The following is a 121632-nucleotide window of genomic DNA, read 5'->3' as shown; positions in this document are numbered from 1 at the left end:
GTGAGATCATGATCTGAAATCAAGAGTCAGATGCTTAATTGAGCCATCCAGGCGCCCCTAGAATCATCAGTTCTGAAGAGACCCTTTGGCAAGATTTTACCCAGTTCTAGGGGTAGTTGAAGGCTGGGTAAAAAGATTATGGGAGAGGCAGAGCACCTGGGTGGCTCAGTCGGTTGAGTGTCCAACTTTGGCTCAGGTCATGATTTCACAGTTCATTTCAAGCCCCACATTGAGCTCACTACTGTCAGCACAGAGCCCGCTTCAGATCCTCTGTCCCCCTCTCTCTGCCCCTCCCCCACTTGTGCATGCACCCTCTCTCTCAAAAATAAACATTAAAAAAATACACATGGGAGAGGCAGTGATAGAAAAGGATATATAGTTCTCTTTCTCCAACTGTTCTTTCAAAACCTTTATACTTCCAGTTTGATAAAAGACCTTCAATTCTGTTATGGTCTTAAAGACAGAGCAAGAGTCAGGCTCCAGATAGGGAAATTGAGTACATTACCTCGAAGCCTGCAAAGGCCAGGATAGAAGAGAAAAAAAAAGGCGGGGTGGGGGAGGGGAGAGAAACTAGCTTCTGTCTTAAGCTGTCACTTCCCAGCATGAATAGGCACAGAAGCATGAAAACATTGAGCCTCCTTAATTTCATCTTCCCTCCTAATGAGCCAATACTCAGAGGGCTGTATATGTAAAGACACTGTATGGAGTGCGTTATACAGATTATCTCATTTAATCTTTAACTCCTGTGAGAGTACTAGATCCTCATTTTACAAAAGGGGAAACTAATGCTCAGCTATTAAGGGGTAGAGCTGAGATTTGAACCCAAGCATATTGATTTCTGAACCCATGTCAAAACTTTATGGCTACACTGCTCTCCTAGTCTCCCCCTGCTGGGTCTAGAATGTGAGGCTATCAGGGGCAGAGTGAGAGGATGCCATTTTTTGTATACAGGAGACATTTACCAGATGAGTATATAAGGGCTTATTGCAGCATAAATCCTTTTAGACACAACTAAAACCCCATACATAAATTGTTATTCCTTAGGTCCTAGTGTTCATTTCTAGAAAATGGTCAGGTGCTCGTGAAGAGATACTAACCTCATCCCGAAGAGCTTACCTTTCAGTTCCTGAAAGCTGGAGTAAAAATCATCAAAAATATACTTACTATCGTCCAGTTGCCTATTAAGTGCTAGGTGGCTTATACATATTGCTCCCAAGTTGAAAATGGTACCATTATTGCCTTTTTATAAATGAGAACACTAAGGTTTAGGGATTATCAAAATCACTTGCCTAAGGTCACACTTCTGTTTTTTTTTTTAATTTTATTTTTGAGAGAGTATGAGCAGGGGAGGGGCAGAAAGAGGGAGACAGAATCCGAGGCAGGCTCCAAGCTCTGAGCTGTCAGCACAGAGCCCAACACAGGGTTCGAACCCACGAACCGTGAGATCATGACCCAGGCCAAAGTTGGAGCTTAACCACCTGAGCCACCCACATGCCCCAAGGTCACACTTCTGGTAAGTGGGGGAGCCAAGATTCAAACCCAGGTATGCTGGACTCCAAAGTCCATGTTCCTCATGGACTTTGTCACTGGCATTTCTGAAGGGATAGGCAGGGCCAGTGCTCACTTCAAGCCTTGGTCGTGAAGATCCTAGAGGCCCAACTCAGGGCCTCTTGCCCAATAGCATAAACACCGAAGAAGAGATTAGGATATGGTGGGTTAGCTTTTAAATTCAGGAATCCGTGGTATGCTGAGTTATTTGCAGCTTCATGAAGACCCTGCCTCCTGTGAGAAATGTCATGTAGATCTTCTGGCATGTACTCGCTCGTCATTTTAAGGAGAGTAGGATGAAAATGTAAAGGGATCAAAACACTTAAAAGTCTGACATCTTAAAAATTGATGGTAATGGCCAACAAAAAGACCACTTACTCTACTGTCACTCTGGGCAGAAAGACATGCATAGAATCACAAAATCAAAATATTTATTTTGTTCTTTTACATATGACAGTGTTAAAACATTCCTACTACAGCAATACTACTCTCCAGGAGCTTACAATCTAAAACGGTCAACATTAATTGTAGACTCAGTGATTAAGGCATTATATCAAATGCAGACTTTGTATCTTTAGATGTATCTTCTGAAAGAAGCAGCTGGAGAGAGCAGGATCAAAATTAAAGGACATGAACATGTAACCCCTGCCCCCTCCCCTTCCAGCTCCTTATAAGAAACTCTGTGGCTAGATCCCAAGCCCAGAGCCTCAGTCTGAAATAGAATTCCAGACGGTCCTACCATAGAAGTAGTGAAGAAACCTTAATTTTTCATTTGCTGTTGGACACAGAGGATTCCCTGTTCATGGACAACAAGGGGCTGAGTGTTCCTCCAACATAGACTGGAGACAGCACCTAAGATTCTGGGACTCTGCAGGTGGTACTAGTAGGCAGCCCTTTACTCAGCTTTTTATAGACATTCCGGCAGAACAACTTCTCCTCAACGCGTGCTTAAGGGGTTTTACAACTTCTGACAGGTAGCTAGATCCCCTGCACAGCTATGTCCACTGCATCAGGAGGGCTAAGGAGATTAATAAACCAGATACATGGGATTAAAGACTGAAAAGACAGAAAGGGAAAGAAAAGCCAAAGAAATGGCGATATAGGCTTCTAAGAGATGTTGAACAGGGAAGGAAGAAAACAAATTTGGATCCAGAAGGAACAAAGAAGTCAGGCACTAAATTGATGAACAGAGATACACAAATCAAAGTCAATGAGATCATTAACACAATCCAAGAGCTCAAGAAAGATGGAATTTAAGGTTTCAATTGTTTCTCCTTCACTAGCTTCTTCCTTTGGCAACCTAATCTAAGAATTGCTGGAATTCAGGTTTTACATGACACTCGATCTTGAATACCTGAAGACCTATCCCCAACTGATGTTTCTCTGTTGAGTTTCAAACTCACAGCACTTTGTCTTAACTGGCCTCGATTTTTCTTACCTTACTGATAAAGTCCTGTTTCTGAAAAGGATATTTTATAGCAGCTCATGCCAAGATTTCCAGAGAGCACCAGGGTCACTATTAAACATTGAGTCTTATTTTCTCATGGTTTTATTATTCCTTGGCTTCTGAGATAATAACAGGCTATTTACACCTTCCTGTTGGACTCTGTTGCTACCTGTCATTCACTCCACTCTTGCTAAATATCAGCACAAGTGGTTGGAATGAGAGAAAAGCACAAAACTCTAAATCTTGGTTCTTAGATTTTACCCTCGATCCAGGAAGCTGATAACCCTCTCTTGATTTAAAGCCATGGAAGTACACATTCCTTGCCCTCCAATATTTAACTGGCACCCACAGAGAAAGTACAAACTTCAAAACCACAACAGAGACCAACAGAATAGTTGTGTTTTGTCTCCTCTGCCCTGAGGCACGATTGGAGTCTAGCACCAAGGAGGGCAGGATTTAGACTAGCACAGGAAGAGTCACTTCATGCAGGTAGTTTGGACTGGGAACGAGACTGCAGTGTAACCTAACAACTGAACAGAATAAAAACCCAGTGTGGTTCTTCATTGAGAAAAAGAGGTTTTGGTCACATGTGATCTAATGAAATCCCAGAGAGTAACGAAGATGGTCATGTAGAAGATGAGGACCTGCCTGGTGTGGACATGGATGCTGGGGGCTGAGGAAAATCTGATGATCAGCAGACCATACCCTAAACCTCTCCAAAGAGAGGGCTGGGCTTTTGCCCTTCTGACCCATGACTAGCTGATTTTATACTGCAGCTCAAAGGGTCTTCCTCAATCTTCAAGCTACTTCTAAGAAACCACAGACCTTTAAAAATAAAGACTAGTGATTTCATACATACTGATAAAAGTTACTTTGGCTATAGCCCTTGGGCACACATACACACAGCTGGAGCAGAATAGACGTTTCTGGAATGATTAAGTATTGACCAGCAGCATTCAGTACACGAGTTAAGCTTAGACATATCACCTACCACCAGCAATTCAAACTCCTGTGCCCAATACCAGGTAGCTCACCGCACCAGGTGACACTTCCTTAGTTTTAAAACAGAGATTTTCAAAGCGTGGTCCCCTGACCATCAGCAGAATCATCGCCTGGGAACTTGTTAGAAATGCCAATTTTGGGGCTCTGGGTTGAGGCCCAGAAGCTAGTGCTCTAACAAGCCCTTCGGGTGATTCTGATGCATGCTCAAGTTTGAAAACCACTGGTTTAGAGGCCAACATAAGAAAACAATAACGAAAGAAAATGATTCAAACTCTTGATTCATTCAGCTGTGACAATCCAAGGTACCAAGTCAAAGTATCAATGGTTTTATTTTAAAATATCTATTTCTATTTTCTCAAATCGATTGTCATCTTTTTTTGATTGACAAGTTCATTCTAATCAAAATGTCAAGTAGGAACACAAGTTCACGAGCCAGCCACCTAAGAATGCACACTTCTGCACGCCCCAGCCCTGTGTTTAGTCTCAAACCACCTTCTACACACTACAAAGATTCTGATGCAACACATCACAACTAGTGAAAGGCACAATGTATTTCACACTTATCGAATCCAAAGACTGGAACTCACTTTCAAGTGTTAAGTTTGGGTTCTGGGTTTAGTTGGGCCAGAATTTCCCTCAGCTTCCATCAATCCTAGCTGAATAGAATCTCCTTCCATCACCGACCCAGGAGAAACCCACCAAATTCACACACTGTCTGTTAACAAAATAAAAACAGAGGACTAAAAAAGGAAGCAGGTGATCAAGTCTTGAATAGAAAGCTACCTGGCTTGGACAAGAACATGTAACTTGGATCTAAGATGATGAGGGAGGAGAGATTCTGAGGGAATCTCAGATCATTAGAAAAAACCCAGGGAGGTTATCACCTTAGCTCAGAGACTAAAAGCTAAGCCTCTGTTGAGTAGGGGTGTGTGTGTGTGTGAGAGAGAGAGAGAGAGAGAAAGGAAATAAGGAGCAAGAAGGGAAGATTGGAGAAGGAATCATGTCTTTCAGTCTTGAACTGCTTCCCACTGCAATCGATAAGGCCGCACCATGGAGTTGAACGCTAATGGCAATGCTCTGTGATGTCCACCACCACTGCCTTCTTCCAGCTGAAGAGAAAGTATCCTGTGCCAGCCCCCGCTGCTACTGCAATGCAGAGGTACCCGTTGTAGGTCATGAAGATGAGCATGAGGAAGTAGCTGATGACCACTTGGATGATATGCAGCACTGTCTGCAGGAGGTGGGGAAAGCTCAGCATCTGTTGCCTGGAGAACAAAGAGGAACATAGCAATCAGGGACCCTGAGCAGTGTCTGGGCAGCTCAAGAGAAAGGGGGACAGTTCTGGTCACGAGCTCAGCTTGAACTGGACTCCTCACAGCCAACCAGGCAACTCATGGCTTCTTTGTGTATGTATGTTGTATACGGTCCCTGGAGTGAAACACGATAGGGCTGCCGGGTTAATAAGGATCGGCCAGATATAGTTCTATGTCCGCAGGAGGAGGAGAGGAAGGAGGACTAATTCCCTAACTTACCTCTACCATGGATCCCAAAACAGAAGCCCTGAACCCTCCCATACTTATTTGAACATTTTCAGGCCTTCCACCTTTGCAAAGTTCACATTCTAAAAAAACAGAAATAGAATCAAGGGTTGGGTAGTATAGTACAAAGTATTTACAGGGGATCAGGAGGCGTGGCTATCCCCTCTGTCACTTACCAGCTCTGTCACCTTAGGTAAGTCACAACATGTTTGGGCCTCAATAATACTGCGCTTGCTTGAAAGCAGCATATTGGTCTATAAGAGTCTTCAAGGACTCCAATTTATTTCAGTTTTTTTTTTTTTTAACTTATTTTCAAAGATAGAGAGAGAGAGAGAGAGAGAGTGCGTGGGTGTGCATGAGTAGTGGAGAGGCATAGCCAGAGGGAGGGCCAGAATCTCAAGCAGGCTCCACACCATCAGCACAGAGTCCGATGCAGGGTTCGAACGCATGAACTGTGAGATCATGACCTGAGCTGAAATCAAGAGTCGGATGCTTAACCTATGGAATCACGCAGGCACCCCTCCGATTTAGTTTTTAAGACCTACATTTCTATTAAAACTCAAAAATCTCGAAAGGCATTTGCCAATCTGTGGGGAAAAACCAGCAGTAATCTAAATACTTTCTTTGACGGAATACAGGTTTTCTATATAGTCTTACACTGTAAACCAAATGAGACTAGAGCTGGGTAGATATAGAATCACCAGTAACTCAAGAAGAGGGCTATTGCTAATAAAAGAGCTGCTTTGCTGCTTAACTAATCCAGCTCTCTAGAAATTCCCTCTGGATCTGGTTCAGTCTTCTTACCCAACAGTTTTGTGTGTCTCCATAAGGATGGTTCCATTTGGTCCTGGGACAGGCATGGAATTGTAGCGGATGCTGACTTGTGACTTACGCAGTAGGCTCTCTCGGGCTATCTTGAGTCCTTCATAGAACATTGCTAGTAAAAACACTGCCACGAAAGCTCCCGCCATTTCTAAGTAGGGAAGGAAAAGATGGTGGTATGGTCAAACATGCAAAATCACTAGGTGGTGTGCTGTCCAAGCTAGAGAGACAACATAAAAAGGGCTCCTTTCAGTGTCTGAACACATTACATTGTTACCTCTCTACTGCTCAGATAGAAGAGAATAGCAAAGACGGTGGGTGTGACGGTGTTAGTGAAAACCATTGCCTCCACTGAGGAACCTACTCATTTTCTGATTATGATACAAAAAAATCATCTGAACAACAATAACCTTTAGGTCTGGCTGCTTGATGTCATAAATTTGCTGAACCACACAACATAGAGTACGCAAAAGGGGAATAAGACAACATTGTAAAGTGCTATTTCCTTGAGCAAAGAGAAAAAAAGAGACCTAAATCAAGAAACAGACTCTTCAGGTGGCTGGGTGGCTCAGTAAGTTAAGTGTCTAACTCTTGCTTTTGACTCAGGTCATGATATCGTAGTTCATGAGTTCAAGCCCCGTGTTGGTTGGACTCTGCACCGAGTGGAGCCTGCTTGGGATTCTCTCTCTCTCTCTCTCTCTCTCTCTCTCTCTGTCTTTGTCTGCCCCTCCTCCACTTGCATGTGCTCTCTCTCTCTCCCCTGGCTCTCAAAATAAATCAAGTAACTTAAAAAAAAAAAAACAACACATTGTAAAACAAATATTTTTAACGTTTATTTATTTTTGAGATGGGGGAGCGGGGAGGGGACGTGGGGGAGGGCAGCGAGAGGAGGACAGAGGATCTGAAGCGGGCTCAGCTCTGTGCTAACAACAGAGAGGCTGATGTGGGGCTGAGCCGAAGTCAGATACTTAACTAACTGAGCCACCCAGGCACCCGAAAACAGACTCAGCTATAGAGAACAAGCTGATGGTTACTAGAGGGGAGGGGGTTGAGGGGGGGATGGGTGAAAAAGGTGATGGGGATTATGGAATACACTTGTGACGAGCACAGGGTGTTGTATGGAACTGCCGAATCGTTGTATCGTACACCTGAAACTAATATAAGACTGTACGTTAAGTAACTAGAATTTTAAGAACTTAAAAACAAAGTGCTATTTCTTTCTTCTAAAGTTTATTTATTTTGAGAGAGAGAGAGAGAGAGAGAGAGACAGAGAGAGAGAGAAAGAGAGAGAGAGCGCACAAATGGGGGAGGGACAGAGAGAATCCCAAGCAGGCTCTGCACTTACAGTGCAGAGCCCAACGCGGGGCTCAAAGTCACTAACTGTGAGATCATGACCTGAGCCAAAATCAAGAGATGGCACTTAACTGACTGAGACACCCAGGAACCCCAATAAAGTGCTATTTCTTGAATAAACATTTTAGTTCTAAGTCTTTCACATTGTTAATAATCATACGAATATACTCAAACTCCAGATTTAACACACTACTTGAACTAAATGCTTCCCCTTTTCTCCAAATTGATTTTGTGGCTCCAAAGATATACCTTATGAAAGCAGTTTAACTGATGATTGAGCTTGAGCAATTTGAATTTAAGGCATACCCACTTCACATTACAGACACACAGAAATGGGTATTAGTTATCTGCAAAGTAGGAATGACCCTAAGATGAGCCATGCCAAGAATCAGGAATGATGTAGACCAGTTTGGTATGCTAGAAAGAGCACAGGAGTAGGGAGGTCTAGAAAGTCTAGATCCCTATCCTATCTCTGACATACTAATGCTATGTGATTTAGGGCTAATCATTTCAGTATTTGACCCCTAATGTATCTATCCATATAAAATGGAAGGACTATACTGGATCAATAGTTTTCTACCTAGGGTTATTTTGTGGTTTATGCAAAATGCTTATGTCATTTTTCTAAATGTTTATTTTTGAGGGGGCAGGGGGGGAGAGAGAGAGAGAGAGAGAGAGAGAGAGACGCAGAGAATCTGAAGCAGGCTCCATACTATCAGCGCAAAGCCCAATGTGGGGCTTGAACCCACAAACTGTGAGATCATGACCTGAGCTGAAGTCAGATGCTTAACCGACTGAGCCACCCAAGCGCCCCCTTATGTCATTTTACCTTGACTATAGTCTTACGTCCAGGATCAATAACTTATCAAATAAGGAAGCACTCTAGAAAAGGATGAAAGGAAATGGATTGCAAAAAAGACTCCTATCTGGTATCTAAACAATTATTTTTCAGAAACTCTAAAACATGTTATTTAAGGAAGGTTTACTGTAGGACCAAAATAAGCATTGTGTATCCTTACCTTCTAGGCAGTTAATAGGAAGATGATTATGTATCATAACCATAACCATTCAGTAATTATGGCAGAAAAAGCTGCTGGGTTTCTAGATTCTTTGTCACTGCCTCTCATGTGTCATTCTCAAATACCACCTGATGATGAAGGTTTACTCACCTCCAGCTGTATTGATCACCAAACCAGAAAATAACAGTTCCACATTCTTAAAGCCAAAGTAGAAGGTCATAGACTGCCAGAAAACCAAAACAAGTCAATTAGAGATTTCAGGTAAAGAAGCTTAGAGCATTTGAAAGTATCAGTTCTGGATTGTAAGAGACCTTCACTGAAGTGGGAGGCTCTCTACTTCATTTTAGCACAATCACCATAGACACGCTCTACAAGTATTCTTCCTTGTCCCCACCACCAACTTCTCTCTCTCTTTCTAATTTTAATTCCAGTGTAGTCAACAGACGGTGTTATATTAGTTTCGGGTACACAATATAGTGACTCAACAATTCTACACATTACTCAGCGCTCATCGTGATAAATGCACTGTCCTTTTCTCTTTTCCACACAAAGCAGAACTTAATTCAGAAAAGGGTCAATTTTGAATGGAAGAAATACACAAGAGCCCCAGAAATCCTGGTTCTGGTGTGGCTCTGAAATTAACCTGCCACGTGGTCTTGGGCAAATCACTGGTCTTGTCTGAGTCCGTCTCAGCTTTTCCTCATCAGTAAACTGATCTTTAAAGATGATAACTTGCCAGTCTATTACCCAAGTGGGGGTAAAAGGGCCGCCTCTCCTGAGGTACTCACCATCATCATACCGTCCATTCCCCCGCCATGAGAGTGGTGGGCCGAAGTAGTCGGGTGGTGGTGGTGGTGAGGAGGCACCGTTGTACTGTTGTCAGCCATATGGCTTGTGCCCGTATGGTGGGAATGGTCCACGATTGCAGGAAAAGTTGAGACTCGGCAGAAGATTCTTTAAAGAAAAAGAATTATATATACTGACTTCATGATATAAAATCTTGATTATCTTTTAAATTTTGTTATTTTTATACACCTTATTCTTTAAATGTTTGTTTATTTTGAAAGAGAGAGAGAGAGAGAGAGAGAGAGAGAGAACGAGTGGGGGAGGGGCAGAGACAGAGGGAGACAGGATTTGAAGCAGGCTCCAGGCTCTGAGCTGTCAGCACAGAGGCAGATGTGGGGCTTGAACCCTCAAACTGTAAGATCATGACCTGAGCCGAAGTTGGACGCTTAACGGACTGAGCCATCCAGGTGCCCCTAAAATCTTGATTCTTGATAACTATTTGTTTATGTGGGATTTCATCCAATAGAGATTACCTTTGAGGACTGGTGCACAAGGGATTTGTGCCTAGGGTTTCAGAAACTTAACCCTTACTCTGCAGAATTGTTCTTTTGATAGGTATGTTCAAAGTACACCTAAATTTAAACATAAAAAGAAAAGTAGTTTCTTTGGGTTGCAAGAAACAATTTGTATAACGGACAGATTGATGTCATTAATGAAATTTAACTTCTCTAAGGCTTTCTAACCATAAATGTCAGTAGATTAAAAAAAAAAAAGTACTTCAAACAATTCACCTAATTGGATGGCCTGTGTTTTATGAAGATATTAAGAATACATTTTCACGTATAGGACAACCAGCCTTCAGCTAATTTAAACTTGAAGAAAAGGTCTATTACTGCCCTAGGCAAGCAATGTGCTCAGAAGATACAATTTCAATCTTAGCTGAGCATTAGAGCTAAGAACACTGAAAACAGGTATAAATTGAATATTCTATATTAAATTAAGTCCAGACGACTGGATATTCAGCCTTGTGTCTTTACTGTCACATTACTGGTTTACTGCAAAAGTCCACCTGGGACATAAACCAAGGAGCAAAAACTCCTGTAGCTGGGGTGGGGGTAGAGAGTGGGAAGCTGAGAGTGAGGTGTTGGTGGATTCTCTTTATGTGTCCCTCAACTCCAGTCTGTGGAGGAAAAGCGTGCTTTAGAAATTCCTGAGCCTGAGTGTGCCTCTCATTCAATCAATCAATATTTATCAAGCTCCTACTATGTGCCAAACTCTGAGCTAAGTGCTAGTGATTCTGTGAATAAGACAAACAAGGTACCTCATGGAGAGAGAAATGACAAAGTAAACAGAACAATTTCATGGTGTGATTAGTGCTGTGAAGGAAATAGGGTAATATGGCAGCATTACTAGGAGGTGGAAAAAGGCATATCTTAGACCAGGAAATCTTTTTAGATTCAGGGAGTTATGTATGTCTAACTTAAAAGCACAAATATTCAGTCACCTATTTTCCCCTCTTCAAACTCCCGTCTCATGATTCTATGACAGCAAGCTTAAGAAACAGGCTTGTATTTCCAGCAAAAGACGAGGCAAAGTATCAGTAAGGGATAATCAAAGTTCAATTCTGAATTTAAGTAATTTTCATGCCAGACACTATATTATTTCATAATTATAGAGCTTGACAATCTGGTATTATTAATACCATGGACATAAAGGACATTTGTAACAGGCTCTTTGTCCATAAAATTTTTATAGCACAGAGTAAAAACAGAATACACACACAAAAAATCAACACGACAGCACCCAGAAAATTTCAGTGATGGGAGAAATATAAGTGGGCAGCAGTTTTCGGATAAAAGAATCATGGTAGAAGGGAGAGAGCATTGGTATCTGAGTGATGACAGATTATAGTTTTTGAGCCGAGTAAGTGCAGTGAAGCAAGCATGAGAAGACTTTTGCCAGCCAGAAAGACTGAGAACACATCCTCATAAAGAGACTCAAGTAGAAGTCACAATTTGTTCTCTTCCAATAAGAGTTTGAAAAGTGATTATAACAAAAGAAAACCATAAAGGATAACTTCATTTCACATAATCAACCTGAATCCTGGCCACTGATTCAGTGATTATTTGCAGTGTCTTCTGGTGTAAAAGACTGAGGGAAATAAGATACAGAGATGAACCAGACATACAGTCTTTCTCCAAGGAGCCTCAATGCTAAAAGCTAAACAGGGAAACCGAACAGTTTTAATTTTTCATTTTGGGCATAAGAAGACATGTAAAGAGCAGTTTAAAAAGCAAGATCTTAGCATCACAAACTAAAGATTTGCACCCTTGAAATCCTTGATGAACTTTCACATATTCTTCCCATTAACATTTTAAGACCCACAGGTTCCTACTTGTTTAGGTACCTCATTATAGTTAGAGACACCTGCTCAATGAAGACCTATCATCAAATCTCTTCAGACATATCACTGGCCCGATAATTCATCTGTCCAAATCTAAAGAACGCCTTTCAAAGTATGCACCTGTTTTAAATGTCATCTTTGTAGGATAAATTTCACTTTCAAACATACTAGGAAATAGAATCTATTTTCTTTCATTGTGAGTGGACAATAGATTTCTTGTAATGGAATCCTATGCAAGGCTTGCCCCATAGTGTATGAAGGTACAAATCTGGTGGATTAATGTATATACATACACTGCAGACACAAACTCAAACCAATCCTGGGCTCGCTACAAGTCTGTTCCAGCAAACATGCCATGGGAATATATATATATCTTAGAAATTGATTATTAAAGCATAAAAAATAAAAGCAATTATATTCTTTTCTCTTCCTACTTGACTTTTCAGTGCTGTGTCTGATGTGTTTGGATAATTCATCTTCTATAGCAAATCAAACACATCTAACCCCTTCTCTTCAGAAGAGAAATTCTACTTACAGGAGGTAAACTGGCAGTTGGTTAGTGTAAGTCTGTTTCTTTCAATAGCTTTAATCTAAGAAGATCCAAGCTCAGCTTCTTCCAGAATAAAAATGGGTACTGAATTGAGAATAAATCAAAGAGCAGTGGCACAGCAATATCATTTGCTGTTTCAACTAGTAATCTGAAAAAAATGGTTTAATCATGAGTTGTGCTCTTTTGTCTTTGGTTTATTCAAGCTTCTCTCAACTCCACAGCCAACTTGAACTACTTGCTGCTGTCCAAGAACTTTTTTCTCTAATATAGCTCCACCTCACTGTCTCCAAGAACTAGGTTCAAGGTCTACAAAGTAGCTATAGTTCTTTTATGCAATTTCTTGATTTGTAAAAACCTCTATCATTCACTTCTCTTCTTATCTTTATCCTTCTACTTCATCAAATTTACAAATTATTTATAGAGAATACCAACCAAAAAAAATAATAATCTGAATATATCACTCAAGGATAAAACTGAAAAAAAAAAAAAAATCTGAGTATTCCTAGCTTTCAATCCACAACAAAATCCATCTCCAATATTTATTTACCAAGCTGAGTGTATAGCTAGATGAAAAAATTAGGAATATAGTACTTCTGTTTATTTTGCAATTCAGGTCAACTAGTTTTCTCTAACAGAGTTCATGAGGGACCCGTGCTGGAGAAGCACCTTCACTTTAGATAACAGAGTGATGAGCTCAACTATACAGCTGGAAACATAGTCAAAGAATTTTGAAGGTGCTCTGGTTGTACAACCTGGGAGACTCACTCACCCTCTCTGGAGCTGGTTCCTGGCCAGTAGAACGTGGAGGACTACTGGGAGGGTGACACGAGATAAAAAGCTTAAAGCATCTAGCAGAGTGCCTGACAAGTGGTAGTGTTATCATTCCGTGGAATATGAGGAGATAAAAGACGTTAGATCAGGAAAATCCAATGGATAAACTTTGTGGGAGAAGACAAAACCAAAATATTATGCTTGCTTTTCTCCTACAAAATATTCTAGCCAAGACCACATTCAAGGCCCTTTCTGCTTATCCTGTCTCCTAACCGAGAACACAAAGAGGCTCTCGACACTCATGTGTATAGTTCAGAATTGCTCTGGTTTGAAATAGTTCCTTCTAGCATAGACAAGTCCCTGGATCTTTCAGGAAATACAAGAGAAAGGTTTAGGATCTGACTACAGAAATCAATCAATCAATCAATCAATCAACCAATCAATCAAGGAAGCAAGCAAGCAAGCAAGCATAAGCTTCTACAGAACTTAGTTCATACAGAGTATAAAAAGTTTATTTCTCAGAAGGCTTTACACTATTCACTTTCTATCTTATCTTCAGTTGTATACTTGAAGTCAGCTATATGCCAACTTGTTTGTATTGCCCTGAATACTATCAGATGTGGAAAATGAGATGGCACATTCTATGCTGAATGCCACATAGCTTTGTATTTTGTTCTGTCTTTCCCTTTCCCCCACTTAATAAGTATTGTGCAGCATTTATGCAAATAGGTTCTAGAACATCCCTGTATTCAGGTCTAATTATTTCTCAGTCTACTTCTGAGGATCATCAAAAAAGAAGTTTTCTCTATTCCTCTCAAAACAGGCACACTGTAAAGCACCGAGAGGGCCAGATTCTTTGCAAAGTCTAGCATCTTCAGCAAAATAAACGTGAGTTTATGAACAGAGGTTAGGAAATTGGCAAGAAGGCTAGATTCTGATGCCCATTCTGAGTCTTAGCATTGACTTTCCTTTTAATGGATTTATTCTAAACCTCAAATTCTTTTTTATTTTCCTGGTAGTGTACAATGATGGATAAGAAACAATAATCATAGGGACTATGGAGATCAGACCCCACAAAAAGACTACACAGAAGTAGTCAGACATCGGCCACATGGTCCCTTTTCTCCAGCTCAGACATAGTCTGGAACCTTAGACAATTGTTTGAGACTGCCTACAGTGTTTCCTGATAAAGAAAATAAGGAAGAGAGTTTTTATTTTTAAAATGATAAAGGTCATGTTCCTCTTCAGATGTGTAAAACCATAAAACAAAGACAAATCTATCTAGTTGCTCTTCTGCTTTCTGCAGTCATTATTTTTATTGAGGACTTCTAAGCTTTCGGCAAGCACAGATAGGGAAAATTCAAGGTCACAGACACTATGCTACCATAAACAGGGATTCATGCTTATGGACTATGTTCTCATGATCAAGCAACCAGTTAAACTGAACTAATCCTGCCTTTTGATGACCTGTACGGGGTCAGCAGATATTCTGAGAAATGGCTCTGGCCTTGTTTCAAGTGCCCCTATAGGTGAACTTCAAAATTCTCTTGATGACTGTAATTCCACACTATGTTGTCCTTTGGGGAGGGAGGCCTCTAAGGAGACGCAGAGGTAAAGGAGAGATATAATGCAATAACAAAATAGGGTCTAGGTGTACCTCCATCACATGGCATTCCAGCCCAATATACTAGAGTTTTGTTTTGTTTTTTAAGCTTATTTATGTTTGAGAGAGAGTGCACGCGTATGCGCGCTTGCGAGTGGAGGATGGGCAGAGAGAATCCCAAGCAGGTTTGGGGCCCGTTCTTTAAAATAAGAGCCAGATGCTTAACCAACTGCACCACCCAGGCACCCCTACTAGGGTTGTTTTGAGAAAAAGTAGTAGCTCCCAGTAAATAGGAGGGGGAAATATAATGATGAACACATAGGGGAAGACCCTTCCCCTTGAAGGCTATATTGTTGTTCCATTCATCCCTCAGCCCTGGCCTCATTCTGATACCCCAAACTGACTGGCAGAAATATTGGTCATAATTGTATGACCACAATAACCACATAACCCACCTAATGCTTTGGATATTTTAGCTGCCTCTCCTTGGCCTGTGTCCTTCTTGAGGACACTGAATTTTACCAATTTTATTTATAAAAGGCTTGAGTAAATCGTAGGTTTACACAGGTTCTCAGCCAGTACTGGCAAAAACTTATGAAGTTCTGCCGCATCAATGTACTAAATACAGTTAAGTAAAATTATGCAGTAGAGGTAGAGAGAAAATAGGTCAGGTCAATAAGAAAAAAAAAGTAAAAGTCCCTAAAATCACAGACACACACATAGAGCTGTCCCCAGATTAACTCTGACAGGTGATGGGACATGATAGTGATGAGGGAAGGGAGCTTGGGGCAAGCTGAGGGCAAAATACAGGCTGGCACCCCATGCCCCCGCCACCCTGCCGGTGGAATATGTGTGATATTCCTCAGACACTCCCAGCTACCCAAGAACAAAGGAAAGGGGTTTAAGTGCTTGCCATGGCAATCTGGGAAATTAAGGCAAATGAAAAATTAAATTCCCTTATTGCCTACAGCCATTGACAAGTCCTCGAACCAGCAGAGTGACCTTGACCTCCCTCTAGGATCTCAGCTGCCTCAAGGATAACACTTTGCTAGGGGCAAAAGAGAACCTTGGCTTAACATTGTCCCAACTTCACCGATCCTATAAATCCTGTAAGTCGACTTCCTTTATCTCAACTGCCCCAGGATATATGCTGGCAATCATACTCCAAGTTTACGCCAACACCCGCCCGCCCCCCCACCCTTAATATGCATCCGAAGGGTCTCATGACTGAGGCTTTATTAAATGGTAATAAATGGTGTTTACCTAGCAACAGCTAGCCCCTCAAGGTCCTGGAAACCTTGCTTCCAAAATTCCTTAGCGACTTCCTATATCCCTGATCCTCTCCCAACCTGAGGGTATACAATGAGTTACCTCTCACAACCCCAATGCAGCTCTTCCTGACCATGGGTCCTGTCCCCATGCTTTAATAGAATCACCTTTTTGCACCAAAGTCTTCAGGAATTATTTCTTGACCATAGGCTCTGGACCACCCAACCATCAACCCAAAACTTCATCAACAGGGCACTTGCTACGACTAAAGGTTTATCAATGGTCAGAACTCAGGAGTATACCTGCCAAAAACCCACCACTAACACGACTACTACCAATACAAAAACACTTAGATTTTTATCCTTTTAAAAATTCTTCAATGAAACAAAGGCTACTGTTGTCCCTTCTAACTTTTTGCCTTTGTTGATAATAAAAATAACTCCAAGCGATCATCTACAACAAATTCTCACTTTCTTTTCTTCATGGCAATGGCTAGGCTGATCTGATAGAACTGGCAAAGAATTCATGTAGTGATTGTTTGCTAATTTCAGTATTATTTTCTTTTTCTTCACCATCTAGCATAGTGAGCTCTACCACTTTGCACCATCCCCTGAAAGCGCCTTTCATGGAAAGAAACCAAACTAAGCAGTTTACGTACCCAATAAGAGCAGAGTCTATGTGGCTGAATTACTCATATATCAGACTGATGGGCTTCACCAAAGGTAACTGCCAGAGTCATAAAGGGGAAAACTCCTTCAAACAATTACATTTAAAACTTAAAGAGCCTTCATTTATGAGTAGCCAGTGATCTAGGCAAACAAGAAATGTGGCGTGGACTGACAAGTTTTTAGAAAAATAAGAGGAGCCAGGAATTAGTTAGAGTAGCTCTTTACTGAGAAGTTCCTATGTTAATAAAAAAGACTAAGAATATCTATGTTAATAGAAAGGACGATAACTCAACTGTCCTGAAAATCTCATTCTAACTATCCACAGAAAACACAAGATAGCAGACTCTGATTCTATCTCATTCTAACCATCCACAGAAAAGACAGCAAGACTTGTAATCTGATTCTAATCAAAGCAAGACGAGCACTTTGTTTCCAGATACTGGTTCAAGGTCACCCTTTTCTATCATAAATTTCATCCTCCCACATCTCCGGTCCACCTTATTAAGCTGCTCAGGCTCAGCAAGGTAGATAAGAAACTGGCTGGGGCAGGACAGATCCCGGAGGAACTGATCACATGGAAACCTTTACTGGCAGAGAGGGCTATCATTTTCAACAGAAAGTACGCTAAAGACAAACTTAATTTTTAAAATACTCATTGTCCCATTTCTAGACCACCTAAGCCTTGTGGGCAAGCCTGAATGAACCAGGCTATTACCATGTAAGCAACAAAATATAAAGGCAAGAGAACAAGTTTAAATGTGAAAGGGATGCAGGTGATAAACACTATATTGGGCAAGTAATTTTATATTTTATAGCTTCATTTTCCGTAATTGTATAAACACCGAATTATATGATTAATCAAACTTCACCCAGAGCTAAAACTTAATTCTATATTTTTTCAGTTCAGTTTCCAGAAGAATAGAATGCTTTTCTATCCCTATCCTTATTATTGGGTTGTAAGTTCTATGAGGACCCTGTCTTGTTTATTCATGAATCTCCTGCATTTCCTAACATCCTGCACACCGTAGTAAGTGCTTGCTGAAATAAATTGTTTTTCTCTGTACTTCTTCCCTGGCAACTTAGACATAAGACAGACAAATCAATTCCTTAACCTGTTAATGACACACTGGGCAAACCTCAATTTCCTCTCTACCACTTTAGTGACTCTGAAATGCTATGTAATAATATTTGATGGATATGCTTAGAAATTATTCAGTAGTTCTACATTAAGAAGTAGCAAAATGTAGTTGATGTAGAAGTAACATAGACAAGTTGAACCTAAACATTGTTTCTTTTTTTTTTAATGTTTACTTATTTTTGAGAGAGAGAGCACAGGCACAAGCAGGGGAAGGGCAAAGAGAGAGAGAGACAGACAGAGAGACACAGAGAAACAAAGGATCCAAAGCAGGCTCTGTGCTGTTAGCCCAGAGCCCTATGCAGGTCCTAACCTCAGGGACCTCGAGATCATGACCTGAGCCAAAGTCCGATGCTTAACCAACCAAGCCACTCAGGTGCTCCTGAACTTTTTTTTTTTTTACTGTTTATTTATTTTTGAGAGAGAGAGAGAGCATGCGCACACATGTGCACATGTGTGGGGGAAGGGCAGAGAGCGGGACATAGGGCTGGAATCCATGAACTGTGAGATTATGAGCCAAGCTGAAACCAAGAGTTGGAAGCTAACCAACCGAGCCACCCGGAAAAGTTGAACTTTTTAAGAGTTGGAAGGGGATTATGAATTCATCTAGTCCTACTTATTCATTTCATGGAAGCCTAGAGTATGAAACCACAAAGCACTTGGGAGAATCTAATATTTACATGTTCTGGCCTAATCTGCCTTCACGGATACTTTTATAAAATGTTTGGTGACAAATGTAAGGAGACTGTACACAAAACTCACACCTGTTTTTAAAACGGAAGGAAGAGGACATACTGCTGTTGACCTTCCAGTGGTGTGAAATGCCAAATCCAGATCCTTTATATGAATCAAAATCTCTAGGGCACTAATCCTGGGTAAATGCCACTTCCTTGAAATGGACAGTAGAGAAAACAGACCAAACTGTAAGATAAGATCAACTCGAAAATACTTTTACTCTGCGCATCTACCCAATGAATCACGGTGTGGAACCTGAACAAATGGTATGTGGTATGAAGTAATGGGGTCCCTCACCATCTCTCTTCTCAGAACCAGAGGTGCTGAGAGCTTAAGCAATGCTATTTTAGAAAGCTCTGGAAGTGCCTTTGCTAGAACTTATTATCTATCTTCACTCCCTGCCCAGGACTTAAGTCTTTATTAAATCTGCCTTATTATTTACCCAATGTCACAATTTTGTATCCATTAAATGTCACAGTTTTGATCACCCTTCCTAATCCCAAGTACATTACAAGGTTCACCCAGACTGCTTCCGGTTTTGCCACCAGCGATTCTATTACAAACATGGGTTTTCCTAACAGTACCCCCTACCCCGTTCATCTTAATGTGATACACCAATGACAAATTCATCTACCTAAGGCATGGCTCTACTTATTTGTTAAAAAAATTCCACTGCCTACGAACCTCTCTCCCTTGTCTACTAACCTCCTTGTTCTGAGATCACAGATCTCTAAAATGAAGGCCTCAACCTACCTTTCTGCCTACACATACTTGGAGTTCCAGTCGAACAAGTCTAATAGCCCAAAGCTTTAATTGGACAAACCCCACACTTTTCTGTCTGGTATCTTTGCTCACATTGTTTCTTCAGTCTGGAACGCCCATCCTTACAATCTCTAATGCAACAAACCCTCCTCATCTTTCAAGGTCTCCTGCTAAGCCCTCTGAACATTCAGAGCACATTGCGCCTTTCCTAAGAACTCCAGCTTGGACTAGGTCTCACAAAATACCCTGAAATGTTGTTTTGATCTTTTCAATCTGTGCCTATTTCTGTCATCATGTTGATAGAACAGTATTGAGAAAAGGTAGGAGACACAGTTGAATGGAGTACTTCTCCAAAATTCCTTCTCAGCTTAATCAACTGCAGACATTTAATGAGCTCCTCTTGAATGCTTCTCCTTCTTGGCCCACCCAAGGAGAGAAGCCTAGCTTGGACAATTAGGCCTAGAAAAAGATGCATGGGCCACTTCTTCAACTATATACAGACCACCTGAAATTGAAACTTGAATGCCCTCTTAATCTGTGGGTCATAGAAATCTCACGAAGAATTGGAAGGACCAATCACATGGAGGTCATTGCATGGAGCTCTGCAGTAACATACAAATTCTGTAATAACTGTTTGAACATGTCTAGGAATTTCTCAGGCTAGCATGTTGCTCTCTTCTAGAAATATAATAAAGAAAAGCCTCTCTTTCCAGACAAACCAAGTACAGAAGATGTTCCACAGGAATCTGAATCTTGCTATTTGAGGGTGATGATGTTAACAACCAGTACTCAAAACTAAACCAGTATTTGTACTCCAGGTACTATTTGCATGTATTTCTGGAGCTATAATTGCATTTTAGGCTTCACTCCCCTGAACTACCTACCTACTGTCTGCAAAGAGAAACCTAAGTATCTTTATATCTAACTTTTGATAGTGGGTATGCTTACTTTATGCTCACTCTCTGGCATTTAGGTTTTTCTATCTGTTACTGACTTACTTTCCAGGCTATTTCAAACTAATCCTTTTTGCCAATATTCCACTGAAACTGATCTACTTACTTTTCCTGAATAAACTGAGCACTTTGACATTTGTATGCCTTTTTGGCTTGGGTCATTCCCCTAATTCCTCTCTCTCCCCCATTTCCTGAATATGTGCAAACCATTATTAATTCAACATTTACCCAGTTAAATATACCAGAATTAGGGTGAAGTTAAAACATGGCCCTTGCTCTTCTGAGTTTACAGTCTAGCTCATTCTTTTTTAAAAAAAAAAAATTTTTTTTTAATGTTTATTTATTTTTTGAGACAGAGAGAGACAGAGCATGAACGGGGGAGGGTCAGAGAGAGAGGGAGACACAGAATCTGAAACAGGCTCCAGGCTCTGAGCTGTCAGCACAGAGCCCGACGCGGGGCTCGAACTCACGGACCGCAAGATCATGACCTGAGCCAAAGTCGGACGCTTAACCGACTGAGCCACCCAGGCGCCCCCAATCTAGCTCATTCTTAAAGGATTATTTAATATGCCATCTCTTCCATTAGGTTTCCCTTGGAATCTTGACAGAAGAAATCTCTTTTCTGAATTTCCCTGGCAGTCTTCTCTTATGGAAAATTTGACTTACAGTTCTTAAAATACATGATGAAAAACACCATTTTTATACAGCAAGTTCCTTAAGGACAAGTAAACTTTCTAGTTTCTACCTCCTTACTGCATCTGGAAGAACATTCAACAGACGTTCATTCATTCCCAAAGTACCATCCACGTAGGTTTCAAGATCTACCCCCAGTGAGCCAGATGCAAAAAGACAAGATTCTTGCCTTCATGGGGCTTACTCTAGGAAGAGAAAGCCCTCATTAAGTATGTAAACAAATAATTATGTGTAAGTGTATATAATTACAAATCGTGCTATATGAAATGAAGGAAATAAATATGGCACTGCAGCAGAGAACAGAAAGAACCAATTTAGATGGCAGGGGAGAGGCATGTGGAGAGAGAGACAAGCCCTCTCTAAGGAGGTAACCTTCAAACAGACTGATAAATAACTGGAGTTGGGTAGAAAGGTAAGGGAACAGCATCCCGGAGGCAAGAAAAGAATCAAGGGCATTCAAGGTCAGTATGAATAGAACACAGTGAGTCATTTTAAGGGGACTACATTTTATTTGAAGGGCAACTGGCAGCTATGAGGGTAATGAGCACGGAAGGGATATGATTAGATTTATATTTTAATAGAGTACTTTTGCTGCTGTGTAGAGTAACTGGCCTTTATTTGCTCTTCCCTAACATTTTCTGCTCAAGTTCTTCTGTGAGGTATTCACAGGAAAAAAAAAATCCTTATGGAATCATGGGCTATAATCCTCTGATTTGCCAGAAACCAGAAAGACATCTGTTAAAGCTTTAGAAGGATCAGAAGAACCTTCTAATGTCTGGGTTATAAAATGGTTTGAGGGTCAAAATTGAAGAATATTCTACAAGGACTATCCCGGGTTGTAAGAGCTTTTCAAGTCCCATGCCACCCTTTGTCAATGAGAGTTAAGCTTACAGAATATTGTTAAGAGCATGAGTTTGGAGCCAGATGGCATTCAAATCCTGGCTTGGTTAATTTCCAGCTGAGTGTCATGGTGACATTTCCTATAAAACTTCCCTGGATCTTTAGGTTATTAGTGGGTACTGTGTACAGAGTATGCTAAAGAGACTGTGTCCAGATTACAATAGTATTTGGATAAATGATTCAAATTTGGTAATGTGCTCAATAGAAAAATATGATAAAAGTACACTAAGCTCTCTGCAGGACATGAACGGCAGACTGAGGTACATGGCAAGTACTTAATAGATTTTTAGTGGATTATACAATCTATACTATACATGGAAACCTTCAACAGTGATAGAAACAACTCCATTTTTCACTTATACCTTTTCCAAACATTAGCAACAAATCCAGAATTTATGTGATTCCAGTTTTTAATTGCTCCAATGTTTTGAGGACAGTGGAACACACATTAGACTGAGTCTAAGATCTGGATTCTGGTCCATGCAACTCCATCGCTTTATGTTCTTTCGGATAAAACACCTATGTCCGAGTTTCTCAATTTTGGCATTACTGACATTTGAAGCTGAATAATTTCATTGTTGAATGAGCTGTCCTGTCCATTGTAGTATGTTTAACAGCACCCCTAGCCTTTACTCACCAAATGCCAGTGGCAGTGTTCCAGTTGTGACAACTAAAAATGTCTCCAGACATTGCCAAAAGTCCCCCGAGGGGCGAAATCACCCTACCTTTCTGAGAACTACTTTGATCTTGGAGTTTCAGTGTCTCATCCAAAACTCGGGGAAACATAGAAATAACATCTGTTCGCCTTTAGGGTTGTTACGTCATTCAAATGAAATAATGAATGGGAAGAAATACTGAGGGGGAAAAAGACCATATAACATATGTAAAAGCATTATTATTCAGTGCGTTATTATTATTTTATTTTGAAGTTTTTACTTCTATTCCACTCAGTTACCATACTGTGTAATACCAGCGTCAGGGGCACAATCAGTGACTCGACACCCACACACAACACCTGGTGCTCATCACAACAAGTGCACTCCTTAATTCCCATCACCTGTTTCACCCACCCTGTCCACCTCCCTTCTGGCATCAGTGAGTTATTATCATGCTGAGTGATCAATAATGAGGCTGAAGAAAACTATTCACATCTTGCTTACAGGATGCATCGTAAGGCTTAGGTTAAGGCTGTTATGCTGTCTAATACACCTTCTAGGCATTCAATAAATATTTGTTGATTGACTCTAAGTCTGGGTCCAATAATCACTTCATTTACTTTTGTGGCATGTTCTTAGGTCATTCTGCTGAGCTACAACAGTGTAGTGTGCTTCCAAACTTAACGGCACTTGAAAGATGGGCCTGGGTTAAACGAGAACGGCTACGCATTTTGCAGATGGAAAATTGAGGTACTCAAGGTTAACAGACTGGCTGAGGTCATCATGTGGCAGTCAGTCTGGTGGCAGTCTGCAATTAGAATCCAGATTCTGACCTCTAGCGCTCTATCATTTGTGCCATGGCACTTTCATCCACCCGCCTTGTGTCTCCGTCTCTTAACACAGAGTCAGCTATTCTGCTTTCCAGCTGCAATCCTGGAAAATTGCGATAAGGAAACAGAGTTGCAACTTTTTTTAATTAAAAAAAAAAAAAGTTTATTTCTTTATATTGAGAGAGAGTGAGCAGGAGAGGAGCAGAGAGAGAGGAAGAGAGAGGATCTTAAGCAGGCTCCGCACTCTCAGCACAGAGCCAGACCTGAGGAACCGTGAGATCATGACCTGAGCTGAAATCAAAAGTTAGAAGCTTAACCAACTGAGCCACCCAGGCACTCCTGGGGTTGCAGTTTTTAATGAGAGAGGTTTACAAAGAAAAGTGGACCTATTTTTATTGGGAGGCACACGTGGTTATTCCCTGTCTTCGGGGTAAACCAGTGCCAAGTTATCCAAACGCCTTGCCAAGTCTCTAAGTCCTTGCCCAGTAAGCTGCCCCAGAGGAACTAAGTCTACTGTTAGCTACCCCTAGAGCAGTTGCACTGCTTTCTACTGTGCTACGGCATACAATTTGGGCTAAAGTTGTAACCTACAGTAATCCTGACTGTTCTACCTCTACATGGCTCTAAGTAAGGTGAGAAAAGACTTCTCTCCTTACCTACTTTCTCACCTAAGTAAGGTGAGAAAAGACATAGCCCGAGCTCCAGGCCACATTTCAGCATTCTGTTAAAATTCACGCAATCCCAAAATGCCATCATTCTACTATAGGTTTTCAGTGTCAGAACCAGAACTCTTACAGAATAACTTGTAAGGGCACCTGGGTGGCTCAGTTGGCTAACTGTCTTGACTTCAGCTCAGGTCATGATCTCAGGGTTCAGGAGATCGAGCCCCACACTGGGCTGGGCTCTCTGCTGTCAGCGCAGAGCCTGCTTAGGATCCTGTCTCCCTCTCCTTCTGTCCCTCTCCCGCTCTCTCTCTCTCAAAAATAAACATTAAAAACAACAACAACAACAACAAAAACTAAGGGACACCTGCAGGGGCTCAGTGGGTTAAGCGACCTACTCTTGATTTCGGCTCAGATCATGATCTCATGATTTGAGCTCTGTGTCCAGCTCTGTGCTGACAGTGCACAGCCTGCTTGGGTTTCTCCCTTTCTTCCTATCTCTCTCTCTCTGCTCCTCCTGCTCCCTGCCATGTGCTCTCTCTCTCTCTCTCTCTCTCAAAATAAACAAACATGAATAAAGATTTAGAAATAAAATAAAATACCAGATCACCTCTAATTATTATGCCTCTGTACAAGCTTTCAAATGCTGAATATCGTCACAGAGTCATCACTCCCAACCAATCCTCTGGATAAATTGCAGCCACCCTTAATCCTTACCATTATTATAATTTGAAAGAATACTAGAGAGTAAAATCAGGAAATTTTGGTTCTAGCCTAGGTTTTTCCATTATTTCAGGTAATTTAATCTTTATGGGCACAGTTTCCTCAGTAAAGAAAATAACTCATCTTTAGGGCCTATTTCAATTAGAAAAGTTTAGGTATATGTAATATTTTTCAATGAGAAACAAATGCATATCTGTCTTTTCTAGATGCACTGTGAATATTGATATGCTTTAGACATTCTAACATCTCAGTGGCTTTAACACTTATCAAACACATTTCAGAGCATACTGTTCATATCGCCCTGTAACATTTTCCAATTCACCAATCTTAACCATCTCTTCTGAGAGATACCTTGCTGAAGCAGAAACAGTTAAGAGCAAGAGCCCTCTTGGTCTGGGAGTCAGCCTGCTAACTGTTGAAACTCAAAACAAGTTACTGAAACTTTGTGGGATAATAGATCCATAAAAACCAGGAAACAAAATCTCATAATATTTTGAACATCAAAATGTAAAAATACATATGAACGTGACTGGTACATTAATCACATAGAAAACAGTGTTAATTTCCTCCTAACTCAAGGGTTTCTTTCAGTGTGTCCTAGGACCGCCTGAATCAGAATCATTTAGGATATTTGGCAAAAAATGAAAATTATAGACCCCACTCCAGACTAGTGCATCTTCTCTCAGGGAATGTGCCTCAAGATCTAGACATTTATCAAGCTATATAGGCAATTCTTAACACCCTAAAATCTGAGAACCATAGTTCTGAATTATAGAGATGTATAAAATAGATATATACTACTCAGAATCTAAGGACTGGATGTTTAACAAGTGAGAGCTTAAAGAAAAGAAAGAAAGGAAAAGAAAGCCAAGATTCAACCAGGGACTAAAATAAAGCATTGTTTGTTGTGATATTCCAAAAGGGGAGAGCTAGCCTACCCTCACTTAAAAGGTACACATACCATCACCTAATAATCAAAGAACTTTCTGGGTTAACATTGAATTTAATACCAAATGGCTCATCTTTGGGATTTGAGAGAAGTTTTTCCACCTACTATGTAAACAAAATCTCTGAGTTTCGGATGAAGAGGAATTTATACATCTCTTGTAGTTTTATTTTTCTAGACTAGTTGTGAAATATACTAACTGAACTACTTGAAAGACAAACCTCAAATAGGAAATGCACTGTTTTACTGTCTAAAAACCAAACGAAAACCAAAAATCACCCCCCCAGAAAAAAAAACCAACCCCAAAATACAAACAACAAGACCCACAAAAAAACCAAACCGCCGTGTGAAGAAATTGTTGGATATAGTTCCCAACATGATTAATGAAATTAAGATGGGCTCCCAGGGTCTGTTCCTAACCAACCATTAGCTCCTGCATTGAAACCGGAAACTCTGAGGTCCTGAATAGCCTACCAAAAGCAACCAAAAAAATCATGAGCAGGAAACTGTGGGCAGAAAAGGTATTTTCCCTTTTTTTTTTTATGGTGGCTCTCCAAGTACACAAGGGAGTATAGCCATTCCCCTAACTGGTAAGACTGTACCTACTGGTTGTGGGCCCTTGGGCAAATTACTTAATATCTCTGTCCCTCAGCGTTGGTAAAATCAGGGTAATAAAAGTAGCTACCTCCTAGGATTATTTTAAGGACTGCTATAAGGAGCTCACTAAGGTGACAGCATAGTAAAGAGGGCAAGTTAGCTTCCTCAGAGATAGGGATGTCAGTGGCACTGACCTCATCACAGTGTGCACCCAAACACATAAAACCCTGGAATACTGTATTGTATTACTTTTTCATCTACTGTTCTTGGCATAAGGGCAATTTTCTGTCTTTGATTTGTCTTTCACCCCCTACTCCATAGCTAGTCTTTCTTCCTAACCTTTGCTATTCTCATTTTGGGAGTTTTTGGGGTGAGCTAGTGAATCCTAGCCACTTACCTTCACACACAGGGTCATCCTTCACCTATGTTGAATTGGGTGGGTCAGTAATTGCTTTAATTTGATCCTAATCTGCATCTCTATTCTTTGAATGTCTCAAGGGGCACCTGAGTGGCTCAGTCAGTTAAGCGTCCCTCAGGTCATGATCTCACGGGTTTGTGAGTTCAAGCCCCGCACTGGGCTACGTGCTGACAGCTCAGAGCCTGGAGCCTGCTTTAGACTCTGTCTACTACCCCCCCACCAAATAAATAAATAATAAAAAAAAAATCGGAAAGGTCTCAAATCTTCACACTTCTTTCTCCACATCTTCTAATTATAATTATAAAAGATACTTTCTACGAGTGGTTTCCCCGCCAAGCAATTAAATTCTCCAACACCAGCTGGGTGTCCTACAATTCAACTGGATTCTGACACTGCGCGGAGACAACATCAGATTCCACAGGTTAAGGGCTTAGTCCTATAAGACTGCCCTCCACGTCAGATGCCAATTACAAACTTAGGTTGTTGCCTGTGTTTCCAACTGGATATAAAATCAGAAGTCTCCACAACCCTTTCTCTTTGGGTTCAGTTAATTTGTTAGAGCAGCCCACAGATCGAACGCAACAGATTACAGATTTATCACAAAGGATATTAATACAAATTACTAGCCTCATGAAGAGAGGGCAAGATCCGGAACAAAGGAGCTTCTGTCCTGGCACATGTAAGCATTCTGGATTCCCAAGCTAAAAGCTCTCTGAACTTTTTTTTTTAAATGGAGGTTCCATGACAGGGGCATGATTGATTAAATGATTGGCCACTGGTGACAACTCGATCTTTAGCCCCATTCCCCTCCTAGGAGATTGGGGGCTGAAAGTCCAATTCTCCAATCATATTGGTTTGCTTCACTGGCAACCAACCTCAGGAGACCTCAGGGCTTTCTAAAAGTTACCTCATTAGAGTTGGATAGAGGCCTGGGAGGAAGGGCAGGCAAGCTGCTGGGTAGGATATAAAGGTAGAGAGAGGATAATACGGTGTGTGGCGGGTCCTTGAAGTTCCAGGAATATTTAGTGTTTTGATTTCACAATCAAAGAAAAACTAAATAAAGTATAATAATTTATTATAAACGTTTTCAATTATCTGCACATTAGACTGAATGGTATAATTAACTCCTACGTACCCACTGCCCAACTTCTACACTTAGCAACTCAAGGCCAGCCTGGTCGCATCTATACCCCATTCATTCCCATGGCCCATATAATTTTGATGCAAATCTTGACTATTATGATATTTTATTCGTATGCATTTCCACATCTCTAAAAGAGGGGGACCTTAGAAAAAAAACAAGAGAAAATACAATACCATTAACTCACCTGAAAAATTAACAATTCTTTATTCATCAAGTGTCCAGTTTGTGTTTGCATTTCCCCAGAGTGTCTTATTCATTTTTTAAGAACATGAACTTTACTTAGAAGGTTAAGTGACTCAAGTTCATGCTCTTGATTTCCTACTAAATTATAGACTGCTAAAAAAGAAGTTACCTCATTATAACATAACACAGGGCACTTATAGCTCTCATCACTTAGGAAATCTCAAGGATTTTAGGAGTTCTGTGCCAGAAATGGGATGCAGACCATATATTTCTTATCATAAATCACAATATCACACTTTAAAAAAATGGGTTTTTAAAAAAATTTTTTTTAAATATTTATTCTTTCTGAGAGAGAACCTGAGAGAGTGTGAGCGGGGGAGGGGCAGAAAGAGAGAGAGGGAGACACAGAATCTGAAGCAGGCTCTAGGCTCTGAGCTGTTAGCACAGAGCCTGATGCGGGACTCAAACCCACAGACGGCAAGATCATGACCCGAGCCAAAGTTGGACGCTTAACCGACTGAGCCACCCAGGTACCCCAGAAAACTGTTTATATTTCTATAGTCATTTCACTAAGATTCTGGGAAGGAAAAGAAATGTGCTCAAAATGCCATCTTGAAATGGAAATAGGATACATTATATTTTTACCCATCTCATCTTTTTTACATCCTAATTTAAGAATAGGGAAAGGGTAGTAATACTGCCTCTTAATTCTAAGCTATAACATAGCACCATACACCTTGTGGTATTTCTGAAACCATAATAAAGTAAACTCTTTTCATGTAGCTAATGGCCCTTTAACAAGCTGTCCAAATAACAGGCAGAAAGAAGCCTAGTGAGGCATCTAGCTTGAGCTACCCAGCAGTAACTTCCCTGGGAGCCTGACATTTAGGAAAGCTTATATTTGAAAAGATGGGACCTACCTGGGGAAGCTGTGTGTTCGGCCCTATCATCCTCTCATCTGTAACTTTAGGAGGTATAGTGTACAAGAGGGCTGAGCTATCTCCTATCCCACAGTCTTTACGTGTTTAAAGCATGGTTCATAGACAAGTTTCTTTATTCTAAAATCAGAATGGTCAAAGGGCACCTGGGTGGCTCAATTGGTTGAGCGTCCTACTTTGGCTCAGGTAATGATCTCGAGGTTCATAAATTTGAGATCAGGCTCTGTGCTGACAGCTGGGAGCCTGGAGCCTCTTCAGATTCTGTGTCTCCCTCTCTCTCTGCCCCTCCCCCGCTCATTTTCTCTCTCTCTCTCTCTCTCTCTCTCAAAAATAAACATCAAAAAATTTAAAAAAGGGGCACCTAGGTGGCTCAGTTGGTTAAGTGTCCAACTTCGGCTCAGGTCATGATCTCACGGTTTGGGAGTTTGAGCCCCACATCAGGCTCTATATTTACAACTGAGTCTGGAGCTTGCTTCAGATTGTTTCTCCCTCTCTCTGCCCCTTCCCCCGCTCATGCTAGCTCTCCAAAAATAAATAAACATTAAAAAATTTTTTCTAAAAAATCAGAGAAGCCAACACTAATCCAATTGCCTCTTCTAAACATATGACTGCATTTATAAGCCAGAGTTTATATTTATCTAATATTCCCTTTTATTTTTATGATTTCATACACATGAGACTTGTGGGAATAAAAAGATACATGTTTATTTTGAGATGAACCTCCTAGGTTATTGCTAGAGTGTGTCTAACTTCACAGCTGCCACTAGTGTGTAGTTAAGTAAATAAGGTCCACATTTTTAACCACAGTACAAAGAATGGCTGTGGGAGCCAGAAGGAATGTGTGTGTAGATTTACCCAAACACACACCCACCCACACATACACCCTTCTTCAAGACAATTTACTCGACCTTTTGTTCCTTCCGGAATCGTAATAGGTGTGCTCAGGGGTCGGTTGGAAGGTGTGTCATATATGGGGGTGGGGGAGGGAAGGAGAGATATGGCACCTTCTTGAGAGGGTAGCGGGATAGAGGCTGGATCACTCAGACATCTACTCAACTCAGTTCAACATTCAATTAGTATTAAGTACCCTCTGCCCCAGGGGCTTTAGAGAATGTTGTGATGACGCCCATGGAGGCTCTAATTGAAACCTACTACCTACAGAACAAATTTCACAAATTTGTCTTAAGACACCTAGAAAGAGAATGAGATGGAGGTGAGAAATGGAGGGAAGGTTAGTAGGTCCAGTCAAGAAGTATGAGGGGATGACAGAATTTCGATCTGCTTTGTGCCCCTAGCACCTCAGAAAGACATGTGATTGCTAGAGTATCACCTATTTCACAAAATTATCACATTCCACAATCATCAAAAACCTGGGAAGCCAGTGAAAAACACACACCAACAGACAGATCTCAGTTAGGCTCTCCTTTATCTTTCTACTTTCATTCCCTACATAGACTGTCATAAACAGCTAATCTTCTGAATCCTCTATGAGGTGATGAGGGAGCATAAGGTCAGCTCAGGGCAAAGCACAAGCTTAACAACCGTCCCACTCCCACCCCAGGTGGGATATATAGGACACTCCTCAGGCACCCCTGGCTGCCCAAGAACAAAGGGAAGGAAAGAAAACAAATGGCTCACCGATAGAGATCACAGTCATGCAGGACAGGGGTATCCTTCAGTTTACAAATATCTTAGTAAATTACAAGGAAAAGGCAATCTTATCAATAGCCTAATCTCCACAAACCTATAGACTCAGTTTCCTAGATTCCTTAATATCACCCTCCCCTCTATAGTGATGAAGGGAACAAAGCCAAGAAGGAAATGGCAGATAAAATTAAATTTCCTTATAACCTGCAGTCCATTGACAAATACTTGAGGTAAACACAGAGTATAATATTTCTCCAGGAACCCCCTACAGTCATATTGTTAATGCCTTACTAGAGGAAGAACAACCTTAGCTTGATAATAGTAAGGCCTCTGGCTTCTTTGAGTCCTGTTTAGCATATGAAAGTCCTTCTGGGGGAAAAAAAAAAAAGCCCTTCTGGAGACCTCCCTTTGGCCTTTACCTCCTCCAACTCCATAGTATATAACCAGTCACTCCTCACAACCCCAGCAGCTCTTTCTTCCCAGGGGTCCTGTCCCGGTGTTTTGGGTTTTTAAAAAAAATTTTTTAAACATTTATTTATTTTTGTGAGTGAGAGAGACAGCATAAGCGGGGGAGGGGCAGAGAGACAGAGACACAGAATCCTAAGCAGGCTCCAGGCTCTGAGCTGTCAGCACAGGGCCCCACCCGGGGCTGTAACTCAGGGACTTCGAGATCATGACCTGAGCTGAAGTTGGACGCTTAAAGGACTGAGCCACCTAGGCACCCCTAGGTGTTTTAATAAAAATCACCTTTTTTGCACCAAAGAGGTCCCCAGAATTCTTTCTTGGATGGTAGGTCCAAAACCCCACCACTCCAAAACCCCATCGTAAGTACTGGTAAAAGTAGTTAGGCAATAGTTCTCTTTTTGTCCTGAGTTTATAACATAACATTGACCTTACAAATTAACTTCTGAGTAATAGCACACTGAACAGCACTAGAGAAATCTATAGGATTGTAATGTAGTAGGTGACTTTTGTCAAGTTTGCAATTCAACATCATTTTGGTAACGTTGCATACTTGGCCTTTACTTGAGATGTAGTCTCTGAATAAAAAGAGATTAAAAATTAAGATGTCTGGGTGCTTGGGTGGCTCAGTTGGTTAAGCGTCTGACTTTGGCTCCAGTCATGATCTCATGGCTCGTGAGTTCAAGCCCCACATTGGGTTCTGTGCTCACAGCTCAGAGCCTGGAGCCTGCTTCAGATTCTGTGTCTCCTCTCCCTGCCCCCCTCCTGCTTGCACTCTCTCTCAAAAATAAACATTAAAAAAAAATTAAGATGTTTCAAGAAAACGATACCTTCTCATCTCTTTTACTGTTCATTTTCAATTAAAATCTCATAGAATACCAGAACTAGGAGAGTGTTTAATTATCACTCTGATGTACATACCCTTTGAGCCAGCACTTCAAGTTGACCCTTGAAGAACACAGGGGTTGGGGCATCGACCCACAAGCAGGTGAAAATCTGTGTATAACTTTTGATTCCCCCCAAACTTAACTACTAATAGCCTACTGTTGACCGAAAACCTTACTGATAACATAGTCCATTAATATGTTTTATATCTTATATATATTATGTACTGTATCCTTACAATAAAGTAAACTAGAGAAAACAAAGTTTTATTAAGAAAATCATAAGGAAGGGAAAATACATTTACAGATCAGTACCATAAAAAATCCACCTGTAAGTGGACTCACATAGTTCAAACCTACCATGTTCAAGGGTCAGCTGTATATATCCTAAAGACACATTGAAACATATGTTAACTGTTATAGGAACAAAGTTATCTGTCAGAGGACTGTGATAGCAAAATATTGAAAATACAATGTAAATAGGGGCGCCAGGGTGGCTCGGTCAGTTAAGAGTCTGACTTCGGCTCAGGTCATGATCTCATTGTTTGTGAGTTTGAACCCCCCATCAGGATGTGTGCCGACAACAGCTCTGAGCCTGGAGCCAGCTTCAGATTATGTCTCCATCTCTGCTCCCCTCCCCTGCTCGCTCTCTGTCTCTTTTTCTCTAACATAAAACATTAAAAAAAATTAAAAAAAAAATACAATGTAAATGTTCATTGATTGGGCACCGATTAAATAAATAAATAATCATATTTCCATAAAATGGAATTACTTTGCAGCCATAAACAACGAGGAAGCTCTTGGGGTGCCTGGGTGGCTCAGTCAGTTAAGTGTCTGACTCTTGGTTTTGGCTCAGGTCATGATCTCATGGTTTGTGAGATGGAGCCCCACCTTGGGTTTTACACTGACAGGGGGAAGCCTGCTTGGGATTCTCTCTTCCTCTCTCTCTCTGACCCTCCCCCACCCCTGCTCTTTCTCTCAAAATAAATAAATAAACTTAAAAAGTATATACATATTATTTGTAAACATCTATACTATCAGGGTACAAGAAAGTGGTAACTAGGTCCCTAGGAGGGGAACTGGTCAGATGTGGGTAAAGAGTAGAAGGAGCGTTTTTCACTAATATCCTTTTATACATTTTGAATTGTCAACCATGTGAATATATTTCCTATTCAAAAATTATCAAGTCCAACTCCCTTATTTTACAGATGGAGAAACCGAGGCCCACGTTAGTAAACAATAACGCTAATATACTCTTTATTCAACTGAATCCGTAATACTTACTTCTCACATAAGGCTTCTGTAACAGCGGTCTAACCACGTACCCCGACCCTCTCATTTCTTCAGATGGTTCTTCAGATGGGAAGCAGCTAAGCAGGAGGGATTTCTGAGCTTTACATATCCTGCTTTAGTGACAAATAACATAGAAGCTCCTGTTTCTATGGCCCACTCTCACCTTTCCGTACATAGAAGATCAAGTGTACAACATTTTTCACAAAGGCCTTTGGCGAAGCTTTTATTTACCTGGTCTGAATAGGACAACTTAAATTTGATATGTCAAGCAAACAAACTGAAAAGGTCTTTTGGTTATGCAATGATACAAGGGCCTAAGTCCAATGGGGAGTGGACCTCCCAGCTACTATACTCCATTTCTCAGATACCCTTTGTTGTTGGCTAAGCCATATCCTGAAATCCAGCAAGCACAAGATGCACCCTTTCATACTCCTCTTACTGGATCCTTGTGTAGTCTTGACACATTTCCAACGTGCTGACCACAAGTGCTTTAGTATGATTTACATAGATTACAGTGTTTTACAGAGAGTGTGGTAAAAGTAGCAAAAACACTGGACTAGACAGAGGTGGCCCCGGGCTACAGACACATGCGCCATACGTTAGCCACATGACATTAAGCAAATCACTCAAGCCAACAAATACTAGTTTATTGCAAAATGGATATAAAAATACCTACACTCCATCAACTCATAGGGTTGGGAGGATCAAATAAAATATGTCAAAATACTTTTGATTCTAAGTTATAGTAAGGATGAAATCCTATTAGTAATAGCTTGCTTACTCATTAGATGACAAAAACTCTGCAAGGAGATGTCCAAATCACACATACGGCTCACTTCCACGTCACTTAAAGTATATAGCCTCTTGGGGGACCTGGGTGGCTCAGTCGGTTGAGCGCCCAACTTTGGCTCAGGTCACGATCTTATGGTTCGTGAGTTCAAGCCCCACATTGGGCTCACTGCTATCAGTGCAGAGCCCGCGCTTCAGGTCCTCTGTCCCCCTCTCTCTGTCCCTCCCCTGCTTACGTTCTCTCTCTCAAAAATAAATAAACATTAAGAAAAATGTATACAGTCCCTTACAGTTTGATTTAAAGAACACAAGCTAGGTTGTAACTGGTGGCTCAGTGGGTTGAGCCCACTTGATATCGGCTCAGGTCATGATCTCCCGGTGGTGGGACTGAACCCTGCACTGGGCTCAGCACTGAGCATGCAGCTTGCTTGGGATTCTCTCTCCCTTTCTCTCTGTACCTCCCCTACTTAAAGACTCTCTCTCTCTCTCTCTCTCAAAGTAAATAAACTTAAAAAAATAAAATAAGATAAAAAAGAACACAAGCTAGTCAGATAAACATACATTGGCAAAGCATTGCTTTAACTGCCTTCCTGTTATAATCAAAGGCAAAGGTCCCCCTTGCTTAAATTTTCCTTTTTTTCTTTTTAAGTAGGCTTCCCGCCCAATGTGGGGCTTGAACTCATGACCCTGAGATCAAGAGTCCTATGTTCTACTGACTGAGCCAGACGGGCACCCCTAAATTTTCCTTCGGTTATATTACAAAGGATTTTAATCATCTAGATCATGTTTTTGGTTTGCCTCTGAAGAATATTGGGAATAAATTTGGTGTGAAGCAGAAACTAGAAAGCATCTTAACTGCTACTACTTTACTCCTCCCTCCCTTTAATTAATAAAGGATGATTTAATGAAAATGCACTGAGAGAATGTAAACCAGAAAGAGAAAAGTTGTTTATTACCTCAGATTGAGGTTGCATGGTGTGGTAGAGAAAGTACTGGGCTAGGAATCAGAAGACCTGGGTTCTAGATCTGGCTCTTGGGACTTACTGTATTTGTGACCCTGAGGAACTCACTCACTCACTCATTCATTCATTCATTCATTCATTCAGTATATTGTGTACCTATTGAGTGATGGTACTGTGGTGAACTCTTATCCTCAAGAAGTCCAGTCTGTTGGAGAAGAAATACATACAAACAATAAAAAACAGTAGAAGATGTACTAAGATATAGATCATGCAGAGGGCTGTGTGGGAGCTGATAAAAAGCCATCAGAAAAGGTAGGAGGAAAAAAAAAAGGAAAGAGAGAGGAACAGGGTGGGGGTGGGGGTATACTTAGCATTCCTTTGCCTTTTATTTTATAAACCAAAAGACTAAGTTCCAGGTGCTCTTAAACTGCTTCAAAATTGTGTAAACAGCACATTTTTCACAGCACCTCTACTACCTATTTAGAGAAAAGACTCAACCTGACTAACAAAAAAGGTGCTTTAACGTGTCACTGGTCGCTAGAGTTCTGCTCTCGATAGAGATTCCCTCCAAACCATTTATCCATTTACTTCTGGAATGCAGGTTTCCATGTCAGTATACTGTATTGCATAATGTCCTCAGCCTACAAAAGCAGGTTGTATACAGAAGCCTAGGGCCTTTGTGTAAAAGGAAAAGAGGTAGGGTGGACCCTTCTCAAAGGTTTCCTTCTCTGCAGGGCCTTGCATTCCTAAGGATGGGCCCCTCCTCTGCTTGGGAAGGTCACCTAAATCTGAAATGATATGACTCAAAGCAATGGAACTTCAAAAGCATTTCCTTCCCAGTCCCTACTGTAAGATTTCTTTTGGCATAAAAGGCTCATTTTAAAGTATTAAGTATCACACTTTTGATGACTTCTCATACTTAGTCATGATCTACAAAAAACTTCTGATTTTTAAAGTGGCTTTATTATGCTAAAAGCTGCCTGTGGGAGTGCCAGCATCATCAACCTGCCCTCCCTTCTCCCTCCCCATCCCCCAATCGTGCCAGGCTTGCCAACCTTAAATGGCAGTTATCTGGGGGATGACTGGTCACTGATTTATCTGACATCTTCCACCAGTTCAAGTCATCTTGCCATTGTAAACACTTGCTTTTCCAGTGATAATTATGCCACCTTCTTCTGTTTTGCAGCACTTCAAAAAGGGATCAACGCAGAGCCAAACCAGAACCGGGAGAGGCAAAGAACAAGGTTCAGAGACTCCTAGGAGTATGGCAAAATTGTTCCCTTTAGAGCATTTAGTTTTATTTACAGTCTAGAACCTTTATTTTTCTCATTCAAAACTGAGATTATAATCCGAAGAAAAACTGGACTGAGGTTTTTAACAGCTAATACCCATGCACCCAGTAGTGTTTACCATGCCTTATCTCATTCAGTCCTCGGGTCAACTCCACGTTCCAGGACTGTTAGAAAAATGAAGTGGATACTCATATGGGGCAGAGCTAGAGAGAATTTTACTTTTTACATCATATACTCTTCTTCTTTTTTTTTTTTTTTTTTTTTTTTAATTTATTTTTGGGACAGAGAGAGACAGAGCATGAACGGGGGAGGGGCAGAGAGAGAGGGAGACACAGAATCGGAAACAGGCTCCAGGCTCCGAGCCATCAGCCCAGAGCCTGACGCGGGGCTCGAACTCACGGACCGCGAGATCGTGACCTGGCTGAAGTCGGACGCTTAACCGACTGCGCCACCCAGGCGCCCCTACATCATATACTCTTAAACCACTTGAATTTTTTCATATAACTCATGTCATGTAGGATAAATAATCCCATTTCCCACATGGCTAAATACAAACTTATCCCCTTGGCCTTCAAAGTATTAAACAAATATGGCCCTGCTCTCCTTTTCAATCTTAATCCACTACTTCCTGATGTGTTCTGCTGTCCTACAATATTTTTTTAAAATTTTTTAATGTTTATTTTCGAAGAAGAGAGAGACAGAATGTGAGTGGAGGAGGGGCAGAGAGAGAGGGAGACACAGAATGTGAAGCAGGCTCCAGGCTCTGAGCTATCAGCACAGAGCCCAACGTGGGGTTCGAACACACATACTGTGAGATCATGACCTGAGTCGAAGTTGGACACTCAACCGATTGAGCCACCCAGGCGCTCCTGCTGTCTTATACTCTTAGCAAACCATCCTCACAGAATTCTCTTAACCAATTTAAATAACACAGTAACCAGGCTATTTTCTTTCTTTTTTTTTTTTTTAATTTTTTAATGTTTATTTATTTTTGAAGGAGAGAGAGACAGAGCATGAGCGGGGGAGGGGGAGAGAGAGAGGGAGACATGGAATCCTAACCGGGCTCCAGGCTCTGGGCTGTCAGCACAGAGCTTAACGTAGGGCTTGAACTCATGAACCACCAGATCATGACCTGAGCTGAAGTCAGATGCTTAACTGAGCCACCCATGTGCCCCTTGGCTATTTTCTAATATCATGGGATTCCCTTAGGGAATTTGTGTGCTTATCAAGAGTATCAGGTATGTTTGTTAATGAATCAACTGGGGGCCTTGGGTAGTTCAGTTAAGCATCCGGCTTCAGCTCTGGTCATGATCTCACAGTGGGTGGGTTGGAGCCTGCATCAGGCTGTCTCCGGCTCTGCACTGACAGCTCAGAGACTCGAACCTGCTTCAGATTCTCTGTCTCCCTCTCTCTGTCCCTCCGCCACTGGCATGTGAGCATAGTCTCTCTCCAAAAATAAATAAACATTAATAAAAAAAAGAAATCAACTTATGCCAATTGTGTTTACTGTTATAAGAATATAATTTAATAAAGTATTATGTAAAGCAATTAAATGTAAGTGAGAAGAGGAAAACAACAGCAGCAGCTAATATTTTCTTACTACCTACCAGATGCTGTTCTAAGTGCTCCACATGAATTGACTCATACAATCTTCACAAGATCCCTAGAGACTGGATACTGTCACTGTCCCTTTTTTCCAAAGGAGAAAACCAAGCAACTTGCTCAAGGACTGCATAACTAATAAACGGCGAAACAATTTGGCTCCAGACATTAAGAGTTTAGCTACCATACTACATAGACTCTCTGGTAGTTACTTCTATGAAAACCAAGTTGAAAGCTTTGCAAAGACTAGATAAAGATGAGTCACACAGATACAGACAACTGTACTTTGTAAGTCAAAGTAGCCATAGATAATATGGCAACAAATAAGCATGGCTGTGTTCCAATGACACTATTTCCAGAAACAGAGGGCTAGGACAAGATTTGGCCGCCATGCTATAGTTTGCAGATCTCTGGGACCCACACCCTAAGAAAAGGCTTATTTTATGAAAACTATTAAATGTTTCTGTTGTTGTTATTGTTTTCTTAAGTAGGGTCCACGCACAATGAGGGGCTTGAACTCGTGATCCTGAGATCAAGAGTTGGGTGCTCTATGGGCTGAGCCATCCAGGTGTCCCAAGAAAAGCCTTATTCTTTTTTATTTATTTACTTATTTTGAGAGAAAGAGAGGGCATGTACAAGCAGGTGTGCACAGGAGGGGCAGAGAGAATCCCAAGCAGGTAACACATTGTCAGCCTGGAAACAGCTTATTTTAAAGAATGGCAAAAAGATGTTTATGCTTTAAGTTAAAATTAAATGTTTAAGATCTGTGTGTGACTAATATCTGAATGATTCCTTGTTTTAACTTATTTTTGTTGTTGGCCAACTATTGGCCCTAACTGCGTCAGATAAAAGGGCAACTCTTGTGCCATAAGAAATTTGTGACTTCTAGGTTCGAGATTGAGCCTGCACTGACAGAGCTTGGGACTCTCTCTCTCTCTCTCTCTGCCCCTTCCCTGCTTACGCTCAGTCTCTCAAAATAAATAAATAAACATGAAAAAAAAAATTTAAAAAAAAAGGAAAGAAAGAAATAAAGAGAAAAAGAAAGAAAGAAAAAGAAAAAGAAATTCGTGCCTTCTTTCCTGCCTTTTTGCTTTTGCCAAAGCCACCCCCTCAACCTGGAAAACCTTACTTTCTCATTTCACTAGGAACCACCCCAGTCATCTTCAAAGGCCATTATCTAGACCCACAAACTCCACCAAACCAGATATGATCTCTTCTTCCTTTGAAATCCCACAATAATTAATTTCTACTTATGGGACTTACTTTGCTATGTCTTCTAAATTATTTGTATACTTCAATTATCCCCGCTATTCAACCATAAGCACTTTGAGGGCAATGACTTATTCGTTTTCCTATTCCTTGCCAATACCCAGCACAGGGCCTTACACATAGAAGGTTTTCAGATATTTCTTGAATTGGGTTCTGACATTCTTCTGTTTTCAGTGACTGAACAGAAAGAACACTATACCAACTCCCCCAAACCTATATTCAATTCATATCACTATCACCACACCTATGATCTAACCTGGTTATAACTTTAAACATTAATAGTTTTTATAGTTTAATATTTACAATGCATTCACTAGTAGACTAGTATGGGTGTGCTTATATACAAGAATTATCATCTCTATGGCAAAATTACTGAGAATTTGAAAGGAATTGTTAAAATTGCCACTTCCTAGCTAATCTTCAGGGGTCAATCCATTTTATAAATACACCTAAAAACTGTGTACTTAAAACAAACAAAAATGCTTAATTCACACTTGAGATGAGGGTTGTGCTTTACTTACCTCTGCATCCTCAACAGTACTTAATAGATGTCTGGGTCTAATTCACTCCCAAAGTGTTTAGGGAGTCTGGCCCAAGCTCAGAGTGAGTTAGAAGGGCTGGGATGGGAATTCAGGTTTCTTGATTCCTGGTCCAATATTCCAGTTCAGGAAGACAGTGGCTTTTTAGTGTACCCAATCTTACTGAGGACGCCTTACCATTATCTTCCCCTTTCTCATACAGCTGATCAGAACTAGCAGCTGTGTTCCCACAATGGTGACCTAGGCATGCATGTTTGTGGTGTCTCAAAAATGTTGATCCAGATTTTATGTTCCTGCCTATCTAAAAAGGCTACTTAAATACCCTGCATGAAAACATTCCCAACTCAAGAATTCAAGATAAGCACTCAAATGATCCTTTAGCATTAAAAAAAAATGTTTATTTTTAAGAGACCGGGAGAACTAGTGCGTGTGAGTTGGGGAGGGGCAGACAGATAGAGAGGGAGACAGAGGATTCAAAGTGGGCTCCTCAGACGGCTGTGAGCAGGATGCAGGGCTCAAACTCACAAACAGTGAGATCATGACTTGAGCTGAAGTCAGCTGCTCAACCGACTGAGTCACCCAGGTGTCCCAATCCTTTAGCATTTTTTAAAAGCACTATTCAAGGGTGCCTGGGTGGCCCAGTTGGTTTCAGCTTCTGGCTCTTGATATCTGGATTCTTCTCCTTCTGCCCTCCCCCACTAGCCATCTTTCTTTCTCTCTCAAAATAAATAAACATTAAAAAAGAAATAAAACACTATTCTGATGTTTCAGTGCTGGAATGACAATGATCAGTACGAGGAAGAGGAATTAGAAAGAGCTATGTAAATTACTTATGCATTTCATTCTTTCTTTCCCTGAGAGATAGCCAAGTTCATATTCTAAACAGAGCTATGGCAAAGGGTTCCAGTTCTAGTGCTTAGGTTCCAGTGGCATCATTGTTTTCACACTGTCAGCCTTCACTGCTTTAACCATCTTAATCTTTAAAATAAACACAGGAAGCAGACCACAGCCCCATCCCTCGGTTTAACAAAGGAATCCTAACAAAAATTAGTAACACATAATATTTCTAGCTATCCTATTTCCCTCTTTCCCCTCCCCTAGAGCTTTAAACAATAGTAAAATCATCTTCAATTACCAAAAGAGACTAAGCAACCCTGACTGTTCATAGCTAGTACAACAAACATATCTATCTTTCTGGAAGGCAAGAGTCATTGCTGGGCTCACTGGGTCCCACGTGCAAAAAATCCTAAGAGCATAAGTTAAGGAATGGGAACAAGGATGAATTCCATTACTCACTGTAACAAAGAATAAGAAACCATTATTGCCAAGAGGGTACAGTACTCTGTGGCACAGGTGACCTCAAGATGAATAAAACTGTCCCTGCCCTTGAGGAGCTCACACTTTAGTACAAGTACACAAACTATAATAAAAAGCAGAACCAGGGAAGTACCAAGAGGTGGGAAGTTCTCTAGGAGGTGAATCACTATCAATCACTTCACTTCAGTATCATGTTAACAGACTAAAACTTTCAGGTAAGGGACACTTGTTATACTAAGCTGTTTGGGAGAAGCCCTGAGTGAAAGAGATCTATGGAAACGGATGCTATGCTACAGAGGCATCTGGGTGGCTCAGTCAGTTAAGCGTCTGATTGTTGGTTTTGGCCCAGGTCATATCTCAGTTCTTGAGTTTCAGCCCTGCATTGGGCTTTGCGCTGACAGTGTGGAGCCTGCTTGGGATTCTCTTTGTCCCTCCTGCGCTCTCTCTCTCAGAATAAACTTTAAAAAACTGTTTAAGAAACGGACGATACATTATCTGCTCATCTACACCTTGGCTAAATCAGGCCTAACCAGAGATGGTTTCAGTAACTCTACCAGGTTAGTCAAAGAAACACTTACACAAGACACAGAGAGGGTGGAAACTGAAGAAAGAGAAGTCCCCAACAACTGATGTTGACTTAGGTCTGTGGCAAGAAGACGAAGCAAAACCCAGACCAAGACTGGGACTGGGATTTTTGCGCTTCTAAAGTTTTCTCCTTTCCAACACTCACCCCCAGAATATCCCAGCTCTTCTGCACCTCACTTGCATCGAGAGGGGAATTCTCTAAAGATGTATGCCTCAGTCCAGCAATGAGCACTCCGTAAAGGTGCACAGTGCTTAAAACCTGATAAGGTTCTTGCTCACCCATCAGCTTGCTAACTCCTGAACCAAGAGAGGAGGAGGGATCCAGCCCCAGTCTGCCTGCCCTTTACTCTGTGTGACCTAGGACTAGTCATCCAAGGGTTTATTACTCCGTTTCCCTATTGCAAATTCTGGGATTATGAGGGGACTGGGATTGAATTCGATGACCTCTGAGGTCTAAAAGCTTCTTGACCAAGCCGGCACATGGAATTAGTGGACAAATAGCCCGTTGAATAAACAGTGAGGTCGGCCACAGGGCACAAGCGATAGGGACGTCAAGCCCGTTTTATAGACGGGGAAAGTGAGGCACCGAACACCCTGCCCCAAGGTCACTCTCCCTATGTCACTGTGGGGCCTGACCGAAAGCGCAGTTCTCCAGTCTGCCAGTCTCGGGCCCTTTCTCCTTTCACAGAGCGGATTAGAGTCGCATGGAGGGTCCTTGTCCCGGAGGCGAAAGGACTGTTCCTGTGCCAAAGGTGGGAGAGGGCGGGGGGGGGGGGGGGCGGGGGAGTTGCTTACCTTCCAGATCCAGTCTTGCCACCGGCACCTCCCTCTTGGAACCTTAACCCGTCACCAATCGCACGACTCTTCGGAAGCCCCCTCCACTTATGCCCGGCTCGACGTGTCCACGACAGCCACCGAGGCCGCGGATTCCTGCCCCTGCCCCGCCCCCTGCCTCGTTGGCCAATCCCTGCGCAGGATTTTGGAGCTCCCGCGGATTTCACCGCCTCTGCAGGCTGGAGAAGCTTTACGTCACTGGCGCGCGTGCCTGCGAGGCCCTCCCATTTGCCTTTCCCCCACCTTCTCCAGACCTTAGGCCCCTCCCGGCCGATCAACCGTGCGAGAGTTCGTCCTGCCGGAAAGCAGCACGCCGCCGCGGCATTTCACGACGTCAGCGGGGAAAGGCCCCGAAAACCTTCCGACTGCCCCCCTTGCGGCTGGGTGAAAGGCACCGCGATGTTCGGTGCGGGAGACGAAGACGACACCGACTTCCTCTCGCCTAGCGGCGGGTGAGTGACTGAGAAGCGTGGGACCGAGGGCGTGGCTGAGAGAACCGGGCAAATGGTTGGAGGGGTCGCTCTCAGACTTCTTCCCTACTTCCGGGTCCAGACCCCTGCCACATTCCGGTGCTCTACAGGTTTCAGAATCCCGGCAGAGTTCGCAACTGCGCTGTATCTGTCCACCTCGATTCTGGACCCGGCATGTCCCCTGGCACTCAGTATGGCCCTAGGGTTCGCCTTTTGCTTTGTGGGTCAGTTTCTCCTTCTGTGAAATGGATTACTGATGAGAACATCTGCCTCAGGGTTTTTATAGGAGTCAGTTGAGGTCGATATGACACTTTCTGTTCCCCGGGGACAAGGCAGTGACACTTCAGAATTGGCCCTTCTGGGTCAGCTGCAGCATCCTTCAAGGCCTAGCTCAGATGGCACCTTTTGGTCCTTTCGCGACAGACCCAAGCAGAATGCATTGCTTTCTCTTCCTTATTCCCACAGCTAGGCTGATTACCTCCATCCTTGCAACACCGAACCTATTAGATTATGAACCCTGACGGAACAGGGACTGCTTAGGTCGTTCATCTATGTCTAGAGCTCAGCGCTGTACTTAGTGTGTGCTCCGTCAGTGCCTGTTGAATGAATGATAGTTGTGAAATTGCACTCTAAAGCTTAAAACCAGTATAAGAGACAGCGGTTGCTATTCCCTGTCCCCAGTCATTGTGTCTGTTAGCCTGGGGCACAAGTCTTCACGTGGCAGGATTTTGTCTGTTCTGATAATCAGTTTAGCCTTTTCCCTCAGGTTGTGTCAGTAGACCGCTTGACCTTTGAAAGTGAGCTGCCAGTCCTGATCCTTGAAGAGCCTTTTTTGAACACATGTTTAACAAATTTAAGAATGTACAGAGAATGATGAATACATCAACATACACCCCTCATCTTACTGACTACTAACAGATTAAGCTTCTGTGCCTGCTCTCAAGATGCTTCTACTCCTGTTGGAGAGTTCAGTACAAGAATGACCATAAAATGACTCTGGCTGTCTTGGTCTTCCATAGGATCTTTTGACTTACTCTGTGACTGAATTTGTATTACCTACTCTTAAGTCCTTTCTTCACACCTCACCACCCCATTCCACCCTTGCTTTCACTTTGAATGGCCCACATCCACTGAGTTCCACTTTGGGTTCTTTCAGTTACTCAGTTATTTTAAGAGTTAAGCAATGCTTTGAGGGGCGCCTAGGTGGCTCAGTTGGTTAAGCGTCCAAGTTCGGCTCATGTCATGATCTCATGGTCCGTGAGTTCAAGCCCTGCATCAGGCTCTGCTGACAGCTAGGATCCTGGAACTTGCTTCAGAATCTGTTTCTCCCTCCGTGCCCCTTCCCTGCTCACGCTCTGTCCATCTCTCTCTCTTTCTCTCAAAATAAATAAACATTTAAAAAAAAAAAAAGAGTTAAGCAATGCTTTGGTTCCTTTTTCCCTATTCTACCTAAAACACTAAAATTTCTACATAGTCCAGCCAGTTGCTGTTGACATAGTCAGCTTTTTGATTTAGGCCTAACTCACCTATTTAAAACAAACAAAAAAAAACCCATTAGATGAGCTAGCAATTAGATCCAGTTAAAAAATAACAAGATGAACCCAATTTAAAAGAGCAAAAGATTTGAATAGATATTTCTCCAAAGAAGATGTACAAATTGACAATAAGTATGTAAGAAGATGCTCAACATCATTAGTTATTAGGGAAATGCAAATCAAAATCACAACAAGATACCACTAAGACAATAATGGGCCGGTAAGCATGTAGGGAAATAAGAACTAAATATGGGGAGAACTTACTTTGCATGGTAGTGAGTTACTGTAAATATGGCCATGCAAGCTGAAACTGTACAAAGCAAGCTTAATAATCAATGGGAAAGATTATAATTGTTTCACAGCCCTTAAAATTTTTGGTTGAAACAAACTGTTGGTACATTGAGATTTAGTGTTTTATTTCTTTTTAAAAAAAAACTTATCAAGAAAAAAAGTCAAGTGCTTGACTTCTCTTTGTATAACTTATGATATGGAGTGAGCATTTTTTCTGTTTTGGGAAGTTGTCATATTTCTAAGTTTGGATCAGCTTCTGATATTTTATCCTTTGTGTTTTCAATGTTGTAAAATACTTGTAAGAGTTCCTTTAATGTGAAGTTTTTGCCTTGTCATTTATTCTAGGACATTTGTCATAACCACTTATTTATATTGATGTTTGCCTTCATTAAATTCCTCCGACTCTATATCTAGAGTCTCTCAAACAGCAGTGGTGTCAATTCCTCAGTTTACATTTCTTCTATAACTTCGTTTATATATGACCCAAATTTCACTGCCAGCATTATCATGCTAGTTTCTGTGCTGCACTTTTATCTTTGTTGGCCAATTCCCTCTTTTGAGTATCTATTTTTGTAAAATGTCGCATAAGTTTATCACTGGGAGACAAGACAGCACAAGCACATGCTTTGCTCTTTGTCTCTTGAACTGGAAAACAGGTGTGCAATATCCAGTCACCAACAGACTGAAAGAAATGACACTCTTGGTCACTGATCATACGTGTGTCTGTCGTGTAGTGATCTGTGGACTGAAGAGCTAGCTGCAAAGTTTGCACTTTATGCATTTACTTACAGTTAATATACCTTTATAAGTGAAATTTGCACTGTGCTGTTGAGGGACGAGTATTAGTTTAATTAAGACATACTAACTGAAGATGCTGCATGTAGGAACTGTGTAAGCTGAGGGCTTCTTGTAGTAGAGCAGCAACTTCCATAAAGCAAAACTACAAGATATAAAAGGACAAATAGACACATTAATAAAGAAGACTGTAACAAACATCTCCCAAACCTAGAATAAGTGGATAAAAAAACTAGTAAGGATATATTTTTTAAAAGAGGGAAAGAGCCTTTTGAATCAGTATTTAAAAAAAGTTTCTTTTTAATATTTTATTTATTTTTTAAAATTTTATTATTTTTTTAAATGCTTATTTATTTTTGAAGGAGAGAGAGACAGGGTGTGAGTGGGGGAGGGGCAGAGAGCGAGGGAGACACAGAATGTGAAGCAGGCTCCAGGCTCCGAGCTGTCAGCACAGAGCCCGACGTGGCGCTCGAACCCATGAGCTGTGAGATCATGACCTGAGCCGAAGTCGGACGCTCAACCGACTGAGCCACCCAGGCGCCCTTAAGATTTTATTTTTAAGTAATCTTTACACCCAAAATGGGGCTCAAACTCCTAACCCCGAGATCAAGAGTCACATGCTCTATCAACTGAGCCAGCCAGGTGCCCCTATAAGAGATACTTTAAATTCACATTCTTCACTAGGTGAAAATATTGGGGAGAAGTCTATAAACGAATGTTAGAGCTCCCAACTTTTATGCAGTGAGCAGTCTGCTACTGACTGAAAAGGACAGGATAAAAACAGTCATGTGCTCTTTGCCAGATTGCTGGCCGGAGATAGTTCTTGGTGGCTCAGCTGTGCTGCTTTTCTGAGTAGGCCCATCAAGGACATGAAACATTTTAGTCCTGGGCATTTATCTATGCTCTTAAACATAGACAGCAGCTACCTGAATGATAAAAGACTTAGTAAACAAAGTTGTGCATATAACTTATTTTTATTCCCAGTAATAACCAGAAAAAACAAATCAAATTTAAGATTGAGAATATCGTAAGTTTTCCCAGCAGTCTCTGATTTATCTATTCCTTCTTTGTTTTTTCCTGAGGAAGTAGAACATATGACAGTGGGTATTGCAGTTGCTTTCCACTTCCTCTTATAACTGTAGTTTGCTGTAAATATACTTGCTTATTAATTTTCATGTATTTTGACTTGCCTTGATTCCATTTAGGATATTCAGGCCTGGTAGAAGCGGGAGCATTAGTGTCTTGGATGGCTGTCAAGATGATTGATAATCTGTGTTCCAGTTTCCAGGCCTCTTCAAACCCATGCTTAACCTAGAAGTAGTAATCAGGAAGCTTGCCTTTTTTTTTTTTTTTTTTTTTTTTTTGGCTCTTTTCCTACCATGGTGACTTTGAAATGAAGAAATGTGTGAGTGTCTGCTTAAGTGTATGGTACTTCACTTCATCCAATACAGATAGGAATAAGGCACAATTCTTGCCCCTAGGAAACTCCCAGTTTAGTAGTGGAATAAAACCAATCCAGTAATAATAATCACAAAGCATTTTTAAGAGGCCAGATATGTAAATACTTGTTTTTATGTAATACATGTTTTAGACTAAATAAAAGGTATATGTAGGCAAATCTGATTAGCATAGTAATGAGAAGCCACCAGTGTAGAGGTAGAAAAAAGAGAAATCTAGGGGCACCTGGGTGGCTCCATTGGTTGAGCATCCAACGTCGGCTCAGGTCATGATCTTGCGGTTTGTGAGTTTGAGCTCCACATTGAACTCTGTGCTGACAGCTCAGAGCCTGGAGCCTGCTTCAGAGTCTGTGGCTCCCTCTCTCTCTGCCCCTCCCCTGCTCGTACTCTCTCAAAAATAAATAAACATTAAAAAAATGCATAAAAAAAGATAAATACGGAACTTGATTATCAGAAAGTATTTTAGGTTCTGTAAAGGATACAGAAAAGTCTAGATTCTAATGTTGATTCTGCCCCCAGTGAGGAGTGTAACTTTAGACAAATCACTTCTCATCTTTGGTTCTCCATACCCTAGTCTATTAAATATTAGGCTTGCCCTAGGTGATCTTTGAGACCTTTTCCAGTTCTATATTTTTGTATTTATGCTAATAGCGTTTTATAGTTACAGGTCAGTTTGTGCCCTGATTGAGCATGCTTTCTCCCTCACAGGGGTATCTGAGTTCAAATTACATTTTAAATATATATATATTTTAAGTTTATTTATTTATTCTTGAGAGAGAAAGGTGGGGGAAGGGCAGAGAGGAAGAGAGAACCCCAAGCAGGTTCCATGCTAACAGCGCAGAGCCTGACATGGGACTTGAACCCACGAACCCTGAGATCATAACCGAAATGAAGAGTCAGACACTTAACTGACAGACACCCTCAAGCAACATTTTTAGGTAACAGGAAATATGCACATGTGTCTAAAATACATACTCTATGCCAGGTACCATACTAAGTATAAATATACATTATCATATTTACTTCTCCCCACTGATCAATTAGGTGGTTTTTACTATTATACCCATTTTACACATGGAAAATTAAGGGTCAGAGAGATGAGTTGCCCAGGATCACATAACTATAAAGTGAAAGAGCCTGGATTTGAAATCAGGCAATCAGATTTCTACTAGACTGCCATGTGCCCATTATTATTGTTGTAAAAGTAGGTGTTTGATGCCATAGTTCATAAAAGAAATACTTTAACAGGGGCGCCTGGGTGGCTTGGTCGGTTAAGCGTCCGACTTCGGCTCAGGTCATGATCTCACGGTCCGTGAGTTTGAGCCCCACATCAGGCTCTGTGCTGACAGCTCAGAGCCTGGAGCCTGTTTCAGATTCTGTGTCTCCCTCTCTCTCTGCTCCTCCCCTGTTCATGCTCTGTCTCTCTCTGTCTCAAAAATAAAAATAAACGTTAAAAAAAACTTAAAAAAAAAAAAAAAGAAATACTTTAACAACAAAAAATCCCTTTTTATTAAAATATATTAATATAGTATAACTGCTGTGTGTTACTGTTTTTGATGAGAAAAGAAAAGGAGTATGAAACTAAGGCTAGATAAAGACTTTGGCAACTAAATGCATTGGCTAACATTTATTTTTAAAACGTAATTAGTGCCATGATGACTTCCCATAATTATAAACATAGACTCAAGTCCAGAGTTAGCAAGCCCATTCTTGCTACCAAAGAGAAATGTGTACATTTGAGAATACTTTAGAAGTAGAAAAATAATAATTTACAAGAAACTTATGCCCCTAAGTCTATATAGAGTTTATCTAAGAAAATTAATAGAAAATAGAATGGATTTGAAAGATAATTGGGTTGACCTGGCTTTTGGATTGGTTTTGCAGTCATCAAGGCTGGCCTTTAGAGCATCTATGGAAACATAGTTTACATGACATTTCTGTCTTTCCCTTGAGAAAAACATACCTGCAAAATTAAAACAGCAAATCCAATACCCATACCCATACTAAAGATAACAAGGACATTCTTTTCTTGTCACTTATTTGTGCATAAACTCTTCTATGTTAACTAGGTTCTAAGTTTTGTAAATTTTTCACTGTGTTAAAGGCATTGCCCAAATCTCCCAGAATCTTATTCTTTTAGGGAATCTTCCCAGATTGTCTCCATAAAAGGAGAAATCTTGGTTTCCTTTTAATTTTATTAACATTTGTTGATGTCTTATTTAGGCCAGTACTGCTCTTTATGCTTGAAATCTCATTTAAACCTCTTAGTCCTTTAAAGTAGGCATTGTTGGTCCCATTTACAGGAAACTTATAGTATACTATCTTGAAAGAACAGGGTAGTAGTTGCAGATTATATTAAATTTATTTTGCAAAATGTTAGTATGTATTAAACTTTAAAATTATTGAGGGAAAAGACCCGAAAAAGCTGTGTAGTTTCAATATATTTTTTAAGGTTTTGTGTGTGTGTGTGTGTGTGTGTGTGTGTGTGTGTGTGCTTTTTAAATTTTTTTTGTTTTTTGTTTTTTTTTGTTTTTTTGTTTTTTTGTTTTTTTGGGTTTTTTTTGTAATCTCTATACTCAACAATGTGGGCTCGAACTCAACCCCAGATTAAGAGTCATATGCTCTACCAACTGAGCCAGCCAGGCACCCCTCAATATTTACATTACCTAAACCAAAGATGCCTTTGGAGAAAAGGAGCTCAGAGCTAGACTAGACTTTGAGTTCATTTATTGAGCCTGTTACATACCAGACCCTAGGCAAAATATTCAGTCAAGTGGTGATTACAATAAATTGTCAATTATCATGTTATATAATTACTGATTGATAACTTATATTAATCTATGTGGAGTATAACTCCATACAACAGCTGCCTGATATATATCTCATATTATAGTTTGCAATTATTCTTTATGTAATGCCAATTTCTTTGTTAGAGTATATAAGCTCCTTGAAAATAGAACCTAGTTTTGCTCATCAATATATACTCAGCATTTAGCACAGTGTCTGATACATCTTTCTTGAATGAAGGAAGAAGACTCCTATGGGAGTTCCTAAGAAGGTCATCTAACTTAGATGAGATTTGAGATTAGGGGCAGCTTCCAGGGGAAAGAAGGAAGAGGAAGAATGTTTTAAGCAGAGGGAACTGCATATCCAAAGCTAGGGATTAGAAAGAGCTTGCCTTATTTGAGAAACGAAAAGTTCTGTGTAGCACACAGTTGGAGATGAGAAGTGGTCAGATAGGAAGCTGGGAAAGTATGGAGAGGTGAGGTCTTGAAGGGCTTTATAAAGCCATCTTGTGGAGTTTGGATTTTTATCTTGGTAATGTTGAGGTGTTATTGAGGGTTTTAAGTAGGGAAGAGACTTGGTCAAGTTTAGTTTTTAGAAAGAAAACTGTGAATGCAGTGGGGAGAATGGATAAGAAGCAGATAAGACCAGGGCAAGGAGGTGAGTCAAGAGGCTATTGGAGTAATTTAAGCTAGATGGATATGATGGTGACCTGAACCAGGCAAGTGGTAGTAAGAATGGGAAGTGCAAGGGTTCAAAAAGTACTGAGCAAGTAAAATCAAATGGACTCAGGGGTTGGTCATGAACACCAGGGGGGTAAAAGGCAGGGATGATGCCCAGATTTCAGTTTTGGCCGTGTATGTTTGCAGAAGAGTTAACACAGGGGATGTGACAACATCATCCTTAGAAAGTCCTGTTTACAAGGTTGGCTCTTGGCTGGCATCTGGGAACTTAATTGGTAAACAGTTCCACACACTGATACAAGCTTCCCATAAATGATGAAGTGACTTACTGTGCCTAAAGTGTTTATGCAAACAGTATGGTTTGTACTGCACCTTGCCTTCTTTCTGGGAGTGTAGAATTTTGGTTCAGGGGCGCCTAAGTGGCTCAGTCACTTGAGCGTCCTGACTCTTGATTTCGGCTCAGGTCATGATCCCAGGGTCATGGGATCGAACCCCCCCCCCCCCAAAGGGAGTCTGCTTAAGATTTTCTCTTTCTCTCACCCTCTCCTCTCTCCCCCACTCACACACTTGCTTGCTTTCTCTCTCTCTCTCTCTCTCTCTCTCTCTCTCTCTCGGAAAAAAAAAAGGTTGGGCAAAAGAGGAAGAGTTCAAGGAGCTAAACAAGAAGCCAAAGACATGGGAAGATGAGAAGGATCCCATGAGCATTTCTTGATGTCTTACTTGGACCAGTTCCTCCTCCCACCCCTGCAAATATCCCCCCAGAAGTCAAGGGAAGAGTTTGTTTGAAGAAGAACAAATTAGTTGACAGTGTAAAAAGGCAGCATGAAGACCAAATAAGATAATGACTGATAAGCTGTGTTTAGTAACAAAGAGGTTGTTGGTGACCTTAGCAAGAGCAGTTTCCTTGGAATGGTTGGGGCATAGGATTCATTGCAAGGGATGGTAAAAGAATGGTTCTGCCTATTAGGTGAAATGGTAGGACCATGTTTGTTTGATGGAGTAAGTATGGAGTACAGTTTTATTTCAGTGTAATAAATTAGTAAAAGGTAGGAAACTATGACTTGCTAAAGGCAAGAATTTATGGTTTGAAGAGACCACAGAGAGCATCTAGACCAATCACCGCAATTTACATACAGAGAAACTGAGGTCCAAAAAGAAGAAATGCCTTGATCAAAGTCCTGAGGACAGGCAAGGTCAGCTGATGCTGTTCAGATCAGAAATACAATCTTGATTTTGAAGACACTTAGCTGTCACTTCCAGTATTGAATGGCAGGATATACAATCAAGGAGGTATTCGTTCAAAGTTGGAGGTGAGCAGCTTTCATAATAATTCCGGGTTTGAGATATGTCAAATGAAATGTCATTTTCATTTTCTACTAACAGTGCCAGATTGGCCTCTCTTTTTGGCCTGGATCAGGCATCTGCTGGCCACGGAAATGAATTCTTCCAGTACACAGCCCCAAAGCAGCCTAAGAAAGGCCAGGGAACAGCAGCAACAGGTAAGTTATGAGGTTACGATTGGCCCCTAACAGGTTAGTTGGAAGGATGAACAGCCTTCCAAAAGTGACATGCCTCAATCAGTCTGGCCAAGCTCACCGCCAGCGGTGCATTCTCTCTCTAAGCTCTGAGATCGAATTCCAGCAGCTGGACAGAGTGTGTCCTTTGTCGGAAGTTAATGGAGGGAGGTCTCAGGCAAACTCTTTTACCTCCTGTGAACAGCACTCTCTAAAACTGCCTGAGGCACTCTAAGTAGGCACTGTCCAATGTTTTGGCGAAAAGGAAGAGCTGCTTTTCACTTCTTTTACCTGGATAGGTTAGATGTATCCTGACAGTGAATTTTTCCCAGTTAGACAGTGATGCTCAGTGCTATATCCCCCGTACCCTTCATTGTGATGGAGATGCATTGAATGAACATTTGTTGAATGAAAGGAGAGAAAAGGGCAACTAATATTTCTAAAATGCCTGCTATGTGTCTGGTCTCAGATGCTTTACATAGATTGCCTTGTTTAATTATCTCAACAGTGCTGTGAAATAGGTAAGACTACCCCCAGTTTAGAGGCTCAGAGAGGTTTAGGGACTCCATCAAGGTCCTACAGCAGTAAGTGACATAATTGAAATTTGAACCCTAACCTGATTCACTCCAAAGCTCTTCCTCTATATTTTGCTTTCTTTGTGTAAGAACCTGAAGAGGAATGAAGGACCAATAGAAATAACCCTAAGCAGAACAGATGGTAAGGGACATTAAATTAAGTGTTTCCTGAATGAAGATGAAAGTATTGAGTGCCTTTTACATACTAGGCACAATGCTGGCCCTGAGGATGTTGTTGGGGTATTGAGGGTTTCGAAGAATTGCAACGGATATCATATGGCCCATAAGCCTAAATTATTTACTGTTTGGCCCTGTACAGAAAATGTTTGCTGACCTCTGCTCTAAATCTTACCTGTCACTTTTAGCATCTTTGGTGTAGATTTCTGGTCCTGTTCTCCAAGCCATCACCTGGCCAGATTTCTAGTAGGCTATGCCTCTACATTTCCTCTGGCATATCTCTTCATCAGCAGTGTGATTCTGACTCAATTTAAAGTGGTTGAGTTAATGGATGTGGATTAAAATAAACAACCCCAGTCTCCACCCAATGAGGTAACTTGATTTTGTTTTAATCAGAAAACAACAACTATGAGCTAATTACACTTTTAAAGGGAAATTATAGAGGCATTTCAGCTTAAAAATTACCTACACAGTAATGTAAAAACATTACATTTTGTATCTTATGTAAAAACATCAGATACAAAAGACAAACCTATGGATAACATTTACAACAACACCCGTTGAAAAGGTATCTTCATGAATATCCCAAAATATAAGCAGGTCTGGACAAGCCACAAGGCTGTGTAGTATCAGCATTTGCGTGGGAGCATACAGGGTAGTGGTGGGATATCTCCATCAGAAAATGGGAGAACCCCAAGTAGCCACCAAATGTTCTTGGAAAATATGGCAGGCCAAGCTGAAACTGGAAGGCGTTTTGCCCACTCTAATTGTGGCTAAGTACAAGGGGTTGATAACGGGGACTGGAAGAGCTAGAGTAGTCTCACTCCTATGAGCTATTTTTTTTTTTTTTTTTTCTTTTTAAAAGTAGGCTCCATGCCCAGCATGGGGCTTGAACTCATGACCCTGAGATCAAGAGTCACAGTCTCTACCAACTGAGCCAGCCAGGTGCCCTGCTCCTATGAACTTTTGAAACTCACCCCCTAGCGTGGCCTTCCAGGACAGGCCCCCACACTGAAAAGAACCTTCTGGGAGTGGAATTAAAATTGAAGAAGATAGGGATATATTAGAAGTGAAGAAGAGAAGATCCAAATAAAAGTAGGGATGGGGTGGGGTGCCTGGGTGGCTCAGTTGGTTAAGTGGTCACATTGGGCTCAGATCATGATCTCACAGTTTATGAATTCAAGCCCTGCATCAGACTCAGTCCTGACAGCTCAGAGCCTGGAGCCTGCTTCAGATTCTGTGTCTTCTCCCTGCTCCTTCCCTACTCGTGCTCTGTCTCTCTCTCTCTTGTTCAAAAATAAATAACCCCCCCCAAAAAAAATTAGAAAAAAAAAAAAAAAGTGTAGGGATGAGGCACCTGGGTGACTCAGTTGGTTGAGCCTTCTACTCTTGATTTCAACTCAGGTCATGTCCCAGGGTTGTGAGATTGAGCCCTGAGTCAGGCTCCACACTGAGCATGGAGCCTGCTTGAGATTTTCTGTCTGTCTCTCTCCCCATCTCCCTCTCCCTCTCTTTCTCCCCCCTCCCCCTTCCCCTCCCCCTCCCTCTCCTTCTCTGCCCCTCTCCCCACTTGTGCTCTCTCTCTCAAATTAAAAAATAATATGGCACAAAAACAGACACTCAGATCAATGGAACAGAATAGAGAACCCAGAAATGGACCCACAAATGTATGGCCAACTAATCTTTGACAAAGAAGAAAAGAACATCCAATGGAATAAAGACAGTCTTTTCAGCAAGTGGTGCTGGGAAAATTGGACAGCGACTTGCAGAAGAATGCCTGGACCACTTTCTTACACATACACAAAAATAAACTCAAAATGGATGAAAGACCTAAATGTAACGCAGGAAGCCATCAAAATCCTCGAGGAGAAAGCAGGCAAAAACCTCTTTGACCTTGGCCACGGCAACTTCTTACTCAACACGTCTCCAGAGGCAAGGGAAACAAAAGCAAAAATGAACTATTGGGACCTCATCAAAATAAAAAGCTTCTGCATAGCGAAGGAAACAATCAGCACAACTAAAAGGCAACCAATGGAATGGGAGAAGATATCTGCAAACGACATATTAGATAAAGGGTTAGTATCCAAAATCTATAAAGAACTTATCAAACCCGACACGCAAAAAACAAATAATCCAGTGAAGAAATGGGCAAAAGACATGAATAGACACTTCTCCAAAGAAGACATCCAGATGGCCAACCGACACATGAAAAAATGCTCAACATCACTCATCATCAGGGAAATACAAATCAAAACCACAAAGAGATACCTGTCAGAATGGCTAACATTAACAATTCAGGCAACAACAGTTGTTGGCAAGGATGTGGAGAAAAAGGATCTCTTTTGCATTGTTGGTGGGAATGCAAGCTGGTGCAGCCTCTCTGGAAAACAGTATGGAGGTTCCCCAAAAAACTAAAAATAGGACTACCCTTCAGCCCAGCAATTGCACTACTAGGTATTTATTCAAGGGATACAGGTATGCTGTTTTGAAGGGACACATGCACCCCGATGTTTATAGCAGCACTATCAACAATAGCCAAAGTAAGGAAAGAGCCCAAATGTCCATTGATGGATGAATGGATAAAGAAAATGTGTGTGTGTATATATATATATATATATATATATATATACACACACATACACAATGGAGTATTATTCGGCGATCAAAAAGAATGAAATCTTGCCATTTACAACTACGTGGATGGAACTGGAGGGTATTATGCTAAGTGACATTAGTCAGAGAAAGACAAAAATCATATGACTTCACTCATATGAGGACTTTAAGAGACAAAACAGATGAACATAAGGGAAGGGAAACAAAAATATAAAAACAGGGAGGGGGACAAAACAGAAGAGACTCATAAATATGGAGAACAAACAGGGTTTCTGGAGGGGTTGTGGGAGGGGGGATGGGCTAAATGGGTAAGGGGCACTAAGGAATCTACTGAAATCATTGTTGCACTATATGCTAACTAATTTGGTTGTAAATTAAAATAATAAAATTAAAAAAAATTTAAAAATAATAAATAAAAATAAAAGTAGGGATAGAAATAGAATCAGGAAGTCTCAGGAGGGAGCCACCATATTTTTTAACTCTGCAAAAGCAACAGAAGAGGGAGCTCTATGAAGTTAGGAAAGCCACTTGAACCCTATCTCCTTCTAAAAATTGAGAAAAGCAGATTTCACGTTAAAATGAGCAGTAGGAACTTAGCAGAATCCAACTCCGTGTAAAATTATAAGAACAAAGAGAGCAAGAAACAGAATAATATCCCTACAGTGAGAGCTGTAGAGATTCTGTGAGAATGTTTCTCAAAAACTACCACCACCTGTTTAACATTAAGAAAGTAATGTAAGACATGAAATGAGAATTAGAAAATCTCAGAAGTAAGTGACAAGACTCAGGCAAGAATTAGAGACGTAAGAATTATTTCAGAAACGAAGGCTAAACGAGCAGGAACACAAGAATGAATACAAAGAGCAGATCATGCCTGAAGAAACAGAAGGTTAACAGAAGGGCATTTTTAAACAATAAGAAATTTGAGAGATAAAAATGTTCCAAAAGAAAGTGTGATAAATATTAAAGATGGCAAAGAAGATCCAATACGTAGAGTGTGTGTGTGTGTGTGTGTGTGTGTGTGTGTGTACACAGGAAGGAAAAAAGGGGGAAAGAACAGACTTTAAAAACTATAGTTCAAGAAAACTTTACTCAAAAAAAAAAAAAAAAAAAGATTTGAAAGCACATATTAAAAGTCCTTGTCAGTGGGGAATTCAAGAATCTGCAGTACTGGGGCGCCTGGGTGGCGCAGTCGGTTAAGCGTCCGACTTCAGCCAGGTCACGATCTCGCGGTCCGTGAGTTCGAGCCCTGCGTCAGGCTCTGGGCTGATGGCTCGGAGCCTGGAGCCTGTTTCCGATTCTGTGTCTCCCTCTCTCTCTGCCCCTCCCCCATTCATGCTCTGTCTCTCTCTGTCCCAAAAATTAAAAAAAAAAAAAAAAAAAAAAAAAAACGTTGAAAAAAAGAATCTGCAGTACTGATTTCAGAGAGAAGGAAGTGCTGAGCCAATAAGATCCCACGATTGTGAGCACCTGACTTACCTTCTAGCAACTCCGTGAACAACCTTCCCTTTCCAGGGCATTAGACAACCAGAAGAGTATCGTGGGAGAAGCTGAACTAAGCTTCTATCCTGAAGGAGGATGCTAGGCTGACCTTGGGCAGACAGTAATTTTTCTCAGCATTTCACACTTGTCCTAATAACCTGCCTCTGACCTTAGTTACTTTTTTTCTTACAGCTTATCAAGAGAAAAATATTATTGTAGTGTTACATACAACTGGACAGTAGCGGTTGAATTAACAACTATGTTGTAGGTTTTTACAAAATAATAAGGAAAACACGAATAACAGGACAGTAAGCAATCAACGTAAGTGGCAATTCATCTAAACAAAACAAATGACCATTACAAATCTATAGAAAATATTCCATCTCTGCTTCATTGTAATCAATAAATGCAAATGAAAACAACAATGACCTGGTATCTCCCTTTTTCTATTGCCCAGCTTCGTTGGTAAAGATTTAAAAAAACAGCCCCCTCTTGTTAGCAGGGGTGCAAAGCTGGCATATTCGCACTGCTGGTAGGGGTGTAAACTGATGCCGTAAGGCATTTGGGCAGGATGTAACAAACCTTTAAATGTTTTACACTTCTTCACTCCATAATTCCAGTTGTAAGAATTTGTTCTAAGAAAGTAATTAGTGGTACATACAAAAATGTGTTTTCAGGATGATCACCATAGCATTATTTATAATAGAGGAAAATTAGAAACAGTCCAAAGAAATGTCAAATAATAAGACATTCAATAGGTTCTGGTAGAGTCATAACATAGTATTTTATGTAACCAACAAAAAGTATTTTTAGGATTATTTTATATTTGTTTTGGAGAATGCTTTAAAAGAAATACTAATACTAAGTAAGAAAAGGAGATTGTCAAATTGGAGTATTAATTTTGTTTAAAAAAATATAGAAAGAAAGCTGTCTTGAAAAAGGAACTAGGAATAAATACATCAAATTATGAACTTTTATTTTTAACTGGTGAGACTACAGGTCATTTTTATCTTCTTTATCCATTTGCCAAGTTTTGCATATTACAGAGTACATGCACTCTATAATCAGAAAAAAAGATGTGTCAATATTGTTAAAAAACAAAATTCAACTGAATAAATTTTAAAGATCTTCCTGACTTTATTCAGTGATTCATAAAATTGGGCAGCCTCCAATCTAGCAGATAGAAAGGAGCTCTGAGGAGTTGAAGGAAAAGGACTCACAGAGAGAAGGAAGTAGGAACGAGGAAGTTACAGGAGGCAAAAAAGCAAGATCGCTATTGCAGGATTACTTTCCTTTAGTGGGTGGCAGGGGTCTATTATGCAGATTGTCTGACTTGTGCTGAGCTGGGAATTCCTGATTAACTGGTTTAAGATTCTGTTTCAGGGAGAGCCAAAACTATGAGTTAGTCTCCGTTTGGTGCCCTGGGGCTTTAGCATAAGTGACTCCATTTTAAACTTGTCATCTTTTTAACAATACAAAAAGAAAGAAAGAAATCAAGCAAGGATACTTTTGAAAGTAAGTTCTTGGTTTCTTGCCTTTACCAGTGTTCTCCCCACATTCATGTGGTGAGTGTAAATATGCAGTTTTCTCTTAATATATTGTTTTATTTAAAAAAATTTTTTTTAATGTTTATTTTTGAGAGACCGAGCGTGAGCAGAGGAGGGGCAGAGAAAGAGTGAGACACAGAATCTGAAGCAGGCTTCAGGCTCTGACCTGTCAGCACAGAGTCCAACGCGGGGCTTGAACTCACAAACTATGTGATCATGACCTGAGCTGAAGTCAGATGCTTAACCGACTGAGTCACCCAGGCACCCCTAAATATACTGTTTTAAAACACTAATGTGACCCTGTACCCTGCAAAAGTTAAGTAATGGATATGACCTGAGTATCATCATAAATTTTCTACCCCAAAATAAGGGCAGGAGAAATAACTTTATTTATGTTTATTATAGCTGGCCAAATATTGGAGAAAAGGAAGTAGATGGGATAGGACCTTGCTGTGTTTGGAGTGGAGGCAGAGTCCTGGATTCTAGTCCTAGGCTTGCTGCTATCATTGTGTAAGACACTGGGGTGCTTAGGGCCTCAGTGTCCTCATCCCCAGATGAGGTCATAGGGTTGTTTTGCAGATCAGATAAGGCTAATGGTCATGAAAGCACTGTACCACTTAACTGTAAAATGTAAACAAGAATTTTGAAGCCGCTTTAGTGGTTAAAATCAGTTTCAGCAAAGACATGAATGACATCTTTTGTTTTTTTCTTCGTCTTCAGGAAATCCGGCAACACCAAAACCAGCACCCAGTACAACAGGCACTTCCACCGTATTGGTTGCAACTGCAGTCCATGCGTATCGATAGTAAGTAGCTGAGAAGGAGTGCTCTCTGGCGGTGGGGTTAGGTGCCCATCTTTTCTCAATAAGCCTCTGTTCATTGTGAAATAAACTGCAGTTAGGCTGCACAGTCCTTCCACAGGCGAAGTATTAGTAATGCTTTTGAACATTTCAGTTCGAGAATTCGGTATGTAAAACCCTGAAAAGCCGTTATCTTGTATACCTTGTGTACTAGGAAGTGCTTGTACCCTCAACAACTGCCGCCTTAAGTGCTGAAAGAAAGCCACTTCACTGAGATATTATGAATAGATATTTAGAGAGTAAAGAAGTTGTAGAAGAGCTTTAAATTACAAACTGCTCACCTGTGTTGTCTTCTTGAGACTGAATGACTAGATTCCCCACTTCTACATGGCAGAAGAGAAAGCTGAGTTTAAAGAATTACTAGTAATACCTGTTATTTTTCTTGCTTCTCTAGCACAAACGGTCAGTATGTAAAGCAGGGCAAGTTTGGTGCTGCAGTCCTGGGGAACCACACAGCCAGAGAGGTGAGAACTCTTGTGTGTTTTCAGGTGTCCCAGATCATACTGTTGAGCTGGTTTGTACCTACGCTTGCCCAGTGTCTCACGTATCAGAGGATTAGAATGATTGTTTGTTTGTATTGAATGTGAATTTTTAATACAAGGTACATAGTAATAGTTATAGTCCTGTCTTGCTTACTATTGTGCATTAAAACAAAGCAACCATTCAGTCTTTTAAGTTTGACCTTTGTGTTATGGAACTAGCTTAAGACTTTGGAGAGTTTTAGAGTAAACCATTTACTAAGGACAATCCTTTGTTAGGTAATGAACAACACTTAGTGTTCTACTTAGAGCATTCTGTCTTTACACCTGAATTAATGACTGGTGTTTATCCTTTGAAAGTTTGACAATGAGTTGGGTAGTTGATCACACAGAATACTATTGGTTTGGATCAAAAAGAAGATATGGGTAGCAGCCCCGAGACTTGATTTCCTTGTGTGGGTTGTCTCTAGCTTCAAGTTCTGCTCCAGAACATTTTAAACGTTGGTGAGAGCAGCCCAAGAAATTATGGAATTTCAGAGGTCCAGTGAACTAAGGGCCATGCTCCTGAGACACTCAGAGACCTAGATAAGATGGCCTGTTCAGGTAACTAATGTAATAGACAACACTCATTTGTATTAAAAACAAACAAAAAAACCTAACTGGAAATTTGGAAACACACATAAAAATTGTGGGACTAGAATAATGAACCCCCCGAAACCCATTACTAGGTTCTAACAGTTATTAATCTTGTTCCATCGTTTTCTTTTTTTTAATGTTTATTTATTTATCTTGAGAGAGAGAAAGAGCGCATGCTAGGACGGGGCACATGGAGAGAGAGAATACCAAGCAGTCTCCATGGACAGCGTCACAACCATGAGATCATGACCTGAGCAGAAACCAAGAGTCAGACACTCAACTGACTGAGCCACTCAGGCTCCCCTCTTCTTAGTTCATCTTAATTCCAGCCTGTCTTCCTTCTTCTTAGTCTTATTTTGACTACATCTCCAGCATACAATTTTACCTGTAAATACTTTAGTATATATCCCAAGATCTTTTTCCTAACATAGCCATTATTCAATTATCACCTAAAAAAACCCACAATAATTTTTTGATCTCATTCACTACCAGCTAGTGTTCAGATTTACCTGATTCTCTCTCTCTTTTTTTTTTTTAGTTTGTTTTAATCAGGATCTAATAAGGTCCATACATTGCAGTTGGCTACCATGTCCCTTAAATCTTTCATTCTCTCATCCAGAGGTACATAGTGTCTAATTATCCCTAATTTTGTTATGTAGTAGCCATCCATGATTATTATCCAGATGTATTAATTCATTAGGAGTTGCCATTGGATTTTAAAAATCTGGTATTGAGACTCCACCAGCCTTCAGCCCCGATAAGATGCAGTAGGTTATGGCAAGCAGCAATTCCCACTGCAACAATTGTAAAAAAAGCAGGTAAATTGCAAAAATTATATTTTAAAATTCACTGGAGAGCTCTAGAAAAGACGTGGACTAGAGGAACTAAAATTTCAAAGAGGGAAAAGCCGATGAGCCAAGTATTTCCTTCTCTTGGTTCTTTTGCTGATGTGCCTAGGGGTGGACCAAGCATCAGGTATGGCCCAATCAGAGAGACCTCTTGGGGGAAAGAGATACTGGCAGAAGCTAGAGGAGCTCCAAACACAAGATTAGTTTTTCCCCATGGGACATTTGCAGAATTCTGGGGTGGCGTGGAAGTCCAGAGGCTGTGCCAGAAAGGCAGAGGGAAACTTCTGTCATCTTGTGGTGCATAGGAGATAAAGTCCTACTGTAGGGGGAGTACCTGTAATAAGCAGCAAGCAACAACTTTCATCTCAATACATTTGCTAGATTTTGAACTTAAGGGGGAGGAGAACCCAGCTCAGAATGTCTGATGGGCAGAACTTTCAGGACCAAGGAGTCAGAGACCTTTTAGGTTCTTAATCAAAAGTCAGGGAAGATAATGCTTGAGATAGAGACAACCCAGAAGTAGATCAACTCTTGATAAATCTATGAATCTTCCCTAACCAGTTCAGCCTATAATTGGATTGGATTGAGGTGATCAGCCCCTCACTCTATCTGCCTAACATAGGATAAGAAAGTACTTTCTGGTACCAGATTGTATGTGAGCCCCCAAGTTCTTCCCTCCCCTCTGGAATTGAATTGTAATTATTTGCGTAACTATGATTTTGTGTGTATGTGTGTGTGTGTGGGGGGGGTGGTAAATATAAATGAAACAAAATATTTTCAGGAGCACCTGGGTGGCTCAGTCTCAGTTAAGTGTCTGACCCTTGGTTTTGGCTCAGGTCATGAACTCACAGTTTGTGGGTTCCAACCCCGTGTCGGGCTCTGTGCTGAGAGTGTGGAGTCTGCTTGGAATTCTCTCTCTCTCTCTCTCTCTCTCTCTCTCTCTGTCTGCCCCTCCCCTGCTCGCTCTGTCTCTCTCTCTGTGAAAATAAATAAAATTATAAAAATTAAAAAAGAGAGAAAATATTTGCCATTTTAACCATTTTTAAGTGCACAGTTCAATAGCATTAAGTACATTCATGATACTGAGCAGTGTTCACCACTGTCTATTTCCACTTTTTCATTACTCCAAACAAAAAACTCTGTCACCTTTAAACAAACTTCCCATTCTCCCTTCCCATATCCCCTGGTAATCTTTAATCTTTTCCTTTTTTTAATACTTATTTATTTTAAATTTTTTTTTTTTTTTTTAACGTTTATTTATTTTTGAGACAGAGAGAGACAGAGCATGAACGGGGGAGGGGCAGAGAGAGAGGGAGACACAGAATCCGAAACAGGCTCCTGGCTCTGAGCCATCAGCCCAGAGCCTGACGCGGGGCTCGAACTCACGGACCGAGAGATCCTGACCTGAGCCGAAGTCGGACGCTTAACCGACTGAGCCACCCAGGCGCCCCTAATACTTATTTATTTTAAGAGAGAGGGAGGAAGAGGGAGGGGCAGAGAGAGAGAGAGAGAGAGAGAGAGAGAGAGAGAGAATCCCAAGCATGCTCTGTGCTGTCAGTGCAGAGCCTGACGGGCTTGATCTCACAAACTGTGAGATCATGACCTAAGCTTAAACCAAGAGTCGGACACTTAACTGAGCCAACCTGGCATCCCTCTAATTTACATTGTCTCTATGAATTTGTCTATTCTAGATATTTCATATAAGCGGAATCATACAATATTTGTCATTTGTCCTTTTATGTCTGGCTTATTTCAATTAGTGTAATGTTCTCAAGATTTATCCATGTTGTAGCATGTTATCAGAATTTCATGCCTTTTCAGGGCTGGATAATATTCTGTTGTATGTAGGTAACACATTTTGTTTATCCATTCATCAGTTGATCGACATTTTTGGTAGTTTCTCCCTTTCAACTGTCGTGAATAATAGTACAGTAAACATTGGTGATTATCTATTTTCAGCTCTTTGGGGGATGCGCTAAAGGTGAAATTGCTGTGTCTTATGGTGATTCTGTTTAGCTTTTTGAGGAGCTGCCAGACTGTTTCCACAGCAACTGTACTGTTTTACGTTTTCATAAGCAGTATGTGAGGGTTCCAAATTCTCTAATACCTTGCCACTATTTCATTATTTTTCCTTTTTTAAAAATGGCCATTCTAGTTGGTGTGAAGTGGTACTTTTTTGTGGTTTTAATTTGCATCTCCCTAATGACTAATGATGTGGAGCATCTTTCTATGCACCTGTTGACCATTTGTAGATCTCTTGTCACCCCTCATACCAATGGAAACACCGAAAAAATAAAGGCATTGCTAATTACAGTAAAAGAATAAGGCCAAAATGAGAAGCAATTAAAATGGATATAATTTAAAATCGAAGCTTTCAGCAGTCAACTGAGTTTTGAGTTTTATGCCTCTTTGAAGCACAGCCCCTGACATCTTACTGCTGATTTTGTATTGCCTTTTAACTTCCATTCTCTTTTTTTTTCTGCCTATCTTTACTTGAATACAGTATAGGATTCTTCTTTATATCAGTCAACAACAGCCAGTTACTGTTGCCAGGATTCATCTGAACTTTGAGCTCATGGTAAGACTTCCCATGTTGGAATCATTAGCTCCTTTGGGAAGGGTTTATAGGAGAGATTGGTCTGTGCGTACCTGGTAGGAATTAGATCTACTATTTCAGCCCCTGGACGTCTGTGTGGATGTCTTAACAGAGCCTGTCGAAAAAGTCTCTTGCCTGCCTTCTGGGAAATGGACCAAGGGTGGTTGGTGGAGGGCAGGAGGGAAGAAGAAAGTTCCCTATCTCTCTTTGGGTCCACTTCAGTCAAGGCCCTTCTCAATGAGTTTAGGCAGTCAGATGATGCACTGTGCTACCTGTGGTTGGGTTATCCTAGTATCTCTCCTTTCCCCAGGTTCGGCCCAATAACTATAGCACCTTTTATGATGACCAGAGACAAAACTGGTCCATCATGTTTGAGTCGGAAAAGGCTGCTGTGGAGTTCAATAAACAGGTAAATACCATCTTATTCTTATTGTGAAAAGCCAAACACTAGTTTGGATTTCTCTTGATTTAGGAAACTATATGGAAAACTTATAACCTGCTATGTGTTGTTAGTGACAAGCATAAAAAAAAAACAAAACTCTAAATTTGTCACTTGAGCTTGTTGTGGCTCAGAGAAATAATAGGAATGTTTATTGAAATTGCTTGAAAATGTGACTTTCAGAGCAAAAAGGCTTAATGCAAACTTCTTTCAAACATTTTTCACTTTATAAATTATTTTAAGGGATAAATAAAACTATCTTTCAAAAATAGTGTTTCAAAAGAACTTTTATAATGTTATATGATCCTTGTAGAAAATTTAGAAAAGCATTTTTTAAAAAATCACTTGAAATCTTAGTGCCCGAAGGAACCACTATTAATATGTTAGATTTCTTTTTTTCTTAAAAAAAAAATTATTTATGTATTTATTTATAAGGTTTTTTAACATTTTAATTTCTTTTTTAGAGAGTGCAAGTGGGAAGGGGCAGAGAGAGAGGCAGACACAGAATCCGAAGCAGGCTCTCAGCTGTCAGCTGACATGAGCCTGATGTGGGGCTCAAAACCATGAACTGTGAGATCATGACCTGAGCTGAAGTCAGATGCTTAACTGACTGAGCCACCCAGGCGCCCCTTATTTATTTATTTTTAAGTTTATTTATTTATTTTGAGAGAGAGAGCGTGAGGGAGGGAAGGACAGGGAGAGAGGGAATCCCAAGCAGTTTCTGCACTGCCAGCACGGAGCCCAATGCGGGGCTCAAACTCACGAACCATGAGATCATGACCTGAGCTGAAACTAAGTCAGAAGCTTAACAGACTGAGCCACCCAGGCCCCTGTTTCCCTTTTTCTATGGGTAATATATGTAAATGGGCATACTCCTTTAAGAGTTCAATATTTTGCTTATTTTTTTTAACAATGTATAATGCGTTTTTCCCCACCTCATGAAAAATTATTTGGAAATATTGTTGAAAGCTGCATAGTATGAATGTTCTTGAATTTATTTAACCATTCCCTTACTTTTAGACATTTAGGTTGTTTTCAGTCTGACATGATACTGTAGCAAGCATTGTTGTATATAAGTCTGTGTCTTCTTTTTTTTTTCCTGATTGTTTACTTGCGCTAGATTTCTAGATGTGGAAGATTGTGTCAAAGAGTCCAAATATTTTTTGGTTCTATAGACAATTTGGCATACTGCTTTTCAGAGAGATTATAATATTTCACATTCATATCTGTTCTCTCACTATACCTTTGCCAACATTTAGAATCACCTTTTTCTTTTAGTCTGGTTTGCTTGGTAAAAAATGATGTCTCATTGTAATTGATTGCAATTATGAAATCTTGTTTTTTAACTCTATTTATTTATTTTGAGAGAGAGAGAGAGACTGAGTGAGCAGGGAGGGGCAGAGGGAGAGAGAGAGAATCCCAAGCAGGCTCAGCACTAACAGTGCAGAGCCTGATACAAGACTCAAACTCACCAATCATGAGATTATGACCTGAGCCAAGATCAAAAGTCGGATGCTTAATTGACTGAGCCACCCAGGTACCCCATAAAACCTTTCTTTTAAGAAAATGAGTAGCAAATTTTTCATGTGTATCATGTTTAAAAATGACCATAATTATTCATGAAGATGTGTCTGACTCTTTTGTCTAAGATTTGTGCTAAGATAATATGACTAAATCTGTAAGTAGCGAAGATGCAAATTCTGGGAATGCAGCATGATTTTGTAAATGGCCTTTTTTCTAGTTTGTCTTTAGAAATGCCTTTTGAAAGTGTTGTAGAAGCTCTCCTTTCTTCCTAAACACTGAAATAGTAAAATCATCAGAGTAATGCTAGCTAATGCTTTTTGTGTACTTACTATTCTTTGCCAGGCACTGTGCCGAGTGCTGTGTTTGTATTAACTACAGATACTCCAGACACGACTACAGATAGTAACTACAGATACGAATACTGTATTTGTATTAACTAAGTTGTATAACTTAACTGCAGAGTTTTTATCTCCATTTTACAAAATAACCTGTATGAAATAAGGTTCACAGAAGTTAAGTTATTTGGCTGAGGCCATAAGTTAATAAGTGGCAGTTGCCCAGATCTGTACCCAGACAGTCTGACTCCAAAGCCTTACTCTTAAGCACTTCGATTCCTGGCAGGATTACTGACTTCAGAGTGGTTTATTCCTAAACACGTAATCAGTTTTGTTAGTGGACAGCACTGTTTAGAAAAGAGCATTAACGATAATATTTCCTGAGCTCGAACTAAGTTTATGCTGCTTTGATTTCGTCTCACAGGTGTGCATTGCCAAGTGCAATAGCACCCCCTCCCTAGATGCAGTGCTCTGCCAGGACCTCGTTGTAGTGGAGGGCCCTGCTGTAGAAGTTGGAGATTCTTTGGAAGTGGCCTATACCAGCTGGCTCTTTCAGAATCATGTGCTGGGCCAGGTAAGGAAAGGTAGCCTGCAAGTGCTTTTGTAACTGAAATAGCATGAGGGCTCTTCATATGTAAAGCATTACTGCTGTGAGTTGCTGCTCTTGGCAAATAGAAATCTTTCAGGGACCCTGCTCTGACTGCTTTTGGTGTATAGTCATGAAATGCTAATATGTTCAATCTGTTCAGTGCCACCTGGTCTCATCTATTTAGAATGGAAACCAGTTTCCTCCTAAGTATCACTTTTGGTAATGGTTTGTGTGTATGTCTTTGTCCTTCTATACTGGTTTCAAACTTGAATTTATTCTGATGGGATTAGGTCTTAGAACTTGTATTAGCAATAATCACACCTCAGATAAACCTCATTGGCTATGATACTGCCAACTGCACAAAGCTTAAAACTTCTTTTTAGACTTCTTTGTACAATTGTTTCTTTGGTTTTTTTTGTGTAATAGATACTGGAAATAGAATGGACTTTTGTGTTTTAATATCATTACGCTCTCAAAAGCAGTATGATGTGATAGAAAGAACTTTAGACTAAGTCAAAAAAAATGGACATTCAAGTCCCAATTTAGCCATGATGTGGTCCCTTCTTTTTGGGTCTTTTAAGAACTCCACCCCCCCCCCCCCCCCACCTGCCCCTGCCCAGTATATTTGACATTCCTTATTCCAGGAATACTGTGCTGATCTATATTGACTATCACATTATTATTATTATTATTATTATTATTATTACTATTATTTTTGGAAATTGGCTGACCTCATTTACTTTGATCAAATTGCAGGTTTTGGATTCTACTGCTAACAAAGATAAGCTGCTTCGCCTGAAATTAGGATCAGGAAAAGTCATCAAGGTACAGTGTTAACTGTGTTCTTTGTATGACTTTATTAATTGTGGTGGGCTTAATTTAGATTAAATTTGTGAAATTTCTAGCCTGGGTGCATTGAGTCCAGAAAGGTGTGGTGAAAAAGTAGGAAAAAAAAGTTCCACGTGATCTGGAAAACTACATGGGAAAATTTAACCTATGAGAATATATTGAAGATGGGGACATTTTTTTTTTAAGAATTTTTTTTTTTTAATGCTTATTTTGAGAGAGAGAGACAGAGTGCGAGCTGGCGAGGGGCAGAGAGAGGGAGACACAGAATCCAAAGCAGGCTCCAGGCTCCATGCTGTCACCACAGAGCCTATCGCGGGGCTCGAACTCATGAACTGTGAGATCATGACCTGAACGGAAGTCGGATGCTTAACCAACTGAGCCACTCAGGCGAAGATGAAGACATTTCTTTAATTCCTACTGTTTCTTTTTCATTGTGTTATTGTGAGGAAATTATTAAGTCCTTCTTGTAGCCTTATAGGGAGAGAAGTGAAACTGTTTCTTCTAGAACTGTATCATACTGGGTGATTTTTATCTGTCTGAGATGCTTTGAATCAGCATTTTCCAATCGTTGTGAGCAGCTATGATATAGCAGGCAGAACACTGGGATTGGAGTCTGAGGACTTGGGTTCACACTGTGAAGTTTTTCCTTACCAACTGTGCAAGTGTTTTATAAAATTCAGAGTATTTTACAAATGTGGGCTATCGTTGTGTCAGGAATGTAGAGGTGTTACAAAGTACTCATTGGTAAAAGTACTCATTGCCACTCAAGTGACAAAAAGGTTTTTGGTTTTCTTCATAGCTTTGTTTATCACTCCTTTTCTTAGAATCTTTTGGAGACTTTCTTATAGATCATAGGAGTTAAGGCCTGACCTTTAAAGCTAGATAGATCTAGTGTTACATCTTGGCTTAACAATTCACTAACAATTTGATCTTGGGTTAGTTACTTAAGCCTCCCTAAGCCTCAGTTTTCTTATCTGTAAAATGGGGATAATGCGTCTAACCTTATGAGGTTATTTTAGGGATTAAACAACACAGTCCAAGTAAAGCACTTACCAGAGTACTTGGAAAATGTGTTTAATGAATGATAGCTTTTATTTCTCTCTTTTTTAAAATTTATTTATTTTTTACTTTACATCCAAGTTAGTTAGCATATAGTGCAACAATGATTTCAGGAGTAGATTCCTTAATGCCCCTTACCCATTCAGCCCATTCCCCTCCCACAACCCCTCTAGCAACCCTCAGTTTGTTCTCCATATTTATGAGTCTCTTCTATTTTGTCCCCGTCCCTGTTTTTATATTATTTTTGCTTCCTTCATCTCTTTGTATCTTAAAGTCCTCATATGAGTGAAGTCATATATTTGTCTTTCTCTGACTGACTAATTTCGCTTAGCATAATACCCTCTAGTTCCATCCACGTAGTTGCAAATTATTTCTCTTTTAATACCATTCTCTCCTCCAGTTTCTCTCATTATCTAAGATAAGTGTATTTCATCTAGCCCCAAATATGCTGGCTTTTACAAGTGAATAGAAGGAGTATTCTAGATATTCTTATAACCGGTGGCAGTTGGGGGGGTGGGTTGGCAAGGGGAATAGTTGAACTTGATCTCTCTCTAGGATCTTTAGAGGTCCAAATCTGAAAGTGTGGATGAGAGGATCCTAATCCCAGCACTTCATTTTGTCTTATGAGAAGGCTTGTGTCTGATAAGCTTTTCCTCTTGTCTGATTCCTGAAGGCCTGGGAGGATGGGATGCTGGGCATGAAAAAAGGAGGGAAGCGGTTGCTTGTCATCCCTCCAGCCTGTGCTGCCGGCTCTGAAGGGGTAACCGGATGGACTCAGTCGCCAGACTCAATCCTGGTGTACGAGGTGGAGATGAGGCGGGTGAGTGAAATTGTGCTGTTTTGTGTTTGATGAGTCCTTTTTGCCATTAAGTAAAATGAATAAATATGTTTGAAAAACAAGTTCAAAGACTTTTTATTTTATTTTTTATTTTTTAAAGAAATGGTATAGTTGGAAAGAGCTACAGCTTTGGAACCTAAAGACCAAGGTTTATGTCCTTCCTGGTGCTCTGTTGAGTCTAGAAGAGGTAGTGACTGAACAAGTTAGTTCTCTACACTAACTTTTTTACTCTGTCTGTAAAATAGTGGTTCCTATCCAATGTATGTGATTTTTGCCTTAGTATTTCCATGGCTACAAATTTAATTTATTTTGTCTCTATGTTTACATAATAATGCAAAGATATCTGTACATAGATAGAGATACTTAGCTTCCTCTCTCTGTCATGTTGTTTATAATAATAAAAACTGGAAATAACTTAAATATCCATCATTAAGCAACTGGTAAGTTACGGTTTTTCATGGAGTGGACTTTTATGCATTTCTTACAGAATATGCAAAATCTGTTGTTAAGTGAAAAAAGCAAGTTGCAAATTAGTATGGATAGTATGATCTCATATATGCATGTGTATGTAAATATATAAAATATTTATGAACAAACATATAAAAATGTATATACACAGTCATACACATGTACATATGTATGTCTGTATCTATACAGATAGATACATGTATATTGCCCATATCTTCATAGGAAATTTCTGGAATGTTAAAAAAAATGATTAGAAGTGACTTTTTCTGGGGAATGGAAATGGAGTTCAGAAACTTTTCTTTTGTGGGGCGCCTGGGTGGCGCAGTCGGTTAAGCGTCCGACTTCAGCCAGGTCACGATCTCGCGGTCCGTGAGTTCGAGCCCCGCGTCAGGCTCTGGGCTGATGGCTCGGAGCCTGGAGCCTGTTTCCGATTCTGTGTCTCCCTCTCTCTCTGCCCCTCCCCCGTTCATGCTCTGTCTCTCTCTGTCCCAAAAATAAAATAAAAAATGTTGAAAAAAAAAAAAAAAAAAAATTTAAAAAAAAAAAAATAAAAAAAAAAAAGAAACTTTTCTTTTGTACATTCTCCAAAATTTTTATCGTGAATATGTAGAATTTCTACAATAAAATTTGTAACAAATTGTGGTTAAATAAATTAATGCTCCCCTCCAAAAAAAAAAAAAAAAAAGACCTTGTTTGCTTTTACATTGTGTTTGTTAGGTGTGCTAGTGTTTGTGACTATAAAATATAATGTAGAAAATAAAAATTATGATTATCTTCACTGTGGCTGTTCTTTCTGCTGCAACCAATGATATGCTTTTCTTCTCAAGGACTTTCCTAATTGAACACCTTTATCTCTGCTGAGTCATTCCAGCCTTCTTTTACTGATGTGCTTTGAGCTGCCTTTTCCACAGCTTTTATATTCTGAGTTTTCCTTTGACTTTGAGGAAGTCATGATTGGTCTTGGATAACAAACCAGGGCACCTGTGTGGCTTAGTTTGGTTAAGCGTCTGACTTCGGCCCAGGTCATGATCTCACAGTTCGTGATTTCAAGCCCCACGTCGGACTCTGTGCTGACAGCTCGGAGCCTGGTGTCTGCTTTGGATTCTGTGTCTCCCTCTCTCTCTGTCCCTTCCCCGCTCACACTCTGTGTCTGTCTCACTCTGTCTCAAAAATAAATAAACATTTTAAAAAAAAAGCAAACCAATTTGAATCCATTAAGACTGGCATTTTGTAACCATGAGGAAAAAAATACTCTATATTACTAATAATCAATGAATTACAAATTGACATGCTTATTAAATTGACCAGGCTGATACAGAATGATAATACCCAGTGTGATGAGCATCAAGAGAACATTACACACTACTTGTGGAGTAGAGAGAGAGGAGTTCACCCTTTGTGGTGTGAAATGTAGTGGTGTATACCAAAAGCCTTAAAAATGAACATACCTTTTCTCCAACTGTTTAACTTCTGGGAATTTATACTTTGGGAAAGATTATGTGCAAAGATATAGATAAAAAGTCATTCATAGAAGTATTGTTTATGATGTGACAGGGAAATTAGAAATGAACTGGATGTCTAACAACTAGGAATTGGAGAAATAAATTTTGTAGCAACATATTTAAGACTTCGGTTTCCATAGTCTTTTAGAGACTTTTTCTTCTAGATAATAGCAGGTATGGGTATGGCCCTTGAAGTTAGACATACTCTTCAGTAGTTAAAAATGATGTTGTAGATTGGTAATTTAGTAACATGGAAATGTATTACTGAGTGAGCAAAGCAGGTTTCAAAACAATATGGTCCCTTTTTTGTAAAAAATATACAAACACATAGATGTGAAACACTGCACAGACTCTAGCAGTGTTATTGTGTCGTGGTTGGATTACGGATGATGATGATGATGGAGATGATGATTGGCTTATCTACATTTTCTGATTTGCTACAAGGGAACAGGTAATGACTTGTGTAGTGAAGAATAAGTAAAAGAAAGGAGGGCAGAGAAGGCAGGATCTCTTTTTTGTAGCCTGTTCCACCTGTGGTTGATCTCTTCCCAGGTCAAGTTTGCCAGAGATTCTGGCTCTGATGGGCACAGCGTTAGCTCCCGCGATTCCGCCGCCCCTTCTCCCATACCAGGTGCGGACAGCCTCTCTGCTGACCCTGTTGTATCACCACCTACATCGGTGCCTTTCAAATCAGGGTAAGATCCTGAAGTTGTATCATGCTTTTTTATTGTCCATAGAAGCGATCCTTAGAGGGGTTAAGAAATAAGGTATAGTTGCAAACTAAAATAATTTTAAATAATTGGCAAAAAATGAGATGAGGGAAGTGGGGAAAATATTTGCTTGAAGATTTTTCTGACAAAGAATTGATTAATACTCACAGTCTTTTAAACCACTAACTCAGATGTATATGAATACCTGCCAGACCATGGAAGAAAATTGGGTAAAAGGCATAAACATAAAGCACATACTCAAGGGGAAAAAAATGGAAATAATCAAAACAATTTGAATGGAAAATTATTCATTTTCACCAACTTTCAGAGATTGTGCAAACTGAAGAATGATTAAAATTCTCTTTCACAGCAAGTGAATTGACAAATGTTTTCAAAAACAGTTTGCTTATCTAATATGATTGAGACTTAAGATTATGGATTTGGGATTTTTTTTTTTTTATCTTAGCATGTGTGTTACTTTCAGGGAGCCGGCTCTTCGTATCAAATCTAACTCCCTCAATGAACAGCTGACAGTAAATACAGTGAGTATGCAAGTCTGTCTCCCTCACCCCAAGTCTGCTGAAAGGTTTCATGTGCCTAGGGTAGGATAGACAAAAAAAAAAAAAAAGTTCACTATTTTATTAATTTCCCCTTCCTTGGAAATTAGTATAAATTAGCTTGGGCTTCTACAAGGACAGACCTGTGTTCAGATCTTTATTCTGGTAAACTTGTGGCCTTGAGAAAATTATCTAACTTCTAGTCCTCAGCTTCTTCATTATTAAAGTGGATATAATTCTCATAGTTCCTTTAAAGGGTTCTTGTGATCTGTTTGTAAAGCACTAAGCTTAGAGCCTACATAAAGTATGCCTTCACTTTATACTTAAGAGATTTTTATGAAGTTTAAATAAAATAATGTCTGTGGAGGTGTTAGCATTGTGTATGGCATACTGTAAGCGTTCACTTAACATTAGCTCTCGTTATTATCATGATTACTGCTAACAATGTGTGGCTTCACGCTTTCATTGTCTTAGACGAATCCTGCACTAATTCACCAACTAGTTGACTTTGAGGCAGTCACTGGGCCTCTGTGTTTCTCTGACTGCAAGATGAGAAGACTAGCATACGGTTGTAGTAGAATTTGGATTTGAAAGCCTTTGGGAGCATGAACACTGTTCTTGACTGCTGCCCTGCCTGGTCGGTGAAGGCATCTGAGTTTGCCGCATGAGGATGAGATGAAAGCCCTGGGGCCTTCGCCTCCATGCTGGGAAACAAGATAATTGCGTAGAGTGAAACTGATGATTAATTTCTCTCTGGCCCTGGTTTACTTGTTTATAATCAGCCTAAAGCAGGAATTATTAAACAAATAATTGATTTGGTATGTATAACGAGTGATCTCCAGAACCCCAAAACTTGAAGCCAGAGAATTAAGAAAATTGAAAAACAATGATAACCTCAGATCTTCAAACGGTCACGAAAATTATTTAGTGTGGGTTCTCTGGTACTTTCTAGGCAGAGCTATTGTTGTCACCTATTTCTAAGCTTCAGTAACTTCCAGTAGACACTTGGTCTTCAAACTTTTAAAAAATTTTCTTTTGTCTTTTACAGTTGTTTTTTTTTTTTTTTTTTACATTTATTTATTTTTGAGAGAGAGACAGGGCACAAGTGGGGAGGGGCAGAGAATGAAGGAGACAGAATCCGAAGCAGGCTCCAGGCTCTGAGCTGTCAGCACAGAGCCCGACGCGGGGCTCGAACTCACAAACTGTGAGATCATGACCTGAGCCGAAGTCGGACACTCAACTGACTGAGCCACCCAGGCGCCCCAATAGTTTTTTCTTTTTTTTTTTTTTAATTGAGGCAAAACTCACCATCTTCTTCTTTCTTTTTACATTTAAGTTTTTATTTTTTGTTTTGAATAGGTGATTACATTCATATGTTTTGATAATGATCAAAACAATACAAGAAGATATACATTGCGAAGATTCACTCCTGCCCCTAGCCCCATCTACCCCATCCTATCTCCCTCTCCTTTTAGGTAACTGCTTTTATTAGTTTCATATATATTCTTTTAATGTTTTTAATGCAGCTGCAAACAAATAGGAATGTATATTCTATTTTTCCATCCTTTCACAAAAAATGGCATAGTATATGTGTTGTCCTCCATGCTTTTTACATTATGGTATATGTAACAGTATCTTTCCGTGTTAGCATACCGAAAGCTTCCTCGTTCTTTTTTTAATCTCTAGATGGGGCTATGCCACTGTGTGGATATGGTATATCTAGTCCTCTTTTGACGGGCCCGGCTTTCTTTGATTATGTCCCTCTGATCAGTTAAAAAAATGAGAACATGCACCCAATATATATCTGTTTACAAATTGTATAAAGTACTGTCCATCCCTGTAATAAATAAGTTTAATATCTTACGTTTATAACCGCTTAAAATAATCCAAAAATAGAGGTTATGGTCATTTCTTTTTATGCCCAATAGATCATCATATATACCCTCAGGGTATGTACTCTCCACTCTGAAGGCTGCACTTGAACAGATATAGAGGCTTCTAGCACAGGGACTAGTGTGTAGTCAATGCCAAGTCAGAGTTATATGAACCTGAATTTGGAACAAAGAGCTCCTGTTTCCTTCTTTCCCCAAATCTTTTCTGAACATCTATTTGCTGAATTTCTCCCAGGGTTTTCAGAGGGTACTGTCATCTACAATGCCTCTTTCCCTTGATCTGTATATAGTTTTTCACCTGTAAAATGAGAAGAATTACACCTGGTAGGAGACTTGATTGAAATAAGGTAATACATGTGGAACCCCTGTGTTCATTCCAACATACAGGGAATTATTTTTTACTGCTATTATTAATTGTGACCCGTGTGTGCTTTCTTTGGCAAGAAATATTTAATTCTTATTTTGTAGAAGAAATAGTTTCAAATCAACATGGCAGGGGGGCTTACTGAAGGATTTGAGTTAAGAGCCAAAGACATAGGACTAAAGTAGTGAGCCTTGATTATAGTGATTTTTGTGACTCTCTTCTCTTTTTAGAATCCTGATACAGTCAAAGCTAAGTTGATCTCTCGGATGGCTAAAATGGGCCAGCCCATGCTGCCCATCCTTCCACCACAGCTGGATTCCAATGATTCAGAAATTGAGGTATGACCCCCTGTCTCTGTTAGAATGAATAGTGCTAATATTTCTACCTTGTGTCCTTTTGGTTAAAATTATGACTTTTTCTGCCTGTAACCCAGAATCCTGTGGAGAGCTTATATTCAAAACGATGCAGGTTAGTATTGGTACATGTGTTTCCACTGTGATTAGTACTTCCCCTCAGAAATGGAAGCAATCTCATACATCTGCCACAAGAACAGGCAAGTTTTAAGTAGTCAGTTTAGCCTTCTTCTAGAATCTCTATTGTCAGTAAAAACCACGCTTGAGGCAGCATGGTGCCCAAACCATGAAAGATGCTCAATTCATATTGGTTGATTGAATGTCGAGATTCTCTTCGGACATGTTGGTGTTCCCACTGACATTACCTTTTGCTGAGGATCGCACTGTTTTGTCTTTTGGCTTTGTGTATGGTGTGGTTGTTTTGAAGTTAAAAAAATTTTTTTTAATTTTTTTATTTATTGCTTTTGAGAAAGTGAGCAGGGAAGGAGCAGAGGCGGGGTGGGGTGGGGGTGGGGGGTGGGTTGGAGGATCCGAAGTGGGCTCTGTGCTGACAGCAGAGATCATGACCTGGGCCAAGACCGGACGCTTAACCAATTGAGCCACCCAGGCACCCCTGAATTTCAAGAATTTTATTGCAATGAATTGTATCAGTTTTTTCCCTATGTCTTTTGCTTTTGAGATTATGCTTTGACATTATGTTTTGACATTATGTTTAGAAAGCTTTCTCACTTTCAGATATTATAAATATCACATGTGTTTTCTAAAAGTATTATTTCATATTTTGATCTAAAATTTTTATCCACCTGGAATTTGGTGTATGATATGAAAGTAGCTTAGTTCTAATTTAGCTCTTTTCCTGTTGGTCAGGTCCTTATTGAATAATATCATCCTCTCTCAGTTGAACTGAAACACATAACAGATTGATTTTTAGGATTCTTTGACTTTGATATAAAACAAAGCAAAGGTGATGCTCTTGAAAAAATTTTCCAAAATAGGCTTTATTTTTCATCATTTTGTTTTATTTCTTCCTGGCAAAGCTCTAAGTAGTTTTGAAGTTCAAAATTTTTTAAGAGTTCTTTTTTTTTTTTTTTTTTTTTTTTTAATTTTTTTTTTTTTTTTTTTTTTTTCAACGTTTATTTATTTTTGGGACAGAGAGAGACAGAGCATGAACGGGGGAGGGACAGAGAGAGAGGGAGACACAGAATCGGAAACAGGCTCCAGGCTCTGAGCCATCAGCCCAGAGCCTGACGCGGGGCTCGAACTCACGGACCGTGAGATCGTGACCTGGCTGAAGTCGGACGCTTAACCGACTGCGCCACCCAGGCGCCCCTTTTTTTTTTTTTTTAAGTTTCTTTCTTTATTTTTGAGAAAGAAGGCACACAGGAGGGGCAGAGAGAGTATCTCAAGCAGGCTCCATGCTGTCAGCACAGAGCCCCACATGAGGCTCAAACTCATGAACTATGAGATCATGACCTGAGCCGAAATTAAGGGTTTGTTGCTTAACCAACTGAACAACCCTGGTGCCCCAGGCTCTCAGTAGATTTAATGTTTTAAAGGAGGATAGGATTTCTGGGGCCTCTTGTTATAGGTACTCACTGTAAATAATATAATTAACATAAATAAATAAAGCATTGTTTTCTTCAAAGGCAACTCAGTGTTCTGTTAGCTCTATTTTTTAAATTCCTTTCATTCTGTTGTTAGACATTTAGGTGGATTAGAGCTGCAGTGATGTGAAACTGTCATACTTTTCCAGAAATGCATAATACATTTTTGAGAATATGAGGGGACAAGGGGAAGTTCTAAAGTAAAAGAATGTCAAAGAGATTTCACCCTTCGAACTGTAAGATAGCAGATCACAGTCACCATATTTTGTGCCCCAAGTTTGTCTTTTCCTTGTACGAATTGGGCAAATGTTCAGAAGATAATTTTGTTTAGAATTATAGTAGAGACCAACATTGCTTTGATTTTTATGAAAAGAAAGAATGGGGGAAAACACTCTAAAAAGAGACTCAGTGAACCCAATCTGTCTGATTTTAAGTGAGTACCTTGAGGTCTGTGGGGATTATTTGGCAGAAGAGGAGAGGCTATACTGTTCCCCGGGTTTCCTTGCAAGAGAACCCTGTTCTCTGGGAACACACTAGGTCAATTTTAAGGTAACTGCTCGCTTGGAAAATGATACATTCTGGAGAGCGGTCACTACAGCTGCTTTAGTCCCTAAAATATCAACAACTTAGAATGTTTGAAGAAATTAACTCTATTTAATTATTTGGTATGATTTATAGGGGGAAGGGATCTCCCACAGCCCACACCCTAAACTCTTGCCTTTCCTTCCTCTTCTTTGCCTAAAAACACTGGGGGTAAGCAGGTTTAGGGTAGACAATCAGCCTCAGTCTTCATTTAAGGACCCAATACATAGTAACCAAAATGTTTGTTCCTGTTTCAGGAAGTGAACACTGTGCAAGGAGCTGGACAGCCGGTGGCAACTCCATCCATGCAGCCCTCTCTCCAGCCAGCGCATCCCGTGCTACCGCAGATGACCTCACAAGGTAAGGAACCTCTCTGGCTCTGTGGCCTTGAATTAAGTCAGCACCAGAGTTATCATCCCTGTTCCTTACGTTGTTAGGCTGCATTGTTTTAGTATTGAGAACCGGATTAGAGTGTAAAACTTGTCAGTTTGTCCCTGGGTGGGGCGCTTTCAGCCCTGGAGATGGATTTGGTCTGCCTGCTGTGTCTCCTGCTGTGGGATATTGCCAGTTTCGGAAGTGTGCACTCAGCTAAGGAGACACCCCCCTGCATGCAATTCTGTACTTCCCATCAGCTGATGGGACCATAGGTCTGAGTCACATGTGCCCGAGACCCCCAGGTTCCTTGTGCCAGCCCGTTGCTGAGATTCCAGTAGAGTTGGTTTCAGGAGAGTAGATGAGGACAGTGGTCAAGTCCGGAGTGTGTTGTAGCATGTAAAGTTCTAGGCCAGACTTCTGCCAAGGAGGGCAAGATGGATAATGGTGAAAACTTTTTGCTTTATCTTAGCACCTCAGCCATCTGTTTCTGGACTCCAGGCACCCTCTGCTGCCTTAATGCAAGTGGCATCTCTCGATTCCCACTCAGCTGTGTCTGGAAATGCCCAGTCCTTTCAGGTAACAAGGTTTTTAAACCACATCAGTTATAAGCTGTAACTTACTAGGTTCTTGTCAGTGTCTTTTCACCTTCCTGCACAGATTGTACTGTAGCGATTCCCCACATCAGAATTTATCACTCTCCCCCTTCCTGAACCGCCACTATCTTATCTCTAAACCAGACAAAGGATCACCTACCTTACAGCTTGTTGTAAAGCAGAAATGTGAGAACAGGCAAAGCACCCGGTACAAGGCCTGGCACATGGTAAAGGCCCAGTCAGTGTTTGTTTTCTTTCCTTTGCACATGTCTCCTTGAAGGGTGTATTCAAGTCCTCTGTGTTCTTTTCTATCTAGCAGCTGATAGGCTAACATTTTGCATTGTACTTAGCAGAACTGTTGTAGGTTGAGGGTGGAGTTATGGAGACTCTTTCTCTAGTTATCTTCCAAAAGAGATCTCCTAAAGTAAGTTTTATTCTGTTTCACAGAAGGCAGTGACAGCAGTCTGTCTCCTCTGCTGACATTTGCCAGGACAGTGGATTCTTTTTACTGCCTTGACATATTTGGTGGATAAAACATACCCCCAGTAATAAGAGGGCCTCACTTCCTTGGTGATCCATAGTGGAAGGGTGGGAGTGATGGCTGGTGAGCTAGGCCCCATTGGTGGGACACAGGGTATGTCAAGAGTGAAATAAAGGCCCAACTTGCCCTCTCCCCACTGCCAAGTGGACAATTACTATCCTATAGCCTGAGTTTTTTGTTTGTTTTTTGTTAATAATGGCTGGGTAGGTAGTTTATCTATCCCTGGAAATGAACTGGATTTCCTTAACTCAAGGAAGAATAACCATCATCATTTAAATGAAAGCTACTGTTTATTGAGCATTTCCTATCTGCCAGGCACTTAACTTACCAGCTGTTAGGAACTTTACATATATATCACTTTGTCTAGTCTACACAACCACCCTGAGTGGAGTTATTTTCATTTTATAGTTGAAGGGACCACAGTTCAGGAGAAAATGAAAGCTCTTGGTCACAAGAGCATCAGAATCTAGCAGGGAAGAGTCATCCTTTGGAGACTGATGGATTTACTTTGAAATCTCAATGAATACCTGTCCTGTGACCCCAGTGAAGCCTCAGCCATGTTTCTTTAGTTTAAAAATTTCTTAGACCATCAGTAGGCCCAGTGGCTGGGAGATGAATCCCTACTTAATTAAATTCGTACTGCCAGAGGACTGGGGAGTGACCTGAGACACACTTCCCTCACTTTCTGGGCAGGACTTTAGTGATCACGCACCACTGGATGACACAGATAACTCTCCTGCTGCAGTGCCTACCCAGTACCGAACTTGATCTACTCTGTCTCCACCCTTAACAAGGTTGCGTCTCCTTCCAGCTTAATCTCTTTATGCCATCAAAGACAGATTAAGCAGAAAAGAAAGACGTGAATGTTTTATAAACTGGCCATAACTTGGCATTTTCTCAGCCCTATGCAGGTATGCAAGCCTACGCTTATCCCCACGCGTCAGCCGTCACCTCCCAGCTGCAGCCCGCGCGGCCCCTGTACCCCACACCGCTCTCTCAGTCTCCCCATTTTCAAGGTAGGGAGCTGACCCCATGGTTTCTCATCTTCTGCTCCCCTTCCCCCCGCCGCCAGCCCGTTTTCATATTCACTCCAATAGATTTCTTCCTTTTTTTTTTTTTTTTTTTTTTTTTTTTTTTTTTTTTTAAATAGCTTTCTTGAGAGGGGTGCCTGGGTGGCTCAGTGGGTTAAACGTCCTGACTTTGGCTCAGGTCATGATCTCACCGCTTGTGGGTTCAGACCCCGCGTCGGGCTCTGTGCTGACAGCTCAGAGCCTGGAGCCTGCTTCAGATTCTGTGTCTCCCTTTCTCTCCACCCCTCCCCTACTCTCTCTCTCTCTCTCACATAAATCAAGGATTTTTTTCAGTAAAATTACAGAGTTGTGCAACCTTCTCGGCAGTCCAATTTTAGAACGTTTCCATCATCCCCAAAAAACCTGTCATGCCCACTTTCTGTTTTGTTTTTGCATTTTCTCCTGCTAGCCCTTTTACATTGCTCTGTCAGAGTGGTTCTGTAGAGTTTATAGAAAACTGTAAGAGAATAACATGTTGGGGAAAATTGTGAGAAAGCATGGTGACTGGGGGTATTCAGTATCTCAAATGGAAGCTACTTTGTTACCATTTTTAAATTATGAAAATAATAAGCTCTGATAAAAAAGTCAACACAAGAGTATAAAGTAAAAACTTCCTGTTCTCCATCATTAATATCCCTGACCGTGGGAAACTGTTAACAGTTACGTGGGTAACTTACAGGTATCTTTCATGCATGAACAAGTGTCTATAAAAAACTCATTGGTATAAAAAATAAAACAATAAAATGTAAATTTTGTATTAAAAAACGAAAGAAAATGAAATGTAAATTTTATGTTTAAAAACCAACACAAACTAAAACCTAAATAGCTGGAATGCTATCCTACCTTCTTATTCCGCAGCTTGTCTTAGGACAGCGGTAAGAAGAAGACAGCATATCCTACAACATAATTTATGGTCCCAGAGTGGTAAGGGTTTCATGGATGCTACTGTGTCTGGAGCCCTGCCCCTTCTCCATCTGGGAAACCATCTAATCTCTTCTCCTCTGTGAAATGTTCCCTGCTTGTTAACATCCCTACCTTCTCTCCTCCCACAGACAGAACTGCGTATATGTGTCACCAAAGAGTTAATCTTTGCTTTTCTCTGTGCTCCTTTTGTACCTTGTACATGGTCCATCTCTTGCACTTAAAACACTCTGTTGTAATAATCTGTTTTCATGTGAGTCTCCCCACCAGACTGTGAGCTCGCCAAGGGCAGAACCAGGTTTCATTCGTTGCTGAATCCCTGGTACCTGGTACGATGCCTGGCATGCACTTGGATGAGTGGAGAAGTAATCTGAGCTGTTAGTGCTATGGCAGACCAAAGTGGGCATCCTTGTGCCCTTAGACCAGACTGTCTCCCTCAATGCATTTTGCAGGAGCATAGCTTACTATTAGCTTTGGAGCCCTTTTCCTCTGTGTTCTCTATATCTTCTCCTGACAGTGTGAATCGCCTACAGCATTTCCCAGTATTTTTGAGATGTTAATTTCTTTCTTTCCTTTGCTGCAAGAGCTATTGGTTTTTCCTCATACAGTCTCCTCTGCTCCAGTTTCATAAGGTTCTTTTTGGCTTATGTCTGTTTAGGATCCAGTGACATGGCTTCGTTTCTCATGACTGAAGCCCGGCAACATAACACTGAAATTCGAATGGCAGTCAGCAAAGTGGCTGATAAAATGGATCATCTCATGACCAAGGTGACTGAGTCAGGGTTGGGGCTGTGTTGAAAGTAGGGGAATGAACAGGGGGTGCAAATAGGGAGCAACCAAGACTACGGGTAAACTCTTCCTTGGTTTCCTGTATTCCTAGTAGTTAGTAGTTATTTTCCTAGAAGGTTAGTTTTTATTTTGGAATCCAGGTGGCAGAAGAAAACTAGCTTATGTTCAAGATTGTCTCAGAAACTCTTCAAAAAAGTGGTCAGATCTTGGGTAAGTTTTATTTCTTCATTTAAAAATTTCTCACAAAGTCCTTCCCCCTTTTGTAGGTTGAAGAGTTACAGAAGCACAGTGCTGGCAATTCCCTGCTGCTTCCCAGCATGTCAGTTACAATGGAAACCAGCATGATTATGGGCAACATCCAACGAATTATTCAGGTGAGAGGGATCAAGAAGAGAACACAGCCTGCGGGTCTTGCCCCTTTTTCTTTCAGGATGCACTACGCTTTAAAACCTCTGCAGCACAGATAGAGAGCTTGTGATAAATGCTGCACTGAGTTGGGAAATTCTGGAAAATCCATTATGTCCTAATTTGAGTCCAAGTGCCTCATCAATATAGAGTCACAAGAAAACTTTTCTTTAGACTGTAGTTTGGAATTTTGCTTCATTTTATGTCCATGTATATGTTTAATCTATTGGGCATAGTGATTTGTATTCATCAGGTGTGGTTTGATGTTTTAAATATTATATCTGTATGGACATAAGTTCTAGTTTTTTAATCTCAAATTTTATAACAGTGTTACCTGTCAGTTCAAGCTGATTCCCTTATATTTCTGGCACTTTTCTCTTAAAAGCTCAAGTTATACATCATATATTTTGAATTTAGGAAAATGAAAGATTGAAACAAGAGATCCTCGAAAAGAGTAGTCGCATAGAAGAACAGAATGACAAGATTAGTGAACTAATTGAACGAAATCAGAGGTAATGACAGGTACGGGGCACTGGCTAGGATGGACAGAGGGTTTCATTTGTAAATGCCCAAGTTAGATAAGCATGTTTGTTTAGTGTAGTTTATGTGTACTTCTGCTATTTGTTTCCTGCCTGTCATGTGAATTACTGTTTGTTTTCTGAGAGGCATTTTGGTAGAAAGAGCACAGTAGGCTGTGATATAAGGCAAACCTGTGTTTGAATCCAAGCTCTGCTCTTTTGTTGCGTGGCTTTGTGTATTTATTTATTCCTCTTGGCCATAGTTTTTTCATCTGTAAAAGTGGTGTTAATACGTAGAAAACCCTTAGGAATACTGTCAACTCTTCTCTCTTTTGTGTGGGCTGACTCTATTTCATCAATGAGAACTTCACTGATTTCCATATAAAGCCCAAACATTGTGTAATTTTTCTAGATCCTTCTGAAGATATTAGGGGGCTGGTCAGGGGAACATGTCACAGCATATAGCATTTCACTTAAAGAATCATTCTTCCATATTTCTCTTTTCTAGGGTCTTTTGATTCCCACTTGTGGGGGGATTTGGGGGGGATAAGGGCTTTCTTTTCTTCCTTCCTCTTTTCTCTTTCATTCCCCCTCACCATACATGCTTCCAATTCCTCTTCTCTTCATTATGCAAGGCAATACCTCCAGCCCTGGTTCTTACCTCCAAACTTGATTACTGCAGATCTAAGGAAAACAAAAGTGCTTTCAGATTGTCTTTTGAAGTGTAGAGCAATGTTGTGAGCACTGATTGTGCCCGGTATACATTCGGTGCTCGATAAATGTCTTTTCCCCTATTTCATAGGTATGTTGAGCAGAGTAACCTGATGATGGAGAAGAGGAACAACTCGCTTCAGACAGCCACAGAAAACACACAGGCAAGAGTATTGCATGCTGAACAAGAGAAGGTAAAGTAACAAGGGAGAGGAAAGCCCATCAGGATGTGTAGAGCTCAGGAGTGGTCCTGTGTACGGACTTACCGATCTACTTTTCAGCAAACGTTTTTGCCATCATTGGGAAAAGAACTAGAAAGCATCCAACAGATTTTAGTATATCCACCGTCCAGACTTCTGTTTTATAATATGCTTTGCAATGGGTTGACTGAAAAACTATCCTTGATCTTAGTAATTTGATTAAGGTGAGGATTACACCATTTATTAGAAAACGAAATTTATTCTGTTGACACAATAGAAAATTCTTATGCCACATAACAAACACTATGGTGAAATTTAAGGTTGGTTACTTTGTTCCTTCACCTGCGTCTGCTGGAGCATTTTGAAGTACTGCTGTTTGGCTTTAGTCAGTTCAGAAGTAGGAATTTTGACCTGTTCTTGGAGTAGCTATAAGCAAGACTCTAGTGGGCCTTGGGCTGGGCTGGGCTGGTTCGGAAGCTCACTCCTCCTGTCTCTGCTCTGGCAGTACTGTTTATCCGGCATGGATTCCTCCTTGTTTGGGCTACCATTCCTCAGTTGGGAGCCCTTGACCCCATTGTCTGTTACCTCAAGTTTAAGAAATGGTTTACCTTTTCTATTTGAATGTTTCTTGGAAACTTGAAAAGTTGAGTTGAATGCATTTGATAACCTTGTGGAGTTTACCCACTTCCTCATGATGAGGATTCCTTACTTACGTCTCATGTAATTTTTCATTCTTTGTGTTCTCTTAGCTATAGTATCCAGGGAAGAAATATCTCCGACCTCTTAGCCTCTGATGAGCAGTGCCTTGCCTAGCACAGCCCCATTCCATCCTGATCCCGGTCCTTCCTCACTGTTACTTTCCACATCCCTTGTTTGTTGTGGCTGACTTGTCTGGCCTGGGTCAAGGTCAGCAGCCTATGACATTGGCATCACCAAACAGTACTGGGGTCACTTCACCACTCCCATTAGCCATACTTTTTATTACTTCTCCTTCCTCTACTTTTATTTTTTCTCTCCTTTACTCTTTCTTTTCTTTTCTCTTGTCTTGTCTTTTCTCTTTTCTTGTCTTTTCTTGTCTTGTCTTTTCTTTTCTTTTCTTTTCTTTTCTTTTCTTTTCTTTTCTTTTCCTTTCTTTCTTTGTTTAATCCATAGGCCTGGCAGGGACACCCAAACATGTTTGGTCTAGCTGTTAGACCTGTTATTCAGGTCTAAAATGATTACTAGAACTTCTAGATCAGTTGTTCCCAAATGCTAGTCTGGTTGCCTCAGAACCCTTGAGATGCTTGATTAAAAAATACATTTTCTTAAACTTCATCTTGAGATTCTAATTCAGGATATCTAGCCGAAAGCCAAATCTGAACTTTTAAAAACCTCCTTTTGATTCTGATGCACAGCCAGCTAAGGACCCTGCTCTTGTTAGTGGTTTCTTTTGCGGCAATTTCTGGACGTGGCAGCTGGGCACATTTGTTTTTAGTAATTTCACCATGTGATTCTCATGCTGAGTATCAATGGGGGTGTGTGTGTGAGTTCCAATAAAATTTTATTTACAAAAACAGGCAGCAGGCCAGTTTGGCCCGTGGGTCAGGGTTTGCCAACCCCATGAGTTAGCTTATTAATCCACCCACGTGATTCGTATTGATAAACAGAAATGTCTGGCCCGGTGCCTGTAACTGGTAGATGTTCTGTCTGTAAGAGCAGAAACATTAGTAATAATAACAGTGGTAGCAGCTGCAGTATGTTAAGTACCCACCAGGTTCTAGGCACCCTGCCTGCTTCCGCACATCGGAGAGCATCTCCTGGACTAAGGATCACAGGGCTTGGTGGGCGGGTACCAAGTACCACATGCCTCACTTGGCCACTTTTATTCCAGGGAAACTTTCAAGGCTCGACTCTCCCCCACTTGTCTTTTGCTCCACATCTTTCTTACTTAGCAGTCGTCCCTGTGAAAATTCTCCTAAAGGGAGATAATTGAGGTCCTTTAATCCCTGGAGACAGTTCTCTGCCTTCAAACACAGCTCAGAAAATTTTGGCTGAGTGCTCAGTGGATATTTGGTAAATGGAATTAATCATTATTATTATTTTTTTTTTTCTGTGACAGGGTTAGTATTTCCACATAAAACCCTGGACTAATGCAAGAGCTGTCGGAGGTCACTTGGTTTACAGAGGATCAAACTGCGACCCAGAGAGAGTCAGAGACTTGCCTAGGGCCTCACTTCCAGTCAGCTATGTCCTTTTTCCTTTTGGAAAGGAAAATTGCCATTTTTCTTTGGTACCATTTTCCTGCCTCTAACTTGAATGCTCTTTTTTACTTGTTTTTCTGAATTCTTGGTTCTCCCTGCCTTTTCTTTCCTTTCCTATTACTCATCCCTTCACTGTTTCCTCTGCACACACATGTGTGTTTGGGTGAAAGTATTGCTTTTCATGCTTCTAACAGGCCTTTCTAGGTAAGGCCCTGAGCTGAAAAGAACTTTTGAGTGACCTTTGACTTCGCTTGTCCTTTGGTGAGGGAGGGACCACCCATCCCACTGCCTCCCCTCCAGGGACGTACAGCCCTTCCAGTGGTCTTAGCTGCTGTGAGTCCTTTGTGAATGGCCCTCGCTCTGATATCTGTGAACTCTCGAGCCACAGACAGACATGATGCTCTGTGGGTGCTGTGTGAGCTCAGGTCCCATTAGGCCACATGTGGCAGGACAGTGACTAAAACTTTTTTTCTACTTGGGGCAGATGAAAACCCCTCTTCTCTCTGGAAGTTCTAGATACCATTGTCCTCTGTGTTTAACAGGTAAAAACCTAAAGCTACCACACAGCAAAAATAAGTATCTTAGAGCTCACTCCAAAGGTCTCATACTGTTAGAAGAAAAAATTATTTGGGCACTTACTGAAATAGTAAGGAAGACTTTATTCAGTATTGTTGCAGAAGGAGAGAAAGATTGGGCTCCTCCAAATACAGTAAGGACAGATGGGGGATTTATAGCTAAGGAGCAGAGTGAGGGTCAGTGCCAGAAAATGACTCAGAGGAGACATCATGGTTAGGGGGATTCTTGGCTAAACTGACCTAGTAGGATTCTTGCTAATGACAGGCCAAGGACTGAGATACCAAAGGTCGAGGATGAAGAACTTGTTCAGATATCAAGGACAGGGGTTGTCTCTGAATGGACATAGCAGGACTCTTGCTAAAACTAGGCTGGGCAGGCCACAGACAGGATGGGAGGCCAAGGTCAGGGGCTCAGAGGAGTCTGACTGAAGTTTGGTCAAGGAGAGAGTCTTTGTCAGGGGGTTCTCAATACTCATTCATAGCCTGTTTCTTTTTATTTTAGATACACTTTTAATTTGCTTTATTTCCCCCACTTTTAGGAGAGCCAGAATATCAGATTTTATTTTATTTTATTTCATTTTATTTTTTAAACTTTTAAAAATGTTTTATTTATTTTTGAGAGAGAAAGAGAGAGAGAGGGAGACAGAGCATGAGCAGGGGAGGGGCAGAGAGAGAGGGAGACACAGAATCCGAAACTGAGCTGTCATCACAGAGCCTGATGTGGGGCTTGAACCCACAAACCGTGAGATCATGACCTGAGCTGACGTCAGACGCTTAACCAACTGACCCACCCAGGTGCCCCCAGAATATCAGGTTTTAAACGTAAGCTAGAAGGGCGCCTGGATGGCTCAGTCGGTTAAGCGGCCAACTTTGGCTCAGGTCATGATTTTGCGGTCCGTGAGTTCGAGCCCCGCGTCGGGCTCTGTGCTGACAGCTCAGAGCCTGGAACCTGTTTCAGATTCTGTGTCTCCCTCTCTCTGACCCTCCCCTGTTCATGCTCTGTCTCTCCCTGTCTCAAAAATAAATAAAATGTTAAAAAAAAAATTTTTAAACATAAGCTAGAAAACCAGTAAAGGCTTTGGAAAGCTTAAATCTGCAGGGGTGCAGTGAATACCATAAGAAGGGACAAGTGACAGTAAGAAAGTAAACAACTATAAATGCACAAGTAGATAGTACAGGAGGAGGAACGGGAGTAGCAGCGTAATAGTATAGGAGAGATGGTCCAACCACATCAATACTTCACTGTCCAAAATCAAGACTGGTCACCAGCCGAGCAACTGTTCACTGCCTTTCCTGTTATCTCATTTTTCCTCACTTTTATGGGAGCACATCAGTTCAGGTGACCAGACTGTGGTATTTGTCACTTGTTTACCATTCTGTTCCGTTGACCGTCCTCTTAATCATCATGCGTACTGCATAGACTATCATTAGAGGGCTCTCCAGGGTAATCACTGTGGTTTCGCCAGATGTTACTCGAGCACGCACACGTAGCTTCCCTTAGGCCAATCCAGGGCACCGTTTGCAATACGTTCAGCCCTCAGAAAAACTGAAACGTTTCCTTCTTTTGTTAGCTCTGTGCTTCCAAGAACCCCCAGCACAGTTGCTCTCATGTGGTTGAGCTTTCCATCGTAATACTGCCAGTGGTCAGGACCTCTAGGGAGAAGCTGCAAACTCACAAGTTGACGGTGTTGAAGGCGTTCAGTTTAAATTTTAAAAGATCCTTTTCTTATTAAAAAAAAAAAAAAAACCATACGTGTTTATCCTAGGAAAGTTAGAAAACGGGCAGGGATACCATTTCTCACGTATCAGATTGGTAACATTTAATAGTAGGCTGTGGCTCTGTCCCCGACGTCTTCTCTCATACCCCGTTCTTGATAGTTGCATGCAGGATAGATGTATCACAATTTGCTTCATCAAGCCCATTTCCCAGCATTTTATTTTTCCACTCTTTTGCAACTGGAAACAATCGGCAGTGAAGATCTCGTGGCAAAATTTTTGTAATTTCGCTGAATGCTTCCTAAGGACGGATTTCCGCAAGGGAATTCGTGGACCAGAGACGCATATTGAAGGCTTGATTTCGGTTTAATGCATGTTAAGGGTTAGCTCCCTTCCTGCCAGTTCAGTCAGCAGAGTGTGTGCGGTTGGGTCCTCACTTGGAGGCAAGGGACAGCTGTGTTTGAAGTGGCGTCATACTTTGTTACTATTCAGGCCAAGGTGACAGAAGAGTTAACAGCAGCCACCGCTCAAGTCTCTCGTCTGCAGCTGAAGGTGACCGCTCACCAGAAGAAGGAAGCGGAACTGCAGATGCAGCTGACAGAAAGCTTGAAGGAGACAGACCTCCTCAAGGGTCAGCTCGTCAAACTGCAGGCAGAGCTCTCAGGTGCGTCGTTGGTGGAGGGGCTGCGACGTTTGCCGTTTAAACTTCAAGAATGAAAGTGTGGGGCACCTAGGTGGCTCATTCAGAACAGCACGTGACTCTTGATCTCAGGGTCGTGAGTTCAAGCCTCACGCTGGGGGTAGAGTTTACTTAATAAATAATAATAATAACAATTATTATTATTATTATTATTATTATTATTATTATAAAAAGGAATTTAACCGTGTCCTTCCTCCCCATCCATTTGTCATGACGCTCATGAACTTTGCTTGGGAGGGACTGAGGCAAAAATGAAAGTAGGCCTGTATCAACCTACACGATTGCTTGACATAAAGGACAACTAAAGAATGGACTACCCGTCTGGATAGACCAGCCGCCACTCTTCTACTTTGTTTGGGCCAGTGTTGCCTTCAGTACCTTTGAGTTAATGGGTTCCTCTAACTCGTGACTCATTGGAAGTTTAAGGAAGAAATGCTTCCTGTGGCGGTTGCCTTCTTTTTAGAGGGTGGACTCCAGCCCTTCAGTCTGGCTCTCCAGCTTGGCCTACTTCCTCTTATGTTGCTCAGTTCATCTTGGCTCTGGACATCCTAACCAGCCTGCTGCAGCTTCAGCCCATCCTGTGGTTCTTGTCTTGTTTTTCCTCCATGCTCTTCCCTGGACTTGGTGTGTCTGCTGTCACCAATGTTTGCCTCTAATTCTCCAGAATTCATTCTTCAGAAACTTTCTTGGTTTTTTTTCCTACAACATTTGATTTCCTTTAAAATCCTTTACCTCTAAGTACGTTATTCTGACATTATCAGAGTTAGCCTTAGATCAGCACGATTTACATGTCCGTGTTCCCTCCTAGAATACAAGCCTCTGGAGGACAAGGATGGTGTCTTGCTCATCTTCGCTAAGTCCTTTTCTCCAAGTTAGTGTTAGTTCAATGCCTGGCACAAAGGTGCTGCTCAAGACACGGGGCCTTGAATAGAAGATTTGGGAAGCCCAGAGTGCTTCATGCACCTGATTCATGCACCTCGGTGTATAGGAACAAATGTGAAAGGCACAGATGGGACCGGGGGTGGGGCATAGCTGGAGCAGCAGCAGAACTGGGAAGACACAAAGTTTGCTTGCCTGAAAAGAGCTAAAAACACTGATGTCAGTCATTAGAGTGATACCTTGAAGATATACCCTTTCCCTTTTAGAGTGTCCCCCGGGTGCACCTGAGGGACAGTCTTAGATTTGAATGTTGTACAGATGTCTTCTTTTCTGCTTTGGTGATGCCCTAGGACGATTACTTCTAAAGCGCCATAAGGGTCTCAAAAGTTTTCCCAACAAATGTAACTTTGAGGTGTTACCTTTTTAAGAAATATTACAAATAGCTTTATTTGAGCATTTATTTGATATTTTATGTTTTATTATTTTTTTTAAAGAGAGAGATAGTGTGAGCTGGTCGGGAGGGTGGGGGGGGGGGGGAGAGAGAGAGAGAGAGAGAGAGAGAATGAATCTTAAGCAGGTTCCACACTTAGCACAGAACCCAACACAAGGCTCCATCCATGACCCTAGGATAATGACCTGAGCTGAAATCAAGAGACTGAATGAGCCACCCAGCCGCCCCTGTTTGATTTTTTTTTTTTTATGTTTATTTATTTTTGAAAGAGAGAGAGAGGCAGTCTGCAAGTGGGTGAGGGGCAGAGAGAGAGGGAGACAACAGAATCCAGACGGAAGCAGGCTCCAGGCTCTGGGCGGTCAGCACAGAGTCTGATATGGGGCTCAAACCCATCAACTGTGAGATCATGACCTGAGCCAAAATCGATCGCTTAACTGACTGAGCCACCCAGGTACCCCCCTGTTTGGTGCTTTAAAAGCAAACTCTTGGTAGAATGTCCCAACTACCAAGAAGGTTGGGAGTATCTTACCGGGCGGTGAGACAGGGCCTGGACTAAAGCTAAATAAAGATCAGTTCAGTGTGTGGAGCCGATGACTGAAAGAGGATTGTGGCACTGATACATGTCGCCGGTGGTTTCGGACTGCTTCAAATGTTTCCTTTCAATTTTGTAGAGAAGGTGACACACACAGAGAAATGAGCATGGGTCGGTGAGGGTGTTGGTTCGTGACCTGATACACCTTTTGCTGGTCAGTGAGTTGGTGCCAAAGGGAGTGAGAGGAAGGCGCTCACGTGGTTGAATTGGGAGACCTTGGGGTGCGGTTTGGAGGAGCGGCTGGGATGCCCCTGGTTGTGCGGCTAGTAGTCTCTTTGTCGTTATATCCCAGAGCTCCAGGAAACCTCCGAGCAAGCACAGTCCAAATTCAAAAGTGAAAAGCAAAGCCGGAGACAACTGGAGCTCAAGGTGACCTCCCTGGAGGAGGAGCTGGCAGATCTTCGAGCTGAGAAGGATTCTCTGGAAAAGGTGAGTTCTACAACTAAAGTTTCTCTGTTGGACTCAGGTGGCCAGGATCAGCTTTTAAATTTTTTTTTTTTTAACGTTTATTTATTTTTGAGACAGGGAGAGACAGAGCATGAACAGGGGAGGGTCAGAGAGAGGGAGACACAGAATATGAAGCAGGCTCCAGGCTCTGAGCTGTCAGCACAGAGCCCGATGCGGGGCTAGAACTCACGGACCGCAAGATCATGACCTGAGCCGAAGTTGGCCGCCTAACCGACTGAGCCACCCAGGCGCCCCAGGATCAGCTTTTAATAAACATTTTTATTTTCCTTTAAATGTTAACAGTAGCATGTGTTCATTGTAACAAATACAAATAAGACAGAAAAGTATAAAATCAAAAATAAAATTTATCTTGTTTTCCTCTCCAATCTCAAGCGTTAGAGGTAACAACTGTAAACAACGCATGATTATCCGTGCAGGTTGTTTTCTGTGTGTATAAAACATATGTACACCTGCACTTACGCATACATATATGTACACGGATCATTTTTTAACGATAAGATAATTATGCTTAATGCTTTTTTTTTTTTTTTTTAACATCCTGGACATTGTACTACTAAGAATGAGAACTTTCTCATTCCATTTAACTACAGCATAGTAGTCTAGTCTACTGTGAGGTTATACCATAATTTATTTATTCATCTGTTGATGGATATTTATATTTCTGTTTTTTCACAATTTCAGGCATTGCTGCTGTAGACATCCTTGTATTATATATTTATTTTTTGTGAATTTATTTGAGCATTTCCATAACCTTGATTGCTTGAATTAGAATTGCTAGATCACAGGAAATGCTACACATCTAAAGTTTTAAAATGCACATTGCCAGATTATTTTCAAAGAAGGGTATGCTGGCTTACATTTCCAGCATTGTGGAAGCCCGTTTCTCTATATTCTTTCCACCTCGGCTTATGTCAGTTTTTCTAATATTCATAGTCTGATAGGTGCGGTATGCTGTCTTGTTTTAACATGTATTTTTGTTAGTAGTAAAGCTTTCATATATTTAATACCTATTTGTATTTCTTCTGTAAATTTTCTTTTTAATGTCCTTTGCTCTCTTTTCCTGTTGTAATATTAGTTTGATTTATAAACATTACTGAGGGTGTTCATCCTTTGTCACTCAGAGATGTTACAAATATTATTTAGTATTTGTAGTATCTTTTGTTGTGTTAAAATTTTAAGGTCAGCCTAAACTAGCCCCATTGAACAAAATGGGAACATTCCTGGTTTTTTCCTCTGTTCTGGAACAGTTTAAATATGAAAAGAACAAACTGTTTCTGACATTTCTATAAAACTCTTTAGTAAGGGCTTTGTGGCCTGGTTCCTTTTTAGGGGATAAATCTTGGTTTTCATTTTCAGTTTCTTCTGATTTTATCAGTTTTTTTTTTTTTTTAACCTAATTCCTTCTGATTTTTGGGGGGGCTGTTTTAGTTTTTCATTGTTACAGATACCACTACAGTGACCACCCTTGTAACACAGTTTTTGTGGGCATGATTTATTGCTTCCTTAAGATAAATGGTAATTTGTGAGATTCCTGGGTGTGTATATTTTGAAATTCCTTTCACAGGACTGCTAAATTGCCATCCAAAGAGAGAATACCTATTTATTTTCCTACTAGCAGGTATGAAAGTGTCCACTTCCCTATGCTCTTACACTGTTAAGATATTTACCATCTCTTAATAGAATTGTAGATAAAACCATTCTTGTTTTCCTTTCTTCTTGTCACAATTTTTCTCGTCCAGTAGCTGAGAATGTTAAATATAGAAGGAAAATTAAATTTAACGTTGAATTGTTTCCAGAAGGACCCAGCAGGGTCCAAAGCTACCACCAATATCACCACCTTCTGCATTGATCCTTGGTCAAACAGCCAGAGCTGACGATGGTTCTCTTATTCCTAAGAACCTCTCTGAAAGGAAAAAGAAGTCTGCTCAAGAGCGCTGTCGGGCCGAGGAGGAGATCGATGAAATCCGTAAGTCCTACCAGGAGGAACTGGACAAGCTTCGGCAGCTCTTGAAAAAGGCTCGGGTGTCCACAGACCAAGCAGCTGCAGAGCAGGTAACGGGAAACTGACGCACTTGGAAATAGGCCTTCAGGTACATGATCATCCTTGGAAAAAAGGGATTTACTTGGGTAAATCAGGCGGGGAAGCCCGGGAGAGTGGCAGGGCACACCTGGATCTCTAGTCCATTTGACAGAGACCTTTCTCCTTGTAAGTTCATAAATTCATATTTGTGCGTCTAACTGTTGAGTGAATTGGTGCCCTCAGTTTGGTCACCTCTGGGAACTTTGACAAAACTGTTTCTTCTGAACCTGTAAGGTTTAGGGCCCAGATTCTGAAAAGTGTGATCACGTCACGGTCCTGTCCTCTTGCAACCTTGCTGGGCAGTCACACCTTTATCTGGTTGGAGTAGTTTTTAGACTCCCGACAGCCAATGACATCTGCGTCCCTACGTTTACAAAGTACATTTACTTTGAAAGTAATCAAGGTCTTTCAAATAGTTGTGTTCCTATGAAGTCTGGGCTGTTAGCTTATTCTTTTTGCCTAATGAAAGATGGGCTTCCCTAGCTGTGACGGCTCTCGCCCGGGATGCGGTCATTCCATTCTCTTGGCAGCTGTCTCTCGTACAGGCTGAGCTGCAGACCCAGTGGGAAGCAAAATGTGAACACCTGTTGGCCTCTGCCAAGGATGAACATCTGCTGCAGTACCAGGAAGTGTGTGTGCAGAGAGACGCCAGCCAGCAGGAGCTGCTCCGCCTTCAGGAAAAGGTAGGTGTTTCTCCTGGGCCAGACAGCTTAGCACGGTTAATGTGACGTGAACACGTGGAGTCTCGTAAATTCTTTTGAACCTAAAAGATGTTACCAGCTCGAAAACCAAAACCAAACCACACTTGCTCAATTCTCCGGTCTGTCAGTAGTCTTACTGATTTGGGATGACAGGTCTGTGACCTCGAGAGAGAAAAGGCAGCACTGGTGTTCTGGAAGGTGTTTAATTCCATTATTTGGTCATTTATGACGCAAATCTTTATTGAGTGCCAGTTGGACTCCAGATACCGTTAGGGAAAGGGCTTACAAAGGACTCTGCCCTCGAGAACCTCACAGTCAAGAAAGGGAGACAGACACAGATCAGCACTGAGTGCTGTGAGGCGCAGAAGAGGAAGTGCCTAAGGGAGCAGAGCCAAGAAGGACAAGTGGCCTCGGGAAGGTGAAGAAGGCGGCAGAACACCCTGGGCGGAAGCACACAGATGGGATGGGGCGTGGGTATGGTAGACTCATTGGCACGAAAATGACAGAGCTAGAAGATGGGTAGGGTCTTGGTATGAAAGTCCCCACGTCTGGAGGTCACTGTCCACCCTTACAGTATCTAGTTGAAAATCTTGGACCCACAGGTGATGAAGGCAGTCTTGCAGGTGAATAGGCTGCTTCTAATGACTGGTGTTTATATGTCTGTGTCCCTGGACTTACATCCCCCCTTTTCTCATCATGCTTTTGACCTGGTTAGAACAGTGCGAGTGGCCTTACTGGGGAAGCAGAGACAAAATTGTGAGTTGAGGCTGAGTGATGAGGAAATAGAATGCCCTGAGTCAGCAGGCCTGGGGTGGGCGGGGCGTATGGACACCAGCAGACCTTCCTGAGGTTAACACTGATGCTTAGGATGGTTCTGGTCCTCCTGGGTGTCCTGACTTGGATCTGGCAGTGCAGGCTCCCGAGGCCATGGCCACGGTCTGGTTGTTTTGCAGTGTCTAGCTCTCCAGGCCCAGGTCACAGCCCTGACAGAGCAAAATGAACAGCACACCAAAGACCTGGAGAACAAGTCCCACATGTCTGGGGTTGCAGCTGCTGCCACTGACCCCTCAGAGAAGGTGAGTATTTCGAAGAAGCAGCCCAGGTCGTATCAGGGGATTGATGAGCGTAGCAGGCATTCAGAAAGAATGTGGCCAATGTGTTGTGTTGATAGCTTTATTTTCTGCCTTTAGTGATAGACCACTTGTTTGACTTAAGTAAAAATTAACCCCTTGGAGCCCGTCACTTTGGTGGCAAAGCCCAGAGGGCCCTATCCTGAGGTTTTGACAGATAAGGGAAGTGCCTCTAATTTACAAGAATGAGGAGCGTGCCCAGCATCTGGTACCACTAATCGTCATAGCCCACGGCAGCTCCGGTGGTGACCATGGTGGGAAGAAGCAGCAATAAATGCTATTTAAGCAGCTGTGGGCACACGTGTCACAGCTCGCCTGTCCCTGGTAGCCCTTCCATCCAACACGGTTCCTTATTTAACATCATCCTCCACAGTGACAGCCTTCGGCGTCTCAGTTCATGACCAGCTGTGTTGTCTGATCGGTTCCAGGAGGCTTCATTTCAGCCCTCCAAACGCCTCTCTAGAGCTGACACGCGTCCCTTGATCACTCCATTCTGGCAGCATACAAGTTTTGTTTCGCTCTCCTCATGTCTTCACACAGGTCAAGAAGATCATGAACCAGGTGTTCCAGTCCTTACGGGGAGAGTTCGAGCTGGAGGAATCTTACAATGGCAGGGCTGTTCTGGGGACCATCATGAATACCATCAAGGTGTGGCCGGCTGTTGATTGTTTCACTGAAGCGGGTATCTTGTTGCTTAAGTACCTTCCAAGGGATCATAAATTTCAAAGGTATTCCAGACTGTTCATCAATAATTAGGATAATTGGAGTGACTTTTATCTGGATACATAAGGGCAGCCTCCTGTGAGAGGAAGAGGCAAAGTCATTTGAGCTGCATGAGTAGTTGTGTAAACAGGGACCAGGGACGGAAGTGATAGGAATGCCTGCTGTTTTCCTCTTAGCGGTCATCTCCTCCTCCTTGGCTTTTGAACAGATGGTGACTCTTCAGCTGTTAAACCAACACGAGCAAGACAAGGGACAGAGCAGCAGTGAAGAAGAGGAGGAGGAGAAAGAAGAGCGGCCTCGGCAACCTTCAGTCTCAGGCAGTGCTGGACCGCCTCCAGCGCCCCTGAGCAGGGAGATGCAGGGGTCCCCCTCACTGTCACCGGAGCAGGCAGTGCAGGAGGCTGTCCCCCCGCCTCCTCGGGTCCTCCTCACTCCCCAGGAAGAGGTACAGGGAAGGGAAGGGGAGCCCTCAGAAGCAGAGGCGCTCTCAGAGATAGAAGAGGGGTCCCTCTCACCTGAACTGACTTGTGGCCCCTCCCAGAGAGCTCTGGGGCCTCCGACTTCCGTTCCCCCTATGCCTCCGGGCCCTGTACTTGTGGACTCTGAGTGCGAGGAGACACTTGCCAGCCCATTGGAAAATCCCTGTGTTGAGGAGCCAGAAAGCACTGCGAGACTGTCCCTGACTTCACACCTCTTGAAGGGGGACCCACTAGCCTCGGGGTCCGAAAGTCCAGGAGAAGAGCCTCAGCCTCCAGAGCTCAAGAAAGATGAGGATGTCACTAGCTCCGCTGTTCCCTATAGGGAGCCAGGGGGCACAGAGGCGGGTTCTCCAGCTGTTGGAGCAGCAGGCGGACCCAACCACTGTTCTCAGCACACCAGGTATGTCTGCCTTAGCAGAGTTTCCAGAACAAGGCGGCTGCATGTGGAGGTTGCCGCTGGTTTTTCTAGGGCTGATAACGCATCCTCAGAGGTGGACTCTCTGATTCGCTTATTCATTCAGTCATGTAATGTGAGAGGCTCTGTGGTTGGCACTGTGATAGGGTGGTAGGCAAGGCAGATTTGGTTCTTGAGTTAAGGAGCTTATAGTCTAGTGGGGAAGACAGACAAATATTTATGTATTATAAAAGTATGATAAGTGCATAAAAAAGAAATTCTCTATTATTATAATAGAGAATAAAGGGGGAATTATTCTACTTTAGATAGAGAGGTTAGGGAAGGATTCTGAGAATGCAATTTTTAAACTGGGACCTAAAGAATGGAAAGGAGCCTTCAATGCCAGGAGTGGGAGGAAGAGACTGCAGAAAGCAGGAACAGCACGTGTAAGGGCCCTGTGGTAGAAAGGGACATGACACAATCAAGGAACTAAAGAAGGCACAGTAAGTAGGAGAGTGGTGTTAACCTGAGATTGGAGAATGAAGTAGGGACCGAGTCATGTGAGATTTTGTATCACTCTTAGAAGTTTGGACTTTACCATGAAAAGCTACTAAAGGGATTTAAGCAAAAAAGTGACACGGCCTGATATATTCGTTTTAAAAGATCACGCTGGCTGTAGGTTATGAAGGGAGTAGGAGCGCCAGAGGCTAGCATGGAGGCGGGAGGAGTTCCTGGGTGGTCATCACAGCTGTTGAATTCTTTCCTCGTGTGGGCGCCGTGGGCTGGAACAGGAACAGCAACATTGTCTGTGACTTGATTTTCTTGATTTTTCCTTCAGTCTCTCTGGGGATGAAGAAGATGAACTGTTTAAAGGGGCAACTCTGAAAGTTTCGAGGCCCAAAGCACAGCCTGACGAGGAGGATGAAGATGAGGTGGTAAGGAAATCCCAGACACTGCCGAGTCCTCCTGCCACTACCTGGGGGCCCTTCCCCGCTGGCCCTGAGAAGAGGACCGGAGTCTGTGGGTGGCCCACACCCTGGGCTCTGTGTGCAGCGCCCTGTGGGAGCAGGCTTGGGGCTGGGAGGGGGCAGCTCTGTAAGCAGAGGGGGGATGGGCAGATACCACTTCACTCCTGAAAAAGGATCACGATCTCCGTCCATGTGGGAATGGTTTCTACTGTCAGTGAAGGAAGTTGCGCCGCTCAGTCCTGCATTAAAACGCTACAGCCTCAGGTTCCCTCAGGTCTGCTCAGAGACCATGTGCATTATACAACCTGAAGGGACTTGGAAGGTCTTGTCTTGCATCCTTATTCATAGACAGAGAAACTGAGGCTCCAAAAGGTGGTTTACCCAAAGCCACAGAGGGAATTAGTGGCAGAGCTGGGCTCCTCCTGAACTGGGCACCTGTTTCTGAGCGTTCCTGCTTCCCCAGCCTGCTTTCCAAGCTGCTGTCTTGTTTTGTCACCACAACACCCAGGGTAGAAAACAGCCTCGCTCTACAGAGCTCCAGGGTGGCGGCCGGAAGCAGCTTGCCCGTGCAGCCTGTCCCCACTCCGCAACGCCAGGCTGTCACTAGGACATTCAGCTGCTCTGATGGGAATGTCACTAGAGGAGGCGTGGATGGAGAACACACACCAGCCTCAGGCTCAGCCTGTCCCAAGGACAGAAACGTGCGGTGACTGGGGGCACATTTTCTCCCCTCACATGTCAGCCAGAGTGGGCTTTGCCTTTGGCCAGAACCAGGGGGTGTGGCAGAGCAAGGAGCTGGCTTGCATCTACCAAAACCTTTCCCTCCTGCCTGTGCCCCTGCGGGACACGCACCATTTCCTCCTGTTAGCCTTCAACAATTACATTTCCGTTCAGGAATTCTGCATATGAATTCTGCACTTAAAAATAAGAACGAAAAACCAATTGAGTATCCCAAGTGGCTGCCCTAAATAGTTGGAGTGTTTAATTAGCAGTATATTATTGGTATTACTATGAATACTACCAAGTTAATTCCTATTTCCGGGGTACTCTGAAAACCTCACAGACATTCTCATTGAATACGCTACTAATCCAGTGAGGTAGGCACTTTTATCCTGTTCTATAGGAAAGAGGACTGAGGCTCAGCAAGTTTAAATAACATGCTCAGGGTTATCATGCTGGTAAATGGAGAGCCGGAATAGAACAGAAGCAGTGAGCCACATTTTTATTCACTACTGTCAGAGCGTAGAGATCACCTAGTTGATGCCCAGCGAGAGGCACAAGGTCTGTTAGTTGGTGGTGGAGATGGGATCAGCCCAGGCACCCCTGACCACATCATGCTGCCTTCTGTTTGGCCGGCCCTGTGAAGACTGACCCTGGGCCAGGGTAGCTCATAGCAGGAGGTATCTTAGTAGGGGGTGGTCTGTGCGTGCCTTTCTCCGGCATCAATCCCTGCTGCCCCCATGGGACCTGGTCCCCACCAAGCCAGAAGAAAAGGCCAGGAGCTCAAGTCATGAAAAGTAGGGGAATTTCCTCCATAGCCCGTTAATCCCCCTTTTCCTACTACCCGGGTGGAGGAAGCGAGGGAAGGGCCAGTGAGATCAAGGATGCGGGGGCCGTGGCCCTGTGCTCCTGGGCTTTCTTCATCTCTTGGCTTCTCCACTTGGTAATGTGGCCAAGCCGCTGAACTCAACTCTCTCTCAAATGGCGGGGTCACATCTAGAACCAGACAGGCCACCATGGGCCACAGCAATGTTTTTTCGGATGGAGCTGTATTCTTTCCAGCCTCCCTTCATCTTCCTGCATCTTCTCTCTCCCCTTAGGGCTGCTCTGCTTCTCTCTTTCTTCCTCCTGCTCCCATCTCTCCCCTATCGACCCTGCTTTTCCCACACGAAATGTGTAAGTCACTGCATGAGAAGAAACCTGTCAAATCGATACATGTGTTTCACAAATAAATGACCAAATTAGCCAAACAAAGTTGGTCTTCTTGTGTCTGTGTTGGAAGATCGCCTCCCTTCTCTGCCCGCTTGTCTCAGCTTTATCTGGAAGCCCAGGTTTGATGGCCTCGGGGTTAGTCCTTTCAGTAAAACCGTAACCAACACCCTCCTTTCCAACCTGGAGCCGGGAACGGGTGTCAGTTCACTTCCCCTCACACAGGCGGGAAGGCCGTGTGGTGCAGGGACAAGTGAGGACTGACTACTCTTTCCTGTTTTGGCAGAGCTTGAAGGGACGCCCGCCCCCGACACCCCTTTTTGGAGATGATGACGATGATGATGACATTGACTGGCTGGGATGAAGCCCCAGGAAACCGGTGCAAAGGTTTCTCTACCGCCCCTTCCCTAAGCGCGATTTTGCACAGCCAGCCCTGGGTCTAGACGAGCCACAGGGGGAGGTGAAGGTGAGCGTTCTGAGGACAGCGGTGCAGATATCCGAGTTCCCCAGCTTCTGAGCGCCCCGCCCGGCTGGTCCGAGAGGAGCGTGAGCCTGTCTTCACAACGTTGGGGTCCCGCCTCAGTGTCCCGTTGGGAGGAAAGGCTGGTGGGTAGCCTCCAGCCAGTCACCTACAAGAGTCCCGTCCTCTTGTGAGCTTTTTAGTCTCTTCACTAACTCAGACTGATCTGCCTCCCGATGCTCAACTGTGCACCAGCAACAGAACCTGTCGCCTCGGGTGAGGTCTCCCTGGTGGAACCCAGGGTGGATTACACTGTCTAAACCCCGGTTTGGTTAACAGCCTTCCCTGCAGTCCTGGGACATGTATCTTTTCTCTGCCTTAAATCTGATACAAGAGGTCAATGAATATTTGAAATTAACAAAACTCAAATAAATGTCTGCAATGGAACTTGACACAAGCTCTTGGGGAGAAATCGAATTTGGTGCTAAGGCAGGCCGTGCTCCTCTCTGGGAACCTCAGGGTAAGAGTTGTAACAGACCTGGGTTGGTTAACATGCACAAAAGCATTAAGACATACTCCCTGGGTACCCCGGAACTCAGGCTTTCAAGGAATGTCCCCACTCTGCTGTCCCCATTCGTCCCAGCCGTTGAAGGCTTGGGGCATCGTGGTTATCTGAGAACCCGTCATTTCGTTCGCTTGATCTGGCACACTCAGTCTTGCACCCTAGGAAGCCGTGGACAGAAGGTGGGAGGGTCCAAACGCTGCATTATCATTCATCATGGCACCTGAGGGACTGATTCTCCTCCCCCCCCTTTTTTTAAGTTTATTTATTTTGAGAGGGGGAGGGAAGGCGGGGTGGAGAGAGAGGGAGAAAGAATCCCAAGTAGCCTCTACACTCAGTGCAGAGCCCGGTGTGGGGCTCGATCTCACGACTGACATCATGACCTGAGCCAAACTTAAGAATCAGATGCTTAACCACCTGAGCCACCCAGGCATCCCTGATTCTTCTCTTTGAGAGCAGCTTTCCTTTCCCTGTGGACTCAGGGCCAGGGCAAATGCCGAGAAGAGTAGTGAGAAAATATACGTGGTCATTTTACTTCTTCCAAAGACCATGCAACCAGTCTTCAAAAAGAATAATTTTAACAAAAACGTTCCCTGGTTTAAAATGTTTGTGAGATAGGCTCCTGAATTCCCATGGCCTGACACCATCCTTTGTGAAGACGGATCTTTTGTGAGCTTGTCTGCCATAAGTGGGGCTGGGCAACAGAACTACCATTGACTCAGCTCTGTTGTTGAGTGCTTTATACAGACTGTCTCATCTCCATGGCCCTTGCAGAAGACACTGTTACCCCATTTTATAGAGACTGAGGCTTCGAGGTAAATTAATTTGTCCAAGGTCACATAGCTATGAAGCAAGAGGACGAGAATTCAGATCCTGGCCAGCCTATTCTAGAGCCTGGACTCTGGTCCACCATGGTGGCGACCATCACTGCGTTGAGGGAAGAGGGCAGTGGTGCTTGTAAGAAATACAGGCTCCTGGGCCCCATCCCAGATCTCCTGGAACAGAATCTCTGGACTGTTGTGGTAAAATACACAGCACGGACTTTTCAGTCCCCACAGTCTACATACAGTCAGCCTCGTGCCACTGGGCATCATGTGGTCCTAGCCAGTTACTCTCTTAGCCTCCCCCTCATCTGTGCTGATGAGCGGATTCGGGCCAGGCTGCCTGGCCCTGCCTCCTAGCTCTGCCACTCACAGTGCTCAGCTTCCTCTTTTCTGAGACGGACAGATTTCCTACCTTGTTGTGAAGGTTAAATTAGTTAATACTGTAAAGTGCTTAGGACACTGGCATGTACAAAGCTAGGTGTCTGTTAAATTTTTAAAAATTCAGGTTAGTGAAGGTGCTACCTTTTGTGACTTGGCCCTGAAGAATGTCCACATGCTTAGTCTAACTAGCTTCTCTAGAGCATAGATTTTCTAAAAGCCTTCTGTGCTGTTCAGGCCCCACACACCTTTAGAGGCTGTATCAAACCAAAGAGGTTGCCGGTCACCCATGGAAGTGCTCATCTCAGCAGTACCCAGGGGAGGGAGCCTTAGCCGCTCAGCACGGATAACTGGATACGTTGAGGCTGCATCAGTGAGACCGCACTGGACACTGGAAACCTTCCATCCGTCATGACACAGAACAGCCTTCCAGTTTCCTGCTGAGGCACGGAGGTTGTGCTGGTCAATATTGAAGGCGGCACATACTTTCTGTTGCTGTTGTCACTGTAAATTGAAGAGGGGGGTTTGATGTATTTTTGCTTCTGGCCTAGGGAGAGAAGGTGCTTTGCAGTCTGTGTGACAAACCGTTGTTTTTCTCACGGCACAGCCCCCAGTCAGTATTTGGTGTGTGAGCATAAGAATGACTGTCGGCTCGGCTAAGGTTGTGGGGTGTCTGCCTGAGTGCGTGGCGTTTCAGGGCTGGCTTCCCTGAGCACAGAGTTGTCTTCATAGCAGGTGCACAGACTCAGTCTCAGCTCCTGCTGAGTTATAAGGTGGGGGGGGGGGGGGGCGGCGTGTGCTTGCTGTCTCAGTGAGGAGAAACACAAGAATGGTCACACGTCATTTAAAATATATATATTTATTAAAATGTATATTTCTTTTTTAATCCCCAAAGCTTAAGACCGTCTTCCATCTAGCCCGTGAGGTACTTGAACGCAGACATTACAGTATACAGCAGTGATTTTCCCTCCCTGGGTCTCTTATTTCCTTTTTCTGTAACGTGAACTATCTGGAGAGTTCCATCTAAGTCTACAAATGTAATGCTTTGGTTTGATTGCTTATCGTGTCTTCGGTCAGCAGCCCCCATGGCTTACCCAGCATTTCAAGTGAATGAAATCATGTTTCCCCACCAGATGATTATGGCTGAGCAGGAAGTAATAAATAGAGAACGTTAAGTATTGAATATTCAGTGCAGTTCTCCGTTCTGCGTAAAAGAAGGATCCGGTTCAAAGGAGGCATTGGAGCCATGGAAAGTGCCCCAGACACCTCAAGCCCTTAGACTGTCTTCCTCCCTCAGGCAGTGCTGTCTGATGGGAGAAGCTCCCTATCCAGAGGATAAGTCCAGCTCCTCTGCCTTTAATCTGCTGTCACTCACTCTGCCCACAAGAAAGAGAAACAGTTCCCAGCAGAAGTTGCTGTCCATCATGAATAACATGAAGTCATTTCATTAAAAATTTTGTCTCGTATTAATGTGCAAAATTGCCAACCAGGGGTTCAATGGGGAAAATGAAAAATCTTAGTTTGTTCTCATGATCCACAGCAGGGGACAATCTTTATGTGTCCCAAAGGCAGAAAGGTGAGAAAAAGGAGCCAGTGTGGTCTCCATCCCTCAGACAGAAGAGGTCAGGAAGGCCAGTGGAAGATGCTCCTCTACATAAGGCACAAATCACGAGAGCAGAAGGTATCCAGCTTCCATGACCTTCGTCACCCAGAACCCATCTCCCTGTCTTGAAGATCTTTGGAAATTCTTAATTTTTGAGTCACAGAAATAAATCATCATGAGTTCAGCAACCCTGTCCCCAGGTTCTGGTCTCTCCACTCTCCCTCGGGCCACAGAAGCCTTACTAAGGCACAAAATGACCATGCCCGGGCCCTGTGCATGATGGCTGAGGACAGAGGTAGCTGCGGTGGCCTCCAAACTCCAGGCAGCAAGTGCCGGCTTCAGCCGAAAGTCTCCAAGAGCTGGGAGCGAGGAGAGGAACCGCCATCAGAAGAAACGGGAGACATGGGGCTGGAATTTCAATGTCTGGAAGAGGGGGCCCAGCTCTCTCTAGCCCTCGGTGCCCGCAGAGCCCTCACCAGCTAAACCATGCTGAGAAGTGGATAGGCTAGGTAGTATCCTACAGCAGAGCCAAGGATCACGCCGAAGAAAATCCAGGTGTTGTAGGACATGACAGCCAGCATCATGAAGTAGCCTATGACCACCTGAACGACATGGATTAGAGACTGGCCAAAGTGACAGAAAAACCACCTAGATGAAAAGGAGAGCCATGTTAATGTTGGTAATGAGCTGGAAGCTAGGAGCTGGTGTCAGGAAGCGGAAAGAGCAGCTGAGTTACAGGACCAGCTTATTTGTAATTTGTATGCTTCACCCAGAAGAGATTTCTTTTCAAAGAGCTCTATGAGAAACCACTGACGGGACAGGGCCTTGTACAAGGAGCCTTGGATAATCACTTCTTTACTACATTTAGCTCTGAGCTTCCTGGCATCCTAGGCAAAAGGGAAAATGAGACATGTATTCTGTCATGTCTGATAAAGGATAATACAAACTCATCAATCAGTAAAGCAGATTTTTTTTTTCCTTCTGAATCTACTGTGGGAGGCAATACTACAATGGAAAGAACATGGGCTTTGGTGGCAGATCAGCTCCTGGCTCTGCCACTTAACACAAATAACTTAACCTCTCTGAGGTTTTGTTTCCCTAAACAGGAATAAGAACACCTCCCTTGCAGGGTGGGTGTGTATAGTAGAGACGCCCGTGTAAGGAGCAGACAGGCTCCTGACGCACGGCTGGAGCTGGAGAGAGGGCAGAACTGGGACCCTACGGGACTGCCTTATCAGACTGGGATGGGGAGGAGGGGGAGGAAGGAGGAGGGGGCTCCCTGACCCAGATGGATCCACTGCCGACAGCAATTCTTACTACTTGTGTAGGGACAGCTGCAGATTCCATCCTGGGTTTGGAAACCTTAGTGACCTAAGAAACTGCTGAGATTTGGAGGGGGGCCGGGTGGACACCCGTATTGCTAGGCAGAGGCCTGCACAGAGTTCTGAAGGTCTGAGCCTCCCAAGTGGCTGTTCACAGCTCTGGCCTGGGCATCAGGTGTCCTCACTACTTACTCACGGTAAGCACTTCGGCAAGTTTTGTTCCTTGGGCCTCGATTTGCTTTCTGTGAAGTGGGGCTAATGCCCTGTGGGCCCAGCCTCTCTCTCAGGGTGACTGTGAGTAGTACTCTGCCGTTCCCCACACACTGTGCCTGTTACCTGAGGCGGGCTCTGCTGACCGGGGCCGAGTCTGAGGCTGAAGAATCCTGGTCTGTCTCCTCAGTGAGCTGCTGGCTGGAGAGGACGGACACACTCACTACAGCCTGGTGGAGCAGCTTGGCTTTGCCAACCTTGATGCTTTCGTACAACACGGCCAGGAACAGGACCACCAGCACGGAAAGGGCCATGCCTGTCAAACGAAGCCGAGTTGCAGAGACCGGGCCGGGCAAGCCGTGCTCGCCTTCTGGCAGCTTCCCCTGGGGCCTGGGATAGGAGGCAGGAGACCACCTCCACCCATTCCCTCTGAATCCATCCCATCCGCCTCTCTTGCATCTTCTCCCCCTGCCGTGGGCTCAGAACTTCACTGTCTCTTTCCCTCTCTTTGGCCTATCGGGGTATGGCTTTGAGGTCAGGAAGAGAAGCCCTCTGGGAAAGGTAGGGTCCTAGGGTGAAGAAGACACATGCCACCGCCCCCAGCTGCTCCCCCTGCAGGGGTCACAAGTCTCTGTCAAGACTGCTTTTTTTTTTCTTTTTTTGAGAGAAGGCACAAGCAGGGAAGGGGCAGAGAGCGAATCCCAAGCAGGCTCCGCGCCCAGCGCAGAGCACAATGTGGGACTCTATCTCACGACCTCAAGATCACCGCCTGAGCCGAAATCACGAGTCAGACACTCAACAGGCTGAGCCATCCAGGCGTCCCCTGTCATGACTTCTTGTTAAGGGAAGAGCATGTACAGTGAGGTTCCATTTATGAGTATGTACATAGAAAAGTCTGGAAGAAGGGAGATTCAGCAAAGGAGTCGTAATCATCTTAGCAAATTAGGATATAAGAGATTTATTTTAGAGAGAATGAGCGGGGGAGGGGCAAAGGGAGGGGGGAGAGAGAACCCCAAGCAGGCTCCATGCTCAGTGCAGAGCCCAACATGGGGCTCGATCTCATGACCCTGGGATCATGACCTGAGCCGAAATCAAGAGTCAGACACTCAACCGACTGAGCCACCCAGGCACCCCAGGATATAAGAGAGTTTTATTTTCTTCTCACCTAACTTCCCAAAGTTTCTACTGTGTTTATTGCTTGTATAATAGTGGGGGGGGGGAGGGGAACCAGTAAGTTATTTTACGGAAAACATTAAGTGCTTACTAGGGCTGCTGTGTAAAATTAGCTGCTAATTGCTACTTTGGTTTTACAAGACAAGAGGAGGGATACTAAATGGTCCAGCTATAGTTATTTTATTGGGCTCCCAGGAGGAAATCATCTACAAAAGATGCAGGTTATTTAAAATATAAAATTACATGTAATTACATGCATATGGTACAAATTCAACTGGTGCAAAAGGGTATACAGTGAAAGGTTAGTCTTCCTCCCAGCCCAGTCCCTAAAACCCCGGTCGTCTCCCTGGAGCGTTTTCCTCCATAGCTTTCCAGGGATCCTCGCTGTCAATATAAGCCTTTGTCTGAACGACAGCATCCTGTCTGTGCATATTCTTCTGCATCTGACGTCGCCATCCAAGTACACCTTGTACAGAGGTTCCCCTTAGTTCACACAGATCTGCCTTATTTCTGGGGTTTCATAGTGTCTGTGATAGAGTCTATTTTCCAAAGACGGCCACCTCACCCTATCCCTGCCAACGTGTTCTGCTTACAATGTCAGCATCCTGCCATCAAGTGGTGGGGTCCATGCCCCCCACCTTGTAGGCTGAGAAGACCTTTGTGACTTCCTCACCCAATATAGGTGGAAGTGAGGCTCTGTGACTTCCAAGGCTGGGTCTTAAAAATCCCATGCACTTCTACCTTGTTCTCTTGACACACTCGCTCCTTGGAACCCAGCTGCCCTGCCACAGGAAACCGGGGGGCCATAGGAGACGCCACACGGAGGGCTTCGGCCAACAACCTCCGCTGAGGTCCTCGCTGACAGCCAGCAGCGAGCGGTCGACTGAAACATGAGGAGGTCTTCAGGAGGACTCCAGTCCCAGCCACTGTCTGACTGCACCTGCCTGAGAGGCTTTGAGGGGGACCGCCTGGCAGAGCACAGTCGACTCAGAGCCTTGAGAAGGGGTACTACCGACTGGGATCCCCGGCATGGTAACCTGCTGAAGGCATGATCATGATTTATTTGATCGACGCCTGCAAGGATGGGCATGTGGGCCACTTTCATTCTACTTTTAAAATGCAGTTATTGAAGCTGAACCAGAACTCCATCGTGAATTCGGGCCCAGCTCTGCCTTTTCAAGTCAAAGCCCTATCCTTCTCTTGTAAACTGGTGTCTCGTCTGAAGCCCAGCCAGCAGCGGCTGCTCTGGGTTTCTGAACTGACGCTGGGCATGCTATGAAGGAGGTACTAGGAGACAAGACACCTCGATCTACTTCTGGCTCTGAGGGTTTACTCGCTGTGTGACCCTGGATGAGTCTCTTTCCCTCTCTGGGCTTCAGTTCCTTCTCTTGTAGTAGAGGCAAAAGCTGTATCCTTGGCCTCTCTCTGGGCCTTTGTGACAGTGAGATAATGGTGCCTTTTGGGATCTGAAAAGCAGTGCTTGCAAATGGAATTATAAATGCAAAGTTCCTGCTCAATGTTAATGTAAGAGGAGTCAGGCCCTTACATTTAAGCCCACTTAAATGTCCACAGAGCATAAAGAGAACCCAGGCTGTCCACTGCCTAGAGCTACCAGGCTTTCCAAGCTACAAGCCTAGGCTTCTCAATTCTTACCTGCAGGACTGTGGACACTCCAAAAATCAAACAGAAGCACCACCTCATCGGAGAAAATGAAATGCATCTGAAAGAGAAAGGAATCTGCATTACAGGGGGCTTAGGGCAGTGGAAGTCATGGCCCCTAATGCTCTCCAGCAGCCTCCCCTAAAGGCCCAGAGGAGTGAGGTCACTGGTCTTAAGTGCAGGAAGGGACATTAGCTGTCCCCAGGACCAACTTGAGGCCAGGCCGGGCAGGGACGCACCCAAGGCCCCACAGCAGGTGCACAGCAGAGCTATCATGGAGCTGGTCCTGCTCCAGGTGGAAGTGAGGTGTGGGGACTACCACACAGGTCGGTGTTGTCAGGTCTCGCTGAGATGTCCCCTCTGTGCCCTCCAAACCCAGTGGGGAAGCACCGGACTGTGGAACGGCTGCCTCTCTTACCCCAGGCCCTAGCCATTCTGTTCCAGCCATGTGTATCCTGGAGGGGCCAATGCCGCCGTCTCCACGCTGTGCTCCACATCCGTCTGCTCATTTTACATTAAACATTTGGTGACCCCATTCTGTGCCCAGCATTCTGGACAAATGTTAACATCTCTGCCCTCGATGAGCTCTCCACCTCGCAGAAAGAAGGAAGGCAGAAGCACAGACCACGCAGCCGCCATCCGAGTGCCCTTCTCAAAGAGCGCCTTGCCCATCCTGTGTCGGCGGGGGGCATCAAGGGTTCTTTATACATAATCTCAGTTCACAACAGCCCTGTGTGTGACAGGGACAATTAGGCCCATCTCATGGAAAGGAAACTTGGGGAAACTAGCCTCAGAGGAGTTAAGTAATCTGCTGAAGGTGCCAAGGCTAGGAAGTTGGCAGAGCTGAGATTCTAAGCCGGGTCTAGTTGGATGCCAAGCCAGGATTCCAGGATGCTATGCTCCCCTTGATCGCCAAGAAAGGAGGACAAGAAGGGAGCCAGGTGGCGATTCTCGATACCCACACCAGACTTAATGACTGTGTCCGGCAACATTAAAGCCGGAGGGATCAGTATTAGTCCACCGTCTCAGGGAAAGGAAGGTCCTCTCTCATCACTGGGTAAGTAGGACCTCAGTCCTCAGCAGCGGCTCTGCAAATACCGTCAGGGCTCCGCCAGCTAAGGGGACCCTGGCTGAGTGGGATCAGATGACAGAAGCTTTGCCTTCTAAGGCAAGTATTAGAATCCCCCAATGTCAGAGCTAGAGTGTCCTTAGAGAGTTTCTTTTTTTTTAATTTTTTTTTTTCATTAACGTTTATTTTATTTTTGAGACAGAGAGAGACAGAGCATGAATCGGGGAGGGGCAGAGAGAGAGGGAGACACAGAATCGGAAGCAGGCTCCAGGCTCCGAGCCATCAGCCCAGAGCCCGACGCGGGGCTCGAACTCACGGACCGCGAGATCGTGACCCGGGCTGAAGTCAGACGCTTAACCGACTGAGCCACCCAGGCGCCCCGAGAGTTTCTTTTATTGTGATATAATTAACATGTAACTCTATATTAGTTTCAGGTGTACAACATGATTCACTATTTGTATATATTGTGAAATGATCAGCTAGTAAGACTAGCTTAACATCCATTACTGCTCAGTTACAAATTTTCTTCTTGTGATGAGAATTTTTAAGATCTACTCTCTCAGCAAGTCTTAAATATACAATACAGTAGTATTAACTATAGTCACCATGCTGGGCATCACTTTTTTTTTCTCTCAAAGGGTTTTTTTTTTTTTAGTCCCCTGGCTTTCAACTCCGTTTTGTTTTGTTCTGTTTTTGGTGTGTGTGTGTGTGTGTGTGTGTGTGTGTTGCCAGGGATCATTGGCAAATAAAATCTTCCTTGTAACTCCACCATATAAAACCCGGGGTTCTGAGTGAGTTGGGGAGAGAGGTCCGAGCTCTGCAGAAACTCAGTGTGAAAAACACTGATCTGGTCCCACTTGGCCTCTCTCTACCTCCATCTCATTCCCAGATGGGGAAAATGAGTCCCAGCAGGGGAAGGGATTTGCCCAAGACCACATAAGAGGAAAAGGGAAACCTAAGAATCATATAAAAATCATGTTGAAGAATTCTGAGATAAAAATAGCTTTTTATCCCCCTAATGGGAAAGGGGTACCTGCTTAATGTAAAAAGCTGAAACAGTACCAAAAAGAAAGTATAAATCATTTTGAGTCCTACCAGCCAGACATCCCTTGTTAAGATTTCAAAAAGCATATACGTTGACTTGACAAAATGTTCACAAAAGATGGACATATGAAAACAAACAAGTACCAATCGTCCTGTGAGACTCCATTTACACTAGAGTTACGCTCATTCAGCTTGAACAGAAGCCTTGGGCACCATCTCTGCGTTGGGAGCAGAGGGGGTATTGCACCATATGCCCCCTCTCTGGGTTCACTTAATAAAGTGGTTGGCATGACTGGAATGTCCCCAACGGCTAGTTAATCAGAGAAGTTCCCTAACTGGCTTCCTTCTATCATCCTTGGGCCTGGGCCAGCGCTCTCAGGAGCCTCAAACAACTTTTGCTGTGGACTTGAACACCCACAGAGCAATAAATGTAATTCAGCTGACAAACATTGATTTTCGTTTTGCTAGGGATGCAGATGCTGCAGATACGGAGACAAACGAGACAAGTCCTTGGCCCTCACAGAACTAACCATCCATCAGGGGAGAGGGAAGGGAAGAGATCATTACAACAGGTGTATGTAGTTCAGTGCAAGGGAGGCACAGGGGATGCTTCCTGGGGGGTGCTGGGGATTAAGCCCCCTGGGGAGGTACCTAACCCAGCCAGGAAGACAGATGGCTTGGACATCTGAAGCAGGGGGTGGCGGGGGGGGGGGGGGTGTTGCGCAGGAGGCAGCCAGGGGGAAGACGGAGTTTAGTATGTTCCAAGCTGGAAGTGCCCGGAGAGTGGTTCCACCTACTGGGGAGTGAAGAATCGGGGGAAGACAAAGCCTCGCCTACCCTTGCCTTTTCAACTGGAGAACAAGACTCAAATCAGCAATACTCTGAGTTGGGGCTGCATTTTTCAGTGAAACAGGGCCCTGTGGTCAGATATGCATGAGGCAGCGCCCTACCCTCGTTTCCCCACTTGGGTGGAATCTCAGCCTCCAGACCCCACGTCTAACTTATCTGTGCCTTATTCAGGGCCCCACCCTGGGCAGGGAGAGGCTGTGGTGAAGAAGAGAGCAATCATGGTCTTGTTTTCTTTACGTTCTCATCTGCGGTTACTTACACTTTGAGAAGCGCTCTCTCATTTATAAACCCAAGAGTTCAGGGGGGAGCTTATGTCCCCGTCCTGTGCTGCCCGGCTCTTCCCCTCTATTTCCCCTTTTAGAAACCCAGTAGGAGGTGGGGGGTGAGCCTTCGACTAAGTGACCAGTGTTGGCTTCCTGTATCCTCAATTCTATGACATTCTTCGTGGGATGTATTACGATTTCTTCGAAGACCAAAGAGTCTGGCAAGCTGTCATTCTCTCCCAGGTGAACTCCACCTAAAAAAAATAGTCTGAAATGCCACTTCCTACCCAAATGTAGGGAAGATGGAAAGTAGCTGGGTCTGGGCTTTTTCCCCCCCCAGAGATTCAGACCACAGGCTAGCCGCGACAGAGAGCCCCCTCCCACCCCCCCCCCCCCTCCGGGCGTGTTCTCGGTGCGTGAAGTGCACCGGGCCTTAGCTCCTGATGGGGGCCTTCTCGTAATCTTCGCCAAGTCACTGCCCCCAGGGCAGGGAACCCTCGGCCAAGTCCGTCTTCACCCACCGCGCCTCCACCGCTCGTCCGGTCGGGCCGGACTGACTCCCAGCGGGAGGCACAAATAAGAGAAAACCCCAAAGCAAAGCCACCGCCAGCTCCGCCTCCCGCGTCCCCCCAAGGCTCGCTCCTGGCCAAGGGGCGACGGGCACTCGAGGGTCCCGCCCGGGCCACCCGCCCCGCGTCGTCGCTGTCGGCGGAGCCTGCACTCACCTTTGAGGTGAGCGCGCCGAGCGGGCGCTGGAGCTGCTGCTGCTCGCTCGGGGCTCCCAGCTCCGAGTCCGTCCAGCCGCCGCCGCGATCGCGACCCGGGCGGCGCGGTCACATGTCGGGGTGAGGCGGGCGCGCGGGTGCCTGGGAGTTGTGGTCCCCACGTGAGGCCTCACTCCGGGCGGCCTGGGGCGCACCCACGGGTCCCCGAGCCGGCGGCGCGCCAGCTGGAGTCGCCAGCGCAGCGGGGGCTCCGTCCTGCGCACCGTTTGGCTCCTTACCCAGTTTTGCACTTGACCTGTCTTTGCAATTATCATTTAAAAAGTTTATTGCTCTTCTAATAACGCGAGCAAAGCTTTACACGAGTGAAAAATTATAAAGTCCATTCTATGGGCAAAATAGCAACAAATCAGGAGTAAATTAAATTATGCCCTCGGCTTTTAAATGTGGCTGTTCTTTTTCTATCTTTTCCAATCTGATAAGCAAAAAAGCAACACACAGTTTTAATTTTAACTTGTATTTCTTTGATTACTAGGGTGGTAAACTTTTTTCTTATTGGTATCTCTGTTTGTGTATTGTCTGCCCGTTTTATCCATCCAATTTTTCGAGGTGCAGGGAATTTTCTGGGGGATGAGTGACCTTTAACAGTATTTCATTTTTTTAATGTTTATTTATTTTTAAGAGAGAGAGAGTGCAAGTGGGGGAGGTGTAGAGAGAGAGAGGGAGACACAGAATCCAAAGCAGGCTCCAGGTTCTGAGCTGTCAGCACAGAGCCTGACGCAGGGCTCAAACCCATCAACCATGAGATCATGACCTGAGCTGAAGTCAGACGCTTAACTAACTGAGCCACCCAGGCGCCCTCATTTTTAAATACACAGTTGTCCAGTGGGAAAAAGGAAACCTCAGAGAAATCTTACCAGAGACAGTAATAGTAGAGGACTTGAGCCTGGAGTGTGACCTCAGTTCAAATCCTGAGCCAGCAAGTATTGGCTTTGGGACCTCAGGCAAAAGGTATTGTGTTTCTGAGCCTCAGTTTCCTGGTCAATAAAATGAAAATAATGACAGAATAAAATGAAAATAATGACAGAACATCATAGGGATGTTCTAAGGCTTAAATGAAGCCTCGTGTATTAAATTTTCAGTACAGAACCTGGTTATGGGAGCTTGCTCAATAAATGGTAGCCCTTGTTGTCATTAGCACAGATATTTCTGGAGAGGAAGCAGATCGCCAAAGGTCAAGACACTTGCTCAGGGTCAGGCAGTTTGTAAGAGCCTCAGTCTGAAGGATAGTGGGGGTTAGAGGGGCGTCAGGGATCAGGTCAGCCTCAGGGAAAGAATATGGGACTGACATCATGAGGGGGTCTGGGAGGGAGCCCTGCTGAGGGGAATGCTCTGGTCCATGGAGGAAGCTCATGGATATTCTTGAAGCATCTGGGTCGCAAGAGCTTGGGAGGGATTTGGAGATTTGGGTGTAATTTTTCACCTCCCTGGGCCTCACCTGGGAAACAGGAGTAAGAAGACTTGACCTTCACGCAAGCAGGCTCTCTCATGCGTTCCCTTAGCCCATGCCTCCATCCCCCCGTAGAAGAACTGACAACACAGCTTTATTCATTTGCCTGTTTTTGTTGGCTTTGTCACAATCCGGTGACCTTCACACTTAGTTCTAACTTCCTCATGTGTGTTATGGCTGTAACACTCTAGCCCTGAAGTTCTAAAGTGCCCCTTTTCTTTCTGAGCCACCAGAGACTCCCCTCCTCCAGACCCCGGGCAGAGAATCTGGTGCCAACCACACACAGAACCCCAGCTCGTAAGATCCCACCACAGCCAGTCAAGCCTTGGTCCGCAGCCAAGAGATCATTTCTGGATTCTGTATTTTGACGGTCCTCTCCTCCTGAGGAACAACAAAGATTCTGCCCTTGTCTTTTCCAGCACATACCTAGAGCCCCCAGACAGAATCCTCAGTCAGGAAAGATGACGCTGCCTCGGATGTCGCAGAGATCTGCGAGGGGCCCCTCCAACGGCAGCACTCAGCTCATGTGTGGTCAGTTGGTGGAGGGGAAATCTAACCAGTCATCTCTCCTTCTGACACTCAGTAGAGGAACTTGGGGCCTCGCGAGAAAACTGCGTGCATAAAATGTTACTCCTGCAGCATATCTGGCCTCACTGTGCAGGTAAGGCTGTGGGACCCCAAGGGTGCCACCCTCCATCTCTGGGCCCCAGTGAGGGGCGGAATGGATGACCTTTAACTTCCCCTTCACATGCTGACGATCTGCGGTTAGAAGTGAGCGTGAGGTTGGAAGCCTCGCTTTATGACTAGGACTTTTTTGTAAAGTAGGCACCACACTCAGTGTGTGGCTTGAACTCACAGCCCAGAGATCAAGAGGTGAATGCTCTGCCGACTGAGCCAGCCAGGCGCCCCTGTGGCTAGGACTTTTGTATGTTTTCCATGTTGCCGCATTCAACTAGCCTCCTCTGTTCTCCCCAAACCCTGTTATTTTATGTTTATGCCGTGACTAGCATTATGTATCTGCCATGTGCGACACAGGAAGAGTAGGACATTCGAGGTTGGCCAGTGTGGCGACAGAACATGTGTGCACATGCGTGTGTGTGTGTGTGTGACCCTGTTGGTGAGACTGGAGAAAGCAGGATCCAGGCTAGAACAAGCCAAAGGCTATGTTTTAAGTCAGGAATTGATTTGGGGACAAAGGAGAGGCAGCGAAGGGTTTTTCGTGTATGCTTTTCTCGCTGCATTTCCCCCTTGTCTTTCCCGAATGTCACTCTCCTGGTGAGGCCTACCCTGACCACCCTGTTTAAAACTGCCATCCCTCTTGGATTCCCTGTCCTGCTTCCTCTGCTCTGTGTCCCCTTAGTACTTACCACCTTGTGACATACTATTTAATTTGGTCATTCATTCCTTCTTTCTCTCTGCTCAAATAGATCAAGGAGAACAGGGATTTATTATTTTTTTAATGTTTATTTATTTTTGAGAGAGAGAGAGAGAGAGAGAGAGAGAGCACAAGTGAGGGAGGGGCAGAGAGAAAGGGAGACACAGAATCCGAAGCAGGCTCCAGGCTCTGAGCTGTCAGCACAGAGCCCGACACGGGGCTCAAACCCACAAACCGTGAGATCATGACCTGAGCCAAAGTTGGTGGCTTAACAGACTGAGCCACCCAGGTGCCCCAGAACAGGGATTTCTGTCTTTTTGTTCAGGAAGGTACTCCTGGTTACTAAGTAACATAGGTCATGTCACCAAGCAGACTATTAATAAATATTCATTGAACAAACGAATGAATCCCGGCAGGTAGATGGTTTGTGCTTCATTGCATCAGAGGAAGGAAGTGGTAGAAACCCAAGCAACCTGTGAGACATGACCGTTTCATTTGTCACGAGCATCTTGGCAGGTTTGGGCAGCTTTTGGCAGGGCAAGACAGGCCAAGGAGGAAGGAAGGGGGGAGGTAGTGACAGCTAATGGGTATGGCGTTTCTTCTGAGTGATAAAAATACTCTGAAATTAGATAGTTGTGATGGTTGCACCAGTCTGCGACTATGTTAAAATTGTACACCTTATCGTATGTGAATTATATCTCAAGAAAGTTGTTATTTTTTTTTTTAAGGCACTGAAGATTTTATATATTAGGTCTTTCACTTTCAGAGCTCTGAGTTACCAAGTTAGAAAACAAAAAGAAAAATGTGAGGGGCGCCTGGGTGGCTCAGTTGGTTGAGCGTCTTCCTTCGGCTCAGGTCATGATCTCATGTTTCATGGGTTCAAGCCCTGCGTTGGGCTTGGTGCTGTCCACCCAGAGCCTGCTTCAGATCCTCTCTTCCTCTCTCTCTGCCCCTCCCCTGCTTACGTTCTCTTTCTCTCAAAAATAAACCTTTCAAAATAAACAAGCAAACATTAAATTAATTAATTAATTAAATAAAATCTGAATTCTCTGAGGCCACCATGTTGTGAGGAAGCCCAAGCCGTATGGAGAGTCTCCGCATAAATGCTCGGGCTGGTGGTGCTCTTGTCTCCCAATGTCACCTGGCATCAGACGAGTGAAGCTGTCTTTGATCCTGCCCCGTTGAGCTTTCAGATGACTCTGGCCTCCACAGACATCTTGGTGAAATTGCATAAGAGACTTCAAGCAAGAGCTGTCCAGCCAAGTCCTTCTTGAATTCCCACAAGATCTCGGGCAAAATAAAATGGTTGTTCTAAACTGCTAAATTCGGGGATAATCTGGTAAACATTAAAAGAGCCGGAATGTTTATAATCCAGCTGATTTCTTCTTCTTCTCTTGGATTCATTTTACAGGAGGTGAGGTGAAACTCAGGGTGGGGAATGTTCTTAACATTTTCTTTTTCTGAAGGTTTTTTTAAAAAAGTAACCATTTGTTTACTAATGTATCCTCCCTCCACACAGAGGCTTTGAAGCAGCTCACAGACAATCAAGAAAAGATAAAAAAATAAGTGAGGGAGGGGCGCCTGGTGGCTCAGTCGGTTAAGCGGCCGACTTCGGCTCAGGTCCTGATCTCTCGATTCTTGGGTTTGAGCCTTGCATCAGGCTCTGTGCTGACAGCTCAGAGCCTGGAGCCTGCTTCGGGTTCTGTGTCTCCCTCTCTCTCTGCCCCTCCCTGCTCATGCTCTGTCTCTCTCTCTCAAAAACAAATAAACATTAAAAAAAATTTTTTTTAAATAAGTGAGGGGAAAATTTGCAATGATCAGGGAACCCAAGTGATGAAGTTACTCAGAAGAGCCCCTGGAGAGAGTGACTCTAGCACTGAATGCACAGAGAGTGCTCGCCACCGGGCAGCTGTGACCGGGTCGTGGTGTGGGGTTTCCAGGCCCTGCACGGGCCTCTCCCAGCAAGGACTCTCAGGTCACATGAGGGAATGTGCTAGGAGGAGTCACCTGTGGGCGTCTGTGCATTGTCTTCAACCCTGGGGCTTTGTCCTTCCTGGAGGCTGTGAACTTTGGCTCTGGACCTGGATGTTCTTAAGAATGATGGTCAGAACCCAAGTTCCTCCCTGCTTGAGACATCTGTCTGCACCGGCTCTGTCACCGCCAGGACTCTGAGCTTCTTCCGGAACATGACCCTGCTCATCCTGGGTTGTTGAGCACGCAGAGGGCAGCTCCTGGGGGTTCCTGTAGTCTGTTTCCAAGTTCTCAGGGAGCCAGGACTGTGCTGTCTCTCTTTCTCCCTGCTGGGGAACTTCCCACACTGCATTCCAGGCCTCTGCTCCCCCACGGTCCAGTAAAGATCCCCAAGGAATGCAGGATGCACGTAAGTGCCTCTGGCCTCCCCATCCATCTCCTTCCTGATCCAAAACCTGCTAGGACGAAGGACAGCATGGGCCGGCCAGCCTACTGTGAAGGGGATATTAGTTTCCTATGGCTACTATTAAAAAAATTACCCCCAGTTTGGTGGCTTAAAAACAACGCACATTTACTCTCTCACAGTTCTGGGAGTCGGAAGCCTGAAAACCAGATTCACTGGGATGAGATTAAGGTATCACTCCTTCCGGAAGTTCTAGGGAAGAGTCCCTTCCTTGTCCTTCCCAGCTTCTGGAGCTGGCTCCTGCATTCCTTGCCTTGGGGGAACCTTCCACCATCTCCAAATCCCGAAGGATTGCAACTTCAAATCTCTCTTTAAATCTCACATTGCCTTCTCTCTTGTGTGTCCAGTCTCCTTCTCCTTACTTCTAGAGGACATAGTTTGCAATTATACTTAGGATCTATCCAGATAATCTAGGATAATCTCCCCATCTCAAGATCCTTGATTTAATACTGTGTGCAAGTCTCGTTTGCCAGATAAGGTAACATTCACAGGGGCCAGGAGTTAAGACCTGGATACATTTTAGGACCATTATTCAGCCTAACAGAGGGAACATCAACATTTGTGACTTTACTGCCTGTCTAGAAGGGCCTTCAGCCGGGGGTGCCTGGGTGGCTCATTTGGTTAAGTGTCTGACTTCAGCTCAGGTCATGATCTTGCTGTTTGTGGTTTCGAGCCCCACATTGGGCTCTGTGTTGACAGTTTAGAGCCTGGAGCCTGCTTCGGATTCTGTGTCTCCCTCTCTCTCTGCCCCTCCCCCTCTCACGTTCTCTCTCTCTCAAAAATAAATACACACACACACACACACACACACACACACACACACACACATAATTTAGAAGGGCCTTCAGCCAAACCAGAGCAAGCAACAGGATGACAGAAGGATGAAAAGGAAAAGACTGGTTTCTTTGGCCTCATTGGCAGGGGCGGTTCTGTGCTGACTCCTTCATTCTCGAGGCCAGGGCCGAGGAGGGGAGCAGCACCACGAATTCTCAGGCACAGGCTCCCTGCTGGACTTCATGGGGACTCTGACCTGAGTTGTCCTGACAGGCTCCTTCCATACCCGCCGTGGGGTTGTCCACCTCAGCTGCAGAAGACTCCCAGGCCTGGCATGCCTGCCTCCTGCAGGAAGAGGGGGGGCTTCGAGCACTTCCCCTCGGAGCTTCGTGGAGCTCGCAGGGCCAGCCCCTCGGACTGTCCCCGCACATGCAGGATCCAAAGGTCTGAAAGACAGAGCTGTCCACATCCCGCTCAGCTGTTGACAGCAGATACACAATACTTTTTTAAAAAATTGTGGTAGGGGCGCCTGGGTGGCTCGGTCGGTTGAGCGTCTGACTTTGGCTCGGGTCATGATCTCGCGGTTCGTGAGTTCAAGCCCCGTGTCAGGCTCTGTGCTGACAGCTCGGAGCCTGGAGCCTGTTTCTGATTCTGTGTCTCCCTCTCTCTCTCTGACCCTCCCCCGTTCATGCTCTGTCTCTCTCTGTCTCAAAAATAAATAAACGTTAAAAAAAAAATTGTGGTAAGATAGACATAACATAAAATTTGCCGACTTAACGATATTTACGGGTTAAGCACATTCACACTGTTGTGCAACCAATCTCCAGAACGTTGCACCTTGCAAAACTGAAACTCTCTCTGTTAAACAACTCCCCATTCCCTCCCCCACTACTCTCCCCCCCCCACCACCTTCAGCTTCCGGTAACCACCATTCTATTTGCTGTTTCTAGGAGTCCAACTACTCTCAATATGACATATAAGTGGGGTCACACAGTGCCTGTCTTTTTTGTGACTGGCTTATTTCACTTGACATAATGTTCTCCAGCTTTACCCATGTTGTAGCATATATGAGGATTTCCTTCCATTTTAAGGCTGAATATATTCCACTGTATGTAGAGACCACATTTTGTTCATCTATTCATCTGTCTGTGGACGCTTGGGTTGTTTCCACCTCTTGGCTATTGTGAACAATGCTGCTTTGAATGTGGCTATACAAACACAAATACTTTTTGTCATTTATTTATTTATTAAATTTTTTTTGAGACAGAGAGAGAGGCAGAGGGAGAGAGAGAGAGAGAGAGAGAGACAGAGCACAAGTGGGGGAGGGGCAGAGAGAGAATGAGGCAGAATCCGAAGCAGGCTCCAGGCTCTGAGCAGTCAGCACAGAACCCTACGAGGGGCTCAAACTCACAAACCGTGAGATCGTGACCTGAGGCGAAGTTAGACACTTAACGGACCCAGCCACTCAGGCGCCCCCACAAATACTTTTTAAAAGTAAGTGCTTTCCAAGAGTCTTGACCCTGCACCGCCAGTTCTTATGGAAAGAAACTGTGAACTGACCCCATCTCTCTTTCCCTACGGAGGGCCCATGCTGGGTGCAGAGTCCTGAACGTGTCCCTGAAAATCTTAACTAGATCCCGACTGCACAGTATTCCCTAATTCCTTAATCTTGGGCAGAGCAGGCTCCAGCTTGTGTATGGAAATTTTCCTCTTGGTTTTCTCCCCCTGGTAAGAAAGGAAAAAACGGATGTTCATCCCCAGCAGCCTTAAAACAAGCCAGACAGGAACATCTTGGGATGTCCACTTGTTCAGCTACTGTGTGTATTTTGGCCCTTAGTGGATCATGAATCAAATGATCACTTGATACTGGAGGAAGGACCCCTTGCAAAAACCATTTGGATTTATTTACCTTATCTCTGGGAGTATAGTAAAGCACTCATTTGAAACAGATGAAATTGCTGACGTTTTATCACTCTTAACTCCCCTCACCGGCAATTTCACACAACAGGTCAAGCAACAGCTGGGCCAATGGCTTGGATCTGGCAGGGAAGGGAGTCAGTGGCAGACAAACCCGTTGGCTCTGACTTTGGAGGAGACCAAACTGATTCTGCTTGGAGAGTAAAGGTTGTTTTTCTGCCTTGGGGGTGGGGATGGAGGTGGGGGTGGGAGACACTGTAGAGTCAGAGCTCTGGTCACAGTCTGAGGCATCAGTGGTTAAATTATATACATACTCATCAGGAAATGTCTTCGAGACATAGCTCTATCCCTTCAGGTCTTTCTGGAGAGGGAAGGTGAGACCCCAGTAGCCCATCAGTGGTCCAGGAGGAACCCCTTCTTACCATGTCTGTTCTGAGCAGCCTCCACTCTAAGAGGCAGCATGCCAGACCTCCACTCTGCACCTGCTGACTGGGGTGGGGGGGGGGGCTGGACAATTAGTGCTGTTTCTATCTTCCTTTGGTTGATATTCCCTACATATAAACACATAAAAAGGGATTCTTTCTTTTTAAAAAAAATTTTTAAGTTTATTTTGAGAGAGACAGAGACAGAGAAGGAGCAGAGGAAGGAGCAGAGAGAAAAAGAGGGAGACAGAGAATTCCAGGCAGGTTCCATGCTCCTGGCGCAGGGCCTGATGTGGGGCTTGAACTCATGAAACCACAAGATCATGATCTGAACCGAAATCCAGTCAGACGCTTCACCCACTGAGCCAGCCAGGTGCCCCTAAAAAGGGATTAATATTAAGGAATGCTTCATTCAGCCAACCAAAAGATGGGTGTAAATTTGGCAGTAAATAACGGAAGCCCCCACAGTGACTCAGAGGCAAACCCGAAGGACCAGATGAGCAGCTCACATTTTATTTGTTCTCTCAACAGACACATCGCACTGTTTGTGCCTCGGATACTGCAGACAAAGAACCACCTGGAGGTTTATCAGTCAGCAAGGTTCTTTGCTTTGAGTACACAGGGGTCCAGGGGGCTCTCTCCCACACATGCCAAATGTCCCCTTCTGACAAATCACAAGCGATGGGCGGGGAGAGGTCGACCACAAAGCATTGTGGATGAGGGGCCACCTGTGTGTATATGAGGAACGGACGTGTGCGTGGTGGGTGCGTGTGCAACTGTGCACGTGTGTTTGGAGGCTGTATGTATGGTTCTGCACTTGGGAGTCAGAATGAGCGGTGAGTCTGGGTTTGTGTGAGCTGTCACGTGACGTGGGACTGTGGCTGAGTGTTGGAATGGGGTGTGTGTATGTGTGTGTGCACATAGAGGTCTACGTGAGTGTGGCACTTCCGATGAAGAGGGAGAGAGGAATGGGCAGTGCTCACCGTCGGCCATGAGAAAACCCCCGGGAGGTAAATGTGGGACGCAAATGCTGCAGAGATGATCCATGTCCCCAGTCCCTTGCTTGGCAAACCCGGGGGCTCCCTGCCTTCAGCTGGAGTCAGGGCTGATTTACTAAGCGCTTTAGTAGACCCAGGGCTAGTCTATCTGGGTCCTACTCTCAGCCAGCTCGAGAAATTCTCCTCCCGTTTCTTTGTGCCCTGAGACACCCTCCTCCACAGACCCCTGCCTGGTTTGCAGAGGGGCAGATGAAGTTGTCACCTTCCAGAAAGCTGTCAACACATGTTTCTGTATAAATGGACTGAGCACAAGAACCAGATAAGGTGGGGGGGGGGGGGTGACCTAGCCTGTCTCTTTAGTCACTGAGAGGTCGCCATTT

At 43.0% G+C, this 121632-nt stretch overlaps 3 protein-coding genes, 1 long non-coding RNA gene and 1 pseudogene across 9 annotated transcripts; 2 read left to right on the top strand and 3 right to left on the bottom strand.

The window, feature by feature from the left end:
* Window positions 1-1962: 1962 nt before the first annotated feature.
* SLC31A1 (solute carrier family 31 member 1) lies at window positions 1963-42653 on the bottom strand. Its single transcript, XM_060608971.3, has 5 exons — window positions 42492-42653; window positions 9518-9683; window positions 8880-8952; window positions 6340-6508; window positions 1963-5262 (listed from the first exon to the last, which is right to left on the bottom strand). Exons 2-5 carry the CDS (start codon window positions 9614-9616, stop codon window positions 5061-5063), a joined length of 543 nt encoding a protein of 180 aa, XP_060464954.1. The 5' UTR covers window positions 9617-9683; window positions 42492-42653; the 3' UTR covers window positions 1963-5060.
* Window positions 42654-42827: 174 nt separating this feature from the next.
* On the top strand, window positions 42828-100601 carry FKBP15 (FKBP prolyl isomerase family member 15). 4 transcript variants are annotated; one of them, XM_060608969.3, is made up of 28 exons: window positions 42828-42982; window positions 51929-52044; window positions 59174-59258; window positions 59707-59776; window positions 63779-63853; window positions 64182-64280; window positions 66594-66743; window positions 67515-67583; window positions 69340-69486; window positions 72027-72169; window positions 72669-72726; window positions 75228-75335; window positions 77794-77896; window positions 78381-78487; window positions 79947-80061; window positions 81695-81804; window positions 82092-82199; window positions 82648-82742; window positions 83551-83629; window positions 88689-88854; window positions 91105-91241; window positions 93177-93332; window positions 93891-94043; window positions 95015-95137; window positions 95732-95839; window positions 96123-96793; window positions 97626-97722; window positions 99971-100601. In XM_060608969.3, the coding sequence occupies exons 1-28, from the start codon at window positions 42930-42932 to the stop codon at window positions 100046-100048; spliced, it is 3579 nt and encodes a 1192-aa protein (XP_060464952.2). In that variant the 5' UTR covers window positions 42828-42929; the 3' UTR covers window positions 100049-100601. The 4 variants fall into 4 exon arrangements, with proteins under 4 accessions (XP_060464952.2, XP_060464951.2, XP_060464950.2 ...); XM_060608968.3 differs by having other exon boundaries at window positions 83551-83653; window positions 88683-88854; window positions 93906-94043; XM_060608967.3 differs by having other exon boundaries at window positions 83551-83653; window positions 88683-88854.
* Window positions 67004-67125, bottom strand: LOC132663988 (U4 spliceosomal RNA; annotated as a pseudogene).
* A 1636-nt stretch (window positions 100602-102237) lies between the features above and the next one.
* Window positions 102238-111955, bottom strand: SLC31A2 (solute carrier family 31 member 2). 3 transcript variants are annotated; one of them, XM_060608972.3, is made up of 4 exons: window positions 111826-111955; window positions 107870-107936; window positions 105170-105359; window positions 102238-102412 (listed from the first exon to the last, which is right to left on the bottom strand). In XM_060608972.3, the coding sequence occupies exons 2-4, from the start codon at window positions 107934-107936 to the stop codon at window positions 102238-102240; spliced, it is 432 nt and encodes a 143-aa protein (XP_060464955.1). In that variant the 5' UTR covers window positions 111826-111955. The 3 variants fall into 3 exon arrangements, with proteins under 3 accessions (XP_060464955.1, XP_078292693.1, XP_060464958.1); XM_078436567.2 differs by lacking the exon at window positions 111826-111955 and adding an exon at window positions 111097-111447; XM_060608975.3 differs by lacking the exon at window positions 102238-102412 and adding an exon at window positions 102752-104159.
* LOC132663061 (uncharacterized) lies at window positions 105558-109544 on the top strand. The gene is made up of 2 exons (XR_009602829.3): window positions 105558-109079; window positions 109319-109544. It is a non-coding gene; the product is annotated as an uncharacterized LOC132663061 (long non-coding RNA).
* Window positions 111956-121632: the final 9677 nt, after the last annotated feature.

Source organism: Panthera onca, chromosome D4 (genome assembly GCF_046562875.1).
Source record: "Panthera onca isolate mPanOnc1 chromosome D4, mPanOnc1 haplotype 2, whole genome shotgun sequence".
In the NCBI taxonomy this organism is placed as follows: Eukaryota; Metazoa; Chordata; class Mammalia; order Carnivora; family Felidae; genus Panthera; species Panthera onca.
Note: the sequence above shows the minus strand (reverse complement) of the source record. Positions and strands in the feature narration are given on the sequence as shown.

Excerpts from the sequence above, each read along its gene's own strand:
- SLC31A1 (XM_060608971.3), bottom strand. The coding sequence starts at position 9,616 with ATGGCTGACAACAGTACAACGGTGCCTCCTCACCACCACCACCACCCG. Across the intron at positions 8,953-9,517 it reads GAATGGACGGTATGATGATG|TCTATGACCTTCTACTTTGG; the intron begins GTGAGTACCTCA and ends GTTTTCTGGCAG. Across the intron at positions 6,509-8,879 it reads GGTGATCAATACAGCTGGAG|AAATGGCGGGAGCTTTCGTG; the intron begins GTGAGTAAACCT and ends TTCCCTACTTAG.
- FKBP15 (XM_060608967.3), top strand. The coding sequence starts at position 42,930 with ATGTTCGGTGCGGGAGACGAAGACGACACCGACTTCCTCTCGCCTAGC. Across the intron at positions 66,744-67,514 it reads AGAATCATGTGCTGGGCCAG|GTTTTGGATTCTACTGCTAA; the intron begins GTAAGGAAAGGT and ends ATCAAATTGCAG. Across the intron at positions 81,805-82,091 it reads TGGATCATCTCATGACCAAG|GTTGAAGAGTTACAGAAGCA; the intron begins GTGACTGAGTCA and ends CCCCTTTTGTAG.
- SLC31A2 (XM_060608972.3), bottom strand. The coding sequence starts at position 107,936 with ATGCATTTCATTTTCTCCGATGAGGTGGTGCTTCTGTTTGATTTTTGG. Across the intron at positions 105,360-107,869 it reads GAGTGTCCACAGTCCTGCAG|GCATGGCCCTTTCCGTGCTG; the intron begins GTAAGAATTGAG and ends TTCGTTTGACAG. Across the intron at positions 102,413-105,169 it reads GTCAGCAGAGCCCGCCTCAG|TGACAACAGCAACAGAAAGT; the intron begins GTAACAGGCACA and ends TTCAATTTACAG.